The following is a 120,157-nucleotide window of genomic DNA, read 5'->3' on the forward strand; positions in this document are numbered from 1 at the left end:
TCAAATAGGTCTTAGCAAAAAAGATTCATTTATGTGAGGCCCACTAGAGGACCTAGAGGGCCACATGTGGTCTCAAGGCCGCAGGTTCCCCACCCCTGGACTGGATGGTTTCTGGAGGCCCTTTCAGCTCAAAAACTGGTCCTATGATCCAATGGTTAAAATGAATATGGTCCTTTTCCTCTTCCTCATTTTCAGCCACAATTTTGGATAGTAGGAGAGACCCAGAAAGTTCAAGTGCCTTAAAGAAAATTAGGGTATGAAAATGGAGGATTGGTCTAATGAAGAGGCAGAGCAGAGAAAGATTGCTTCACTAGAAGGTAGATACAGCACTCCCTCTAGGACTCCTTCCCCAACTTGGACTCATAGTTTGAGTCTCACAGGGTGTGGCTAGCCCAAGTTCAAGATATCATGGGGATCCACATTCCCAAAACTATAGCTTATCTTAGTTTACCTTTAATTGTTAGCCGGCAGAAACAATTCATTCAAAGCCAAAGCATTTATAGAAATAAGACAGCATGAATAATAGCAACAAAACTTTCCCATAAACAGGCATAACCTTAGAGGAAAGAGTAGGCACGCATATAGAATGCACTAATAAAAGGGACAAGTAAAATATATGTTGCCATGGCAATCCCTGCACCCGTGGTACCAGATTGCAATGTCAAATCTTTTTTTCATAGTGTTCTCCAGCTGTTCCCTTTGGGCCTACCTTGGCCATGTAGCTCAGCTGGACCCACTGGGCCTGCTCCTATTTGTAGCTCAGCTTCAGACTACAAGGAAGAACGTCTCTAGATTCTACAGCTCTGCACACTGGGCAAGACATCTTCTACTGAATGAACTGTCCCACTGCAATGAGCATGGCCAATGGTGGCTGTTGTTGTTGTTTGTCCTTCATTCTGGAAGAGGACCATGACATCAGGGAGGGGATGCCATGACATGCAAATGAGTTGGATTTAAGTGAGGGAGGGCTGTGCAAAGTCACCAGCCTCACTTTCTCCTCCAGAGCTACCTGTGTCCAGTGGCCAGATGTGGATCAGGATGATTAGAGATGGCCCAGGATGCAGTGAGGGACCTTGGCGTTTCCAAGCAAAGGTCTTTCCCAGGTCTCAGTTTGACTGAGGCAATGCCCGTTCAGTGATTAAAGCTAGGTAAGAAACAAGGCAGAGAATGGCTTCTTTTACTTGGTCAAAAAAAATATCAATCTGGGTGGGGAAGACCCTCAAGGTTTTTTGCCAAAACAGAAATAATTGCTATTTACATTCACTCTAAGCCAATCAGGGCCCAAAGGATAACCAAGTGGGGCTTGGCCAGAGACCTACTGTGGCAGAAGAAGGAAGAAGGAAGATGTTCTCTGTCCCCAACAGGCAAAGAACAATTCCTTTTTAAGAGCTAGGCTCTTTCTCCATAGTTCCTCTCAACTGCTAGAGATTACACCACTCAGACTTTTCTCAGACTTACTCTTTAGAGAGTGTTGTCTTGCTCTTTAAAAGCCACTATCCTTTACTTTACTAGCTAAATAGCTAGTGCCCACCAAATTTATGAAGAGCTTTTTCATATCTCTTAAAGGGGTTGCAAAGTGTCAATACTTTTTATACTAAGACCTTAATACTTATCTGTATTATCTGATCTTTATATTTTGTAATTTTATCTGATAGACTAGGGGGAATCAATTGATCAGGGGTCTCCTAATTAATCATCTTATTACACATTCTTTTAACTCAGCATCTCCAGGGAAACTGGGAAGCACAGAATTTACCATGATATGATTTGACTTTATTGGAAAGGTTAACCTTGGTAAGAAGGAGGCCTTCCTTTAAGACTATGTGAATGTTTGTAAGTCACAGTAAAGCTGAGAGTAGACAGGTCTGAATTGCATTAATGGGCTCTAATAGGTACATGTTTCAAGCAGCACATGCATATTGGATATACCTTTTGTGGGTAAATGATCACACAGAAGCTTCCTTTTATGCAGAGGTTTAATTGAGATGAAGACTGCCATTTTGTTTTTCCCATGCATTGTAATAATTTATGACTTTAAGTCACTCTATTTGGGACCTGCTTTCTCTGACTTTTCTGTATGTTCTTTCAAATACCCATCTGTTACTAAGAAGGCCATTGTTTATAATCTGTAATTCAGGTACATTACAACATTCATCAGCTGTATGTAACAATAGGCCTGTGATCTTATCCATTATTCTTCTTTATTGTCAGACAAATGCTGCTAGAAGACGTGAATAATTTTGTAGAAGAGACTACTTTCAAGGACGTTTATATCCAGGAATCTTTTGATCTCCTTTGGCACTTCCTTTTGCCTATTATCAGGTGGTTCAAGGCCTTTCATTTCATAACTTTTCTGGTCTTTCTAGAAGACTTGGTTTTGCTAATGTATTTTGATATTTCCTTTTTTAAAAAAATGAGAACTGTCCTTTTGGATTTTATCTTTTAAAACATCCTTCCTACTCTAGAAGAGCAAGTTGTCATTTCCCTTCCCTTCCTACTTATTTGTCTGCTTACTTCTGAGCAATCCAAAATACCACTCTCTTCTTGAACCCTTTATGATAGAGGGCGAAAACAGTGAAGCCTATCAGAATCTTCCCCATATACCAGTAGATCAAGTAACACCAGTAGTTTCTATTTTCAAGGAGTTGAGCATGAAGGCCTTTAAATAATACCACTTGGGCAAGAAAGCAAAGAACTTATCTGAAATTTGAATTTGCCATCCTTTGCCTAGAAGTAAAGGTCAGTATTAAGCTGGAATGCTTTTATTGTCTTCATAAGTTGGCCCCATGCCCCTCACTCTTTCTTATGAATCTTTTGCACTACTTCTCCTGCATTACACGTGAGATAAAGTACCTTCTCCATTGGCCAATGTCTTTGGCTAGAGCAGGGGGAAAGGGTTTATTATGCAAACATAATAAACATAATAAGCAAGTGTTTATTATGCAAACAGCAACTGAGTTATGTGTCCTTTAAGACTACTAAATAGTTTTTAATTACTGCTATATCAGTAAATCCCATAAATATGCAAATGCAATTAGTTCACAAAATAGGCCTTAAATATCTTCATTCCTTTCCAACAAAGTTCTTTGAAGTTAATCGCTAGCAGTCTTTGTTCCCTCTCCAGCTAAAATTGACAGGAATTATGACAGATGTACAAATTCAGGGGAACCAGATTTTTCCAGCACATCTGGTCAGGCAGTGCAAAATGAAGAGAGAGGAATAAATGGCAACCCCTCCAATGCCAGTCTTTACCTGGACAGTGGGTTCTGAAATGACTTTTCCTCACTGGCACTGGCACTGGCACTGGCTGTCACTTCAATTTCAAAGTCATACTATATTTACTTTTTGGGGGGCTTAAAATCAAATTTTCAAGTATTCTGTGCACGTTCTGCTCCCTATAAAACAGTAGAAATTATAGGATTTTGAACTAGAAAGGGCCTTCAAAATCATCTAATCCAGCCCAAATGAGGCTCAAAAAGGTCGAGTGATTTGTCCAAGGTCACAGAGTTAACTAACTGTGTAGAGTAAGTAAGTATCAGAGTCAGATCTTAAATTTAGGTCCTCGGATTCCAAAGGCATTTCACTAAACCACCCTGTCTCAGCTCTGACCCTTTAATGGTCTATTAGCATGGCTTTCTGTGTCAGCCTCTTCTTTCCATCCATCACCTCCCACCTAATTTTAGAATCAACCAGCATGTGAGTAAAAAACTATTGAGTTAGGGTATTTTAGTAAACTAAATTTATGGTTTCCATGTGGATATTTATGTGTATATATGTCACATATATATGCTATGTAAAATATAGCTTCATCCTCTGGTCTTTATAATCTAAATTTGAAAATATTATCAAAACAAAGGGAAGCACTTCTACCAGTCCAGGAGGTGTAAACCCAGAAACTTTCTATTAACTGTAATTTGGTGCTTCCTTGTTCACAGCTCCATTCAATCTTCTACATCTTTTACAAACCAGGAGAATGAGATGCGGCCCCGCTAGCCTGAGCAAGTATTCCTGATGTCAATTTATCTTTGCTATCAGTTCTCACTATGTCATCTAGGGACAATCCATTGATCTTTTAATGCCTTAGTTTGCTTGACTGAAAATTGGGATACAGTCAAGGGTATGCTGTTAAAGTTTAACAACCAGATTGGGAGGGGGAGGGAGATAAATGACTCACTTTTAAGTTTAATCTACATTATTTACATTTTGTCCTTCACTTTCTTAAATCTAGACAATCAGTAAAACAATAAATCAAGTCCTGATGGTAGTGTTGGCTGATTTCTCAGGGGTAAATGGTCATGATGAAAATTTAACAATTGGTTCTCCTGTGCCAGTTTGAGCTGGCTCCAGTATACCCCTAGTATGGTCAGCACCAACCTCACAGCACTGACAGTGTCCCGAAAGTCTCAGCGTAGTTTTAAGCTTTAATAGAGGAAAACTGTACTGAGCCTTTTGAGAAATCCTGTATTTCCACAAATTAGCGATGTAAAATGTTGAGGGAAAAAGAGTAGAAAGGGGATAAACTAATATAAATGTTGTTATAAAACTCTCTTTGAATGGCCTGAACATTTATTCAGCAACTATGTTGTCCCACTTCTGCCTTCATACTTTCCCCTCCACCTTTACCTCACAGAATCCCTAAATGCCTTCAAAAGGCAGCTCCAGCACCATCTTCTACAGGAAATTTTTCCTGAACCCATCAGCCGCTAGTGCCCTCCCACTACCTTGTATTCAACTACCTTGTATTTGTTCTTCATACATTTATTTGGCACATGTCGTCTCCCTCAATAGACTCTAAGCTCCCTATGAGTAAGATTTACTTTATTGTTGTTTTATATTTGTAACCGAAGGACCTCACATGGTGCCAGCACATAGTAGGAGCTTAATAAGTCCTTGTTGACTGACTAATGAAACGCACACTGTTAGTGCTCAGAGATAAGACTCAGCACAAATAATAGTCTGCTTGAATATAGCGGGAGTGAGGCAAGACCTTCCTCTAAGTCCCTTGAGCCTGAAAGCAAAGAAAAATGAAAATGCAAACCTCAGTGTCAACTGAATTTGTTGCTGATGGTTTTCTAAAACAGTCCACATAGTCAGAGCGCCACCTTGTGGCACTAATGATGTCCTTTGCTTTACAGGTTCTGCTCAACCAGGAAAAAGGCATTTTGTGTTCATTTAATATTGCTTACACAATGTAAACACATACAATATTTTCTTCTTAAAGCTGGCAAAAAAAACCCCAGCAATGAATCACTATACTTAGCACCATACACAAACTTTTTCAAGGAAAGCACTAAGGACTTTAAACAGAGTGGAGATGGCAGGGGTCTGCCAAGACAGAATAAACCAAAACTGGGTTAAACCTGGGCATTCTAAAAGGTGACAAAGTGTCAGTGTAGGGTTTGGTAGGCTCCCTACTAAAGTGTTAAATGATAACTGAGAGGACCTGATAGTTTAGGGTTTGACTCCTTCCGGGGATATCTGTGTCATTTGCATCTTAAACTCTGTGAGAGACTTCCTCACCACTCCCCTCCCCTTCTTTTGACCTCTTGTCCTTCTTCAGCTCAAGGCTCCAGCTTTCTTCTGCCGCCTGGACTGGGCTGGCTAGCTTGTACCTCGGTAGTACAGTAGTTTTGAATTATGTTCCATCTCACTTTTTTCATACAAGTAAGTATACAAGGGCTTGCTAGGTTTTCTGAAAGTTTGCTAATCTTTGCCCTAGACTATACAATAGTGACTAAAGAGTGTTGTTATGGTTCAGTTGTTTCCAACTTTTCGTGACTCCCTTTGGGATTTTCTTGGCAAAGATACTGGACTGGTTTGCCATTTCCTTCTCCAGCTCATTTTACAGGTAAGGAACTGAGGCAAACAGGGTTAAGTGACTTACCCAGGGTCTCACAACTAGTGTCTGAGGCCAGATTTTAACTCAGAAAGATGAGTCTTCCTGATTGCAGACCTGACTCTATCCACTGTGCCACCTAGCTTCCCACAGTTAAAAAGTACTAGCTTTTCAGTGTAGTAAGAAATGCAATATTATAGAGGTCACTTCCAGATAGAGTTGGGATTCTTGGAAATCCCTAAGGATTCTTATCACTCCTAAATACAATTAATTACCAAGATACTTAATGATCAAGTCTCTCAGAGACTAATAATAAATAAGTATAATTAACTTTTTTCATATGGAAGCTTTCCATTAACACATGTGGAAAGATTAGGTTGCCATAAGCCTACACAGACATATAATACTTGATTTGATGGCAATGTTAAACATCCAGCAAATCAAAAAGCCAAGAAAATTGAATTGCATTGATTAAAGCTATACTGATGCCTCAACTAGCATTCTCCTGGGATATGCCATCAGAGCACAAGCTCAGGCAGGGGTCTAACCAGTTGCAAAGGATTCATGTGTGGACTAGTTGATTGATTATATTTCTATTGAGGATAAGCCCAGCTAAGTGAAGAGAGGAGATTTACCAGGCTGGCCATAAGTGATAAATTTTTCAGCCACAGCAACCCTTAAAGACTATCTACAAGATACAGAGCAGTTGCAATCTGTGTTGGTGAATAGAGTACACAAACCAACAAAACGAGACTATTGAAGTATGAGTTATGAACACTGCTGGCTGTTCGAGCTATTTTAAACCTTTCCTTCTACCTTTTACACAATCTTCCCCTACCCCTGACTCCCTCAGCAAAGGATCTTGTCTCCTACTTTACTGAGAAAAGAGAAGCATCCTTCATGAGCTCCTTCTTATCCCCTATTCCACACCTCCAAACCCTTCTAATATCCCCGCTTCCCTCCTCCTTTGTTCTAGTTTTTTATGATGAGGAGGGCCTTCTTCTTGCTAAGGTTAATACCTGTACTTGTGATATTGATTTTATTCCCTTTCTTCTTCTGCAAAACTTTCCCTTTTGACCAATTAATCAAATAGCAAACATTTATCGAGCATTTACTCTATGCAGGCACATAGTAAATGACAGCTAAGTGTTCAGTGGAAACAGCCCTGGGCTTGGAGCCAGGAAGACCTGAGTTCATATTCAGCCTCAGCCACTTACTAGCTATGTGATCCTGAGCAAGTCACTGAAGCTCTGATTGTCTTTTTTTTGGGGGGGGGGGTAAGGCAATTGGGGTTAAGTGACTTGCCCAAGGTCACACAGCTACTACATGTCAAGTGTTTGGTCTGAGGTTGGATTTGAACTCAGTTCCTCCTGACTTCAGGGCTGGTGCTCTATCCACTGCACCACCTAGCTGCCCCTTAAGCTCTGACTGTCTTAATCTATTGAGGAAGGAAACGTCAAACCATTCCAGTATCTTTGCCAAGAAAGCCCTATGTCACGTAGAGTCAGGCATGACTGAACAACAACAACAATGTGCCGAGTGCTTAGGATACAAATACAAAGTATGACCAGGTCCTGTTTCTCTCTCTCTCTCTCTTTCTTTCTTTCTTTTTTTTTTTTGAGGCAATCAGTGTTTAGTGACTTGCCTAGGGTCACATAGCCAGTAAGTATCATGTGCCTGAGGTCACATTTGAACTCAGGTTCTCTTGACTCCAGAGCTGGTGCTCTATCCACTGCGCCGCCTAGCTGCCCAGGCCCCTGTCTTTTATTTCTTCTTATCTACTAGTTCCTTCCCTGCTGCCTCCAAATATGCCCAGATCTCCATTAAAAAAAAATTCTTTATTGACCCTGCCATACTTCCAATCCATTGTCCTATGCAGATCTTTTGCTTATCACAGTGAAACTTTCAGAAGAGGTTGTTTCCTTCATTTCCTCGCTTTCCCTTCACTTCTAAATCCTTTACAATCTGGCTTCTGACCTCAACATTTTACTGAAATTGCTCTCTCCAATATTACCAATGTTCTCACAAATGCTAAATCCAAAGGTCTAGTGCAGAAATTTGTTTTGCTTGACTATATATTTTTATAACAGGGGTTTTGTTTCTTTCTTTCTCAATGGGAAAGAAGGGGAGGTAGGAGAGAGAGGTAAGATTTTTTGTTGTTGAAAAAAAGAATTAAAAAAACTCAAAGTCTTTTCTTAATCTTCATACTTCTTCACCTCTCTGTGCTGTTGGCACTGTCCACCTCCCTCTCCTTTGTGTATTCTCTCACCTTTGGCTTCCATGATACACTGCTCTCTCTTGGTTTCCCTACTGGATTACTTCTCAGTCTCTACCAAATAGTCATGTTCCTAATATAATAAAAATGACAATTCTACCTAAATTAGTTTACTTATTTAGTGTCATACCAAACTACCAAAAATTATTTTATAGAACTAGAAAAAATAATAACAAAATTCATTTGGAAGAACAAAAGGTCCAAAATATCAAGGAAATTAATGGAAAAAAAATGCTAGGGAAGATGGCCTAGCTGTACCAGATCTAAAATTGTATTACAAAGCAGCAATCATCAAAACTACTTGGTACTGGCTAAGAAATAGTGGTAGATCAGTGGAATAGGTTAGTTACACAAGACACAGTAGTCAATGACTATAGTAATCTACTTTTTGATAAATCCAAAGACTCCAACTTTTGGGATAAGAACTTACTATTTGACAAAAACTGCTGGAAAACTGAAAAATAGTATGGCAGAAACTCGGCATAGACCAATATCTTACACTGTGTACCAAGATAAAGTTAAAAGGGGTACATGATTTAGACATAAAGGGTGATACCATAAACAAATTAGGAGAGCAAGGAATAGTTTACCTGTCAGATTTATAGGGAAGGGAAGAATTTATGACCAAACAAAAGATAGAGAACATTATAAAATGCAAAATGGATAATTTTGATTACATTAAATTAAAAAAGGTTTTGCAAAAACAAAGCTAATGCAACCAAGAATAGAAGGGAAGCAGAAAGTTGGGAAACAGTTTTTACAGCCAATGTCTCTGATAAAGGCCTTATCTTCAGAATATATAGAGAACTGAGTCAAATTCATAAGAATACAAGTCATTCCCCAATTGATAAATAGTCAAAGGATATGAACAGGCAGTTTTCAGATGAAGAAATTAAAACTATCTATAGTCATATGAAAAAATGCTCTAAATCACTATTGATTAGAGAAATGCAATTAAAACAACTCTGAGGAGCCACCTCATACCTATCAGATAGGCTAACATGACAAAATAGGAAAATGATAAATGTTGGAAAATTGAAACACTAATAATGCATTGTTAGTGGAGTTGTGAACTGACCCAACCATTCTGGAAAACAATTTGGAACTGTGCCCAAAGGGCTATAAAACTGTGCATAACCTTTTATCTAGCAATACTACTTCTAGGTCTGTATCCCAAAGATTATAAAAATGGGAAAAGGACCCACATGTACAAAAATATTTATAGCAGCTCTTTTTGTGGTGGCCAAGAATTGGAAATTAAGGAGATACCAATCAATTAGAGAATGGCTGAACAAGTTGTGGTATATGAATGTAATGGAATGCTATTGTTCCATAAGAAATAATGAGCAGGTGGACTTCAGAAAAACCTGAAAGACTTGTGTGAACTGATGCTGAGTGAAGAGAGCAGAACCAAGGAAACATTGTACACAGTAACAGCAACATTGTGTGACGACTAACTTAGATAGAAGGATCTAAGACAATTCCAAAAGACTCATGATGAAAAATGCTATCCACGTTCAGAGAAAGAACTATGGAATTTGAATGTAGATCAAGATATGCTTTTTTTCCTTTTTTTTGGCTTCTTCTTTCTCGTGTTTTTTTTTCTTTGGTTCTAATTTTTCTTTACAACATGACTAATGTGGAAATATGTTTAATATAATTGTACATGTATGGCCTATATCAGATTGCACACTCTCTTGAGGAGGGTGAGGGGAAGGAGGAGAAAGTTAAAACTCAAAATCTTATAAAAGTGAATGTTGAAAACTAATAAATAAATATTTAAAAAACAAAACAAAAAATAATCATATTCCTTCTACTCACTAAATGTAGACCTTTCCCAAGGCTCTAACCTGGGCCCTCCTCCTCTTCTTCTTCTTATATACTTTTAATGATTTCATCTCAGTATTCAATTATGATATCTATGCAGATGACTCATAAATCTACATATTCAACCCTAATCTCTCTCCTGAACCCAGTCCTATTGCTACTACCAACTTCCTGTTGGACATTTCCATGTGGAAATCCCATAGACATCTCAAACTCAACCTGAGAAAATAAGAACTAATTCTACTTCCCCTAAAGCATTCTGTCCTCTACATTTCCTCATTTATGTTGATGATACTATAAAACTGAGAATACTATCCTTTCAGTCACATAAGCTCACAATCTTGGACTCATCTTCAACTCTTCTCTCTCCCTCAATCACCATATCCAATCAGTTGCCGAGTCTTCTCTATCCTACTTGCATAATATCTCTGGCATCTACCTCCTCTCTCCTCACACAGAAGAGAATTCAGAACCTCATCACAAGTTCATTTTAATCTGGCTGTCCCTCCCATAGGCATCTAAAACTTAACATATCCAAAAGAGAACCCATTATCTTTTCCCTCCCCCAAAAAAATCTTTTGCTTTTCCTAACTTTCCTATCTCTGTCAAGGGCACCACCACCTTTCCAGAAATCAGGTTCTCAACCGAGGGATCATCCTTTACTCTTTACTCTCCTTCATTCTTCACATCCAATCAATTGCCAAATTCTATCGATTTATCTCCACCTCTCTCCTATCTGTCTCTTCTCCATTCACATAGCCACTACTTTACCCTCTCTCCTGAATTTACATCAGCTACCTCGTTAGTCTCCCTGAATCCAGTCTTTCCCTCTAAACCCATTCTCTACTTAGATGCCAAGTTCATATTCCTGAAATGCAGGTCTGACCACATTAATCCCTTTCTCAAAAAGCTTCCGTGGCTCCCTATTGCCTGTAGGATAAAATGGAAATGAAAATTATAGCTATAGAATATATGCTCTGTCTAACATTTAAGCTTTTCACATTCTGGCTCCAACCAATCTTTCCCAACTGATTGCACATTATTCTACCTCACATATTATGTTCCAGCCAAACTAGCTGACTTATTATTTCTTGTATATGACATTTAATCTCCTGCTTCTGTATCTTTGCATAGGCTATCTCACATTCTTGCATTGCTCTCCCTCCTCATCTCCATTAGGGAGAATCTCTACCAGTCATTTTAATTATTTTATTTTTCATTTAACAAGCATTTATTTTGTCTCCCCTCTTACCCTAAGCCCTTATGGTTTAAATGAAAAAGGAAAGAAAAGGAAAACCTTTGTAGTACATATACATAATTGAGCAAAACATTCCCACATTATCCATGTCTAGAAAAGTATGTCTCAGTCTGTATCTTGAATTGATAGATTCAAGAGAAGTGATCACCACTCTGTCAAGAGGTGGGCAGCAGACTTCATCATCAGTTCTCTGGAATCATTATTGGCCATTGAATTGACTAGAGTCCTTAAATCTTTCAAAGGTGTTTGTCTTTATACTGAAGCTGCTATTTTATAAGTTGCTCACTTTGCTTTGCCTCAGTCATGGTTTCCTTCAAAGTACATTTCGGGTGCTGCTTTCCACAGAGTATCTCTTTCCTATTGCTTCCAGTTGCTAGTACTCCCCTCTGCCCCCCCCCCAAAAATGATTCTGTATTTCCCCGTCTATATATATGTTGTTTCTATGTAGTAAAATATAAACTCTCTGAGGGCAGGGACTATTTTGTTTTTGTCTTAGTGGATCTAGCACTTATCACAGCTCTTGGCATATTATAGACATTTAATAAATATTTGTTGAGTGACACACCAGTAAGGTTTCAATAACTGCTTGTTAAATTAAATTCAATCACTTTTTGCTCTGATTCTCAAACTTTTTGGTCTCAGGATCTCTTCACACCCTTAAAAATTATTGAGGATTCTCCTCCCAAGAGTTTTTATATGGGTTTTATCTCTTGATATTTATTGTAGTAGCAATTAAAATGTCTTATGACCTCTGAAAGGATCTTGGGGATCCCCAGGGTCCTCAGAACGCACTTTGAGGACTGCTGGCTTAAATTACTGCAATAATCTCTCGATTTGGCTTCAGTCTCTTCCCTTTCCAATCTTCTGCACAGCTGTCAAATTTAAATTCCTAAAACACAGAGCTAATCATATCATCTCTCTATTCAAAAATCTCTCCTGATTCACTCTGGCTTGTAAGATAAAATCCCAGCCTGTCATTTAAAGCCATACACAATCTGGCCCCCATCTATCTTTCCAGGCTTATTTTATTTTTCTCCTTTTCACCATCTCCATTCCAATCAAACCAGTTGGCTACCTGTTCATGAGATAGGACATTTTATCTCCTTCCTTTCTGCCTTTGTGCAAGTGGTCCTCTCAACACTCACATATACTTTTTCCTCAATTTGACCTCATAGAATATCTATTTTCCTCAAAGTACAACTGACATGACACCTCCTACATGGCCAATTCTAAGTGCCAGCAGATTATAGTGAGCTTAACTTCAATAAAACAATGTGACTTCTTGAAAGACAGAGGTGTGGAAGAATGCCAGATTTGGAGTGAGAGGACCTGGGTGTATGTATGGACTTCCCCACTTGTCACTCGTGACTATTTTCTTTATCTATAAAAAGACAGGGTTCAGTGAAATGACCTCTAATATCCCTTTTAGCTCTAAATCTATGATCCTAATGGTCAGAAGAACTATGAAACACAAGACTTTCTAGGAATTTTCTAACTTAAAATACTCCCATACAATTTTATAGAAAATAACTTCTATGTATTATAAGTTAAATTTTCAATAGTAATCCTTGAAATACAGATATAAATTAATGCTGCTCATTACAGAAATTGGAACATGAATCCAAGGAGTTTTAAAATGAAGAGACTTACACAGTTTCTTGTACCCATTTCTTGTACTCATTCCTTTATATAGCTAATCCAATATTTGAACTAGAGAGAGGAAAAGGAGAAAGATTTACATGCGTCAAAGACATTTATTAGAAGATATACAGCTAGATGGTGTAGTGGATAGAGCACCAAGTCTGGAGTCAGGAAGACCTGAGTTACAATCCAGCCTCAGATACTTACTAGCTATGTGACCCTGGACATGTCACTCAACCTGTTTGCCTCAATTTCTTCATCTATAAAATGAGGTGGAGAAGGAAATGGAAAACCACTATAGTGTCTTTGCTATGAAAACCCCAAATGGGGTCATGAAGAGTTGGACATGACTGAACAACAACAATTCTTTATAGCAGGCTATAAAGAGCTGTGATCTTCTAGATAGGAATGCAGATTGGGATGGTGGTATGCCAGTTCACTCAGCACAGTTTCCCAGCTTTCCCTTTTTATAGAAAAAAATTTCATCTGTGATACGTATTAAAGATAGTTCTCCCTTTGGGGAGTTCCAGATCATAATTGCTGGAGATCAAGGTTTTATCTATGATCTCTTCTTCCAGATCTATATTTTGAGACCTTTGAATGAAGTAGTAGGTTTAAAGCAGCATGATATATGGGATTGGAATGTTTCTTTCATTTACTCCAGTTCAAGGGAACATTAACAGTAACAAGGGAAATGGTGAGGAGAGATCAAATGTGCCATGATTCATTTGGATCCGGAAGTACTTTTCTATGAAGTTATAATTAGGAAAATGGGGGAGACCTTGGCTGCTTTCAGGAATGAAAACAAAAAGAAATTAAACTACATAGGTACACAAAGATAATATTGTTCAGTCATTCAATTATGCCCAACTCTTTATGACCTCATGGATCATATCACACCAGTACTGTCAATGAGGTTTTCTTTGTAAAGATGCTGAAGTGGTTTGCCATTTCCTTCTCCAGTGGATTGAGGCAAACAGATGTTAAGTGACTTGTCCAGGGTCACACAGCTATAAGTATCTGAGGTCAGATTTAAATTCAAGTCTTCCTGACTCCAGGCCCAGTGCTCTAACCACTGGGCCACATTTCTGCCTATACAGGATAATAGCCAATGAATATTAGCATGGGTCTTCTCAGAGAGTTTTAGCTCTGAAGTATATGGCCAATACTAGGAGGATAGTGTTGGAATTGTCCTCTGAGAGTGAGGATGAAAGTCTTTAAGGAAATGAGTATGACTTTTTCTTCAGGATTCTACAAATAAAAGCTAACAGATTCTTTAGGAGAGGAGGAAAAAACTTCCAATAAACAAGTATTCTAACAAGGGGAGAAAGGTCTTAATTATTAATATTGATATGTAATATAGCATATGAATATTCCATATATTCCATAGCAAGCAATATTAATTTGTTAACTTTCTCCAGAGGAAAGTATTTACAAAATTCTAAGAAGCAAACTTATACATATATATGTATATGGAAGAGTCATAGAAATGAAAGCCCAGACACTATGAAATGAATCACAGCTGTCATAGTTTAACGGTGCCTTTGACATACACATACATTCTTGTAAAGAAGATGGAATTAGAATACAATCAAGTACCTATCCTAGGCACCTGTCAAACTTATTTGATGTAAGATCTTCCAACCTAACAACTTCAAACCTCAACCGTTATCAATTCAAGTAAATCCACAGTTCAAAACGTATTTATTAACCTCTACTATATACAGAGATTTGTGTGTGGTTAGGTATTAGAAGAGATACAAAATCTTTCACTTGGGTTTATTTGAGATTTGTTAGAACTAGTGTTTTTTGTGACAAGCTGCATCTTGCTCTAGACACCCCCTTCCTTCCTCTTGGCCTCCCTGCCTTTTTCTGGAATCTTCAATATCTGGCAACCTCACCTTTCATGTTATATTTAACTGGGCCTCACTAACTATCTCAGGCATTTCCCAGTCTGTGACATCAGGGATAGGAAACCACTTAGACATACCTGAGTAGAACCACACCCTTCTCTATAAAATCTATGGTCCTTTTCTACATTATTGATCTGCCGCAGGGTGAAAAACAAAGAGTTCAGGTGTCCTACTGATATAAAACTAGGAATGAGGAAAGCTTGGTATAACCTGGATGTACCAAGTCCAGAGGGCAACCTCTTCCCAGGGCCTTCATTGACCTTCTTCTTCTTCTTACTTCTCATACCTACAGCACAACATTAACTGTTTGTATTTTTGATTGCCCTTTCCCCAGACCCTAAGTATCTCAGGTTAGGCCTGATGCTTCCTTAGTGTGAGTTAAAATATGCCTATAGCAAAGGCCTACTACTTTCATTATCACTAACAGGTCTGGTTCTTTTGAGAAAGTCTCTAAATCCCAAAATAGGTCCCTCTGGGACATAACCTAAAGTTAAGATTTCAGAAGGGAAAAAAGATTAAGTATTCAACAATTATTCACTTTGTCCTAAGAACCACTCATCAGTGAATACACATATCATATAAATCAAGATGTTAACTATTTTTAAGCTACCATCTGCACACTGGCAGCAAGATTGTACAGTTTAGAATTAGTTCCTGGAAAACAATGTTATAAAAATTATCTGACGGTCTTAGTGGACTGCAAACTCAGCAATACTCAATAATCTGACATGGAAACCAAAAAATGTAATGTAGTCTTAGGCTCTAATGTAGGAAAAATGTCCAGAATAAGAGGATGATAGTCCTGTTGCATTATGTCTTGGTCAGACCACCTTTGAAGTATTTATTTTGATTCTGAGAACCAGATTTTAAGAATTATAATGACAAATTTTAGGGAAGGAGTTGCTATCGGGAAGTATGGCAACTTCCTCAAGATGATGAGATTGGAAACCGCACCAGAAGGGGATCAGTTAAAGAAAATTGGAATGTGTAGCCTGAAGGAGAGAATGTTGAACTGGATAACTTGATAACTGTCTTCAAGTATCTGAAAGACCAACATGAGGAAAAGGAATTCCAATTGTTTTCCTTGGACTCAGAGGACAGAGCTAGAAGCAAAGGGGAGAAGCTGCAGAGGGACAGATTTCAGTTTGATGTAAAGAAAAAATTAGCAATTTGAGTTGACCAAAAGTGAAATGCCACAAGAGGTTTTGAGTTCCCTCTCACTAGAGGTTCCTAGAGCCTGGTTGATCATTTTTTCAGGAATCTTGTGGAGGGAGCTCCCATTTGAGAATAGGATGGACTACAGACCCTCTGTCCCTTTGGATTTTGACACTCAGGACAATAATCAGGGAGTTGGCCTGGAAGATCTCTAATGTCCCTTACACTCAGCTCTTTCATTTATTTGTCTATCATATCTACTTGTGTACATGTGATATCCTTCCTTATAAGAAAAAAAATCTTGTCTCCCTACCACCTAGGACAATGCTTTGCACATACAAAGTGGGCACTTCATCTGTAAAATGAGACTTGTAATACTGTCTACTACTTACCTCGTAAGGGTGTGACACACAGATGAAATAATGCATGTAAAGTACTACATAAACCTTAAAGTTAATATCAGATATCATTATGAATAGTATTCAGTTGAATTGTTATACTCTATGGTTTTAGTTAACATACTCCTTTAAAATTATCCTATATAACCTTTATCAAGTCATAATGCTGTCTCTTCTCTTGTTTCTCACGCTTTCTCAACCTTAGTATTACTTACATTTCTGCTTCAATGAAGTTTTGTTTATCTAAAAACTTCTATATTTCCTTTCACTAATTCCCTCCCCTCAGAGTCAGATATATCCTGCCTCCTTGTCCATACATACAAAGTTTACATTCATTCCATTGGCACAGTGTCTGGAACATAGTAGATGCTTAATAAATGCTTAGTGATTGATTGACTATCATAGGAACTTCAGGAGTGGGGTGGGATACACAAGTTTAGTACAAAATTTCATCTTACTAGATTGAAACATAATTCTAAATAATCTTAAATTATTTAAACAATTAAAATAATTTATTTTAAATAATTTTAAATAATTTGAAATTTTATATTTTAAATATAAATATGATTACATCATCCCCACTCTACTTAAAGTAAATTATAAGATGCCCTAAAGCTTAAACAAGGTGAGAACAAGACTCAATCAATCAATCTCAATTATGGGCTTTAAACTAAGTGTAAAAAATTATTGGAATTTGATGTTGCAAAGAAATAGTGTTCTGATTGGCTGAAGAAACTTATTCATGCCCTAGTAGTGGTATATAAAATAATAAGGTAGTTTAGAACTAGGATTATTAGATATATTGGAGTGAAAGTGTGGCATTACAGTGCTTCAGGAAGAACCACTTTGGAGAGGCTTCTACTTTAGCCTTAGTCTAGGATTCTTTGTCTTCCTCTCCTTCCTCCCTTTTGGCTGGAAAAAGAATGAGTTTCAGAGTTGTGAATTTCAAAGAATCCATGGAATTTTGTCTATTTCATTCATCCTAGCAGTGTCCCCAGATTAGTTGATGGCAGTGGCCACATTGGGAACCAAAGATAGACCGGCCCCATAAGGAGCCCAGAAAAGAAGCTATACTAAAAGAAACTTCCTGAGTATCCCATGAAAGGGAGAAAAGGACTAGGAGAAACTAGGAGATTTTTCCATATGTGTTCTCTAAATTTAAGCTCATTTCCACCTGACCTCTGTATGTAATGATGGGACAATGTTTAACAGATTTTGGGGGGTTATTTTTATCAACTGTTGCTGTGTTCTGTCCTTTTCAGTCATGCCTGACACTTCATGACCCCATTTGGAGTTTTCTTGGCAAAAAAAAAAAAAAAACAATACTGGAGTGGTTTGCCATTTCTTTCTCCAGCTCATTTTACGGACGAGGAAAGTGAGGCAGGAAGATGAGTCTTCCTGACTGAATTCAGGCGTGGCACTCTAACCACTGTACCACCTAGCTGTTTTTAGTGTACCACTTTAGGAAATACCCCTTTCTAAAAGTGTATAGATTGTTGGGCCTGGAGTCAGGAAGACCTGAGTTCAAATCTAGCCTCAGACATTTATTATCTTTGTGACCCTGGACAAGTCACTTAACCCTGTTGGGCTCAATTTCCTCACCTGAAAATGAGCTGGAGAAGGAAATAGCAAACTACTACAATATCTTTGCAAGAAAACCCCACAATGACGTCAGGAAGAGTCAGGACTGAAATGACTGAACAACACCAAGAAGTTAATTAAGACTCTCTGACTAAATTGATTCTCAACAAATGATCTTGGGGGGAAGCATACCAGTAGAGGTTCGTGAGTTACAGTCAAGTCCACAACAATAATTGACTTGAAAGATAACCCTTCATCCCCTCAGAGTACCCAAAAGGCCCTGAGGGGTGTAAAAGCCAAGCTCTGGGAACCTGATTATCAGTGTGAGAGGGAGTTAGGATAAGTACCTCAGAACATTGCTAGATACATTTATAGTTACTCAGGCTTCAGGGTTATTCTCAAGTACAAATATTTTGTGGGAAGATATTTTCTCACAAGGTACTCTTAATAGTATGACCAAATTAGTTAGATCCAAAGTATTATGCCAGCTTTCACTTGAAAATTATAAATTTGCAAAGATGCAAATTTATCTTTATACCGGAAAAAAATTTCCTAACTATCAGTTTACTACAATTGGCATGGACTGCATCAAGAGTTAACAGATTTCCTCACTGGAGGTCTTCAGAGGCGGGATAATCTCTTTTCAGATATAGTGGCATGGAGATTCCTTCCCAAGTATGAGCTGGACTGAATGGATGCTAAAATCCCTTCCAACTATAAAATTCTGATTCTGTAACCTTATGGTCATACTTGACTTTTCCTTTGGCTGTAGCTTCAAATATCTGATCAATTGCAGTATGGCATAGTAGATAGAGTGATGGACTTGAGGTCAGGAAGAAAAACCTAGGTTCAGATTTTGTTTCTAACATTTGTTATGTCACCACTTAATGGCTCTGAGCCTCAGTTTCCTCATTTTTGGTACTAAATTTATGATTTTATGATGTACTTCTGCAATATCTCTAGTATCTATCCCCTCTTTTCCACTCTTATTGCTACCACCTTAGTTCAGGTAATTGTTATCCCACCCAGCCTACTGTAACAGTCTCCAAACTGTTTTTGCTATCCCCAGTCTTCACATTATTGACAAAGTACTCTTCCAGATATATAGGTCTTGTGATATTACCCCTCATTGCCTACCAAGTGAAATTCAAACTCCTTTGCCCAGCACTCAAGGCCCTCCACATCCTAACCATTCAATCTTATTTCATACTATTCTTTTTCTCCACATCATTAGATTCTGGCCAAAATGGACTATTATCCATTTCCTGATCTTGTCCTGACCTCTCCTGCCTGTATAAGTTTGTCATGTTATTGTCTATGCCACTCCTCACATTTCTGTTTTCTTCAATCCTCTTCCTTAAATACCTTAACAAGAGTTACCTCCTTCATGAAGCCTTCTCTTATGTCTTCAGATTCAAATGATCCTTCTCACCTTTGATCTCAAGCCACTCAGACTTCTAAGTACTTAATCACTTAAATACCTGCGTTACTATTTGTGTACATGCCAGTTAGGTGGATAACCTGGAGTCTGGAAGACCTGAGTTCAAATCCAGATTCAGACACTTATTAGCTGTGTGCTTGGGCAAGTCACTTAACTTCTGCCTCAGTTTCCTCAACTGTACAATGGAAATAATAACAGCACCTAGCACCTAGAGTTGTTGAGGATCAAATAATATAACATTTGTAAGAACTTCATCACAGTGCCTGGCAAATAACAGGCACTTAACACAAGTTTCTTTCCTTCCTTCCCCCTTCTTTCTTTCCTCCTTCCTTTCTTCCTTCTTTCCCTCCTTCCTTTCTTTTCCCTTTCTTCCCCTTCTTTCCTTTCTTCCTTCCTACCATCCTTTCCTCTCTCCCTTTTTCTTCCCTCCCTCCTTCCTTCTTTCTTTTCTTCCTTCTTTCCTTCCTACATGTCTTATCTACTCTATTATATTAAAAACCCCTTGAGAACAGGAGTCATTTTTTTCATCTTTGTGTCCCCCAACACCTATCATAATGCCTTACAAATAGTAGATGCTTGATAAAATTTTGTCTGTTTAATTTTAGAGCGATTATGTTTTCTGTCCCAGATCAGGTCCTCTGGGTCTTTGCTAACGTCCATGGATATCACTCCTTTGTAGTTTCTCTAAACTTTTAAAGGAAGTGGCTTCATCATCAGTTATAAGATGAGTAAGGAGTTGGGGAAGGTGAACCCATGAGTGGGCCAATATAAGCTTTGTAAACACTGAATAGATTTGTATTTGCTAGGACTTCCCTTTCTTCTCCTAAATAACTTATGGTACATAGTTGAAGCTGGGCCTATGGCTTGTGGGTGAAGCAACTCACCCAAATGGATAAGTATGATTGGTTGAATGTCTAGGCTAAATTTTTCCTAACTTTAAAAGCAGAAATCTTAAAGTATAAAATGTATTTTTTACATTTATAAAACCCTCACTTATTGAAAAGATGATAAGTGGTGTGATGTAGAGGAAAGACTACAAGTTTGTTAAAGGATTCAAAATCCTTGAATCAAATTCTGACTGATACTTTCTACCTTGTTATTGTTGTTCAATCATATCTGACTCATCATGACCCTGTGGACCATAGTACACCAATACTGTCCATGGGATTTTCTTGGCAAAGATATTGGCATGGTTTACCATTTCCTTCTCTAGTGAATTACAGAGATTAAGTGACTTGCCCAGCATCATATAGCTGTTAAGTGTCTGAGGCCAGATTTAAACTCAGGTTTTCCTGACTCCAGGCCCACCTAGCTGCCTCCACTTTCTACCTAGAGAAGTCATTTAACCTTTTCTGGGCTTTAGTTTCCTCATATGTAAATGGAAGAGGTTGAACTAGGTAACTAGGTAACTTCCAAAGTCCCCTCTAACTTTAAATCTATGAACCATGTTGAACAAAATTTAAAGAGATATAACCACCTAGATATAGTTAGATACATAACCAATTTTTTTTTTGGAGTTAAAAGTAACCTTAGGAGATTCTGACTTAGTTCAACTACTCTGCTGGACAACTTAATACCCTAGAGTCTAGAGAGAGATGAAATGAGTTGCTTAAGGTTATACATCTCATATCAATACAGGATACCATGGAGATAATTGGCAGCTTCATTCATGATACCTAGAAAGAAGAGATTTTATCTCTGAAATATTCAGAATTTCCAGTTTTCAACTAATATTCTGGGTTTTTATGATCCAGAATGAGTCTAGCCATCTGTCTGATTCCTGAGGCCTCACCAAGCTCTTTTTAGTTTCTGTCCTTGCCTAACTGATAGTATTCCAAGAAATCTATTTCTTTCTTTCTTTTTTTTTTTTTGGCTAGGCTATGGGGTTAAGTAACTTGCCCAGGGTCACACAACTACTAATTGTCAACTGTTTGAGGCCAGATTTGAACTCAAGTCCTCTTGACCCCAGGGCTGGTGCTCTATCCACTGTACCACCTAGCTGCTCCAAGATATCTATTTCTAATAATCATTCCTGGAAATGACAGAAAAGCTCTCCAGCAGGAAGGGCATGGAAACCATGATTAACACTGCTTTAAAACACAGTCCAGTAGATAGAGCCTTAGACCTATAGTCAGGAAAACCTGGATTCAAATCCCATATCAAATGCTTGCTAGCTATGGAATTCTTGGTGAGTAGACTAACTTCATAAACATGGGCTATTATTACAATAGGGAAGTTATAAATATCATTTTCACTGATGTTTGCAAAGTGTTTTAATATTATCCCATATGTCCTTCAGAACAACATTGTTAGATAGATACTTTAAGTATGATCACTATTTTATGCAATAGACAACTGAGATTAAGAGGTTAAATGACTTACTTATGGGTGCACTTAGTAAATTGGAGTCTACCTTTAAACTCAGGTTGGCTGACTCCAGCTTGTCTTGAAGTATTTATTTGTTAGAACCTAGGCTTACTGTTCTTTTATCTATGTTTCTAGATGTACAGGTTGAGGCCAATGTGAGTGTGGTGAGGAAGAAAATTTTGATGAAAAGTATTTCATTTTTACTTTTTCATTTATATATTTTCATGTTTTTGAAAATTATTTATTATAATTACATTATTTCAATTTCAACACAAAAATTATTCATAACTGGTGAGAAATTAATTGTAGGTAGGCTTGTTAATATTAAAAAGCAAACAATGAAACAAGAATGAGCAAATGTCCTGATTTTCAAAAAAAGAAAGTAGATGGAGTCCTAAAGCTATAGACTATTGAAGCTGACCTAGATTTCTGGCAAAATTATAGAACCTGTTATTAAAGAAATGCTTTGTGAAAATTTAGAAAGGGAATCCATTACCATCTGAGAGGTAATCATGAATAGGTCATGCCAGACTAACCTTATTGCCTTTTTTGAATAGGTTACTAAACTGATGCATGAGAGGAATGCTTTAGACCTATGTAATGGGAATTGGCTTAGCTCAGTCCTTACAAACTCATCATTGGCAGGTACAATCCTCCTGTGGACTTCAGAGCATAAACAGTTGTGATTATTTTTCAGTCTGCTAAACAAATGGTAAAGACATGGAATTTTAATTGGCTGCTGAGCTGGATTTTTGTGTGCATTTCAAAAAGCATTTTTTACATTTTTTCCTTTTTCTCTATGAGGGAAGATATACTGTGAGGCTCTAAGTGAAGAGAGTGGTCTCAAACGTTAATCTCCCTACCTGGGCACACATGTTACCATGAATACGAACTTCTTTTCTTTCTCTCTTTAAATCTGTTCATTCTGGATCTTAGGTGAAGGAGTACTGGACTAGGCTGTAACTATGAGAACTTTAAAAAGTCAGGAAAGTGAGCTGCTAGAGGTCTGAGAGCTAGAGTCCATGTGCTCACAGTCAACCCTGGTGAGGAGTGAAGACCTGAGGGATCTACTTGACCCAGTATAGCAGTGGATTTAAGACAGCCAGGAGGTAGTAACAAGTGACTCTTCTATCAGTTATAATGCATTTGGAAATGAACTTAATTTTAAAAAAATGGCTACTAGCAACTGCTTTAAGGTTGACCACACTCTCCCCAGGAACTGAGATTGTTGAAGGAAGAATGTGCCCTTAGATCTCAGGAAAAATGGTTTGTACTTTTGTTCTTGCTGTATCTTCTCAGCAAACATCCCTTTGTAAAAGCTAATACATGTGAATTGGTTAAATCATAGAGGCAGTAATAGACAATAATTAACATTGGGAAGAACACACTGGAACATGGGCTTAAACCAATGGATTAGAGAAAGAAACCCTTCAACTCCTCAGGGGTACTCCTAGAACCTTGAAGGGGAGATGAACTTATCTGTGTAAATGAGAATTGGGATAAAATCCTATAAAGCTTATACCAGTGAGGCTCAACAAGTCACTTGGCAATATCTCTCAATCTTTGTAGATGATATAGATAGATGTGGGCTTGATTAGATAATACAGTTAGGTGAATTTACAACTGGTTAAATGGCTGAACCCAAAGAGTACTGAAAAATATCTGGAGGCTTTAGTGGATTACATGCCTAATATGAGTAAACAGGGTCATATGTGGCATATTCTTCAAGGTGATGAAGGAACAAGGAATTTTTTTTTTTACAAAAGACATTTTATACTAGACCATTTCTTTATTATCATCATGTAATTGACTGAAAAATGTAGATGATACCAAGATCTGAATGTGCTTATTATTTATTGACACTGAAAAAGAATTTGATTTGTTAGAATAAAATGTCACCTTGACATTTTAAAATGTCATCTCTCTTCCAATAAGGTATTTCTCATTCATCCATTAAATTCATGTCAAGATTCCTTTTTTTAAAAATTAATTAATTTATTTTTCATTTTCAGCATTTACTTCCACAAGATTTTGAGTTCCAAATCATCTCATCCCTCCCCCCACCCCAAGATAGCATGCATTCTGAATACCCCTTCCCCTAATCTGTCCTCCCTTCTATCTCCCCCCCCCCCACCCGTCTCTTATCCTTTTCTCCTTCAGTTTTCGTATAGGGCAGGATAGATTTCTATACCCCATTGCCTGCATATCTTATTTCCCAGTTGCATGTTAAAACAATTTTTTTTAACATTTGTTTTTAAAACTTTGTTACAAATTTTCTCCCTTCCTATCTCCCCACCCACCCTCATTGAGAAGGCGAGCAACTCAATACAAGATATACATGTGTAGTCATGCAAAACACTTCCATAATAGTCATGTTGTGAAAAGCTAAGTATATTTCTCTTAATCCTATCTTGCCCTCCATTTATTCTATTCTCTCTTTCGACCTTGTCCCTCCTTAGAAACGTTTGCTTCTGATTACCCCCTCCCTCAATCCGCCCTTCCCTCTATTATCTTCCTGCTCTCTTGTCACCTTCCCCTTCTATTTTCCTGTAGGGTAAGATAGATTTCCATTCTCAGATGTATATGTTATTCTCTCCTTAAGCCAAATCCTATGAGAATAAGATTCACTCATTTCCTCTCACCTTCTCCCATTCCCCCTCCACTGTAAAAGCCTTTTCTTGTCTGTTTTTTGTAAGATAATTTACCCTATTCTACCTCTTCCTTTATCCTTCTCCCAGTATAATCCTTTCTCACCCCTTAATTTTATTCTCCAGATATCACTCCTTCATCTTCAACTCACCCTGTGCCCTCTATTTATCTATCTACATATATATATAATTTTTTCCCTCCAACTACCTTAATACTGACAAGGGTCTCATGAGTTACAAATATCATTTTTCCATGCAGGAATATAAACAGTTCAGCCTTAATAAGTCTCTTATGATTTCTCTTTCCTGTTTACCTCTTCATGTTTCACTTGAGTCTTGTATTTGAAAGTCAAATTTTCTATTCAGCTCTGGTCTTTTCATCAAGAATGCTTGAGGGGCAGCCAGGTGGCACAGTGGATAGAGCACCGGCCCTGAAGTCAGGAGGACCTGAGTTCAAATCAGACCAAACACTTGACACTTACTAGCTGTGCGACCCTGGGCAAGTCACTTAACCCAAGTTGCCTAAAACAAAAACAAAACAAACAAACAAAAAAAAAGAATGCTTGAAAGTCCCCTATTTCACTGCTAATCCATTTTTCCTCCTGAAGGATTAAACTCAGTTTTGCTGGGTAGGTAATTCTTGGTTGTAATCCTATCTCCTTTGCCCTCTGGAATATTATATTCCAAGCCCTCCAGTCCCTTAATGTAGAAGCTGCTAAATCTTGTGTTATCCTGATTGTGTTTCCACAATACTTGAATTGTTTCTTTCTGGCTGCTTGCAATATTTTCTCCTTGACCTAGGAACTCTGGAATTTGGCTACAATATTCCTAGGAGTTTTCCTTTGGGGATGTCTTTCAGGAGGTAATTGGTAGATTCTTTCAATTTCTATTTTGCCCTCTGGTTCTGAAATATCAGGGCAGTTTTCCTTGATAATTTCTTGAAAGATAATGTCTAGGCTCTTTTTTTGATCATAGCTTTCAGATACCAATAATTTTTAAATTATCTTTCCTGGATCTATTTTCCAGGTCGTTTTTCCAATGAGATATTTCACATTGTCTTCTATTTTTTCATTCTTTTGGATTTGTTTTACAGTGCCTTGATTTCTCATAAAGTCACTAGCTTCCAATTGCTCCATTCTTATTTTTAAGGTAGTATTTTCTTCAGTAAGCTTTTGGACTTCCTTTTCCATTTGGCCAATTTTACTTTTTAAGGCATTCTTCTCCTCATTGGCTTTTTGGACTTCTTTTGCAATTTGGGTTAGGCTATTGTTTAAGGTATTATTTTCTTCAGTATTTTTTTGGGGGGGGGCCTCCTTTAGCAAACTGTTGACTTGTTTTTCATGATTTTCTCGCATTACTCTCATTTCTCTTCCCAGTTTTTCCTCTACCTCTCTTACTTGCTTCTCAAAATCCTTTTTGAGCTCTTCCATGGCCTGGGACAGATTCACATTTTTCTTGGAGGCTTTGGATGTAGGAACTTTGACTTTGTTGTCTTCTTCTAGTTGTATGTTTTGATCTTCTTTGTTACCAAAGTCCTCTTTGGGAAGGTAGGGGTCTGCTTCCAGTGTGGAAAATGTACTGTCCCAAGCTTCAGGGGTTTTATCCAGCTGTTTTCAGAGATACTGCTGGGGACCTGTAAATTTTCAGTTCTTCCAAGGTGGTATGATAAGGAGGGAAGTGTTTACTCCCTTCCTGGCCTGTGCTCTAGTCTATGAGTGACCACAAGCACGCTTCTGCCTTGGAACTGTGGGGAGGGTTTCCTCTCCACCACCACTACAAGCTCCACCACACCAACACTCTTCCTTGCCCCAGGACCACCTCCCAGAACTGTGACCCATATCCAAGCATGAGCAAAGCAAGAAAATGCTGCCTCAGCACCAGCAAAGAGATCCCTGCAATCCCCCTCTGATCAGCCACTTGATTCCCCCTCAGTCTGTGGGCAGGAAACTTCGGAAGCAGCTGCCACCCAGGGACCATGCTCAGGGACTAGGGGCTGCGACCAAGCTTTTCTCTCATTGCAGTCACAAACTTTTCCTCCTCACCTTCTAAGTTGTCTTTGGCGTTCATGGGTTGAGAAGTCTGGAAACTGCCACAGCTGCCCATGATTCAGTTCTCTGAGGCCTGTTCCAGGTTCACTGAGGCCTGTTTTGCCTGTGCGCCCATGCTGAACTGCGTTCCTCTCCCCACCTGGCATGATATACCTTTCTGATCAACCATCCAGGTTGTCTTGGGCTGGTAATTTGTTTCACTCTGTCTTTTTGTGGGTTCTGCTGCTTTAGAATTTGTTTAGAGTCATTTTTACAGGTATTTGGAGGGGTTTGGGGGAGAGCTCAAGCAAGTCACTGTTTTTACTCCGCCATCTTGGCTCCTCCCCATTCGCGTCAAGATTCCTTAAAAGATTTAACAGTAATGATAACTTTGTTCAATAATCCATGGGTCATATACATCAAACAAGCCATAAAACAGGTATATGCAGCATGCCAAAGTCATTTTCCACTATGAGGGAGAAGATCCAGCATGGTCTCTAACTTGGACAGAGATATCCTGGGTTATCAGGTTCAGTAGATGGTCTTATTTATGGGAAACACTGAATGACCTCCTGAAAGAGCTTAGTAACTACTCAAAAGAATTTGGCCCAACCATCCACAGAGTAAAGATCAAGTGGATAAAAAATCACCACTGCTCAGATTATTACATGTACTTGGATGGACAGCATGTAGAGCACATCCATTAATATCCATTAGTATTCAAATGGACAGTGAGTTGGTTCCAGATTGCATAGGATGGGGAAAGTGAACAGAATTAACTTAAGGAAATTGCAAAATTCCTTCTACTAGAAATAAAGGTCTATCTTATTTTTTTAAATAACAATATGCTATTGATGTTGCCATATAGTTATGAGATGTGGATCACAACAGTATCTGAAAAATTGAAAATGAAGATCAGAGAGGGCAATGGAGAAGGGTATGGTGAGTTCAAGCAAGCTGAAACGCATACCCAGTAAGAAACCCTGAAGAACAGCAGTAAAAGATATAATGACGGAAATTTATGATAGAAAAAGAAGATAGCCTGGTCACACAAGGGAAGGTTAAGGGACGACAGGTAAACAACCAGAATGCTCCACTGGTGTCCCTACAATGAACTGGAAAGAGAAAAGAAAGCAATGAAAATCTCCAATACCTTAGGTGCATATCCTATGGCAAACTTATAAAGGACAAGGATAAAAGTTGCACAGAATGGAATGACATGGATGAGTTGTGATATACATTACTGGAAGGAACATTTAAAATGATGAGGGCACAGATCTATTTGAACATTTAGTTTAAGGATGGAAATTAGATTACAGAATTCTATAACTTAAGATTTTCATAAATCCATATATAAATAATGGCAGTAATGATTTGAAGTGCTTATCTATGGTTATTGTTATTGTGGCTTTTTTTTTTTAACATCAAAGAGAGGTTAGGAAAGGAAGGCTAAGGGGTATGCAAGGGATTGTTACTTAGTACCAAGTTGAAGTATTCCTAAAATAAACACATTAGCTCACTGAAAGTTATCTCAGACCTCTATAAACACTGCACTTAACAAGATCCACATCGGGGAAACATGACAGAAATAATAGAAGTTATAAATCCTTCAACTAGCAAAGGGAGACTTTTTTGAAACTTTTCTTGAAGTATCAAAATTTAACCTTATATCATTGGACTACCATTTTACTTTTTGAGTAATTTAAGCTAAGTATAATCAACAACATTCTCTTTAACCCTTTTCCTTCAGAACAATGTTTAATGAGATCTCAGTTTTTAGGCTCCAGGTAGCTTGGGAAGCAGCTATTGTGTGGCTAGGTTTCTTAGCCTAGGGTCTCTGAAATTATTTTTTAAAAATAATTTTTGATAAGTATACTTCAACATACTGTAATTGGTTTCCTTTGTAATCCTATTTATTTTATTTTATACATTTGAAAATTCAATTCTGAGAAGAGGTCCTTAAACTTAACCAGACTGCCAAGTGGTCCATGAAACAAAAAAGGTTGAGAACTCCTGGGATCACTCTGAAAAAAATATTTCTTCATTGCAGAATCCAACAAGACACGCCCTCATCAGGAAATATCAATTTGCTTTGGTCTTGAACTATCAAATCCAGGTGGGCAGAAGTCAGTAATAATAATGATGAAGATAATAGCTAGCATTAATATAGAACTTTAAGGTTTATAAAGTGATTTACAAGTATTATCTCATTTGATCCTCACTACAACTCTGGGAAGTGTTATTATCTCCATTTTACAGATAAGGAAATGGAGGGTAAGAAAAATTAAGTGACTTGCCCATGGCCCAGAGGTAGGAAGCATCTGAGGCAGAATTTGAACTTAGGTCTTCCTGACTCCAAGTCCAGCGCTCTATCTATTTTACCACCTATTATTTACAAAGCAAATTGAATAAGCTCAACCATACTTTTCTCTCTCTACTTCTTTTATCCTTCCTTTTATATCAATTTCACTTTTCTCTCACTTTTCACCCTTCTCTCTCCTCTTTTGCCCTATTACATTTACCTTCTCTGTTTTCTCATATTCCTCTTCTTTCTCCTATTTTTTCCCCTTTTATCCTCTCTTCCAACAAATCTAAGATGGTCACTATAATGTAATCCCAAGGATATTCTGAGTTTGATTCAGACCACAAGAAATCAAACAAATTCACCAACCTATAAAATAGAATCTTGCTATTATAACAAGTTAGCTAAGAAAGGAAAAGCAAAATATCCTTATTCTTCCTCTGAGTGTTCCGGAACCCTTATTATGCCTCTAACTTGTTGCCTCATTGTGGGTTTTGTTTACTGCTCATCATTCACAATACTTTTCCCTCTAAATTATCTTGCAATGATTAAAATCCAATAATGTAATCATTCTGTTGCCATCATGTCTGGGCTTTTAAACAGAAGAACAAGACAATGATTCCCTTTGGCGACAGCAAAACATCCCACGACATCTACCCTTGATATTTGATCACTGTGAGGACTGCCAACTAATGGCCAAGATTTGATGTGGTCTTGCTCATTAAGATCAGTGTTGGGCATTGTGTCTCTTGCAGACTACCACAGTCAAGATTTGTAATCTCCAGAAGGAAGTTTTACCCAGGGGGAGCAAGAGGAGCTTCCAATAATTTACTAGATTTAGAGCCACAGCAAGTTCAACATAAGTGAAGGAGGCTTAATCATAACTTGCGTCCATTATTTTCTATTGAGCTACAATTCTTTTTTTTTTTTAAAGGTGTGGGTATAGGATAATGTGGAAAATCTTCCCAAGGCAAGAAATTTCATGACTAAGGAAAATACAGACAGTGATACAACCTAGCATAAGTGAATTTTGGTGGATCCGTGATTTAGTCGGTTCTAAGTGTTCCATCCACCAATGTAGATTGTGACCCTTCCAGGACTTTTTATCCTGTGAAATTTTCGTACATTTCTTTCCACCATAGAAAAACCAACCAATAAACCAGTCAAACAAAGAAGGGGTAGAAGAAATACCATAAAGATACATAGCTTCAGGCAATGGAATATAGGTGTGGACTGCTAGCAAATATATGTCAATTTGGTGGACTGAAATGAGAAAAAGATCAACGTTTTTTGAGCAAGGACTTTATGTGTAGCTCAAACGGCAAAGAAGCAAACCCACAAATATCAGCACCTCCATAAACCTAAATTGTAGGCACCAATAGAATAAGCCTAGTAAACCCAACACACCATTGATAAATGTTACTGCTATCACACTAGTGTCCATTATGCCCTCCAGCATAAAGGTTCCCCCCCTACCATTTAGTGAATCAGTAGCCATTCCTTCTCTCCCTGTCCCCTCTTCCCCCCCACCCCACCCCCAGCCAAGGGGAACTTAGAAGCGGTTAGAATCTATTCCATACCCCAGTACAGCAATATTAATCAGCACTAATTTGCACCTTGTTAGCACAAAACAAAGGAAAATGTTCATTTGTATAAGGAAAATGTTCGTTTGTATATGCATATGGAAAGAAGTCTTATATTGATATTTATTAAATTCACACAGAGAAATAAATGACAGAAACAAGTTAAGACATATGAATGTAATGGAATAGTATTATGGATCTTCAAGAACACAATGAAGGGCAGCTAGGTGGCACAGTGGATAGAATGCTGGGGCTGAAGTCAGAAAGACTCATCTTCCTGAATTCAAATCCAACCTCAGACACTAGTTGGGTGACCCTGGGCAAGTCACTTAACTCTGTTTGCCTAACTTTCCTCATCTGTAAAATAAGCTGGAGAAGGAAATGGCAAACCACTCCAGTATTTTTGCCAAGAAAACCCCAAATGTGGTAACAAAGAGTGAGACAAGACTGAAATGATTGAATGAGAAGAAAACAAAGAATGTGATGACTACACATGGGAATGTGTATAAGAAATGGGAAAACCTGAACTGATACAAAATGAACAAAGAACCAGGAGAACAAGAGACACAATGACTACAACAATGTAAAGAACAAAAACAAAAAAAAACCCAACCCTATTAAAAACTGAATATTGTAAAATTATAATGACCAAACTTGACCCCAGAGATGAGAAATGAGATTGTACCTCCCTCCTTTCTTTCCAGGAATAGTGACTATAGGTGTGGAACACTGCATAATATGTAAGATGAGGTCTATGCATCGGTTAGTTTTGCAAATTGCTTTTGTCCTGCTCTTCTTGATTTCTTTGTTAGGAGAGATGGCTCTATGGGAGGAAATGGGGGGCAGGATACATTGGAAAAAAAAGGTACTACAGAAACAAAAGATCAATTTTGCAAAAGGAGTTGTGCCAAAATCTACATATGTGCATACGAATAGTGACCATATGGATTAGCAAAATGTGACACCAAAGCTGTGGCTGATAGGCCAGATCAGAGAGGCTGAGGTATTACAGCTGCAGTGGTGTGCAGGCCTGGATGAGGAATTAGGGAATCATAGGTTCTAGCAGTTGTGATTACTAGGCAAGTAACAATTGTTTTCTCCTAAAGTGGAATGAGGTTAGAGTAGGAACCCTAAGGCTCCTGGCAGTGTGGTACTTCGGAAGGAGCCGTGCATTTGGAATCCAAGGGATCTGAGTTCAATCCTGTTTTGCCATCTGTGTAACCCTGAGCAAGTCATTTGACTTCAACTCAGTTTCCTCTTCTGTAAAATGAGAGGGTTGGATTACGTGACCTCTAAGCCCTCTTCCAGCTCGAGACCCACGTTCCCCTTCTAGTCTATGATTCTATCACCTTTTAAAGAAGCACAGCTACCCATTGTCCTAACCCAATCCCTCAAACACCAAAGTAGTTATCATTATACTTGTGGAACTTGTGCCAAAATTGGAGGCTTTGCTGCTGTTTCGTAATTCCCATCGTCTGTTTCACATCGCATTTAGCCCACCTGTCGTTTTAAAGTACTAGAATTTTTATTCGACTTTCCTAAAGTTCGAAATTAAATGAAACCCTCCCAACATACGCTGGGTTATCCAAGAAGCAGCGTTTGGGGCAGCGGCCTGGGAGTCCGCAAGTCACTCTCGGAGCATGACTCGCCGCTGAACTTTTGCCCTAGCCTAGCCCGGTATGCCTCAGTTTTCCCTTTTAGACTGGAGGGCATCTATGGGGTTATATGAAGCAGCAGGTCCTTTAAGCGCCTTCTTCAAAGGATCGGTACTCGTGTTTCAACACTAACGAGGGGAAAGATTAGGTTTCGGGTTAGTGTGGGGAAGTAGGGGGGCCGACGGGGGCGAGATTTGGAGGGCCAAGCCGGCAATGCTTCCAAAAACTCCTTCCCTGGCAGACAACGGACCCCGAACCCCAACCGCCGCGGCAGAAGCGGAGGAGAAGGCGACCGTTATGAACCCGAAGCGAAGTCACGTGAAGGGGCGTGAGGAATTGCTAGGTGGGAAGGTGAGAAGAGCGGGAAGCGCCTCTCTCTGGGCCGCGCGCGCTCCCGCTCGCCTCGGCGACCCCGAGCGGGCGTGCACGCGGAGAGGCCCTCGTTCCCCACCTCTCCTCCTCATGCGCACGCGCGCACGGCCCCGGTGTTGGCGACGGGGTGGGCCCGCCCGGGGCGCGCGCGCGCCCAGGTTAGGGGAGGGCGAGCGAAGGGGGCGGGGCTGGAACGGAACCCAGGAGGAGGGGGTTTGTGAGGCGGAGGCGGAGGCAGAAGCAGGGGGCGGTGGTTGAGGGGGGAGGGTCTCCTCCTCGGGGCTGAGTCCGGTGGCGGCGGTGGCGTTGGCGGCAGCGGTGGGGCGCCTGCGGACCCCGCGGAGGGGGAGAGAGAACTAGCGAGCGAGCGAGCTAGAGGGCGGGGGGAAGGGGAGGGTGGTCCCGGCCATGACGGCGGAGCTGCAGCAGGAGGACGCGGCGAGCGCGGCGGAGAGCCACGGCTCGGTGAGCCCGCCGGGGCCGGGGCGGGCGGGCGGCGGAGCCGGGAGGGCGGGGCGGGGCCGGGCTGGCGCGCGTCGGGCCCCCCAAGCGGTGTCAGGCGGGAGGGAGAGGAAGAGGACGAGGAGGAGGGCCCGCCGGATGGAGGCCGGGCCGGCGGCCAGGCGTTTGTGCCGCAGCCGGCGCCGGGCGAGCGGGCGAAGCTGCCGGCAGTGGAGGCCGAGCGGAGCCCGCGGCCGAAGGAAGGGGCTGCTGGGGAGCCCGGGGCTGGGGGGCTGGCGGCAGCCGGTGCGGTCGATCGGCGAGCCGGGGGTGTTGGGGAGGCTCGGGGCCTGGGAGCACCTCCAGCGATGGCTCCGTTCGTGCAGCGAGGATGCTCCGGGCTCCGAAAAGTTTGGGGAGGAAGGACCTGTTCCACTGAAGTGACTTGAATGCTCGAGCCCGGGATCCTACACCCCCCGGCTGATAACTCTTCTCCAGGAGAAGCTGGCTTCCAAACTAGCATTCCTCACCCTCACTCACGGGGGCTTGTGGGGGTGGGGAGAGGAGAGCTCTATTCGATTCCAAACGCTTTGATTAAGAGCCTGCTACTATATGCGAGGCACCACACTGGCTATACAAAGACTTGACACAGACCCAGCATTCTAGTGTTTAATGTCTAATGGTGGGATTGGGGGTGGGGGGAGGAGGACACGGACAGAAATAGCTTCCCAAAGAGAGAGACTGTGATAAGTGCAAAAGCATGCAGGGAGATATTTAAAAGGGTAGCTGGTCTTGTTGGTAACAGTTTCCAATAAAAGAATAAGGAAGATAGGAGACAGCGTGGTTATCCAAGGAATCTGGTGTAGATTAGAACTGGTACCTAAGGTTTGGGAGAGAGTAAGAATGTGATGAAAACAGTTAGGAAGTAGGATGCTCAAAAATTTCCAAGAGGAAACTCATGCTTGGCATCAGGTGCCATCATTCTAGAAAGCCAGAAATTGCTTTTAACTTTTTTTTTAATCGCTGATACAAAAGTACATTATACCCAATTACTGTACTTTTTTTTTTTCCAGGATAGTAAACATGAGGAGACACCGCTAAGTGGTTTCTGGAAATATTGAAAGTTTACTAGGTGTCAGAAGTCATATTTTGGAATTGGAAGACCTTGCTTGACAAACTGAACCACAAAACCATCTAACTAACCATATATGCACACACACATTAAAAAAAACTTTTTGCCTTTTATTTCTTATATTTTGCTCATAGCTAATAAGAAGTTGCATTGGATTTCTTTGAAGCCTCTTTATTTAGAATTTCTTTTAAAAGAAAGAAAGAAAACTTCCCAGACTTTTATCTAGTTCTTGTTCATGTTGTTTGCAAATGATTACTGGAAGTTGAGCCAAAATTGTCCCTTTTGATTTAGAAATTAGTTGTTTGTTTTGAGAGCAATGTCTTAAACAGAGAAGAAAGCGTTTTAGTTTTAAGACACTGTCCATGATCAAGAGAAGTGAAACATTTAAAAGACAGTGAACCCTTTTTAGGTCAGTTATATCTTTGCTAGTTAATGAGACCATGTACTTATTAATGGAAATTTCATTTAGATTAACTTGGTTTTCACCCAGTCATTGCTCTCAACTTGTGTGCCCTGATCTGTTTTAGGGTATAACTAATATTTAGGTCTTTAGCAAATAGGATTGGTTAGGTCAAAACTATTTTTGGAGGGCTTGGAATCACATTGACAGATGAGTAGTTTGATCCCTGGTATCTTGTAGAGTGATGACATTTGCTATATTGTACTGATGATTTGCTGTGTTCAGACAAATGATGAAGAGTGAAATGCTAGTTCATATTTGGATTACTTCATGTTCTTGCTAGTTTGAAGTGTCTCAAGTTAGCCAGTCAGTTTGAATGAATCTGATGTGAAAAAAAGTGTTTTTCCAATATGATAGATGTGTCAGTAGTAACTGTTATAATGGACTTATACATCCATAGAAGTTTAGAGCAGACTCATCTTCATGAGTTCGGATCCAGACTCAAGACACTTACTAGCTGTGTAACCCTGGCCAAGTCACTTAAATCTCTTTGCCTCAGTTGCTTCACCTGTAAATGAGTTGGAGAAGAAAATTGCAAACCACTCCAGTATTTTTGCAAGAAACCCCAAATAGGGGTTTCGGACACAACTGAGCAACATTTACATAGAACTGGGATCTCTTCACTGTTGGAATCTCCTCCAGCCTTGTAAATTGAAATCCTTCCAAGCTTCTTCTATTAGACCCTTGTCCACATTCTTCTACAAGTCCTCTACAAGTGGCACACTTTCCTCTAGATTTCATGACATTTTGCTATACCAGTGAATAGTCTACACCTCAACTTGTCTTCCTTTTCTGATCACACATTTTTCTGATAAGATCATTCATGTACCTTTCTCTCATTGGTAAGGTACTTCATCCTTTTTTTTTTTTTTTACTTCTTCTTTACATTTATCTATCCGCTGCCTTTTGGGTGGCCTACAGCTTTAATTCTTTGAAGACCTTGGATGGTTTTTCTGGGACTTATGCCTCTAACCTTTAAAGATGCTGCTAATTTAAAAGTGCTATACCATTTCCTTTACCTTCAAGAACTATTAAAATTTTAAAAGTTGGTCGCAGGATCCTTACATAACCATTCATTATTTTGATCAGAAAAGAATGTAGTAGTCCCAGAACAAATTGCCAAAATGACAAACTTAGGGGGGGACTTGATCATTCTTTTATCAAATTTTCCTTTGTTTTATGTACCAGCCTTTATAATTTCATTAAACTTCAATTCGCAAAATGAGAAAGGATTATGCAGAGGTTCCCAAACTTATTTAGCCTACTACCTCCTTAAAAAAAATTACTTAGTGTCCTCTGGAAATCTTTCTTTAACCCTTTAATTTTTTGTTTTGTTTTGTTTTGGAAATTTGCGTGATTTCCAAAAAATACTGCCCCCCTGAATCGTTCCAGGACCCTAGAGGGGCGGTATCACCCACTTTTCGAACCTATGCATTATAGCAATATTCACATGAAGACAGTTTGGAAATCTCATGAAACCTGTCACCTGTTCAGGGGATATTAACCTTGTTCTTGTGTAATAACAGCCTAATAATTTCTCTAGTTTCAAAAAAGCTTACTAATTTTTCTGCAATTCTAAAAATTGGATTTCATAGCTGTTTGTTTTCTCTTGTTTTACTGAATTCTTTTTGCCCAGAATTTGTTGATCATTTGTATTTTTTGGTACACTAATGAGCCAATTCTTGGTTTGCTTCTGCAACTCTAATGTTGCTTCATCGACTGCAAAGGGTGTTAGGCTAAACAATGAGTATTTATAAAACAAACTGACAAATGGCATCTTACCAGAAGAGAGCTCACCATGTGTTCTGTTTACTTATAAAGATTTTTTTTTATCAAAGAAAAGCAAGTGTCAGATTATAGCAAGTATGTTTTTATCAGTACTGTCTCAAGTGATATAGTAAGAAGGGCAATAGCCTTTAATTTGGTCAGTTACTTCTCTTTTACTGACTCCCTAGTGAACTCCTCACCTGTTCTAAACTTCTACTTTTGTCAGACTCCTACTCCTTCCCTGTCCACATCTAAGCAGATGACTTCTTTCCTCTTATTCATTAATAATTTGAAGCTCTGCAGCAGGGACTGACTCCTCTGTCTTAGCTCCACTTGAGTATTTTTATACATACTGTCTCATTCTTCCTTTCAGTATCAAAGAAGGAAAGGCCCTTTAAATTTAAAAAAAAAAATACTGATATTTTGTTTGGACACAGCAGTGTCTTATAACCACAAGCCCTTTCTCCCACACTTAATGTATATTCCCTTAAAAACCAGTTTATTGATTAATGGAAAGGAGGGATATGTCCATTAACTTGGATTATATGGTACTAACTTTAACTACTGTATTTGACCAAAGTTTTGTTGCCTCTTACTCATCTTTCCAAAAGGAATCTCTCCACTTTTACTATATTGATCCCTTCCCCTTTTCTCCTCCTAAGGGACCTATTTCTACAAATCCATGTCAACTCCAGAATTTTCAGTCTCTTCATCTTCCCTTCAAATACACAGGTATCCCCTACTTTAAAGCTATAACAAAGACCTTTCCATGTCTGCTGCCCTTTTCCATTTATATTACTTCCTCATTCCTCCACTGTCTGGCATCTCTGCCCATCTCTTTACTTAGGTAGCAAGGTCCTTAAGGATGCGGACTGAATTAATGTGACTCTGTCTCTTGCAGCACATAGCAGATTGTCTTGCACATGATACGTTCTTAATACACGTTTGTTAAATGAATTAAATTCTTTTTTCAAAGCCAGTCACTTCAATATGAGTCAACTGTGTGACCTAGCAACTAAAAAAAAGCTGGTTTGATCTTCTTCTACATTAAAATAGGCCTAGTGACCAAGCTCAGGGACCACATTTTGTGGTGTTGCATTCAGATTGGGTCGCCATGTTTTAGGTGATGATGAGGGGCAACAGTGCTTTTCAGGAGAGACTGGTGTTGGGACTGGAAGGCCTGGTTCTGGCTCTTACTTTTACCATCTCTCTGTGTGGTCCTCCGCAGGTCAGTTAATCTCTCTCCACCCACTTATCTGTACGATAAAGAAGTTGGACTAATGTGATTTCCAGCTCTCAGACTATAACCTCATAAGCAGTAAAGCATGGGAGTTCGGCGAAGAGCCACAAAATCCCATCCTAAATGAAGACTGAAAGCAGTGGGGTAGTTGAACCTAGAAAAGAAAAGGTGTGTATGGAAGGAAGGGAGAAGACATGACAGGGTTCCTCAGATCTTTGAAGAGCTGTCATGTGGATGAGACATTAGAGGTGTGATAAGTACCAGTTGTGTAACACTTTAAGATTTTCGAGGCAGGCACTTTATATTCTCTCATTTGATTTCACAACAACTATGAGAAGGAGATATTGTTGTTCTTATCCCCATTGTGTAGATGAGGAAGCTGAGGGAGTATGTAGGGTGTATAAAGGTATGTTTTCAGTTTATTAATACAAGATAATTTAAGGAGAAAGAGCATTGGCAAATAGGGCATCAGATCACAGCTCTGTCCATTACTGGGCGATCCTGGCCAAGTTCCTTTGAACCTTGCTTCTATTACCTATAAAATGATGAATTTGGTGGAATGGGCCTTTCCAGCTTTAAAATTCTTTGATCTTGTAATCTCTACCTTGATGTCCAAATAGCATTTCAAACTGAACAAAAAAATAAAATTTACCTTTTTTTTTCTCTTTTCCCATGTGAAATTGGATGGGAAACAGTTGATTGAAAAGATTTTGTGATCGAGTTTCTCTGATAGAAGTCTCATATCCAAGATATGTAAGGAACTGATTAAAACTTATAAAAAGAAGAGCTATTCCCCAATAGATAAATTTCTGTCAGGAAGCAAATAAATAAAGAGGTGATGGACTCAAGGTCCAGAATGAGAAATGTATTTAAAACAGAGTCACTGTAGGAATCTATTTTGCTTGACTATAACTCTGCATTTTTGTTTAAAGGGTTTTTTGTTGTTGTTGTTGTTGTTGTTTTTCCCAACGGGAATGAAGAGGGAGATGATGAAAAGAAGGTCATGGAAGAATTTTTTTAAAGCATAGAAGAGAGCAGAAGAAATTATAGACAAGTAGGGCAGCTTTGAAAATTATGTGTTGAATTTATATATACGAAAAAGGAAAAGCAAGGCATAGTACAGTTTCATGTACAATTCTTTTTCTGTTCTCTTGAATATAAAAAATATTAATTTTGATTGAAATTGGTTAAGTTCAATATTTTAAAATTCTCAGTTCAAAAAATAATTGCTATATTCAGTTGTGTTAGGTGCTGAAGATGTATAATGTGTGTGTGAAAGAGACAAATTCCCTTTCTTGTAGTCTACTTTATGCTTGGATTACTATTCTCTCTCCCTCCTCAAAATACCTTTCTGCATTTATCTGTATGCATGTTGTATCTTCTCCACCCCCACCCCACAGTAGCATATAAACTCAAGTCAGAGTATTTCATTTGTGTCCTTGTATCCCTGACCCCTACCACAGTGCCTTGTACTTAGTAGGTACTCAGTAAATGTTGACTTGAATTACTGCATAGCTCATAGCTAAATTCATTTCTTTATCCACTTGCCAGATTAATGTGTTTTCCTTGGGCCCTAATAGCATTATTACTTTCTTTGGTCACTGTTATTTTTAAAACTAGAAATATGCAGCAGTAATTTTTCAGGTCAGTTTAAAAGACATCTTTTAGATGTTGGGATATAGTGAAAGAATAGGCTTTTACATCAATTATTTATTAATTTAAAATTGAGAAGCATATTATAGGAGCATAAGCAAATGATGTCAGTAAGGATGTGCTTCAGACTGGTGAGAAGAACATCTCTACATTGAAGTATTTGAATAGAACTTAAAAGTCTCATCTTGTACAGGAAAATCTACTTTCCTTACAGGAGAAAGGGTTTAGGTGATAGTTTTTTAAGGTCATGACTCTTCCCCAGCTGTTTAACTGATTCTATTTTCCTAATCCATTGTAAATTAAATACTATGAGTCTGAGCCAATTTGTGTTTTCATATATTCTGTATACCAAAGTTGATTCTTGACTAGTTATGGTTCCTTGCAAAGTGACAGTTACTCTTCTCTTTACCTGGGAAAACTTGGACCCGTAAAGCTGAAGGAGCTTGCATAAAACCACCAAACTTTATGGAAGTCAAAAAGCCTGAGTTTCTTCTCTGCTGGTTTGTGTTTAAGTGTCTATTCTCTGCCTCTAGGGCTAGAAAAGAAGAGTTCTTTGTTTTGAAAACTATATACTTGGCAAAAGGAAATACAAACCATTTGGCTCTCAACCTTCACTGTAATTAAGATTTATTCTGTTCAGCTGCATTGATGTGATAGGGTTGTACATAGGTTGTAACTAGTGTTACATCCTAACAGGTCTTAGCCTGCCCATATGCAGTAGTAGGGTTTAGTCTCAAGTGAAGTATGTAAGTTTCCACTGAGAAAACAAGCCCAGAGGTTCTGAAAAGTTGGAATGTGAGTCCCAGCAGGCCTGATAGCTTTGTTATATTTTATAGGATATCAGAACTGAAAGGGACATTAGAGGTCAATTAATCCAACTTTCTCATTTTGTAGGTGGAGAAACTGATTCTCAGAGAGGTTAAAGTCGCTTGGCTAGTCAGTGATTGAAGCTGAACATGAAGACCCCCACTCAGTTCAGGGGCCTTTCCATTGCTTTACACTCATCTATCTATAATTGTTATAATTTTGGGGGTATTTGACTTGGCTTCTGGTATAATTAAATGGGAAGAATCATAAACCATGTTATTATAGGGATTAAGGAGTGTATATATTAGTATAGTTAGAAATCAATGAAATTAACTTTTCAAATGGCCATTGTCATTTTATTCAGTTTAGCAAGTATTGAACAGCTATTAGTATACAGTGAAGTTGTAACCTAAGCCTGTGATTTGGATTCTTGTCACAGTTTCATAGGTTTAGAACTAGAAGGGATCCTTGGAGATTATCAGTGCCAATCCCCTCATTTTAAAGGTGAGGAAACTGAAAACCACAAAGTTAGCATGGTCCAGGAGAAAGAGCACATAGAATATGTAGTTGGATAACATGGGTTCAAATCCTGCCTCTGCCACTGACTCTGACTTTCAACAAGTCATTCAGAGTTTCAACTTCTTCATCAGTCAGACAACAGGGGTGGAACTAGTTAATTTCTTAGTTCCTTTTGAATTCCAAATCCCTTTCCACTACTCCAGGCCAGTCAGGAAGTTTACAGTATAGTCAGAGACAAAATTCACATCTCTTAAACTAGATGTGATTTATTACTTCTCCCTACCTTTTATATATCTTTAAGTGAACTTTTAGTGTTTTTAAACCTCCCACCTCCCCTAGTTTGCAGCTAGTCATCTCTCAAATGAACTTTATTAATAGCATTTATATAGGGCTTTAAATGATTGAAAAGTGCTTTTACAAAAATTATCTGACTTTATCCTCACAACAACCCTAGGAGATAGGTACATTTAACAGATGGAAAAAAAAAAAAGAGGCAGAAGTTAAGTGACTTGCCCAAAGTCATACATCTAGTAAATGTCTGAGGCCAGACTTGAATTGAAGTCTTTCTTGACTTCAGGCATAGTGCTCAATCCATCAATCACCTAACTACTATGGCAGCTTATTGACCTAAAAGTGGAAGATGTCAAATTAGGTGAGGCGAGAGAATAGTGAGCAAAAGTACCAAGGTGGGTGAGAATGGACATGTAGGAAAAGAGGACACTGGGAAAACTAGATAAATGACAACAGTTAAGACAGATAAGGTGGAGCTAGACTTGTATCACATACTGCCCTCTAAGGATTAGATTGAAATTAACTAGTTATGAGTGTTATTTCTCACATATTCTTGGAGAGTCATTGTAATGTGGTTTAAATAGCATGGGTACCAAACTCAGCCTTGAGGCCAGGTCGCAGACCCTGCTTCACAGATACTCGTTTGTGTGGCCCTCAAGAAGATGACGGAAATTTCCTGGAATCAGGAAGAGCTGAGTTCAAATTCAGCCTCAGACACTAGTTGGGTGACTTTCGGCAAGTCACTTAACCCTGTTTGCCTAAGTTTCCTCATCTGTAAAACAAGGTGGAGAAGGAAATGGCAAACCACTCCAGTATCTTTGCCAAGAAAACTCCAAAGGGGTCACGAAGTGTCAGACACGATTGAAAAAGCTGAACAACAATTGTATTATTCAACATGTGCTTAGCACATAATAGGTATTTAATAAATGCCTGCTTGATTTATAAGACCTGCCTCTGAAGCTAGGTGATCTTGGTTAATCCTATGTATTTGGCAACTTTTTAAAGATTTTTAAGTTTTTAAAATAAGTTTTATTGATGTCTTTTTTTTTTCACATGACCAAATTTTTTTTCAGTTTCCCTTTTCCCTCTACCATCCAGAGAGCTGTCTCATATAACAATAATTTTTAAAGACAAAAAAAGAGAAAAAAATCAAAATTGATAAAAACATGAAAAAAGTAAAAAATAAGTGCAATGTACCATATTCCTGGACTACTTCTGCATAGTGGTAGATTTGGGGGTGTCTTCTCATATATATATTTTTTTGGAGCCATGCTTGTTCTTTGTAATTTTGCAAGTTCACTTTTGATTTTTTTGGTGATGATTTTTATATACGTTGTTGTAGTTATGTGTGTGAATGTATATATATATACACATACACACACATTGTTTTCTTGACTCTGCTTTCTTCACTCTATTATCAGTTTATGTAGATCTTTCCAAACTTTTCTGTATTCATCATTCCTCCCATTACATTCATGCACCACAATTTGCTTAGCCATACTGCAATCACTGGGCATCTGCTTTGTTTCCAGTTTTTTGTTTTGTTTTGCAGTTTTGAAAAAGAGCTGCTATAAAATTTTGGTGTATGTGAGGACTTTTTTTTCTTATGAATGAACTCCTTTTGATATAATCCTAGTTGTGAAATCTTTTTGAACAAGGGTATAGACTTTATTTGGGTACATATTTTTAGTCTCTTTATTTGTGTAATTTCAAATTGCTTTCCAAAATGGTTGTACTGATTCACAGCTATACCAGCAGTACACACTAGTGTGCCCACTATCTTGTCACAGCATTGACTATTCCAGTCTTTTGTTATCTTTGCTAATTTGCCTGGTGTAAGGTAAAACCTCAGGGTTGTTTTGATTTACATTTCTTTTATCATTAATATTTTGGAGTATTTCATAGTTATTAATAGCTTGAAATTCTTCTCTTGAGAACTGGCTGAAAGAGGCAAAGTCCAGCAGCGGTCTTCTGTAGCTCAGACCCAAACTCAGATCAGGGACTTTCAGAGCTCAGACCAAGGGGGCAGCAATCAGACTTTGCCCTGGATCAGACCACTTTGGAGCACTGAAAGCCTGAAGGCCCCTAGCCTGAGCTGATCCCTGAGAGCCTGGAATAACAAACCTCAACAAAGCAGCAACAAGACCAGCTCATGCCTTTCCTCCAGAAATTCACAGAGCCTGGACCTAACAAAGTCCAAATTTAGGAAAGAGACTGGAAGAATGAGCAAAATATTATTAATAATAATAATACCATGATAAAGAATTATTATGACGACAGGGTTCTCAAGACACAGACCAAGAAGAAGAGAATGACTCCAAAACGTCTAAAAGCAGAACCTCAAAGAAAAGTGAAGCTTAAGTACATGTCCAATTAGAATTCCTAAAAGAAATGGAGGAAGAGTTAAAAATAAAGAGCTAAAATGATTTTAAAGACCAGTTGAGTGTACTAAAAAAAAATTGGAAAAGAAAGAACTATGGAAGAAAGAATCTGAAAGAGAATTTACAGCTTGGCACAAGAGGTATAAAACCTTGGCCAAGCAACAAACTCCCTGAAAATCAGAATGGGCAAAATAAAAGCCAGTGACTATGAGAAAACAAACAAACCAAAAAAATGAAGCAAAATCAAAAGATTAAAAAGGAAAAAAAGAAAAGGTGTTCCCTAAGAAAAACTAGTGACCTGAAAGTTAAGGATCTTTGGACTACCTGAAAGCCATGACCAAAAAAGGGTCCAGATACCATATTTCTAGAAATCATCAAAGAAAAATGCTCAGATATCTTATAATAAGACTGAAATCTGTCTGTACAAATGTCAGTAAATACAAACTAACTGAGAAATTAGTCTTACTAAAACTTTTATTCTGTAGATTTGATAAAACTTGTCTCATCTACTGGACTCCTTGTTTTAGGGTAAGCAGTACAATCCCTTGACAGTTATCATAAAGATCCTTGTTCCCTAAGTCAAGCTGGCAAATTGAACCTTGTTAAGAGGTATTTTGTGATTTCTCTTTCTGCAAAAAACCTAGTTCTCATGGCTCTCCTTCCCTCTACCCTCTAACCTGAGTAACCTGAGACCTTAACTCATTCACTGAAAAATTGGGGTCATTCATGAAGAGGTCCCTCTTCTCTTCTCTTCATCTCACATCAATCAGGTACTTTCTGTCACTATCTCCTCGTTCACCTCTTGTATTCTCCTTGCTAAGACAAACCCCTCTGCAGGCACAAGTGATCCTTTTTCATCCTGTGTTCTCTTAGCATATTGCCACTTCTGTTACCATAACTTATTAATCTTCAGCCTCTCCCTAGCATTTGCTATTGAGCTTCCTAAAAAACAGGTTTGACCATGTCATACTCCTATTCAGTAAACTACAAGGGCCCTCTATTAACTCCAAGATCAAGTATAAAATTTTCTGGTTGGCTTTTAAAGTTCTTCATAACCTGGCCCCTTTCTACCATTCCAGTCTTCTTATATTTTGCCCTGTTTCTTGAGATTTGTTGATACTGGCCTCATTGCTGTTCCTCACCCAGGATGCTTCATCTCCCTACTCTTTACTTTTTCACTGAATGTTCCCCTTGCCTAGAATGCTCTCCCTCCCCTAGAATCTCCAACTCCTGCCATCCTTGGCTTCCTTCAAGTCTCTGCTAAAATCCCACTTTCTGAAAAAAGCCTTTTCGTGTGCCTAATTCTAGTTCCTTCCTTCTGAGATTACCTACAGTTTACCCTGTATATAGTTGTTTGCATGTGGTCTCTCCTATGAGAATGCACATTTCTTAACAGTGGGTACTGGTTTTTCTTTGTATCTCCAGCACTTAACATAGTGTCTGGCACATAGTAGGCCCTTAATAAATCCTTATTTACTGAATGACTGCACAGGATTCTAAATAGATCTTGTTATTTAGGAATTATTAAATTGTTTGCTGACTGGCAGTTTGCTGATAAGACAGAGGGAATCCCTTAGTTTTTTTATTGGGTTATTTTGGAATTCAAAAATAGTTTTACCTTTATTTTTATTTTCTTACTCCTAAGCAGCTAGTGTTCCAGTTTTAAGCAGTTACTGGTTGTATCAGTAACTGACAGCATATTTGGAAGCTTACAAATGAAAAATGACACACAACCAAATGGTATGCTTAGCCAAGTTTAAAATAGCCCATCCTCATACCCATGCACATTCCTTGGACTTCTTATATGTCTTCATGTTGGTGCTTATTGGATCAAGAAGTACCTGGGCACTTTAAGCTTCGTTAGGGCTAGGGTTCTTCTGTCTCTTAATAGCTCTCTGACCTTTGCAAGTCACTTTACCTCTGTGGGCCTCAGTTTCCTCACCTCTAAACTGGAGCTGAACTAGTTGATTTTTACATTCCCTTCCCACTCTAATACTTTTGTGACTTTGAATATGACTCTTAAATGTATTTTCAATTGTATTGTTTGTATGTATTTCTTATCAGTTAGTGCCCAAAATCTTGACTCATGAGTAAACTGTTATATACTCTGGGTTTCTGTAGTAGGTCTGGTTGGGATAGTAAGTATGTGCTGCTTCTATCTCTTAGGAAAAGTGAGTTTACAAGTTGGTTCCTCAAATTATATTATTGCAGTCCTTGAAGTTTTTGCAGGTTTGCCCCTATTCTGATATTGCTCTTTTTTTTTCCCCTCCAAATGTAGAGCTGCCAAATGCTATTAAATCAACTGAGGGAAATCACTGGAATCCAGGACCCCTCCTTTCTTCATGAAGCTTTGAAGGTTAGTTTGAAGAGTCTTTTTAGCAAAGACATTTAGAGAAGTTATTGTCTATATTTTAATTTTATCAGCAGAGCTATGTAGAAATTAAACCTTGGCAACAGTCTGTTAAGGGAGGAAGGGTGGTAATCTGTCTGCTGAGCAGCACTTCCATGCAGTATATCTGGAAAAGATTCTGTGTCAGGGAATCACTGAAGACACTACTGCCACCCAACTTTGGGCAACCAATATGTGGCTGTTCAACCTATGCTGCCATCTCCAAAGCAACTATCACTTGCCCAACATCATTCCTCTCATATCTCTGTCCTTCCACTTCCTGCCCCATTACAAAAAGTTTCCAACTACTCCTGTAGGTATTCTATATTGGAATTAGAGCACTGGATAATTTAGCTGGCTATTTAGTCTGTTATAAGCAACTAGATTCTTTGGCTTGCCTTTTTCCCTTTTGTTGAACCTAAGGAAAATAATTGACCTAGAATAATAAGAACTTGCTAACCAGACAGTTCTTTGAGCAGTCTGTCCTTGACTCTGATGCTTTACTACAGATATTTCCATTTCTTTTCTAGGCTAGTAATGGTGATATAACCCAAGCAGTAAGCCTTCTCACTGAGGAAAGGGTTAAAGAACCAAGCCAAGACACCATTGCTGCAGAGCCATCAGAAGGAGAAGGGAGTGCTGCCAACAACGTAGTACCAACAAGTAGGTAGATCTAGTTGTGTTCTTGTCTGTACTAGCAGAAATTAAGAGATGTTGTGGGCTGAGTCCTTTGTGAAGTATGATTGTTCTAAAAGAGCTGAGCAGGATGGTCAATAATACTTGGTAAAAGTTAACTTATTTTGAAGGTCTTCTCTAATACCAGCTAAAGTTGGTTTTAGCTGTTATTTAATCATCAGTATTTCTGTTAAGCCAATGTAAGTTTTAGTGTTATGCTCGTCTCCTAAGGGAACAAAGTACTGTTGTCTAATTGTTGAAAGGCTAATTGAACTGCTGAGGAACCTTTTATAGATGGCAAGTATTATTCACATAGAGGCATAATCTTTATAAAGCCCAAACAATTCTAAATAGGAGTTTAATTGAAAAGTAGTTCAGATATTATACACATTTTGAACTTGACTATATGTTAAATAATTGAAATGAGTGAATTACCATTTTATTTCCATCAAGTACCATCAGATATTAGATAACCTGGCATTCTAGGCCCTCTGCTATCTGGCTGCATCATGTCTTTAACAAATGCTTTATAATTCATTCATTCTGCTTTTTCCCTTCATGAAAGTTTTATTCTAGCCAGAGTGAGCTCCAACTATGCCAGGATTATTTCTTCCTCTGTATTTTGCTTATGCTGTTCACCCCTGCCTGGAGTGTCCCATCACCTAATTCTTACTCATTTAATTAATTTATTCATTCACCAGACATTTACGTGCAAATCACTGCTAGATTTTGAGAAAGAGATACAAAGGTAGCTGAGACATAGTTCTGCTTAAAGCAGTAACCAGGTCTTATAAAGTCTACCTAGGGGTGATACATTAAATATACACTATGCAATACTATATAATAATAGCAGAAGAGAATATAATAAGAGCATATGACAGGTACAGAGTGCTCTGTAAGGTCAAAGGAAGGAAAAGTCATTTCTAGCTGGAGGGTTTAGGGAAGGCTTCCTAGAAAAAATAACATTGGGGTTGGATATTAAAAGATGGGTGGGAATTAAAAACGTGGAAGTAATAAAGAAAACATGAAAGGCATAGGGATCATCTTGAGTAATAGCATAGAAACTGAAAGACGGTGTGATTAGGATCATAGATCTAAAGCTGGAAGAGACCTTAGAAGCCATCTAATCCATCTCCTTCATTTTACAAATGAGGAAACTGAGGCTTAGCTAGGCTAAGTGATTTGCCCATCATCATGCAGTTAGTAAGTGACAAAGCTGGGATTTGAACTCAGGTCTTCTGACTCCAAATCCAGCATTATTTTCATTGCACCAGGGACAGTGAATAGGCTTGTTTGGCTCAAGTGTGGCTCATGGAAAAGAGTAATATGAGGTAAAATTAGAAATATAGTGGGGTGCCAGGTTGTAGAGAGCCATGAAGTCAAGATGAAGACACAAGATCAGGAGGACTTTGCTTGGTAGGCAGTAAGGAACCAATGAAAGATTTTGAGCAGAGGAAAACATGTTCTAGTTCTTGGTAAGGAAAATTGATCTGGCTTTGGTATAAAGGGTGAATTCTGGAGAAGGTGGTGGAGTTGAGAGGCTAGAGGAAAGGATATCATTCAGGCTGTTGTAATCTAGGTGGGTGCTGAGGTTTTAGCACTGGGAATAGAACGGCACAGATCCAAGATATCAGCGGTAGAATTGGCAAGATCTAGTAAGTGAATAGATACGGGAGGGATAAGGAAAAGTTGAAGGTGAGGTTTGCAGTATGGGTGTCTGGGTAAATTGTGGTTTTATTGTCAGATAGGAAGAACTCTTGAGAAGTAAGCAGCCTGGCCACTGCTGCTGGCACTGCAGCCATGCCATTGCCACCCAGAAAAGAAAGGTCTTGTCATCAGAATCCAGGCTTGGTTCTATCGAATCATTCAACATGAGAAACTGATAGAGTTTGATCAGTGGAAATGACATTGAAGAAAAAGGCATTACTGTCTGATTGGCTGCTACCCCCTGAAGATCATGGGACCTTCCATGTGATGAGCAACTGAAATCTTCTGTGTGTGGTGCATCTCCTCCAGTAGAACAGGAGCTCCTGCAGAGCAGGGGCCGTCTGACTTTTCTTTTTATATCCTTAGCACTTAGTGCTTAGTAAATACTTAAGAAATGCTTCATTCAAAACAGCGAATTTGTTTTGTAGGAGAGGTGAATTGTGCTTTGTACAAACTTATCTTGAGGTGCCATAATAGACATATCTAGATTGAGGTATCCAGTAGTCAGTTTGAAAGTTGGATCCTGTACTTGAAAGAGAATTTGAATCTATAGTTTTGGTCTTTGTAACCCTAATGCCAATTTAATGAAGCAAATGACCATCTAGTGTTTGCCATCAGCAGGATTCTTGGTATGCAGATAAAAGAAAGATAAATAGCGCCTGATCCCTGCTCAAAAGAAGCCTACAGTTTTGTAGGGAAAGAAGACTTTCTCAGATGTCATGCAGAGATAGACAAGGCTATTGGGTGGGAGCTGATGTTGCCCTAGCATTCTTTTCCAGTATAGGAAGTTTCTAATTTATTATGAGAATTTTTTTTTGTGGTTAGTTCATGTTTGTAGCAGTTGTTTTTATTCAGCAAAATGAAAGTGGTGATAGCTGTCCTGGAGAAGATTAGGGGAGACAGGGCCCCCTGACTTTAGGACAGCTCTTTTCAAGAATTAGAAGGGTTGTCATGAAACAGGAATTTTATTTATTTATTTTTATTGCTTGAATCTAGAGGGCAGAACAAGGAGCAGTAGGTAGATGTTTCAGGGAGTCAAATTTAGGCTTGATTTAAAGGAAAACATGCTGACAAATCATTACCCCAAAGCAAAGCAGAATGGACTGTTTTGGGAGGTAGTGGTTTCCCTCTTATTGCGAGTCTTCAGGCAGAGCCTGAATAGCTGCTTGTTGGGGATTTTGTAGAAGAGACTTAATGTGTGTTAGTCAGGATGATCTCTGAGGTTCCTTCTAATTCTGACATTCTGTGAAAATGTTGAGTATTAGGCAAAAGGAGAAGTTAATTCAAGCTGTAGAGAAGGTAGCATTTAAGTCTGGGCCATTAAGTACCAGTAAGATCTGGTACTGTTGTCTTGTATTGTCTTTTTGCTGTGTGTGGCTTTTTTTCCCAAACCAGGTTGATAACTTTGAGAAGTAGTCTGTTATACTGCTTTGTATCTCTTCCCCTTCACCACTCTCTGCTCCCTTTCCCCTGCTGTCCTGCCCCAGATCTGTTAGTAGAGCTGTAGACTTAATACATAACTTAAATATTTGTTGAATGAATGAATGATATCCTGGGAAGCACAGTTCTGATTATCTGATCTAGGTCAGAGTTTCAGATGATGACTTCACTTGCCTTCTAGTAAATAGCTTAAGTTTTCTGTACTCTACTTCAGCTAAGGTCAGTCAAAATTTTCGTTTATGAACAAAACCTTCTAGGCTAGACCTATTGCATTAGTAATGATTTTTCATAATCATAAACACACATTGACTGCTTGCTAACTGTAGGACGCTGTTGTGTGCTAGGTATAGAAGATATAGACTAATGACCCTATATGAGTGGTATAGTTAGTGTTTTAAGAGTGTAGAAGAGGAGTGATTGTTTTCTGGAGGAAATTGGACTTGAGCTGAACCTTGAATAAAAGATAGACTTTAGAGAAGTAGGGCTGGGCTAGAGCAAAGTTTTCCAAACTATTAGATTTGTAAGACTTAAAGGGAGGTGGTAGTAGAAGATGTGAAGCAATGGTCAGAATTATTGTATTTTTTCAAGTAAAGCTCCCTTGTAATTACTTAACCTTTTTTCAATGAAAGCAAAGCTCCTATCAACAAAAGCAAGACTAGGACAGCAAATTTCAAATTTGCTCCAACTGGGAGGAGGTGGTGGAACGGGAGTATATCTTCACCAGGACCCTATTGGAAGACAGGCCCAGAACTTTCCTCTGGGGAGATTGGATGAACTCTTATGGACCTTGGTCAGGTCCTGAGTCTTATATCTCCCTTCTGAAAAAGCAAGTTAGCCACTGAGTTTAGGCCTTACTGGAGCTTCAACATATCTGAGTGCAGAGGCTTAACTTTGGGGTGGGGGTGGGGGGGCTACCTACCTCCATCGTGTTTTTTCTTTGCCTTTGGGATGCAATATAATTCAGTGGAAAGTGTTGGATTTAGAGTCAGAGAACTTGGATTCAAAGCCTAGCTCATCTACATACTACCCTGCCCCACTTCTCTGGGCAAGTCACTTACCTTTCTGGGTCTCACTTTTTAAACTGTAAAATGAAGGGGTTGGGCTAGATAATCTAGGGTCCTTTCCATCTCTTAAGTCTGTGATTCAATGACAAAATGGTATGGTGGTTATTTTATACATTATTTGTTGTTATAGGTACTGCAATAAATTCTTGATTTTATTTGAATAAAATATGAGCCAAGAAGGTTATTTGTGTAGATTACTTCTGAAAGGGTAAAAGTTTTGGAAACCACTGGGCAAAAGTGAAGAAAGTTGCAAATGGTAAGTCAGGGTTGGGGAACCTGCAGCCTCCAGGCCACATGTGGCCTTCTAGGTCCTCAAGTGCAACCCTTGATTCATGGAGGAGTAATGATAGTTGACATTTATGTAACGCTTCATAAAATACTTCACACATATATGCATATGTGGGCTGGTAGGTGGTGCAGTGGATTGAGTGCTGGGGCCACAGTCAGGAGGACCTGAATTCAAATTCGGTCTCAGACATTTACTAGCTTTGTGACTCTGGCAAGTCACTTAACCCTGTTTGCCTCAGTTTCTTCATATGTAAAATGAGCTGGAGAAGGAAATGGCAAACCACTCCAGCATCTTTGCCAAGAAAACCCTAAATTGGGTCATAGAGAGTCAGACATGACTGAAACAACTGAACAACAACGTGTGTGTGTGTGTGTGTGTGTGTGTGTATAATAATATACATATATACTCGTTCATTTCAGTGACCCTCTGAAGTACGGGTAGTATAGCTATTATTAACTCCATTTTGCAGATGAGAAAACCAAAACATACAGAGATTGTGAGGTGGTGTAATGGTAAGTCCTCTTAAATTTGGAGTCAGTGTTTTGAACTCTAAAATGAAAGAGTCGAACTAGATTAGTTGTTCTAGCCTTTAAGCATAAAAGCTGCTAGTTCACTCTTCCCTCTCCCCAGATTTGGGAACTGTTACCCTCCTCCCCACCACATACACATGATGATAATTATAGTTTTAGTATTCATTGATTGAGAAAATAAAGACAAAAAGCTACTGTGGATTTTTCAATGCTTTTAAGTGAATTTGTAGTTTATGAAATAAAGTAATATTTCCATTTGAATAATTAATACATGTATATGCAAAAGTGTATTAAGTCTACTAAGTGTATGTTAGCTAAATGATTAAAAACAATGGTATTTTTGGCCCAGGGAACAAGTAAGAGGGTAGCCAAATTGGAGGAGTGTGGCACAAAAAGGGTGTACTAAAACTGTATCTGAAGTTTTACAAAGTATTTGTGGCTTTAAAAAAATTAATTTTGAATTAATTTTCTTGTTACTTTTTCAGTTCTGAATTGTCTCCCTCCCTCTCCACCTGCACTAGAGAAGGCAGTCATTTCTCACTCTCTCTCTCTCTCTCTCTCTCTCTCTCACACACACGCACGCACGCACGCATGCACATGCAAAACCATACTATGCATACTTCTGTTGATTGGTTCTTTCTCTGAAGGTAGACAGCATCTTCCTTCATAGGTCCTTGTTGATTTGAGTACAATACTCAGAATAACTTAGTCATTCACAGTTTTTCTTTGAACAATATTGCTGTTACTATATACAATGTTCTCTTGGTTCTGCTCATTTCATGCAAGTCTTACCATGTTTTTCTAAAATCAACCTGTTCATTGTATTCCATCACAATCATGTACCACAACTTGTTTAGCCATTCTCCAATTGATGGGTATCCCATCAATTTCCAGTTCTTTGCCACCACAAAGAGAAGTACTATAAATATTTTAGAACATGTAGGTTCTTTTCTTTTTTCCCTAATTACCTTGGGAAACAGACCTAGTAGTGGTATTGCTAGGTCAAAGGGTATGTATAGTTTTATAACTCTTATGGGCGTAATTCCAGATTGCTCTCCAAAGTGATTGTATCCATTCACACACAGTTCCACTCACAATGTTATTAGTGTCCCAATTTTTCCACATCCCTTTAAACATTTGTCATTTTCCCCTTCTGTCATTTTAACCAATCTGATACATATACGATGATATCTCAAAGTTGTTTTAATTTATATTTCTCTAATCAATAATGATTTAGAGCATTTTTTTCATATGATTATATGACTGTTCTTCATTGAAAAGCTGCTTCTTCATATCCTTTGACTATTTCTCACTTAGGGAATGACTCATGTTCTTATAAATTTGACATGGTTCTCTATATTTCTCTATATATCTTTTTTCTGAGAAGCTATAAAAATTTTCCCCCAATTTTCTGCTTCCCTTCTAATCTTGGCTACATTGGTTTGTTTGTACAAAACCTTTTTAATTTAATGTAATCAAAATTATCCATTTTATATCTCACAATTCACTCTCTTGTTTATTAATAAATTCTTATCCTATCCATAAATCTGATAGGTATTAGATTCTGTGTTCTTCTAATTTAGTTCTATTTCCCTTTAGATATAGGTCATGTATGCATTTTGACCTTATCTTGGTAAATGGTGTAAGATATTGTTCTATACCCAATTACCAACAATTTTTACCCAACACTGAATTCTTATCCCAAAAGCTTAAATCTTTACATTTGTCAAACACAAGGTTACTATAACCATTTACTCTTGTGTATTGTATGTCTGTTCTGTTCCACTGATCTAGCTTTCTATTTCTTAGCCAGTTACAGATAGTTTTGATAATTACTGCCTTATAATATATTTTAACATCTGATATTACTAAACCTCTTCTTTTTGCATTTTTCATTAAATTCTTTGCTATTCTTGACCTTTTGTTCTTCCACATGAATTTTATTATTTTTTTTCTAGCTCAGTAAAATAACTTTTGGCCCATTTAATTGGGATTGCATTGAATAAGTAGATTAGTTTAAGTAGAATTGTCATTTTTATTATATTGGTTCTGCCTACTCATGAATAACTAATATTTCTCCAGTTATTTAAATCTGACTTTATTTGTATAAAATGTGTTTTATAATTGTGTTCATGTAGTTCCTGTGTTTGTGTTGGCAGGTATGTTCCCAGGTATTTTCTACTGTCTATGATTATTTTAAATGGGTTATCTCTTCCTGTCTCTTGCAAGGTTTTGTTGGTGATATATTGAAATGATGATGATGCATGTGAGTTTATTTTATTACCTGCTACTTTGCCAAAATTATTGTTCAGCTAGCTTTTTAGTTGAATCTCTAGGATTTTCCAAGTTTATCATCATATTTTCTGCAAAAATAGATAGTTTTATTACCTCATTTCCCATTCTGATTCCTTCAATTTGTTTTTCTCCTTTTTGTTATTGCTAGCATTTCTAATACAATATTGAATGGTATTAGTGATAATTGGCATCTTTGTTTCACTTGTGATCTTATTGGGAAGGCTTCTAGCTTATTCCCATTATAAATAGTGCTTACTGATGGTTTTAGGTAGATATTTCCTATCGTTTTAAGGAAAAATCCATTTATCCTATGCTTTCAAGTGTTTTTAATAGGAGTGAGTATTGTATTTTGTCACAAGGTTTTTCTGCATCTATTGATATAATCATATGACTTTTGTTACTCTTTTATTGATATAATCAATTTATATTAATAGTTTTCCTTATGTTAAACCATCCCTGTATTCTTGATCTAAATCCCAGATGGTCATAATATATAATGTATATGTTATTGTAGTCTCATTTATTTTTAATAGCATTTTTTTCCTAATTACATGTCAGGACAATTTTTAGCATTCATTTTTACAAGATTTTGAATTCCAATTTTTTTTCCCTCCCTCCCCTCCCCCTTCCAAAAATGGTGGACCATCTGATATTGATTATACATGAACTATCATGTAAAAAACGTATTTGCGTATTAGTCAAAGTTGTGAAAGAAAAAACAGATCAAAAGAAAAAAAACCCACGGAAATGAATTAAGTAAGTGAAAAAAATATACTTTGATCTGCATTCAGAGTCCATCAGTTCTTTATCTGGATGTGGATAGCATTTTCCTTCTTGAGTCCTTTGTACTTCTTTTAGATCATTGTGTGGCTGAGAAGAGCAGAGTCATTCATAGTTGATCATCAGTCAATGTTGCTGATACTGTAATGTTTTCCTGGTTCTACTCATTTCACTTTGCGTCAGTTTGTACAAGTCTTTCCAGGTTTTTCTGAAATCTGTTTGTTCATCATTTCTTATTGCTCAATAGTATTGCATTATATTCATATACTGCAACTTGTTCATCCACTCCCCAGTTGGTGGGCATTCCCTCAATTTTCAATATTTTGCCACTGTGAAAAGGGCTGTTATAAATATTTTTGCACATGTGGGTCCTTTCCCCTTATTTATGATCTCTTTGGGATACAGACCTAGAAGTGGAATTGCTGGGTCAAAGGATATGTATGCACAGTTTTATAGCCTTGGGCATAGTTCCAAATTGCTCTCCAGAATGGTTGGATTAATTCACAGCTCCACCTACAGTGCATTAGTGTCCCAGTTTTCCCACATCCTCTCCAACATTTATTATTTTCACCAATATGATGATAGGTATGAGGTGGTACCTGAGAGTTATTTTAATTTGCATTTCTCTAATCAAAAGTGATTTAGAGCACTTCTTCATATGCCTATAGATAGCTTTGATTTCTTCATCTGAAAACTGCTTGTTCATATCCTTTTTATCAATTTTTCTATTTATCTCTTGGGGAATCTATTTATCAATTGGGGAATGACTTGTATTCTTATAAATTTGACTCAGTTCTCTATATATTTGAGAAATGAAGCCTTTATCAGAGACACTTGCCGTAAAGATTGTTTCCCAGCTTTCTGCTTTCCTTCTAATCTTGGTTGGATTGGTTTTGTTTGTACAAAAGCTTTTTAATTTAATATAATCAAAATTATTTTGTGTTTTGTAATGCTCTCTGTCTCGTTTGTTCATGAATTCCCCATAGATCTGACAGGTAGACTGTTCCTTGCTCTTCTAATTTGCTTATGTTGTCACCCTTTATGTCTAAATTACACACCTATTTTGAAATTATCTTAATATACTGTGTGAGATGTTGGTCTATACCTAGTTTGTATCCTCTTGTTTTCTAGTTTTCTTGGCAGTTTTTATCAGATAGTGAGTTCTTATTCCAAAAGCTGGGGCCTTTGGGTTTATCCAACACTAGGTTACTATGGTCATTGACTACTGTGTATTGTGTACCTATTCTATTCCACTCATCCACTACTCTGTTTCTTGGCCAGTGCCATATAGTTTTGATGATTACTACTTGATAATGTAGTTTGAGATCTGGTATTGCTAGACTACCATCCTTTGTATTTTTTTTCATTAGTTCTCTTGATATTCTGGACCTTTTGTTCTTCTAGGTGGATTTTGTTGTTATTTTTCTCTAGCTCTACCAAATAATCTTTTGTAGTTTGATTGGTATGTCACTGAATAAGTAAATTAGTTTAGTCGAATTGTAGGCAGAATTGTCATTTTTCTTATATTGGCTCAGTCTATCCATGAGCAGTTGATATTTTTCCAATTGTTTAGATCTGACTTAATTTGTGTGAAAAGTGTTTTGTAATTGTATTCCTATAGTTTCTGGGTTTGTCTTGGCAGGTAGACTCCCAAATATTTTATATTGTTTACAGTTATTTTAAATAGAATTTCTCTTTCTATCTCTCGATCCTGGGCTGTGTTGGTCATGTAAAGAAATGTTGATGATTTTTGTGAGTTTATCTTACATCCTGCAACTTTGCTAAAGTTGTTAATTATTTCAAGTTTTTTTTTAGTTGATTCTCTAGGATTCTCTAAGTATACCATCATATCATCTGCAAAGGGTAATAATTTTGTTTCCCCATTGCCTATTCTAATTCCTTCGATTTCTTTTTCTTCTCTTATTGCTATAGCTAACATTTCTAGTACTATATTGAATAATAGTGGTGATAATGGGCATCCTTGCTTCACCCCTGATCTTATTGGAAAGGTTTCTAGCTTATCCCTATTACAGATAATGCTTTCTGATGGTTTTAGATAGATACTGCTTATCATTTTAAGGGATACTCCCTTTGCTCTCTAGTGTTTTTTGTTTGTTTGGTTTTTAGTGAGGCAATTGGGGTCAGAGTCACACAACTAGTAAGTATTGTGTGTCTGAGGCTGGATTTGAACTGGGGTCCTCCTGACTTCAGGGTTGGTGCTCTATCCACTGTGCCACCTAGCTGTCCCCTCTAGTGTTTTTAATAGGAATGAGTGCTGTATTTTGTCAAAAGCTTTTTTAGCATCTATTGAGATAATCATATAATTTCTGTTGGTTTTGTTTTTAATATGGTCAATTATGTTGATAGATTTCCTAATATTGAACCAACCCTATATTCCTGGTAAATCTCACCTGGTCATATTGTATAAACATTTTGTTCAAACTTTTTACATCAATATTCATTTGGGATATTGGTCTATAATTTTCTTTCTCTGTTTTAGTTCTACCTGATTGAGTTATCAGCATTCTATTTGTGTCATAAAAGGAGTTTGGTAGGACTCTTTCTTTGTCTATTTTTCCAAATAGTTTATATAGTATTAGAGTTAATGGTTCTTTAAATGTTCGGCAGATTTCACTCATTTAGTCTCCTCTTTAGAAAGTAGTTGACATTTCATTTGTTCTGCTCATTCCTCCTCTCTTCAGTTGTCTCTAATATTCTGGCTTCAGTAAACTGTTCAGTTAGCATTTAAACAGACATCAGCAAAGAGATCCTCAACCTATGCTGTTTGTTTTTCAAGCTATTGGTGTGTAGAGAGTAGGGGAAGGAGGCAAGAAGAAAGGCAAGTTTTGGATTATTTTTCTAATGTTGGGCTATAGGAAAAAATTGCCCATATCCTAGCTGTTAATAAACCCTTACAAGTAATATTAACTATTTTGTACTTTTTTGCCATAAACACTAAAGTATTATTGGCATAAAGTTTAATGTTAAAAAAGAGCTTGTAAACTGCTCCTTGTTAGTTAAGAACAAGATGGAATGTACTAAAATTAAAATGAGGCAGTGCTTTTTCAGTTTTAGGAACTAAGGTTTTTGGGTTTTCTGAGGCCTGTAAGTAAAAAAGTAGCTATTGATGTAGAAAATAGGATTGATGTGTTGAGTGTTTATGGACTATGAAACTCCTTTTTATGATTTGATAGTCTTTGGATCCTAGAATCCACCTGCATACTGTCTACTAGTTAAAAGATCAGTAAGAGCTAAGAATACATGTGGGTGTATGTGTTATCTATACTCTAGGTTTATTTTATTTTATGTTATTTATTAAAGATAAGTATTTACACAGAGCTAGCTTAATGGGTTTATTAGCCTAATTCCAGGGATGGGAGTAATGGAAAAAAACTCAGTTTCCTCATCTGTAAAATAAATAGATTGCACTAGAAGTCTTCTGGTCCTTTCCAAGTCTGGGTCTGTGATCCTCTGAACTCAGGCTAATTTTCATGTGGCTAACCTTTTTAATTGAAGGCTTTTTTTCTTAAAGTATTATTGATTTATCCCTAAAAATCGTTTAAGTATAATTTAAAAATTAAATTTGTGTTTTAAATGTCCCAGTTACTATATCAGTGACTTTATTACTCCTTAATTTATCCATTTTTTTTTTTTAAAAAGGATGGTCATGTATATACATATCAATTCAGTGAACATTTCTTAAGTGCCTCTTATTTGCCAGGCACTGTGTTAAGCACTGGGGATATATAAATAAGAAAAAGGAAAATATGTCCATTGTTAAATAAACAGAACCAAAAGGACTTTCATATAACTGCTTTGGTGGACTTTCTGACCTGTTTCTCTGGACTGCATATACTTTAGATGTTTTCCCATTAGGCTTTCTATCTTCATAAAATAGTACTGTTATCTTAAACTTGGATAGCCCAGCAAAAGCTCTTCAGAAAATTACTTGGAAGTGATACAAAGACTGGTTTCCTTAAATTACCGAAAGTTATCATCGACTTCTTTATGTGGAATATCTACTTTAATGAAATTTTCTGACTTGAGGAAGGTGAGAGAAGTGAGTAACCAGGTTGTTGAAAATAAGAAGAAATTCTGCGCTTCTGGACTCAAAGTGTTGGAGCAAACCAGGAGCCGTGGAAGGGCTTTGAGATCTCCAGAGGAGGGAGCCACTGCTTGAGGAGGGTCCTTGGCTCTAAGTCAGGGGGCTGTAGGCTGAAGAAAACCCTCAAGAAAAGGAACATGTATGCTATTATGCTGATCCAAGTCTCCAGCAGGAGACCATCTGCAGCATTTGTCTGACATTCTTCTCAAAGTCTGTCACCCTCAACTATGGGCGCAACTTTTGCCAGTTTTGTCTGACCATGAGCAAGGAAGCTGGGGCCACACATTTCTCTTATTGTGAATGTGGAAAAGTCAGTGTGCTCCTGTCAATGCTGACTACCATCGGCAAGAATCTCAACCCCTAGAATTTGCAGAACCTTGTGGGAAAAGCCATTGTCAGAAGCACCAGCAAGTTTTCAAGCTCTTAAAGATCAGACCTCCCTCTGTATAGCCTGTATTAAAGCTGAGGAATATGTACCCTTTCCTCCAAAGAAGAGGCTGCAGAGAACTGCAGGGAGAAATTCTAGGACACTGCCTCATTTGAGAAAGATCAAGGAACTGAAGGAACTTAATGCTTCAAAGAAGGATAGATGAGTTAAGTGGGAAAAGCTGATTAGAGAATATGCGAGAATGCACTGATTCCTATATGAAGAAGAGTGCAGATGCCTAGATATGGTGTTATATGATGAATCAGTGACTTTCTAGCTAATGGACAATTACTATAGTAGAATGTATGAGCGTTTTAAAAACATGGGAGATACTACTCAAGACATGGATGGAACAAGAGTCAGACCTGATTTGGAGCTCCTTCAGGAAGGCAAAGAGCTGTTGCAAATGAGTGATCCACTGCTTTCTGAAACGTCAAAGTCTGAGGCCTGAGAGATAATATGCTTGATTGCAGAAACTGGACAGAATCAATTGTAAATAAGATCAATTTTTAAAAGATATAGAATCAATCTGATCATTCCACTTCCACCTTTGATCAATGTCTTTCATGGGTCACTTATTTATAGGTTAATTTTATAAGTTTTTTTGGAATTACATGTCACTAAGAAAACTCAGCAAACAAATACTGTGAAACAAAAAGCCAACGTAGTACAATAATGATCATCAATATGAACTAACATCGAGTTTCCTTGTAGCTTGGTGGTGATCCGCTTCCAGTGTCCATTAATGTCTGGTCTTTGGAAACATCTTCGCTTGGACATTCTAGAATAGGTCTTGTTCTCAAGGTAGCTCTGAATGGGGCTGTTCCTCAGGAGATTTGCTTCTTTGGTTCCATATCATTTGTAGAGAATCTTAGATGTTTCTGCTAAAATCTTTTGCATTTTACTTTTAAATTTTACTTCTCTACTAACTAGTTCTTGTGAAAACCAGCTCAACATGTGTGGCTCTGATCTTATTAAGAACAGAGCTTTAAAAGGACATCAAATTAGGAACACATAGTTCACTTAAAACTTCAGAAAATTTCAGTTCTAAATACCCCATACTAGTTCTATTTTTATCTAAATTCTATACCTGACATAGACACTGCCAACAAAAGACTGAAGAATCTTTAAAAAAAAAATCTATGAGGATCTGACCTGTAAAATGAGCCCTTCTGGTTAATGATTTAAGATTTACCAAATTAGACCTATAAGTTAGGGTTAAAAGTACTTTTCTAGATTAGCATTGACTACATTATCATTTAACTTCTTGTGATATAAGTTAGCAAATTATGGTGATATATTTTAAAAATTCATGTAACTGAGAAATCAAAAACGAAATATCTTAAAGTACCACGGAAGTCAGAACTCCAAAAACCTTTTATAATTACATATGTAATTGTCTGATCTTGTTGCTTTCTTAAATTTTTCCACTCCAGTTAATTTTCCACTTTAATTATTTAGAGCTCCAATTAATTCCAGTTCTCCCTTTAGCAGATTTAATCCTTACAGGAACACATAGGTAACAACACTCTTTGTAAGTAGATGACCTCTATTACACAAATGAATTCACTTAAAAGATAGGATGTGTAAATATTCTAATTGATTCCAAATTGTATACAAAGAACAGTGTATATCTCAAATGAGCAGTCTATATGTAAATTGCTTGCATTTCAGGACATGCTCTACACATAGGTGTTAATCGCCAGTTAAATAATAAACCTAAGTAAAAATAGATTCTTCTTGGAGGTAACACAAAATAGTCTATAAGTTATTCTCCTCCAAGATAACTGATTGTACTGAAAAGCTTTTCCTTAAAACAAATCAGAAGATGTTTCTGATTTTATTCTTACTAATTAATAGATTTATATCTTGGTCCCACCAAACTTCTGTTTCATTAATTATTCCTATAACATTCTGAGATATTTCAGGAACTCTATCTTATATATGAATATATAACTGTTAACAGGTGACAAGGCCAAGTGCTTATCTACTTAATTGTTTAGAATATGGAAATGACTATAATTTTATATTGAAGATGTTAAGATTTTACATACATCCTATAGCATTACAGAAGTGCTGAAGTATTGCAACACGAAGATTCATTATATTAAGAAAAAAATTACACCTTTACCTGTCATGCTTAGAGAGATTTGCTATGAAAGGAAGGTGCATGGACATGATTATAACAGCATCAACACTGGTCCTCTAGGCCTTCTCCTGCTTGGAGCCTGGGAATTTCAAGTTGCAATTTTTATTACTGTAGTTCCATAACATAAACAATAATGTTTCTCATATCCTTCTTATTTCAGTGAAACCAAAAACCTCCTTCAAACCTTTCTTTCCAATATGTTTAGACTTCCTATATTTCTCTGTATATTCCTCCAGTGGTCTTGAAAACCACACCTTTTTATTCATATTCTTCTCTTAAACTTTCTTTTACTTGCTCAGTTCCTAAATTCTTTATATTTCAGTAATATCCCAGACTATCTATAGAATCTTCACTCCACCGAATTTCTCCTTTGTAATTTTAGCTCACAAAATTAAACAAAACCAGTGACTTACTAAAAACTTTTACTCCTAAAGTTGCATAGTTTATTTCAACTCAGGTAACTTTGCCATTAATTTACCTATAATAATTAAACCTTTGAATTATTGCTAATTAGCTATGATTCTGTTATTCCGTAAGAGATGAAAACACCTCATCTTTTTCTTACTGTCCCAGAAGTGGAGAGTGGTTTATAATGCACAATACTAGTCTTAATCCTGGCTGCAAATTATCAATAATCCATTAAGATGTTTTTAGGAATTATAAAAAACAGCTCATAAAAGCCTAATCTATTCAAATAATAATCAAATTGTTATATTATTCACAGAAGTAATACAAAATATTTTTCCAAATTAAATTTCACTCATATCCAAATTACTCCCTTAAATACGCTTTTTTTTTAAATTTGTGGGCAAGAAGCAAGACAGTTCTTAAAAAATTCAAATTGTAAATTTGCTTTAAAAGTTAGTCCAAAGTGACTTCCCTTTCTTTTTTCTTTCTCTTGCATACATCTATAGTGATGTTCTTAAGTTCATTTTTACATTACTCATGCCACTTAGCACAAAAAACATAGATATACCACTCAATTCCTGACAGGCAGTGATTAGCAAAAGCAGCACTGATGATTTCTGCATTGCATAGTTTCAATGTGTCTAAGCCCAAATCCATGTAATACTTCTCCATAATCTGTTATAAAAATGGGTCGGAGTATCATTTTCTTCATGACAAATTGTCCAAAATCTATTCCAATTAATATCCATTCTCGGATTGAGGAGTCCAATATAATTTAGAGCAAAATTTCTAAGTTACTTAACTTTAATTGGTAAAACTCCCAGATTAAAGTTTCTCATTTCAAAACACACCAATTAAAAAAAAAGAAATCCTTTTTAAATTGATTTGTACTTAACTTTAATTTGCAAAACTTCCCAAGTGTCTAATTAGATATTCCAATAAAACTTACTTTTTTTTTTTTGGATGTTTCCCGATTTACATAAACTTTTCTCTTTTTTGTGAACCAGAAAAGAGTTAATAATAGGTAGTTCCTAAATGCCACATTTATTTAACATGTAAGCTGCAACCTAATTTTTCCTTGACTTTGAAACTTCATTGATACCAGCTTTCAAACCAGCTTCTTTCTAATCATCAAAATGACCTTCTTTCTTAACTATAAAACAATAAATTTATTACTTGACAGGCAAAGAATGATAAGAGACCTAAGTATTATTTTCCCTTTAACTTTCACAATTATGTTCTTAATTTCCTTAAAACAAATTCTGAAGAATGTTAACCCAAAACTCACTAGAGTATTTCACCATTTATTAAAAAAAAACAAAAACAAAAACAAAAAAACCATTTAAACCACAATTTGGAAATTGACAGTAGAGAACTTACATTTTAGTCTCTGGCTAGTTTTATGGTGCCAAAAATCCTGCAAAGTGGGGAAAAGATCTCGCCCCTCTTACCTGTGTACCCTGTTTCCTTACTAATGTGGCATAGATAATACATATATGGACACAATTGTAAACCCCACAGGCACAGAGAAACAAACACAGAAAAACCAACATACAACTGTGAGATAGTGGCTACAATGTTTCCTTACTGTATCAGTGTGAGACTTCAGTAGCAGCCTTCCAAATTTTACTTGTCCTTTGTTAAGTTCTTCCTCTGCTTAAATCTTTTTATTGGTTCAATTTAACTAAATGTCACTGACAGATAGCCCTTGTATCTAAAAAGAAGCAAAAACACAGGTGTGTTGTTCTCAGTTTGGCCACGAGATGTCTCCAGAGATCCGCTGTCTCACACTCCCTAGGCTGATCTGACCACGGGGAGAAAAATACACTAAGAAATCAATTTGCTCTATATTTTAGATATTCCCCTAGGATCCTGGCTAGGACAGTCAGTAGTAATATTTCACTAGGTCTTCTCAATTCTACCAAACAAGAAAAACTCAATACCAGTCACGCTATGACTCCCTGGCTAGAAATATTGATTTCTCAATTCCCCCAAAATTTTGAAGAACACCACTGGAAGTAATTTGTGTCTACTTTTGCTGTAGAAATGTAGGACTTTCCCAGTTTTTCCAAGGTTGGGGAATATCAATATGGTGCACCCTTCTGATTGCCCCACCCCCCTCCAACTTTAGGAGGTCTTCCTTGAAGGCAAAGACTTCCTTCAAGGGGTTCTCTTAATCCTCTTTGGAACCCTTCTTTGAGGGATCAGTTCCCTTCAAAGAATTCTAATGATCCAGGGAATACTCCCAGGTTATTTGCCAGTTATTTCCAAATCTATAAGTTGTAACTTTTAACACAAAATGACACACAAAACAAATTCCAGCAGGGTACTTATCTTCTTGTCCAAAGAAGATCTGTTGTGAGTGTTCAGGGTAAGAGTAAATTCATAGCCACAGATTCCTTAACAGAAAACTCTCCCTTTGTGGAAAGTTTTACCAGGGCCCTAAAGTAGGTAGATAGAGGTCCTGGTAAGGGGCCTGGGGGAAGCTCTTTCTGCCTGATCCCATTGTCTTGAGTGAAATTCAACAAAGATAGACTGAGGCACATCTTCTTAGAGCAAGATAACAGTTTATTAGCACGGTGTGAACCTGGTAATAAAGCAGGTCTAATGACAGCCTCAGGTAAGATCCCGAGACCAAGATGCAGCTCTTTTTTTATAAGCATAAAACAAAGCACAGAAAAGGGTAGGTGAGGAATTAATACAGTTGGTTGTAAGGTTGGCAGCAGCATAGGGGTGAGGACAACATGTTTGGTTATAGAGCTGAGGCATGGGAAACAATATGATTGATTGGAAATTGGGAATGAAGGATTAGCAACAACTTTCTCCTTCCCTCTAGTAACTAATAGAAAAATTCATTGTTTGAGTTCACCTGCAAGGTTAGAGATAGTGGACCCCAGACTTCTTTTGATAACAAACCAGATATCCTTGAACAAAGATACCTTGAAGGTATCAAGATACTAGTTACTAGATGAGACTCCCTGGTGTCCACCCAAGGATAGGAGATTTCCATGAGGCAGGAATAGGATAGTGATTAGCAGGAGTACTGGATTTCTAAACTTAACTCATTACAGACTAGCTGAATTTCTGAACCAAGTTCAGAGACAAAGAACCATGACTTAGGCAGAAACTGGACAAAACCAATTGTGAATAGTATCCATTTTAAAAAGACATAGAATCAATCTTAACATTTTACTATGTTATAATTGAGTGGTTGAATGAGACAAGGTCCTTTCAGAATGATATGAGTGAAGTAGAAAGAGTTTACTTGTTTTTGGGGGAATCAGAGAAGAGGTGGCACTGGAGATGGGCCTTGATAAGAGGGAGAGACTTTCAAAAGGCAGCAATATTATTGAGACCTTTCTAGGATGATGGAAATAACCAAAGGCATAAAGATAGGAAAAGGTAGGATGAGAACTGGAGTACTTTATTTTGGGTAGAGTATGGAGTGAATGGAGGGGGATAATGTAAGAAGTTTAAAAGTTGTTTTGGATCTGGATTGTGGAGATCCTTAAATGCCAGGCTAAGGAGTTTGGATTTAATTCAGTAAGCATTAAATCCTTGAAGGTTTTGAATTATATAATCAGATGTACATTAGGAAGGTTATTTAGTCATCTGTGAATGATTAGAGGTAGGCACAAAAGACTGGAAAAGAAGGGAGACCAATTGAGATCATTGTAACAGTTTAGTTGACAAGTAACGGGGACCTGAAGTAGAATAGTGGTAGTGGCATGTTAAGGGAAAAAAGAGAATAGATGTGAGAAGTTATAAAGGTAAAAACAGTAAGATTTAATAACTAACTGGAAATGGGGAATGTTGGGGAGGGAATAGTCAAGGATAATTCATATTGCAACCCTGGACAATTAGAAGAATTGTAGTGCTATCGACACAAATAGAACTCTGAAGAGGAGCAGGTTTCATAGGTTGGGAGAGATGAGGTCCTTTTTGGACATGTTGAATTCGAGATACTGATGGGACATCCAGCAATTGACCATGTGGGAGTGAGTTCAGGAGAGAGATTGACAAAATAAATGACACATAAAAGTTCCTTCTCTCAAGTAGTTTATATTCTGCTTGGGGATAAGGTATGGTTGGTTGGTTGGTTGTTGTTGTCCTTTGTTCTCGAAGGTCCTCTTCAAAATGACATCACTGTTAGAGTCAGGTTACAGTGTGTCTAACTGACTAATTAGACCAACAGGAGCTGGGAATGCTCTACCATAGGTCAGGCACAAATAGTCCACGTGAACATTTGGGGTGGGTTCTCTAAATCTTTGCATCTCGCATTTCTTTTGAGTTACTTCAATTCTGCTTTGCTCATAGAGCACAGCACCTTCTTTGATGAGGCCACACTATGCTGGGCAGTCCTGTGCCAGTGTTTCCCAGGTCACACAATCAATTCCAAAGATCTTAAGAGAGCCCTTGAGAGTGTCCTTGTATGGCTTTTTTTCTAACCACCCTGTGAGTGCTTGCCCTGTGTGAGTTCTCCATAAAATAGTCTTTTTGGCAAGTGTATGTTTGGCATTTGAAGAACATGGCCAGCACATTGGAGTTGCACTCTCTGTAGTAGAGTTTGAATGCTTGGCAGTTTAGTTCAAGAAAGGACCTCAGTGTCTGGCATATTATCCTGCCTTGTGATCTTCAGAATCTTCCAATCTTCAAATGGAAGTGGTTCAGTTTCCTGGCATAGTGCTGATGTACTGAACAGGTTTCACAGGCATACAACAGTGAGGTCAACACAACGACTCTATAAACCACCAGTTTGGTAGTAGTCTATAATGACAGAGGTTTTAAATTTGAATGATCAGCATAAAGGGGGAAGTTAAGAGGAGGGGCAGCTCTTGTAGGAGAAGCTGCTGAGTTCAGTTTTGGTCATAGCACCATAGGCTCCTTAGTCTGACATTTAAGAACCTTCACAGTCTGGCTCCAAAGCAGCTTTCTAGACTTCTTACATATTTAGAGCTGGAAGGGACCTTAGAGGCCACTGAGGGCCATAGCTCCTTCATTTTACAGATGAGGAAACAGATATAAAAGTTGTGACTTGCCTAAGCAGCTAGTTTAGTGTTGAGGCCCAGGTCTTCCTGATTCCCAAGTTTAGTGCTCTATCCACTATACCATGTTTGAACTGTAAAGATGTCCAATGTGCTATTGGAAATGTGACACTATGGCTCAGGGAAGATAGCAATTTGGGAGGGAATCACTTATAGAGTGATAATTAAAACCATGGGAGTGAATCAGATCTTCAAGGAAGAGAGAAAAGAAAAAGCTCTTCAGGGGCAGAGCCTTGCTTGAAACAGTCATATTTAACTGGTGGGTTAAAAAAAAAAAATGAGCTGTTTAAAGATGCTGAAGAAGCTCTCATATAGGAAAGGAAAGAATAAGAAGATTATTACAAAATATAAAGGATGAGAGATTTTAAAGAAGGAAGAGGTAGTTAACAGTGTCTCATGCTGTAGGCATGTGAAGGATATAGATGAAAAAAAATTTAAATTCTTTGAAAAAGTAGATCCTTAGTGACTTTGGAGAGATCAGTTTCATTAAAGTAGTGAAGATGGAAATCTTATCACAAAGGGTTGAAAAGTGAGTGAGTGGTGTGAGATAGTGACTAATAGCATGAGAGGGAGTAGTAGAGTCAGAGGAAGATTTGTTTTTAGAATAGAGGAGATCTTGATCATGGTTATAAGTAGAGATTAAGGAACTCAGTGAGGCAGATATCCTAAGAAAATTGTGAAGTAAGAGGCTGTCTAGGGCAGGTTCAGCTCTTCATCTCCTTTCTTACACCCCATACCAATAAGAAAGCACCTAACAATGAAAAATCAAAAACTAGTAAGGAGAAGAAAAGAAAGAAAGTTAGTTACCCCCAATTAATTCTTATAGAGAAACAAAATAAGAAGACTATCTCACAGGCCACAGTTGTGGAGTCCAGGTAGAAAAAAGGCCTAGCTTGAATAGCCTCTGAGTCTCTTCCTTTCCAGTGTCCTGACTATACTACCTCTATACCCTGTGTACCTTACTTAACCCCTTCATGGGTTTGGGGTAGTTGAATCTATTAGCTCAGTGGGCAGAGTAGGGATGGGAAAGACAGTTGTTGACCATGGAAGAAGGAGGGCATTTCAGGTGGTGCTAGAACTTTCTGAAAGGTACAGGAAGAAAAGGAATGGGACAGAAGAATTAAAAGAAAGGTAGAAAAGGGGGCCAAGGTGTTGACCAATGAATTCCATCAGCCTAAGGGTAGTTACAAGAAAGTTGGTTGCTGAGAGTAGGACAGAGCCCAAATGATTGAGGCTGGCAAAAGTAGTGGATAAGCCCAGACATAGTTGCTTTTCAGAGTCTTCCTACAGCAATGACCCAACTAATCATCTAGTCCATGAGGGTTACAGATCTTACCCAACCTTAGTAGGTCATGAGGTAGATCACTGGGAGAGAACAGAGAATGGGCAGCAGGGGTTGGAGGTGTAGCACATCATCACTGGGCCTGTCATTTCCCACTTTCTCTAAGGTAAATGAAAGAGATTGATAGAAGCCCAAATAGGTAAAGGACACCCTGGAAAAACCATGAGAAAGGCCTATAAAAGCTGACAGAGGAAGAGAAATTAGTATATAGTCTAGAGCCAGTACATTAAACAGGTACTTCACAGTGAAGGAAAATGAGTCAAAAATCTCTGAAGCTGAACAGTACTATACGTCCTATAAGATCCCAAGAAATCACCATGGGAAACTTCCTGCCAAGATGGCTGCCTGACTAGAGGTAAACTGCTCAGCTCCCACGTGACTACGCTAGCAAAACACTTGAATTCTATACCAGACCAAAAACTGATTAAGAAATTCAGTGAGAAACATGGAGATGAAAGTGCCAGAACTGCCAAGAGGTCAGCCAGAAGCCTCCAGTCCCCGCTCCTAACTCTGCAGACTTTTACCGTGCCACACTGAAAGGACTCTCTGCCCCTGGGGTCCCTTCTTCTGATCAGCTGGTACCTGTCAGAACTTCCATTTTAGGGGAAATGCCCAGGTCAGCCATGTCTTCATCCTCTCCAAGTTCCTCCTGTCTCTCTAGACTTTCCTCACTGTGTTCTCTTTTCTCCTTTCTAGCTCCTTTTTATGTACTGTCTTCACCCTTTTTAAAGCTCCCTTTTATGTGTAGTCTTCCCTCATTAGAATATAAGCTCCTTGAGGGCGGGGACTTTCTGTTTGCATTTGTATTCCTAGTGCTTAGCACATAGTAATCACTTTATAAATTCTTCTTGACTTGATTTGACCTTTATTCTGTAGGAAAAGGTGGCCCTTCTAGCAACTCAAATGTCTTGTGTCCTGAGACTAGAAGAGTGGAAGGCTCACTTGAGAAAGTCACAAGGTGGAGACCTTGGAAGTGCCTAGTGTGATCCTAACTGTAGTTCCTAGGTATTTTTACAGTTATCCCTTCCACATCTTGACTTTTCCCATTGCAGTTTCAATACGTTGCGGGTCAGCATAAGAAATTAAATGGGAATTTTTGGAGAGTTTTATGGAAGCCATAGATGACATAGAAAAAGTTTAGAAACTCAGAAATGCATAAGCTACATGTATAGTATTGTATAATACCAACATGTTTTATCTTTTAATACTATAAACATCCCATAAAACAAAAAGAAAAAATTCAGAGCTTTTCGCTGGTACAAAAGGAGGGCCAAAAAATTTTACGCTGATTTTCCCGATCGTGGGGGTGCTGTACCCCTAACCCCCACAATATGGAAGGGATAACTGTACTTGCAGTATTTATTTAATTTACTTGATGTTAGAACTCTGGATTTTGGCTATGATGTCCCTGGGACTCTTTCTTTTGGGGTTTCACTCAAGAGGTGATTGTTGAATTCTGTCTATCCTTATTTTGACCTCTGGTTAATAGATATGGACAGTTTTCATTTATGATTTCTTAAAACATGATTCATGATTTCTTGAAATATATGTCCAGACCTTTTTATTTTTAATCATACTCTTCAGAAGGTCCTTAAATTACTACTTCTTGTTCTTTTTTCCAAATTAGTGTGTGTGTGTGCACACGTGCGCACACACACACACACACATAAAGCATCTTAAATTTCCTTTAAAATTTTAAAAAATTGTGTTATAATTTTTTTTTGCTGTCTCATGGAGTGACTGACTTTTTTTTTTAATCTGTTCTCATTTTTAGGGAGTTTATTTCTTGGGTAAGATTTACCATTTTCTCTTCTACATTACTTACTCTCCTTCCAGTTCTTTCTTCCAGAGCTTTTTACATTTCTTCTAAGGTATTCTGTGCTTGTGGAAAATCTACTTTTTCCTCTGAGTCACTTCTTGTAGTTGTTACAGACTTTTTCTTCACTTTTGGGAGATCTCTGTATTTGCAGTAATTTTTGTTACCCTCCAGTGTCTCCAACTTTAGTTCTTTGTGCCAGACCCTGTCTCATGTTGTGCTTTTGGGGAGGGGTGGTTGAGCTGTTTGGTCTTGCTGTGGGTCATCTGGGTTGCTGTGCTGACGTCAGCTTGCAGGGCTTAATCAAACTCTCCCAGGATCTTCGGAGCATCAGAGTACTGGATATTCAGGATCCTTTTTTCTTATGTTGTTATCAGTACACATTTTTTGTTAATGTGAACATTTATCCCCAGCCTCAGTTCATTCTGAGCTTTAGCACTCCTGACAATGTTCCTACAAGACTATGCCACACTTTTGTAGAAGTCAAAACCTGTCTTTGATTTTTGTCTTCTCTGCATGTCTTTTATAAATTGAAGTTGATTGGTCAATTTTGTATGTATCCATGTCAATTCCTTTAGAAAACTTTAGAAAACTCAGAATCATTACTGGGCTTGTCCAACTCTTTTCATTTTATAGATGAGAAAAGCAAGGTCCAGAATTGTTCAAGCCTATATATGTAGTAAGTATCAGAAGTGAGATTTGAACATAAGTTCTCTTACTCTGGAGTCAGTGATATTTCCTCTCCACATCATGTTTCCTTACCATTTCATTTTTGTCTTAGTATCTGTCACTTCATAATTGTTCTAGCCAAGTGGTTCTTAAACTTTTTGGTCTCAGGACCCATTTATACTCTTAAAAAATTTTTGTATCTGTCAATATTTGCTGTATTAGAGATGAAAACATTTTGGAATTATTGTGAAAATAGTTTTGACCTCATAGACTCTCTAAAAGGGTCCTGGGCCCCCCATGAGTCCCTGGACCACATTTGAGAACAGCTTTATGGCTATTCTCTATAGGACTTAATGGGAAAGTTGTTAGTAAGAGTTCTCAAATGGAAATCACTTAGTCTGGTGATTGAACCTTTTCGATTAACCATTTATTTGCCTGATACTTCTTTTAGGGTGGGGGGAGGGCAGAGAGAAATATTGTTTTTGTGGATTGAACTTCTAGGTAGTTTTATTTGTTTGTTTGTTTGTTTTTTAAGCAGCCAGAAATGGTTAGTGTTCAAAAGGAGGTTGGGAAACTTGGAACATTATACCCTTGATGTACCCATAAATCCACAGAGCTTTTAGGTGATGTTCAAATTAAGCCAGACAGAGGAAATTTAACTTACAGATATGAGGAAAAATTTTGACTTTTTGGAAAGATAATATGAAGGAGGAGGTTCATTCATCTACAGTCCCACAGCTTGCTGGTTCTGGGAATGGTTGGAGGCTACATCTCCCCTGTAAATTATTTATTTGCAGTTCTGGTCTACCTGGTGTGATAATAACTCAGTGTAGCCTATCTACTGTGTAACCGGGATTCTATATTTGGAATGTGTGAATGTCTTTAATTTTTCTTTTTCTAGTTCAAATTTTATGCAAATATATACAGAAACAAAGATTCATTTTTGTTTGTTTTACAGAAGTAGTTGATCCAATACATGATAATAAAGATGATCTTCAGGCAGCCATTGCTTTGAGTCTACTAGAGTCACCAAAAATTCAAGCTGATGGAAGGGATCACAACAGGTTATTGAGTTAATTTACATTTTAAAATTCCCAGTTAGTATGAATTATCAAAAGGAAAAATGAGACAATGTATTTAAAGCCCATTGTAAACCTCAAAATGTTATGTAAATATCATGTATTTCCAGAAAGTGTAAGAACAGTTTGAGTTTCACCCAGGAATACAGTCTGAAGAACCTCTTATGATAACCTCAAATTCTTTCATCTAATAATCATCAAATCATCCTGTGTTTAAGGTCAAGACTGTGATGCACTATGTTAGAATCAGTGTTCTCAATTCCATGAGTCAGTGAATCCTTTGATTTTTATTTTAACCAAGAATATGTGTGTATAGTAAAACCTATTCCTTGGATTTTTTTTTTTTACCAAGAGTATGAATCCATTTCATATATAACCAGTGATTGTATAGTTCTTTTAAACTTAGATCTTTTTACAAAAGGTCACTGAAATTTACCACATGGTTTACAAATGAAATAAGATAGATAAAGCAGTTTATAAACTATAAAACACTATATAAATGTCAACTACTGTTTTGCCAAGTTCAGCTCTTGATTTTGCGTGTATATATATATTGGGACAGGACTCATGAAGCAACTACTATTGAAAATAAACGTTCAAAGAGGAAGCGCTGTGAAGTCTGGGGAGAAAATCCCAACCCCAATGACTGGAGGAGAGTGGATGGTTGGCCAGTTGGACTTAAAAATGTTGGCAATACCTGTTGGTTTAGTGCTGTTATACAGGTAGAGTACTCTCCAGTTTATTAGAAAATCTAGTGCACATAATCTATATCACCAAATTTAAATGTGAAGAATATATGTTTTAAATTAGAATGATGATCTAAAATGATTAGAAGTCTTTTTCATGTGTTACTGGATTTTGTTGAAATTGGTTTCTTTTGGGAGTTTTGGAGCTAGATATGCTAGGGACTAAATCAGATGAAGATAAAAATCTCTAAGAAGATAATATGAGTTCTCTTTGTTTGTGGGCATTTTGTAATTATAGCTCCAGGATTGGAAATAATGACAGAATTCTTTCTTAATTTCTTAAATTGGATTTAGAAAGTGATTCAACTAAATTTTTTTGGTATAACTTTTGACACTACCTGTGTGACCTTGGGCAAATGACTTAACTTCCCTGGTCCTCAGTTGTCTCTCTTTAAAATGAGGATAGACTAGATGGCCTTAGAAGCTTCCTTTCCAGCTCTAAATATTCACTTTCAGCATAGCACTTTGTAGATCAGATTACAGTTGGTAAGTTGTTATCAGTTTGAAATTTTAACAGATCAACTTAATGACTGATGATTTATTTACTGCGTGAGATCTTAGTTTCATTTTGGATCTGTTTTCTGTAGTGTCACTTGAGATGGGCCCATTCAGGATGAACTTAAGTTCTCTGAAGTGAAAGTTAGGATTGATAACATTCTATTATACTGAATATATCTGTAGAGATAAAGATGTTCCACTTATTTCAGATTTAGAATCTGTTTCTGCCTGCCTTCTTCAGGTTGCTAGCAGTCTTGGGGAAGAATGAACCATTTGAGTGCCTGGTGCTCTCCCCTTCCCCCAACTACTATATAAGCTGCTTAAGGGCAAGGAGTTTGGTTCTGTATCCTCAGAGCCCAGCACAGTAGAATTCACAGGGAAGAATTCAAAGGAGAGACCTTTAAGAGATCCAGCACCCTGATCTTTTAAAGGGTCATTCTGATCAGTTAATGAACAGAAGGTACAGAATTCTTAATAAATATTATTGAATTGAATAGATTAACAGGATACTCATTTATATATAATGTGTTCTTATTTAAATGATGATGAACAGAATGCTTCTCTTTTAAAGTATATGTGGAATGTAAATACATAAATATGTGAGGGATTTTTTTTTATATATATTTTGAGGTGAAAGTTATAAGCTATGTCCTTTTTTTCCCTAGTCTCTCTTTCAACTATCTGAATTTCGAAGGCTTGTTCTTGGCTATAGTCTTCCACAAAATATACTTGAAAATTGCCGAAGCCACACAGTAAGTTGGTACTGAACGATTTCCATAATTAATGACTGAGTTCCTTTCAGCTTAGAGGGTTTTAAGCTTTTGGCTTCTTTCAGTGTTCTGTCTCTGATCCTCTTTGATTTGTCCGAGCAATTGCTTTCTCTTCTGAGTGGCAAGTTTTCTTCTCTTGTGACATAAAACAGATTTTTTAAAATTACATAGGATTTTAAATTTATGTGAAGAATTATGAGAAGAATTCAAAGAATGCTAGTTGTGACAGTCACCTTGTCACCACTAGCTTCAATGTCTGTTTGCCTTTGGGGCTCAGTGAATAGAAGATTTAGAAACATTTGTTCTATTTTGGGACATCCCTCAGTGAGACTTCAGTAGCTGTTCAACCCAAATTCTCCAGAGGCCTGGACATTCTCGAAATAGAGAGAGTAATCTATTCTTATCAGAGGTCTGAGCCTTCAGCCAGGGATCTAATGCCTCTCTAGATTTCTCCTGGTTATGTATTTCCCTGACAGCAGGAGGGATGGCAGCTGCAGAGAATGATCATGTGGTTGGTTCTCAGCCATTGTCACTCCCACTTAGACTTCACTAAGTTTAGCAGTAATCACACAGGCCTTAATAGTTTCTGTTCTATAGTTCAGGGCCTGGCTCTTTCCTAAATTGGATTGAATATAGTTTTGGGAGTGGTCACTGACACTTTTTCTTTTGAAATACTGAATTCCCTACATCAAATGATAACTATCTTATATGTTGTGTTTCCCATAGGAAAAAAGAAATATTGTGTTTATGCAGGAACTTCAGTATCTGTTTGCTTTAATGATGGGATCAAATCGTAAATTTGTAGACCCTTCAGCAGCCCTGGATCTCTTAAAGGGAGCATTCCGATCAGCTGATGAACAGCAGGTACAAAAGAAATAATTTTTTTGCCCCAAAACATCCTGAAAAAAAGTTCTTTCAGTTATTCTTTGTTGGTGCTTCACTGTCTTTGCTTGATTCCAAAGATCAACATCTGCTTTAGCTTCAAAAAATGGATGTCTGATATAGGTGCTTATGTAGGTTATGAACAACTTTAAAGCATAGGCAATCAAGGAGGAAGAAGAAAAAAGGTTCAGAGAGTAGGAGAGGAGGAAGGGTGATAAAAATAGGCAGGGAAAAAATGCAAGTACCATAGTCAATCAGTCAACAAGTATTTATTATGTGCTCCACACTGTGCTAAGCATTGGGTATACAAGACAAAGAATAAAACGCTTCCTACTCCTAGTGAGCTTACATTCCAAGTAAATATGGTTAATATATGCATATGCAGATATTTATGTATTTACACACAACACACTAAGTAGTTAAATCCACAGTACTATGGTAAGGAGGGCGCTAGCATTTGGAGGGGCATCAGGAAAGGTTTTGTGCAAAAAAAGATTTTCCTGAGCTTCATCTTAAAAGAAGAAAGGGATTCAGGGAGGCAGAAGTGAAAGAGGGAACATATTTTATGCATGGGAGTCAGCCTGTGCAAAAGCAGGAGATGAGAGATTGAGTGCTGTGAATGAAGGACAGAGAGAAGACCAGTTGGGCTAGATTGCAGTGTCCAGGGTAAACCCCATAGACCAGCTCAGGGTAGTCTCTAACTATGAGGCTGTCCAGAAGATTTTGTTGCTACCACCTCTTACGAAGGGAAACAAGAATTTTCCCCTGGATCTGTGGGCCTTTTACTTAATTTCAGCTCAACATTTGTTAGGTGCTTGTTATGTGCCAAGCACTGTTATCTCCCCTGCATCATCCACTTTATCTGACCCTCACCTATTTAAATAACCCAGCTGGGTGTGTTATCCAGTGTGAGGGAATTTGAGGGTAGATTATAGGTACACAGATAGTAGAGGCGTTTATGCTCATTTATGCACCCTTTATTCTAGCATTCTTGTCTAAGGCCCAGAGTGGCTTCATTTCTCTTGTTCACTGTGAAAATTAATTCCTTTCTCTTTAGGCCTCAAAGCTCTTTTAGTCCCAGTCCAAGACTGCTTTGTGAAGTCAGTGCAGCTTACAGCATAGCCCCTGATTCCCAGTTCATCAGCTTTTCTGGCTTTTCTTTAAAAGGATCATGTTATCTGTGTGCCGTGTCATTCCTGTTCAGGAATCTTCAGTGGTTCCTTGTGGCCTCCAAGAGAGACTTCCAGCTCTTCTGCTTTTCACAGTTTGGCCTTGCTGAAATATCTGCTCCTAGACCTGCAGCTGGAAAAGACACCAGAGGCCATCTAGCCCAACCTCCTCATTATACAGAGGAGGAAACTGAGGCCCAGAGAGTGAACTGGGTCACCAGGAGGATACAGGCACTAAGGATAAGAAGCAGGAGTTGAGTCCCAGGTCTTTTGTGAGCCACTAGTCTTTCCACTGTACCAGGCTCTCTCCTCAGTTTGCTCTTTCCTGAACTCAGCATTTCCTCCTTCACCTCTGCCTTTGCGCAGGCTGTGCCCTCAGACTTGGGTTACTCTCCCTCTTCACCTCCACCTCTTAGAATCTTTAACTTCTTTCAAGACTCAGTTTAGGTGCTGCCTTCTAGGAGAAGCTTTTCTTGAAGACCCAATTTGGGCTCTTTATTTCTCAAATAATCTTATATTTACTTATCTGTATACATGATGAATCCACCCTCCCCAAATAGAATATAAACTCCTTGAGGATAAGGAATGCTTTCTTTTTTGTCTTCATATCCTCAGCACCTAGCATAGTGCTTTGTACAAAATAGGTGCTTGACTGATTTGCTAAATCAGTCCTCCCCTCTGCTATTCCACTCTGATTGTGCTTTCAAAGCCACTCCTTCCTTTCTGCCCCGCCTGTTTCTTTAAAAGCCCCAAGACTCGTTCTAACTTTGCTTCCATGGCCTAACCACAGAGAGTTCTATTTTCTCATCCCGTGACTTCAGTACTAATAGAAAGTTAGCATTTTCAGACACATGCGTCCTGACCCTTATTAGCTTTCCTCAGAGATAACCTTTAGCATCTGTATAACTAAAATAAGTTTTGAGTTTGTTGGTCTTTGTTACTCTCAGATACCCCTCCTTTTTTTTTTGAGGGGTACAGCTCCTTTGGCTACAGTTGCATCTGGCAAGGAGGGGTGAGTTTCACCCATAAGGGCTGCTGAGTTTACTTTCTGTCATCAGTGTCTTAGGTTGCCCTGCCCTTCCTCTACTCTTTCCTTACTGAGTCCAGTGTCCTGTCTCTCACCCCCCACACCCCTTGCTTTAATGTCTTTGCCTTTCTTTGTATCCCCAGAACTTTGCAGAGTGCTTAGCTCTTGGTGAGTATTTAATAAGTATTTGATCAGTGAAATTGATCCCATTTATAATTAATTTTTCTTAAGAAGCATTCATGTTCTGGTGTGCTTAGTAAGAGTTTTCTTACTACTTGGTGGGTAAAAGGAAAAATCTTATTCCTCTTGAACATAGTAATGTATCTAATATCCATGACATTCTTGCCTCTTCTAGCAAGATGTGAGTGAATTCACCCACAAGCTCCTAGATTGGCTGGAGGATGCATTCCAGCTTGCTGTTAATGTCAAGTGAGTATTAAGAATTTGATTTTGGGGCAGTTAGGTGGTGAAATGAATAGAGCACTGGCCCTGGAGTCAGGAGGACCTGAGTTCAAATTCGGCCTCAGACACTTGATACTTACTAGCTGTGTGACTCTGGGCAAGTCACTTAACCCCAGTTGCCTAGTCAAAAAAACAAACAAAAAAAAAAGAATTTTATTTTCCCATCCTTTTCTTTCACCCACCCCTAGTTTCTCCCTAGAGAATTTCAAAATTTTATTTACTAGGATATCTTAAAAACTTATCCTGACTGCTTTCTTGGAGAAATAAATAATTTTCACTAAATCTTGTAGACTTTACTACCCACAGATTTATTGAGAGTCACAATTAGACTTTTGGCTTTCTTCTTCTCTCAGAGATGATAGCTCTATTCTAGTCTGTAATTCTTTAACTTGATGGTCCCTGGCTACTACTTTAAAACAGCTACCACCCGTGTTGCACAGTTTAACCTATGGTGTGAACATGGTAGCATTAACTGTAGTTGAAGACATTAATTTAGACATTTTTAATATGTGACTATTTTGAAGTTACTCCTGTTGGATGGGGATGGGTGAGAGCAGTGACAACATTAGCCATTTCAGTTTTGACAGAAATGAAATTCCTGACAAGTAACAGATGTCCTTGACTTTCTTATCCAGGTACTAGGAATTTGATCCCTAAAATGCTTTGACTCCCTACATGAAAATATCTGTGTATTATAAAAGCAGTCTTATAGATAGCCACTTACTTGCCAGTAACAGTTTAAGTGAGGCAAATAGGAAGGAGGCTGGTTTTCATTTTGTGTCCTGTGTGCCATTGGGGGAGAAGGCACTTGGGAAAAAAGATATGTTTGTTTGCAAGGCTTCACAACAGTGATGTGTTATTTGTTTTAGAACATATGTTGCTCTTTGGGAGTTGGTAGAAATTAAGTAACTTTCACCTTTAAATAATGAGCAGGCTTAATGTTATGAACCGTATGATGTAGAATTCTCTACCTTTTTGAAAGCAGCAGTCCCAGGAACAAATCCGAAAATCCAATGGTGCAGCTTTTCTATGGCACTTTCCTGACTGAAGGGGTTCATGAAGGTAAATTCTGTGTTCTGATTGGTTGTCACTTCTGGATCTCTGATTTGTGTTCTGGAATATATTATTGCAGGTTCTAGATGGAATTATTTCGTTAAGGACATCTTTCCTTTTACTATAGTTTTTGCTCTTTTTATTTCTTTAATATCAGATTCTCAATCTAAGACATCGCCAAATGTCTCATGATGGAGAATGCTATTCATATCCCAAGAAAGAACTATGGAATTTGAATGCAAATCGAAGCATGCTATTTGCTGTTTTTTTTTGTCTGTTTTGTTTTGTTTCCTCTTCCTAGTGGTTCCTCCTATTGGTTCTAATTCTCTTTACAACATCACTGATGTGAAAATATGTTTAATAAGAATGTATATGTATAGCCTATATCAGATTACTTGCTGTCTTGGGGAGGGAGGGAGAGAAAAATTTAAAACTCAGAAGCTTATGGAAGTGATCGTTGATAAATCAAAATAAATTAATAAAAAAATTTTTTAAAATATCAGATCCTCAGAAGTTTTAGTCCTATACAAAGCCATACTGTCCTGGGAAGGACAGATTTATAAGGAGCTTCTGCTTTAGGAAAATTGTTAATATCCTCCACTGGCAGGCTTATTTAAGCTGCATGTTTGCTACAAAATATTAAGTGATTTCTACTTTCTGATTCACTAGAAATTGTTCTAATTTTAGGAAGATACTGTAAAATAGTGTTTTGGGGACCAGAAAGCAGATGGTGGAGGCAGGGTGGTTTGTTTTGTTTTGTTTTTTCATGCCAAATTTTCTTCTAGGTAAGACCTTTTGCAACAATGAAACTTTTGGCCAGTATCCCCTTCAGGTAAATGGTTATCGGAACTTGGACGAATGTTTGGAAGGAGCCATGGTAGAGGGGGAGATCGAGATGCTTCCTCCTGATCATTCAGTGAAGTATGGACAAGAGGTTAGTTTGACGTATTTATTTGCTCTGCAAAGGACAAAGTGCCAGTTAAATAAGACTGAGGTCTTTGACAGGGGACTCTTTCCTTAATAAACTTAATAAGACTTAATAAAACCTATCGTTTTGTTTGACACTTAACAGAGTTTGAGCAAAAGTCATACATTTGAGCCAGTGAGCCTGAATATTTTTGGCAGAGAAATTGCTTACTATAATTGAAAAGTTCTTTAGCCGTTTAAAAAGTCATAAATACTACATCTCATGTTTTCAATGTGATTCAGTTTTTCTTTTAAAGCCAATCTATACCTAAATAGGGGGAACCTCTTGCTTCCATATTTTTGGAGGGTAAAAAAGTACAATGCTTAACTCTTTAATATGCCATTTAAAATATTTTTCCTATCACATTTTTAATATTAAATTCTCTTGCCTGTATTTTTATCATTATTGTTTTTAGGTGATTGGTAATGAAAGAGAGGTGGAGGGGGGTTGGTGAGAAGCATGTGGTAAATTCAAGACCTCCAATCAAGCTTCCAGTGCCAGCACTGAATGGCACTTTTCATTTATTTAGCCACAGTATTGAAGAGTCCAACTCAGTTACTGTAGGAATGAAAAGGACGTTTTCTTGACATAATACAGGGAAACCCACAGCAAAGGCTTAAGGAAGCATTTGTAGAACAAGATTAGAAATAGAATGTCAGTCCCAGGACACTTGGAGCTTATACCTCCCTAGATTTTCAGAAAAATGTCTTAATTCATGATGAATTATATCATTATATCATTATAAAATGCTTTATGGCATATACCATCTGTGCAATTTTTATGACCTTGGAATCAATTGAAAACAATGTTCTTAAGATAGCTAGCTATCTGGAGACCTTTCATTCAAAGATGTACATGTCCTTAAATGACTGGAAGAATTAATCCTGTATGCTTAAATTTAGTCCTTTGGTGATTATAGAATTCTTATATTGCCTAGATTTAATGTTTTGTTTAAGGACAAGGTATCTGAACTGAAAATAGTAACTTCTTGTTCAGTTATTAATATCTTTATCCAAATGCAACTGTGACTTGTTACATAGTTCATTAAATAGAACATACTCTTTTGTAATAGTCAGTCCTGTCCTATGAACACAGGGCATTCACCAAATGTTTTTTAATAATTTAGATAAATTATTTCCCACCACCACCATCAGATAGCATTATAGGAATTTAAAGAATGCTAGAAACTTGAACAGTGAGAAATAATAATTAAATTATGCCTGTTTTCACATTGTATTCCCAATATTTCCCTCTTTATCCTATTGAGAGACAATGACTTCCATTTATATCAGTGTCTGATACCTCTTGAATGCCTGCTGCTTTACAAACTAGCCTTAGCTACTTTGTATACGTCCATTATCTTGGCACAAATCCATGCCAGTTCATCCATCCCCTAGTTATATTAGAGCAAAGGATAACCTGCGTAAAATGGAACTTACAGTAAATTCTTTCTTTTGTGAAATATTTAACTAACTTCTTCATTGAGTGAGCTCCATTATAAGAGACCATTTCCTTGGATATTTAAGGAAGAGGAGGAAGCGCCTTTTCATATGTCTGTTTAGCAGGAGTTATTTAGCTTTAAAGAAGAAAATTTTGAGAGGTATATAAATGTTGATGTTAAATATGAGCATTGCTCTTTTCTGAAATTGATTTTTCTTTTCCTTTTAATTTCTGTTTCTGACAGCGATGGTTTACAAAGCTACCTCCAGTACTGACCTTTGAACTCTCCAGATTTGAGTTCAATCAATCCCTAGGTCAACCAGAGAAAATTCACAATAAGTTGGAGTTTCCTCAGATTATATATATGGATAGGTGAGGCTCTCCATTCATTTGTCATTTACTGTGTTGCAGATTGCCTTTGTGTTGAATTCCAGCTATAGGAATGAATATACTTTAAGTGAAGGGTTCTTAATACATTTGGGTGGGAAAAAAGAAGCAGGTAAATGTGGAAGCCAAGATAGCATGTGTATGTTCTCAAAATACTGCTTTTGTTCTTTTTATTTGCTAAAAAGAATTACTACTTAGAGGAATTTTAAAATATTGATATGAAACATATTTGTGGGATTATTATTTTCTTAAGTTATACATTATAATTTCGATAGGTATATGTATAGCAGTAAAGAGCTTATTCGAACTAAGAGAGAACACATTCGGAAGCTGAAAGAGGAAGTTAAGTTTCTGCAGCAAAAGTTGGAAAGGTAAGTCATCTGCAGCATAAAATTTGGGAATGTTAACACTCTAAATGACAAAAAGTAGAGCAAATAAATTTTCATAAACTGTTATGTTATGGTTACATTACCAGGCTTAGTTTAGACATATTTTTTGTATTGCTCCATAGCATCAGAAATAGCTCCTGGCTGTGTTGGATGTTTTTCTCCCTGATTAGTAAGCTTAAGAATTTAAAAGTGTGGTTTAAAATTTCACCAAGGAAAAAAAAAATTAATGCAGAGTTGTATGTCTTAATTCTGTTGTTTTTACCAAATGGTCAAGAAAAGAAATTATAAATAAACATAATATTTCGGAGCTAGAAGACATCTTAGAGAGACTCTAAGGCCTATCCCTTTCACTGTACAGGTGAGGAAAATGAGTCTCAGAGAGGTTAAGTGATTGTCCTAAAGTCACACAAAAAGTTAGTGGCAGAGCTGGAACTAGAACCCAGGTCTCCTAGTTTCTTTACTTCTTCTTTACAAGCAAGGCAAAAGATCAAGACAGCTAGATCACCCCATACCATATCCATCCATAACTGTTAAAACCCTGAGATTTGCTGACTGAATAACAATCAGGATTTGCTATTGGGATGAAAACAGGTATAAATATTAGAAAGAGTAGATAAGACTGAAAACTATGCTTCTAATTAAGACACAATCTTAACTCTTTTGCATGGGATTCAATTATCATTGGCACTGCCAGATCATTGCATTGTTTCTCCTGGCCAGCTTCATTGTTTTACCTTTTCTAGCAACTCTAATGAAGTATTTATTTCCCTTTGAGATATTTAGCTCCCTCCCATCAGCCTAGAACCACACTGTGATGTACTGGCAACATGGGACAGCTGATGTAGTTACTTAGAGAATAGGAGCCCACTTAAAGTACTTTGAATTTCTGAACTCATCTATGAGGTATATAAAAAATTATGTTGGTCATCATGATCTTGTCCTTCAGAATAGCTTTCCATCTGGATGCTGCAGAATTTTTCCCAGACTTCTGTCTCTGTCCTCCAGATATTCGTTCTGCTTTGGTGTTAGCCTTTCTATTGGGTCTGTACAGCAAATGATCTTGGATTTGTCTCAGAAAACATAGCAGCAACTTTGGCTCTCAGAGTGTGTGTTTGTGTTGTTTCCTAGGTATGTGAAGTATGGCTCTGGCCCGGCTCGATTCCCACTCCCTGACATGTTGCAGTATGTCCTTGAGTTTGCTAGCACCAAGCCTGCTGAGGAAGTGCCTCCCTCGGGCCGTGCCTCATCTCTCCACTGCCCAATTTCTGACCTGACAGCCAAGAAGAGGTGATTGAGCTTCTTGTGGTAGGGTGGGGTATTATGCTATTGAGTAATTCAGAAGCTGAATCATGGGTGACTGACCAGAGCTCTGGGCTTGAGGTTCCAAAGCTGCCACATGTTCTTAGTTCTGGTCCTCCTATAGTCTAGTCATGTGGCCTTGACCCTGAACCATGTGCCGCCTCCTGGCATCCACCTATGTGGGGTGAGGGTCAAATGAGATGATGCCTGTGAGTGCCATATGAATGTCTTGAAAAGATGAAGGGAGGCGGTGCTCCCATGGAGTGGCTGACTGACCTTGTGCAACTTGTATTATCTGAGGCAGATAGAGATTGAGTGACTGACCCTGGGCCACACAGCAAGTAAATGTTGGAGGCTAGATTTGAACTTAGGACTTCTTGACTCCACACGCACTCTGCTACCTAGCTGCTTCTTTAGTACATATATATATATATATACACACATATAGTATGGGGGTTGGCAAACTTTTTTCTGAAAGGGCCAGGTAGAAATGTTTTAGGCTTTGCAGGCCAATAGGCAAAATCAAGATTATTATGTAGGTACAAGAGAGAAAACAAATTTCCACAAAATTTTTATTGATGAAATTCAAAATATAATAATAATAATTGAGTATGATTTTTAAAAAACATAGATCTACTGATGAAGAGAATGGAATATGATGGGGTGGTAGAATAACATTTAAATTGGGGTTCAACATTAGTATTCCTGAGCATCAAAATCATTTACAAATGTTTATCTGTTGATGCTGATCTGTAATGAAATATTAGCTTATTTCATCTTTAAAAATGTCTTCACCCAGATAGGTACTACCATATACTGATACCAATCCATGAGTATATAATTTTAATTGAATCTTAGAAGGCATTTTTAGAATTCTATTAGGTTTTTCTCTTGGTGCTTGGCTTTTAATGTGTAATTACATTGCAGATTAATTCCCATTGAAGATTAGGTAGAAATTCCTCAATTGCACAGTTCAGTGGGTGCCCAAATGTAGAAATTTCTTTTGCACTTACATCAAGGTCTGAAAAACACTGCTGGAACTGTAGATCAAGCTTGGAAAAATCTCCTGCAAATTTGTGTGGAAATAGAGGTGTTGCTTCTTATTTTAACTTTTGTCAGGATGGGAAATATCAAGCAGCTTGACATTACTTGTGTTTCAGACAATATTAGTTGTTGCTGCCAAATTGATTTTACTTTGGTACAGATTTCACATATAATCACTGTTTTGCCTTATAATTTGGGGTTGAATTTGTTAAGAAACATTATCAGGATCTACAGCAAAAGCTAATTTCCAAAGCCATTCAGTGTTCTAATAATAGTGTTTAAGGCAGTTCTTCTGCCCTGAGTTCAAACAATTGTAATCTTTTTTTTCTTCTTTTTCTTGTTTTGATATAATGGGTACACACTGATAAAATATATATATGTACACACACACACATAACATTACAGTAGGTGTGGCATTCAGTACTGTGGAGTTATAACTGTCATTGCTGTTTGCACTATGCCCAGCAGTGGTGTGAAGGAATGAGAGCACCCAGTGCAGTCTATGTCGTAACTATTCAGCGCTACCATTGTAGTGCAAAAGCAGCCATAGACAATACATAGAAAAATGAACATGACTGTGTTTCAATAAAACTATATTTATGGAGCCTGAAATTTGAATGTAATATAATTTTTACATGCTATGTAATATTATTTTTCTTTTGGTTTTTTTTTCAACCATTCAAAAATATAATGACCATTCTAAGCTTGTGGGCTGTACAAAAACAGGTGTCAGGCTGGAGTTCACTGATGCCTGATTTAGGATTTTAGTATCTTTAGTATATTCTCCTGGGGGAAAGAAGGCTGAAAAGTTTTTTCCCTCGTTTTTGATGGTATTTTTTTACCCAGTTTTTTTTTAACAATATTTTATTTTTTCCCCAATTACATGTAAAAACAATTTTTAACATTCATTATTTTTTTCTTTAAGTTTTGAGTTCCAAATTCTGTCCCTCTTTTCCTCCTCCCCCCTCTAATTGAGAAGGCAAACAATCTGATGTAGGTTATACATGTGCAAACATGTAAAATATTTCCATATTAGTCATTTTATGGAGGAAAACTCAAACTAAAAAAAAGAAGGAAAAAAAGGAAGTGAAAAAACAGTATGCTTTGGTCTGTATTCGGATGCCATCAGTTCTTTCCCAAAGGCAGATAGCATTTTTTATCATGAGTCCTTTAGGATTGTCTTGGATCTTTATATTACTGAGAATAGCTAAGTCATTCAGGGGTGATCATTGTATAGTGATACGGCTGTTACTGTGTACAATATTTTCTTGGTTCTACCCACTTCACTTTGCATCAGTACATCTAAGTCTTTCCAGGTTTTCTGAAAGCATCCTGCTCATCATTTCTCATAGCCCAGTAATATTCCACTACAATCATATGTCACAACCTGTTCAGCCATTCCCCAATTGATTAGCTTTCCCTCCATTTCCAATTCTTAGCCTTTGGTAGTTTTTCTTAATGCTGAAGCATAAGGAAATTATATTCTCTAGCTCGATTTTGATGGCAATCACCAGCAATAATGAGAAACTTTTTGTTATTGTTGTTAGTATCTGTAAATTTGTATTGGTTTTGGACAGCAGTGAATAACCACCAAACTGTTAAGGGAAATTTGATTTCAGTTTCTGATCCTGTGTTGGGCAACTACTTCAGTTTTCAAGCCTTTATCTAATTTGGTCTGAAAGAAGAGGCTACTTTTGGGAACTGGACCTTAGAAGCTTTCCAGTTCTCTGAATATTCCATGAAGTAGTCTTGGCAGAGAAAGAAAGCTACAATCTTGCTTCTGAATAACTTATTCTAGTTCAAAACTATTCCTTGAAAAGAAGTATTGGTAGTGTGATCTTTTTTTTTTTTCCCTTTAGTATTAGAGCAGATGAATATTCTGGCAAAGCTGAAGTTCCTCTGCCCTCTTTGGAAAAAGATAATTTACTACAAACTGATCTGATAAATAAGCCATTTACATCGTCCCGACCTTCAGTGAAAATGCCTGAGCACCCAGCTCCACGAACAATCACTGAGGAGGAAATGAACTTTGTTAAGACCTGTCTTCAGAGGTGGAGGAGTGAGATTGAACAAGATATACAAGGTTGGCTGTTTTGCAACTTGTTAAGCAGTTACTTTTTATTGGTTTAAAAATTTTTTTTAAGTTAAAAGGAAGAAGATAATTTGGGATCATGTATTAAGATATACTTCCTGTCTATGCCATTGTCTTTACTGCATAATTTTTGTTGTCCTGACTTCCTTACCCTTCTTATTCTTTGATTTCTGTCTAGATGTAGTATATTTTAAATAAGAATTTTTAAATTTTACTAACTTACATTAGTGAAAGATGTTCTCTGTAGTACCTTTGTATTTGAGGTTCTTTCTGCAGTTTAAGTTGAGCTGGTTTTTATTTTGTCCTTCCCTTGTGAAATTTCTCAAATTGTAAAAAAAAGAAAGAAAGAAAAAAAGGTCTCTCTGTCTCAAATGGCTCCCAGATTAGTAATGATACTCTTATCACATCAAAGTTCCCGGAGATTACCAGTCAGTGGAACTAATATAGGCAGAACCTTATTGGACAACAAGTATTTACTAAGTTCCTACTATGTGCCAGGCATTGTGCTAAACAATGGGGATAGAAAAAAGAGTAAAAGACAAGACAGTTCCTGATCTCAAGGAGCTTACAATCTAATGGGGGAGATAACTTGCGAACAGCTATGGACAAACAAGAGATGTACAGGATAAATTGGAGATAATCAGCAGAGGCAAGGCACTAACATGAAGGGGATTTGGAAAGGCTTCTCACAGAAGGTAAATTTTAACTAAGACTTGAAGGAAGCCAGGAAAATCAGAAGATACAAGTCAGAAAATTCCAGGTATGCAGAATAGCCAGTGAAAACACACAGAATCTGGGGAGGGAGTGTCTAATATGAGTATTAGCAAGAGGGCTACTGTCACTGGATCTCAGATTATGTAAATGGGAGTAAGGAATAAGAAGACTGGAAAAGGTAGGACGGGGTCAGGTTTTAAAGGGCTTTAAAAGCCAAATAGAGAATTTTATATTTGATCCTGGAAGTAAAAAGGAATCACTGAAGTTTATTGAATAGGAAGGGTAACATGGTCAGACTTTCAGAAGTCTTGGAAGAATATGAGGGAAAAGAGGATGATAAACAGCATTAAAGTCTGCAGAGAGGTCAAGAAAGATGAGGATTGAGAAAAGTCCATTGGATTTGTCCATTAAGACATCATTGGTAACTTTGGAGAGAGTAGTTTGGGTTGAAAGAACCCAGATTATAGATAACTAACCACTGTCTTCATAGAAAAAAAAATGAGGCAGCTGATATGAGATGGAATGAGTTATGTTTAACTTTGAGCATTGAATTATGTCTTTTTTTCAACAGACCTGAAGAACTGTATTGCAAATACTACCCAAACCATTGAGCAAATGTACTCTGATCCCCTTCTTCACCAGGTAGGATAAGGCTAAATAGAAAAATAAGACTATGTAAAAACTTGGTACATTTGGCAGCTGCAAAAAAAGATTTATGAATGTGTTTTTTAATTTGAAATTGCATGTTTCAAAACTGATACATCAGTTCAGTCATATGGTGTTATCTTAAAACATATAAAGGATTGCTGGCAGGTATTATATATTTTGACTTCTCTCACTAAATGATACCTCAAATAAAATTAATTTTAAAAGACTCGAAGAAAGACAGAGACTGTCATAACTACATTTTGTTCTCACCTCCTTATTCACTACTATTAAGGTATCAGTTTACTCTCTGGAAATGAAAGGGAAAAAACCTCCCTTTTTCCCACTCCTCTATTTACTCCTGTCAGAGGAGTAATTCTTCTACCAAGGAACTTAGTAGTGTTTGCAGAGCTTGTGTGGCTTTAGAAGTGAGTACCATGCAGGGAAATCCATTTTCACTATTCCCACTGATTGTTCTTCATACTATGTTGATGACTCCATAAATATTTGGCAATTCATTGAATCACTAGAATGAAACTTAATTTGGTTCTCTGTTAATCTCTTTAAACGTTTGACCTTAGCATGATTGTACTTAACTAAATACATGAAAAGATGAGTAATTTTACTAGTGTGTATATACTCCCTCCACTGACTTGATCTTAATGAATAGTTTAATGAATTGGTGTGCCCAAAAATATTCATTACTTGATAGCTAGCCCTTTGTGCCTTTCTAAACCTAATTATACTAATCTTCAAACAAAAGACCTAATGAGTCTTCACTTAAACTCTTGGTAGGACCTTGAGAGCTCATACTACCCTGACATAATCTTCCAGTAATTCCAGGTCATTCCCATAACAGGATTAGTGGAGGGCTTCAGTGAAGGAGCATTACTATAGTTCCACAAATTGTGAGGATTCTGTACTGTTCACATGTGAGAGTTTTCCATAGCTGGTTCAGAATGAAATCTGGGTAACCTGAAAAAGAGGGACAGGATCAAGACAACAGCTAAATTTGCTACATGTGTCTTCTCTCTTAAAGAGTTTTCCCAGAATGAGCAAATAGGTGTCACCCTATGTTCTGAGGATGAAGGCCAAAGCTCACAGTAATTGACAGCAGTAGACATATCTAGGTTAGCTTTCAATTTTGGATATTCCATGAGATGTAGACTTTTTTTTTTTTTGGTCTATTTTTAGCCAAGAAGATAGGTAAATGTGGCTTTTATACTGAAAGATTAAGGAACGTGTCTAGCAACTAGAAATGTCCCTTTGGATTTTAATAACCCTATTAGAAGATTGGAAAGTCTGTGCTTAAAATTACCCAAGAGTCTGGCTTTTGCTTTTCAGGTGCCTTATCGCTTACATGCAGTTCTGGTTCATGAAGGACAGGCAAATGCTGGACATTACTGGGCCTACATTTATAATAGACCCCGAAATATTTGGCTCAAGTACAATGACATCTCTGTGACTGAATCTTCCTGGGAAGAACTTGAGAGGGACTCCTATGGAGGCCTGAGAAATGTTAGTGCTTACTGCCTGATGTACATTAATGACAAGCTGCCCCACTTCACTGCAGGTAACACCAGTCAGCAAAGTGCAGTCAGCTGTGCTGCCTAGGGGAGGGGAACAGGTTTGGTCTGTGGTCTTCTTTACCTTTTTATTTGACAGAGTCTTATTGTGGTGAACATTTCACTTTTGAGATCACAAGAGACAGTTCCACAACATATTTGAGTTTTATTTTCCTGCATGTGCTGGAAACCTATCGTATACTGTACCTATGTGGGAAACATTTTGCTTAAGCATCATATTGGCCTCATTGAGTTACCTGTGTAAAAAGGATAAGAAAAGTGGAGAGGATGGATGCTGACAAATCAACAGATCTTTGTAATCACAGTTACAGTATGAAGGCAAAAATAGCTGCTGGTAAGAATTATTGTATAAATGACTCCTCATAGCTCTTAGTATATTAAGTGAAGTCAACAGGCCTCTATTGAATGCCTACTATGTGCTAAACACTTGAAAAGTGAAAAGGAATTGCTGCTCTCAAGGAGCTCAATCTAATGGGGATAACAGCATGCAAACAGCTATGTACCAACAAGTTCTCTACAAGATGAACTGGAGATCATAAACAGAGGGAAAGCACTAGAGGACTGGGAAAGACTTCTTGTAGAAAATGGGAATTTTGCTGAGCATTAAAGGAAGCCATGCAAAGGGAAGAGAGTTCCAGGTATAGAAGTCAGCCTCTTAGAGTGTGAGATAGAGTGTCTTGTGATAGGTGATAGGAACAGCAAGGAGGCTAGTGTCATCGGATTGAGGGGTATAAGGAGTAAGAAGACTAGAAAGGTAGGAAGGCCAGATTTTGAAGGTCTTTAAAAGCCAAATAGGGAATTTTATGTTTGATCCTGGAGGTAAAAAAAGATCACTGGAGTTTATTGAATAGGGAGGTAACATGATCAAACTTTCGCTTTAGGAAGATCATTTTGAGTGGAGGATGGGGGTTTTGAAAGAGAGTGAGGAATGAAGGATGACATCTAGGTTATGAACCTAGGTGACAGGGAGGATTGTGGTACCTTCAGCAGTAATAGGGAAGTGAGGAAGAAGAGAAAATTTGGGGGTAAAGGATGATGAGTTCAATTTTGGACATGTTGAGTGTAAGATATCTTATAGGCAGTGGGAAATAATAGACATGATATTTGAAACCATGGGAGCTGATAAGATCACCAAGTGAAATAGTATACAGGGGGAAGAGAAGATGTTTTAGCACAACCATCCATGGTTGACAAATGTGACCTGGATGAAGATCCAGCAAAGGAAACTGATATTTATAATTGCATGCATGATTTATTTTGATGTTATGGAAGCAAACAAAACAAAAACTCTTTTTGCTAGACTAGTCAGCTGCTAGAGGGAGTTGTTTTCATGTGGGCTTTTTTCGCATTACACATAGCAATGGTATGAAAAGAGCATGTCTAGAATTAGGACCTTAGTTTGAATCCTACTTATGATGTTTGCTTCCTGAGTGACCTCGGATAAGTTATTTAGTTTCTATAGGCTTCATTTTCTTCATCTCACAACTAGGTGGCTTCTGAAGCCCCTTCCAGCTTCAGACGTGTGATCCTGTGGGGCCTTGGTGTCACCATTTATCATGTTTGGGTTTTGTTGAGTTTGTAGTTGTTTAGTCTCTAGCCGTTGTATTTACTTTCTGGTAGCACTTGTCTCAGATTGAAAGCAACGTAAATAATTTATCAAGTATGAATTTTTAAGTATGAATAGTCATTCCATAATTTTTGATTATTGCAGTATACATATTTTGACCTGTGGTAAGCACTGGTTAAATTAGTGAAACCTTTCAGCACGGAATCTTTGGTCAGACACTATAGGATGGCTTAATAGTTTCTTGATTTCTCGTGTTTATAACATTCTCACTGCCTTGCCAGCCTAGGGTATCTATTCCAAGCCCTTTCTCTACCATCATTTTTGCTTGGTGGTATTAGTGGCAAATGGAGTAAATTCTGAAAACTGACACTATGTGATTGATGCAGTTTCTGTTTTAAATTTTGTACTTAAAAGGGAAAAAACAGTTTCTTTTTTTTTCTGGTCCTCTTAACAATTTGCTGTATCCTGCAATTAAGACTTCGTGTGTTTTCTTGATGACCTCTTGTTTTGTTGGTAAGCTGTCTTACACTGACTTCATTTTGGTCTCCCTCAGAAGCGGCAGCAACTGAGCCAGACCAGATGTTGAAAGAGGTGGAAGCCTTGTCTGTGGAACTTAAGCATTATATCCAAGAAGATAACTGGAGATTTGAGCAGGAAGTTGAGGAATGGGAGGAGCAACAGTCTTGCAAGATCCCTCAGATCGAATCCTCTGCCACCTCTGAGTCACAGGATTTCTCAGACACTTCACAAGGTGCCTAAGAAAATTGTTCATACCAGTCATGTTGTCACACGTGATAGTCTACTGCATTAAGCTGGACCTCTGACCGTCAGTAAGCTGAGGCATTCTGATGCCATTTTGCATTTTGTTGCTCATTTCACAATATGATAGTTCAGAAATGATGAAGCTCATATGGCATAAGTGCTACAGAAAGATAACTTTTCCTTCTTGAACATTAACTTCATTAAGTATAAATTCCCAGTATCAGAGAATAGTCTCTGAAAGAGAAATGGTAGCGAAAGACTAACTACTAACTACTACAGGTCTTCTATGGTTATACTTCTCTGTTAACTCAAACTGAGTAAAAACTAATTAGATTTAATAGTGGTGGATTAAGAATGTTATTTTCAAAAGGTGATCTCTGCCTGGTGATGCCTGTAGGAAGACATTGTGATTTCTTGAGAAGTATAACTCTGCAATGTTGAGTACCTTTTAAAAATCTGCCCATGGGGACTCTGAAGTAAATAGTTTCCTCATTACTAGTTCCCAGGGGCACATCTGTTTAGATGTAGGAAAGTTTAGGAAGTGGATTGTTTAACTAGGTTCTGGTCCTACTTGGTTTTATCGAAAGGCTTCTTGACTTCATTTGTTAATTAGTGCTTATACCTTTTTACAAATTTCTTATCAGAGCCATCCCTGACTGCTTCTCATGGTGTTCGGTGTTTGTCATCTGAGCATGCTGTGATTGCAAAGGACCAGACAGCCCAGGCTATTGCCAACACAGCATATGCATATGAGAAAAGTGGTGTGGAAGCAGCTCTGTCAGAGGTAAATGTGTATCAGAAATGCATCCCTGCTGCACTCCTTAGTGTTGTCCAGAACATTTCTGCTTTTTATAAGTTAAGACCTTTGTTTTCTCATATATCTGTAAATCCATCTCTTTGCCATCTTTAACCACTCCTCCCTTCCCCCATCTGTCCTCCTGTTTTTTCTCATTCTTTTTCTCCCTTTTCTGCTGTCACAGCTTAAGGAAGCTGAGCCCAAGAAGGCCAATCCCCAGGAAACAAACCCTGCAGATCAGTCAGAGCAGCTCCAAGAAGCTAATGGGACTGAGTCTGCTGGCCAGCCTAATTCTCAGGTCTCTGAAGTCGAGATTCCCAGTGTGGGAAAGATTCTGGTTAGATCTGATGCAGATGGATATGATGAGGAGGTACACAAGATGAGTGCAGGACTTAGCTGTTGTCTCTCCTTAGTCTTACTACATTTCTGTTCTTGTGTGGCTGAGTGTGGTTTTTTTTTTTTAAGGATTTTAGAATGTAATTTACCTTTCCTCAGGGTAGCAAGTGCAGATAAAGGACTAACCTGGTTTTGCCTTTGTAATAATAATAGTAATCACAAATTATAACATGCAGTTATAACTAAAATAGCTGATGACCAGCTTCCTTCTTTACTTACATGTCTTCTTATACATATCAGACCATGTATGGGTACATGCAAGTCCCCTGCATAATCTCGATAGCTTATAGAGAGAAAATTTGATCACATTGTCTTGGACAGAATGGATCAAAATCCCCTTGAGTGAAGGATCTTTGTTCTTGGTGATGGTGTTATTCCACTACTATTATTCCTCCAGAGTCAAAGCTTGATTTTTTTTCCCCCAGATGCCATGTATGCAAAACAAAAGGAGATATGTATGTAAATTGTAGGTGTTTTCTGAAGTCAGAGGAAGGACAAAGAATCCCATGATATTCATCTTTCATCTCCTTTTTGATCAAAATGGCACTCAGATACACAATTCTAGCCCTCAGATTTCCATTATCTTGTGAAGGGAGGTTTTTGTGTTGTGTTTTTTTCCTAATCTTTGCAAGACTTTGGTTTTATTTTACCAGGACATCTTTTGTGTGGCCTCCCATTAGTCTCCAGGTTGTTGTAAATGATTTGTTTATTTTATTGGACTTTGTAAACTTGGAGTATTCACGATGCATATCCAGACTTACAGTACCAGATTGGAATGGTTGCCTCAGATACTTCCCCTTTGTGAAGCTATAATTTTGTCTGATTCTCTGACAATGCTGTATTGGGGGTTTTTTTAGTATTGTACATCTTCACTTGTCCTTCTAAATTAGACGGAGTATAGGAGTAGCTAGTGTGACTTTGGCAAAGGCTTGGTATGATGTAAAGGGATGGGGGCAGTGCATGACAGGGATGTATATGCATATGGCAATTGTGTGTGAAACTTGTAGTGGATTTCAGTTAAACTGCTCTACTTCGATTCAGGTCTCTGTTCAGCTTTCTTTTACGAGCATTCTTTTGAACTTTCTTCTGCCCTCTTTCTTTCTTTGTTTTGTGCCTTCTTGTGCCAGGTGATGCTGAGCCCCGCCATGCAGGGGGTCATCCTGGCCATAGCTAAAGCCCGTCAGGCCTTTGATCGAGATGGGTCTGAAGCAGGGCTTATTAAGGTATCTCTGCTTTTTAATTCTAATCTTTTAACGTTCAACTGGTATAGTGTTTATACAGCAGTAGAAAGCAAGAAAAAGTTCTCATTACAAATGTCTTTCTACCTTCTCTGTCCAACTAATGATTAGGCTGACAGATGATAATGATCTTTCCTTTACTTGAATTAATGTAGATTCATTAAAGCTACTGATTGAACAGTGCCACACTATGTTAAACCTAAGGGAAATCTATTTGTTTGATCTATGAAATAGATTTTTTTTCCCACATCTTAACATTTCTAAATAATTCGAGGGATGAAGAGTAGATGAGAGTGAGTGGCACAGTGGATAGAAGTGCTGGACTTGGAGTCAAGAGGATCTGGGTTCAAATGTGATGCTGACACGTAGGTAGCTCTGGGAAAGTCCCAAGTGACTCAACATCTTTGTGCCTCAGGCAGCCCTCTAAGACAAGTTACAGTTGGGTTATGGCACATTCCAACACAGATGAACTCAAAAGGCCTCCCACATTAACGCACATTCCAGGTCTTTGGTATATTGGTGCTTAGGTGGGTAATGGGCATAGTTTCTTAAAGCATTTGGGTAAAATTGAAGCATAAACAATCACGTTTTAAAAATATCTGAGGAAGCTTGGTGCCTGCCCCAAAGCGTTGTAAACCATACACTTGCAGTTCAGAGGACTTTGTGAAAAAGATGAGTTTCCTAGAATACTTTTTGATACTACTTGAGAAGTACACTTACTTTTCTTTATTATGCTCTACCAAAACCAAATAGCTTACACATTTCATACTGAACATCGTCACATTTGTGATCATTCATGGTTAATCTGTTCTTTACTCATAAGAAACTCTGGCCCATTTGGATTCACATTTCTGTGCTCAGATCTGTGGTGGACATTCCACTCAAAGCCTATCCTATTTTGGCAGGCATTCCATGAAGAGTACTCCAGGTTGTATCAGCTGGCCAAAGAGACCCCTACTCCTCACAGTGACCCTCGGCTCCAACATGTCCTGGTATACTTTTTTCAAAATGAGGCTCCCAAACGAGTGGTGGAGCGGACTCTTCTGGAACAGTTTGCGGATAAAAACCTCAGCTATGATGAAAGGTGAGAGGGTGCGCAGGAGAAACACCACCTGCCCTTGAGTGACCTGCAGCTTTTGGGGGTGACTAGCCAGTTTGCACTTTACTTTCTCATTTCTCCGTGTTCTCTATCAAAACAGATCAATTAGTATCATGAAGGTGGCTCAAGCTAAACTAAAGGAGATTGGCCCAGATGACATGAATATGGAAGAATACAAGGTAAAGTCGTCTTCCCAGGGTATCTATAAACCAGAATATTAAATCTGCTTAGTGGTAACTGAGGCAGACCTGATCTGAACTCAGAAAGGGCTCCATGTTCCCTTTAAGTGATGTGGTTTTTTTCTCCATATGTTTTTCCCAGATGAAATCTTAAGTTTTCACTGAAGGGTAGGAAATAGCAGCTCTGGTCCCATCTCTACCACTTACTGTTGTGTGCCCTTGGACAAAGTCATTTTACTTTTCTGAGTCTTCATTTCCTCATTCATAAAGTTAGTTGGTTAGACTAGATTTCTAAGGTTTTATAGTTTTGGGTGATCTCTCCTAACAGAATAACACTTCTGTTACCTATACCTTCTATGAATCTGAGCTCAGTTTTATGGTCTAGATTTCTAACAAGGGCCTTCTGATGATCTGTACAATGTTAAGCATTAATAAATAAAACATACTGTGATTTAAAATGATTTTTTGGTAATGAGGTTTTTAGTCCATTTACTTTTTAGATGGTGACCCACAGAGAAATCTTATTTTACCATAGCTCTCAATTCTGTACTCTGGAGGTAATTCCATCCAACTAAAGAATAAACTTTGTGCCCTGGAGTCAGCAGGACCTGAGTTCAAATCCAGTCTCAGACACATGACACTTACTAGCTGTGTCACCCTGGGCAAGTCACTTAACCTGATTGCCTCACCAAAAAAAAAGCGGGAAAAAAAAAAGAATAAACTTTGCCTGAAATTTGCTTGGTTTGGCCACTGCATCGAACCATCCAGTCACACATTAGTTTCTTTCTTTGATTAGCTAAAGCTGAATGAGTATTTTATGAATGACTAGGAGTTGTCACATCCTGACGTCTTCCCTACAGCCGAATGGGTCTCTGCCAAAATTTAAAAATCCACTCCTGAATCCAAGGCTGGATGTGCTTGTCTCAGTTATTGGAAGTTAAGGAAATAAAATCTGAAGCTCTAGGGTCAGCTAGGTGGCACAGTGGATAGAGTTTCAGCCTTAGAGTCAGGAGGACTTGAGTTTAAATCCGACCTCAGACACTTGACATTTACTAGCTGTGTGACCCTGGGCAAGTGACTTAACCCTGAATGCCTCACCAAAAAGCAAAAAAACAAAAAAATAGTAATAATAATCTGAAGCTCTGCTGCAAATTAGCTATATAACATTAGACAAGTCACTTAATCTTATTAGGCCTCATTTTATTTATCAAATTGAGGAGCTGTAGGAGCTGGACTAGATGATCTCTAGGGCTATTTTCATTGCTAAAATTCACATTGCTAAGGTGAATTCAAGTTGTTGAGAGGCTTTGTACTACCTGATGTTCCTTGTGACCTGTACAGTGGGTCATCAACAGAAAATTTGAATAAAAATGCTAAAACTAAACTTTCTTCTGAATCTTATGATTTTTGCCTGAAGGATGTTTTGGTTTGTTTTTCGTTTTTTGCTGTTACCACACTGGAAATTACGGAAATGCTCTCCTGGTAATTTAAAATGTTACTGATATTTATTTCCTTTACAGAAATGGCATGAAGATTACAGTTTGTTTCGCAAAGTATCTGTGTATCTTTTGACAGGCTTGGAACTCTATCAGAATGGAAAGTATGTTTGCTTTTTGTTTAGCATTCTTTGTACTTGTACCCCTAGCACCTAGCACAATGCCTCGCATGAAGTAGGCAGTTAATAAATACTTGCTGATTGATTGATGATAGTGATACTTTGAATCTTCACCCATGAATGTCCTACATAGCAGCTCTGCATCTCTTCCCCATTCCAGGTGACACTGGCACCTTTGGTCTCTTAATTCTGGATGTCAGTAGTAACTCAACATGTCACATATGTTCTCTCTTCTCACTCCTCACCTGTTAGCAGATAAGGCTGGGCAGACTTTGCCTTCACTAACTTATCCAACTGGCTGTGATACATCCCAGGCTTTCTTTATAATAACTGAGAGTAAACTTAGAGACTAAATCATAAAATGCTATATCTGGATAAGACCTTAGAAATCACCAAGTCAAAGTCCTTCGTTGTACAGAAGAAGAAACTGAAGTGTAGTAATTTTCTTAAGGTTTTAACTACTTCGTGGCAGAGCCAGGACTAGGAACCAGGTCTCTTGACTCCTAGTCCAATGTTATTTCCTTTGACTCTGTGTTGCTTCCCTTTCTGCTACTCTCCTTCTCTCCCCCTCCCTCCTCAAAGAAACAAACAAACCAAAAACTGGTCATTTATCTGAGTTTTTGTAAAGTTTAAGTTTTAGATAAGGAGACATTGAACATTTCAGTCATTAGTTCTCCATCGTCTTCTAGGTGCCATGAAGCTCTTTCCTACTTGGTGTATGCATACCAGAGTAACGCAGCCCTGCTAATGAAGGGGCCTAGCAGAGGAGTGGAGGAATCAGTGATCGCTTTGTATCGAAGAAAATGCCTTCTGGTTTGTATTGTTTTTGGCTGTGAGGCCTGAGATTATTTTTTTTTAAACTTTCTACATTTTTGTTCCCTGCAGCAAAAAAAAAAAAATGGTAGTATAAAATAACAACCGTCTTCCTAATAGATTTTAGACTTTTCTCAAGGGAGTCTCTCTACAGAAGAAACAATTTATTTTTATGTGTTCAGACTTGCTTTTCCATCTCCCTTCTGTACCTGAGACAAGATGAGAGCACATTCATACCTATTAATTTAATGGCCTTTTCTCAATCCCCATTTTTCTTGACCTTTCTGCAACCTTTGACACTATTCTTCATCCTCTTCTCCTTCATTCTCTTCTCTCTAGGGTTTCATGACAATGCTTTCTCCTGATTCTTCCACCTATCCCGCTGCTCCTTTTCTAATCTCCTTAGATGATCCCTCAGAGTGCACTCTTCTCACTCTATTCTATTTCACTTGTTGATTTCATCAGCTCTCATGGTTTCCATTATCTTTATGTAGATGACTCTTAGGCCTACTCATCCAGCCCTAACTTCTCTCCTAATCTCCTCACAACTCCCTATTGGATATCTCCAACTAGATGTCTTTTAGACATCTTAAATTCAACATTTCCAAAACTGAACTCATTATTTTTCCTCCAGAACCCTCCCCTCTTCCTGTCAAAGGTACCACCATCTTCCCAGTCACCCAGGCTCACAATCTAGGTGTCATCCTCAGCTCCTCATTCTTACCTCCCTGTATCCAATCATTTGTCAAGTCCAATAGTTTATACTTTCATAACATCTCTGGAGTAGGCTCCCTTTTTTCCTCTTATACTACCATCACTCTGGTGCAGGCCCTCATCACCTCATGCCTGGACTATTGCAGTGGCCTGCCGGTGGGTCTTCCCAGCCTCAAGTCTCTCCCCACTAATCCATTTTCCATTCAGGTGTCATATTGATCTTCTTGAAGTGTAAGCTTGACCATGTTGCCTTCTGTATTCAGCCAACGCCAGGAATTCCTTTTTACCTCCAAGATCAAATATAAAATTCTGTATTTGTTTTTAAAAGCCCTTCATAACCTAGCTCCTTTCTACCTTTCTAGTCTTCTTACACATTCCTTTCTTTTATATTCTCTGTGATCCAGTGTCACTGGCCCTCTTGCTGTTCCTCTCACAAGATACTCCCGACACTGAGAGTTTTTACTTCCTGCCCCCATGCCTGTAACTCATCTCTGCCTCCTGGCTTTCCTGGACTCTTTCAAGTCTCCACTAAAATCTCACCTTGTCTAAGAAGCCTTTCCTGATCCCTTTTAATCTTAGGCCTTTCCTCTGAGATGATCTCTAATTTATCCTTTCTATATCTTGTGTGTTCATAGTTGTCTGCATGTTGTTTCCCCCATTAGATTGTGAGCTCCTTGTGAGCAGAGACTGTTTTTTTCCCTTTCTTTGTATCCCCAGTACTTGGCACAATGCTTGGCACAGAAGTGATTAGTAAATGCTTGTTGACATGTTGACAATTTATTGAAATGATCAAAAGGATTGCTCCTGGGCTACTTCCCCGTTTTTTAGATGTGTACCTTAACAGCCTGGTCAAGATAGTCAACATTAGACTAGAGCAAGAGTTCTTATAGTGTGACCTTGAGAGACCTAGGGGTTCCCAAGACTCTATTAGGGGTCCTGAAAGTCAAAACTGTTTTTATAATAATAATAATACTACTAAGGTGTTTTATTTCTGATATGGTAAATATAGATAGATATAACCTATTTAACAAAAGTTCTTTGAGATGCCCTCAGTAATTTTTAAGAAGGTAATGGGGTCTCCTTTGCAGAGCTAGGAGATCTACAAGAGTTGCACATCATACATACATTTAGACTTTTTGATCTATAGAGCAGTTATGCTGATCCTTTCCTTTCCCTTTTTCTTACTTTAAAAAATACTATTATGTGAGATGGCTTTTTTGGAAGGGGGAAAGATTGGGGCAATATATAGTGATATAAAAAACAAAACGTGTTAGTAAAAGTTAAGAAAAAGAAAAAAAAATGTAAAGGGATCCTGAGACCAAAAAACTTGAGAATCATGGCACTAGAGTGAGTTGCAGTGACTTGTTGGAAGCATTAAACTCTAAATTAGTCCTGCTTCTCTGCCTATGTCATGTGTCATAAAAGATCCATCTCCAATCCAGGCTTCTTTTGAATTCAGCAGCTATAAAAAAAATTTCCCCTTTCCCCAAAAGGTGCTTTTCATTAAGAGAAATCTAAAAATGCTTGTTAATTGCTTGCTCTTAAGTCAGTTGCATTTTCTAGTACCTTGACAGATTTTTCCTTAACATGAAGGAGTTCAGTCTTTCTTCTACTGATGCCTTGTTAATAAATTAAATAAAAGAGGGTATTAAGTGGTGAGATCTGTCCATCCATTGAGGTTTCTGGTTTTACTTGAACTTTTGAATCCAGTGTAGCTATTATTTGAACACTTGGAGTTGAGATACAGGTCTTTATTGAACTGGTAGATCTGAATTTTTAAAGAGGCACAGTCATTTTTCTCAAGCATGGAATGTAAATGTTTGCCTGAGCCCTTCAGACTGAGAAGGTACCTTTTCTCTATATGCAGTACATTTGGTGATCTGAGGCCTTGAAGAGGCAGTGTAGACTTTTCTTCATTGATGTTTAACTTCTTCCTGTCTTGTCTTTTAACTGTAGAAACTGAACAGTATGGCAGCTTCTCTGTTTGAAACCAATGAGGAGCTCAATGTGACTGAAGGCATCAATGTCATGAATGAGTTGATCATTCCCTGCATTCATCTCATCATAAATAATGACATCTCGAAGGATGACTTGGCTGCTATTGAGATCATGAGGAACCACTGGTGCTCTTACCTTGGGCAGGATATTGCTGGTAGGTTGTTTTTTAGCTCTTCATCTGATTTCTAGAAGCAGTTAAGGCTTCCAAAGGTCAGTGAGATGACCTTCATTTACCCTTGGCGAGAATACCAGGTTTGTTTTCAAGTACCTAATTGCCAGGGTCTGGACTCCCCTGAGATTGAACAGTTCTGTGAATTAAATGCTCTATATTATCAACTATAAAGGATACTAAAATATAATACACAAGCTTGATCCCTGAGTTTACAGGTGCCTGTGTCCAGAAACATAATCTGGAAGTTAAAAACGGAAATCAGTTCCTACTGTGATGAGTTCAAGAAGAATAAATTAGTAAAGGGACTCTCCTCTTCCCCTAATTCTATCTTGGAGTTTTAGAGGGAGGGCAGAAATCTTGTCATCTTTAGCAGAGCTAAGGAAAGACTGGTGTATGGGGGAAAGGCTCACTCAGTTTGATGCTGTTTTGTAAATGTAAAAGGCATTGAATTGACCTTATCAATTATATGGAAGTATCTTATTGTGAATTATAATGATTAGAAACTATTTTTCCCATGCCTTCAGATGTCATTCAAATCATATATGATTTAGCTTTACTTAGATTCCTCTGTGGGAATGAATACACAATGATCTATTTTAATCATTTGAAAGAAGACAGTATGAAGTATGAAATTATGGTGTAGAATATGAGATCCATTGAATTGTAAAATGAAGAATGAGGGATCTGGTCTATACGACAGGTTGTAAAATAGGCGTCTTTTTTCTGGGGGATGGAGGAGGGGGAAGCAAGGGGTTAGGGTTCTTTTGTGGTTGGAAAACAAGTTTTTGCTCTGAGGTTAGCCCAAGGTCGTTGTTATTTAATTTCAGAGAGCCAGCTGCTCCCTTCCAAAAAGCAAAAAGCACTTGGAGCTTTGACTCTACGCTTGTGTTGTTAGGTACCTCACTGGCTCCTTGGAGATCTCATAGTAGAGTCACTACTGCAGGGGTGGGAATCCTTGAGTCCACACGTGGCCCTCTGAGTCCTCCAATGCAGCCCTTTGACTGAGTCCAAACTTCAGAGGACAAATTGTTTTAATAAAAGGATTTGTTCTGTAAGACTTGGATTCAGTGAAAGGCTGCACCCAAGGACCTAAAGGGCTGCATGTGGTTTGGAGGCCGCTGGTCCCCCATCCCTGCACTAGTCTGTTGTCTGTCCGCCAGAGTTACTCTTTTTTGGCTATTGATTTAACCACTAACTCTTCCCTCCACAGAAAACCTCCAGCTGAGACTTGGGGAGTTTCTCCCCAGGCTTTTAGATCCCTCTGCGGAAATCATCGTCTTGAAAGAGCCTCCAACCATCCGCCCCAACTCCCCCTATGACCTCTGCAGCAGGTTTGCTGCAGTCATGGAGTCCATCCAGAGGGCTTCAGCTGTGACGGTGAAGTAAGCCTCTTTCTGCTCATGGCCCAACATGGTCTCTGGTCACCCAACTGCTGCACAGAATCATCTTGTCACAGTTTTCACCTCAGGGAGGGAAATAGTTGGACAAGTGAGATTTGGATCCAACCCCAACTGTACTGTGTGTGTAGAGGATTAAAAGCAATATTGCACTTTTAGGTACACAGTTTTAAGAGCTATTTTACAGCAAGGGGCAGGAACCACTACTAAGGTCACAGCTTCTTACAGGGGACATCATGTGCCCTTTGTACGTACAAAAATGCTTGGGCTTGTCTAAGCCACTTGCCACTTTTTTTTAATGTCCTCCAGGCATAAATGTTTTTGACAGCAAAGTAGAAGAGTGATTCAGAGCCTAACTCAGATGAGCAGCTACCAGTTATTTTATCAAATACGCACAGTAGACACCTTTAAAATTCTTAATTGCAAGAGACAGGAAAAAAAAACACCTGCCAATGTTCTGTCAGGAGGTGTCAGAGTTGGGTTGCTGAAGAGCCATTGGCCTCTAGGTGTAGGATAGCACATGGAGCTACTGTGCGTGTCACTGAGATCACTGGAAAATCATAAAGGGAGGGTGCCTCCTTATTTTTTCCCCCTTTTTTTATTTTGTGAAATAAATCAGAAAACCTCATACTTGGCTCTGATTGAGTGAAAGAGACTATGTGGAACAGCATTTAAAGCTTGACTACCCACAATAGTATTTTGATGATAGTTTACCATTTAGAGATTTTCTAGCATCTGGAAATATTTTACTGATATCAATAGTAGGTGTCCAGAGTGGATGAAAGCACAAATGAACATTTTTATCTTTTTTTTTTTTCTAAAGGATGGGTATTGTGGAAGAAAAAATTCCTAGTTCACCATTTTTTCAAATCCCCTGTTTGGGTATTGTGTTTTAACCAAATTGTAAGGATAAATGGCTAAGAGATGGGAGGGAAGAACACTTGATACAACTATGCAGATTTTATAAATGTGCAATAAAAGCATTTGTTTTACTTCTAGTGTGTAATGTTTCCTTTGCTTTTTTGAATCTAGAGTTTATCAGTTCTCCAGCTTTTGGGTCTCAAAATCCCTTTACACTCTTAAAAATTATTGAGGATTCCTACCCCCCGTCCCCCATCCTCCCAAATGTTTTTTAACTAGCCATATAGTTTATTAAAAGTAACCATTAATACAAACAAAAATATACTATTTCAACAATGTATTGACAGTGAGAAAGGTCATAGCCAACATCACTTCACACCAACAGCTGTAACTTCTGACTCCTCCAACACTCAAGATTGAGTTCTTTCAGGATGGAAGTTAAAATTAATAAGGAATTCTCCACAGAATAAAATAAAAAATCTCTTCTCTCAAAATGTATCTTTAGATTCTCTTAAAGATTACAGTTACCTCTTGAAGTCCCTCACAGTCTTTTTCCTGAATATTAGTCCACAATAGTATATTTTTAAAAATATTTTCTTTGTTTTCTTTTTTTATTTTCTTTTTTAGATAGTATTATATTATTTCCAATTACATGTAAAGAAAGTTTTCAATATTCACTTTCATAAGATTTTGAGTTCCAAACTTTTTTCTCCCCCCTCCTTCACTCCCCCTTTCCCAAGATGGCAAGTAGTCTGATGTAGGTTTTCATGTACAATCATATTAAACATATTTTCACATTAGTGATGTTGTGAAAAAAGAATCAAAACAAAAGGAAAAACCAAGAGAAAGAAAAAAAAAAACAAAAAATGGTGAAAATAGCATGCTTTGATCTGCGTTGACTCCATAGTTCTTTCTCTGGATATGGATAGTAGTTTCCATCATGAGTCTTTTAGAATTGTCTTAGATGACAAAAAATGTTTTTGTTTATATGGGTTATATCTACTAATATTTACTGTACTAGAAATTAAAATACCTTAGTATTATTATGAAAATAATTTTGACCTTGAGAACCTCCTGAAAAGGTCTCAGGGACCCCAGAGATCCCTAGACCATACTTTGAGAACCTCTACCATAGATGTGGTCTGAGTTACCATGTTCTAAAGAATCAGTAAATATTTATACTTAGTATATTTCAGTTAGCTTTCTTGCCTTTTAAAGCATTAAGCAAATTAAGAGGATAAAGAGGGCATACAGGAGACACAAGGGAAAACCAGTTCCTCTGAAGAAAAAACACCTAGCACCCTGAATCTCCTCAACTTTATTCACTTGTCTATTTTTCTTTAATGACAGCTGTCAAAGCTGAGTTTTCTAGCGTGCTTTCCAACTGGTCACCAAAGTAATTGTAAGCCATTCCCTATATAGACAGGACATGGTGGTGTTTTAAAGCTCATTATCAAGAAGATTTTTCATAGCAATTGATCGATTTTCTTATCTCACTTTACCTTTCTCTTTGAACCATTTTTTATATTGAACCCACTATGCCACCATTTGTTTTCAACTTAGAAAAGAACAAGAAATTCTATAATGGATCTGTCCCATAAAACAGTGATTTCTTGACCCTACTGTTGGAAGAAGCTGGAGATGGTCACCTGTTTCAACATTCTTGGTGCATCCATAGTGAACATGGAATTTAGGCATTCTCTTTGTATCATATATATATATATATACACATATATATACATATATATGTATATATATATACACACATATATATATGTGTATATATATATATGGGAGGTTCTTTTTTTTTTTTACTTAATAGTATTTTTTTCTAATTACATGTAAAAGATAGTTTTCAACATTCATTTTTGTAAGATTTTGAGTTCCAAATTTTTCTTTCTTTCTTCCCTTCCCCCTCCCCAAGACAGCAAGCAATCTGATGTAGGTTATACATATACAATCACATTAAACATATTTCCATATTAGCCATGTTGTGAAAGAAGAATCAGAATAAAAGGAAAAAACCACCAGAAAGAAAAAACAAAAAAAGGTGAAAATAGTATGCTTCAATCTGCTTTCAGGATCCATAGTTCTTTTTCTGGATGTGGATAGCATTTTCCATCATGAGTCTTTTGGAATTGTCTTGGATCATTGTATTGCTGAGAAGAGCTAAGTCTATCGAAGTTGGTCATTGCACATTGTTGCTGTTACTGTGTACAAGGTTCTCCTGGTTCTGCTCACTTCACTCAGCATCAGTCCATCCACGTCCTTCCAGGTTTTTCTGAAGTCTGCCTGCTCATCATCTCTTATAGCACAATAGTATTCCATTACACTCATATACCACAACTTGTTTAGCCATTCCCCAGTTGATGGACGTCCCCTCAATTTCCAATTCTTTGCCACCACAGAAAGAGCTGCTATAAATATTTTTGTACATGTGAGTCCTTTTCCCATTTGTATGATACAAACCTGGTAGTGGTATTGCTGGATTTTCAAAGGGTATGCAGTTTTATAGCCCTTTGGGCATTGTTCCAAATTGCTTAGAGATTCTAAGACTGAACTGAAATATTTCTTTCAGCTCTTTCCTTCTCTGAAAAGTTACCTTTAAACCCAGGGATGGGGAAATTGAGTGACAGGCTTCCTTGTGTCACAGATGTCATGAGTTGTACTGTCATTACCTGGCCTGATCCTTTTGCCATCCTTTCCCCTACTTAAAGAGACTGTGGAATTTTTTTTAAGGGAAGACAAAAAAGCATCCCCACATCCCCCAAAAATAGATTGATAGGTTGTAGTTTTTTATTCTCTTGACTCAACATGGTTCTTTCTTTAATCTTTTGACCCTTCTCACCCTTCCTGACTTAAAAAAAAAAGTATTCAAACCATTTAGGAAATTAGCCAGAGATACCTTGGTTACCATGTCTGGTTTCTAAAGTACTTTCCAACTGTAGGTGGCAGAATAATCCCTGAAAGAAAACAAAAAAACAAAAAAAAACAACAAACATTTGAGAGCTCAAATCTCTCCTTCTACTTTGATAGGTGACCTTGTTTATATTCCATTCATACAAGGACCCTGCTTTTGTAGGGTCCTTGTATAAATCCAACAAGTCTGCTCTTGTGTGTCCTTGTATAAACCTAGTAAGTCTTGGTAAAGCAAGATTAAGCTCTCCCTCTACTTCTTCTTTTGGTAAGACTGACTCTGAACTATATTTAATAAGGTTGGTATATTCTGATGGTTTGGGAAGTGCAGAGGAAGATGACATAGATGATATTCCCATGTTAATTTTGCAATGGTCTCTTGCCATGTGTGCCCAGAACAAGTTAGAATCTCTCTGAGCCTACCTACCACATAGGGTTCCTGTAAGGTCAGCAATTTGTAAACTTTAAACCTGCTATATGAATTGGTATAAACATGTCCTATTGAGAATTGGATCAAATGCCCATGGATAGTCTCTCCAGTGTTGAACCTTTTGAGTTCTCAGTGTGGTACAGTAGAAAAAGCATTGGATTTGGAGTCAGAAGACCTGGGTTCAAATCCCAGTTGTGCTATTTAATACCTGTGCAACTTCAGACCCATTTCTTCATGTTTCTGGACCTCAGTTTCCTCATCTGCAAATTGAGGTGATTGGACTAGTTCTCTAAAGGCTCTAAATTCTTTGGTTTCATGATTCTAGCACATTCACCAATATGTATCTGGGTGAGAATGGAAGGGTCATTAGCATGACAGGTGAGAATTTTGTTTGTTTATGGATTATAGTAAATTATCCTTGATTTTTCAAAAACTAGATGAGACGTGATGGGTAGAGATAGAAAGGGGAATCAGTTACCCAGTGAGTATTCACTAAGCTCCTACCATGTCAGGCACTAGGGATACAAGTACAAATAATTAAGCTCCCTAATTGCAAGTGGCTTATGTTCTAATGGTAGAACAAGTGCATATAAAAATATTCACAAGTATAAAGTTAAATACAAATGTGTACAAAGTAATTGAATGGAAGGTATGGAAAGGTGAGCAGTGTTGTGTGGATCAGGAAAGGCTTCATGCAGAAGATGGTATTTGAGCTGCATTTTAAAGGAAGAGGGAAACTTATGAGGTAGAAGTAATGAGGGAGTAAATTCCAGGCATATGGAGCCAGCCGGTGCAGAAGTGTAGAGATGGGAGATGGGGTGCTGTACGTGAGGAGCAGCAGCCTAGTTTAACTGGATTACAGTGTGCAAGAGGAAGAGTGGTGTCCAATAAAGCTTGGAAAAATAGGTTGTAGCTGTACTGTGTAGAGCTTTAAAAGCTCAGCAGGAGTTTCTATTTTATCTTAAGAAGCAATGGGAAGTCACCAGAATTTATTGAATACAGGGCAGTCACGTAGTTAGATTTGTGTTTAAGGAGAATTATTTGGCAGCAGAGTGTAGGGATGGACTGGCAAGAGAAAAGACAAGTCAGGGACACCATTTAGGAAGCAAGATGTGATGAGGGCCTTAACTAAGCTCAAAACTGCAGGACTGGAGAGAAGGGCTTGGCTGCAAGAGATGTTGTAGTGATAGAAATGACAAGATTTGGCTACCAATTGGATATGTGGGGTAAAAGGAGAATGAGGAGTGGAGGATAATGCTGAGGTTAAGAGACTGGAGGGATGGCAGTGCGTTAAGTAGAAATAATAGAAATTCAGAAGAGGAGAGGTTTTAGGGAGGAAAGATAGTGCTCTCCTGAGATTCTCCCGGATCTATTCTACCTGCTATTCATGCTGCCTTGACAGGATATGGGGAGAATGTTTTCATCTTCAGTTATTATTTGAGTATCCAGGGTATAGAGTTCTTTGTGAGGTGCTTTAGAATTTATCTTTTCATACCTTTTTTCATCAAACATCTATTAAATACTCAATGACTACTCTAATTTGGACAGACTTTTAGGAGAGAGAATCCCATAAATACTTTACCTCATCCTAAACTCCTTGAGTGACAGCCTGACCTTTTCCAGCAATAAACTGGAGCTGTAACACATATTTCTGCTTAATTATGTGATGTCCTTTTTTAAAGTGATAGATGACATATCAAAATTAGTTGTGAAACTTCTGTGACATATCTTCAGATAAAATCCATTGGACTGTGAGCTCCTTGAGGGCAAGGACTGTCTTCTGCCTCTTTGTAAACCCAGTGCTTAGCCCATTGCCTGGCTTGTAATAGGCACTTAAATGCTTATTGACTGACTGACTAAAATTTAGACAGTCTATGCCTTCGAGGGGCTCAGAATCAAAAGTAGTTCAGTGAGGATAGCAATTACATTAATACAGACAATATTGCAAGGTGAAGACTCTGTAAACAGGAAGGCTAGTTCTATCAGGAAATTGAGGCACATCTAATTTGCCTATACAGAATAGTACAGTGTTTGATTTATAGTTCCAGAGTACCCTGGGGCTGGTGAGGTCATCTGTCCTCTCTTTAGGTAGGACTGCCTCTAAGCCTGTCCAAATAGAGAAAAGAAGTTTTAATTTTTGTTTTAGATATTTGAAATATGAACATTTTTTAAAGAACAAACTTTCCAGATAATAAGCATTTATTAAGCACTTGCTATGTACCAGTCATTGTACTAGGCACTGGAATACAGGTAACAATGAATTAAAACAATCCACACTCTCAACTAGTTTGGATGTTGCACACTGTCAGGATGTCTTACTTTTTAGATTACAGATTAAACCCATGACATCAGTGGAGATAAATAGTAAGCCGTGATGTTGAGAAAATATTGAATTGGGAGTCAAGATACTGAAGTTCTAGTCACAGATCTACACCTAACTTTGTGATCTGAAACAACTCCCTCCAAATCTCTGAAGCCTCATTTGTTGATCTATAAAATTTGGGGTGATGGGGTTGGACTAGATTGCCTCTAAGGTCCCTTCCATCCCTAATATTCTATGACCTTTCCTCATTTATTCTCTTGCGTTTTTGACATGTGCTGGTACTTAGCCATTCACGTTCCGTTGATGGCACCCATTACAACCCTGGGTGAATTACAATCTGTTCAGGGTGAAGTCTACAGTCATGGAACATGGTGCTCTTCCTTTAAATGAGATAAGTATGAATTGTTTCTGCTGCCTCCGCCATAATGTCAGAAATAGCCCTCTGTGGTAGAGCTCTACCTGGCCAACACCCTATGCACCAGACTTTTCTGACCCTCTCTTCAGCATTTGAATGTTTCTATCCTATGTCCTATTTTCAGGAAGTCCTATCCGTGGTTATTTAGAGGTAATCTTATAAATAAGCTACGCCATTGGGATATTGTGAGTTGTGAATTTTGATAGGGGCTTTATGGATATGATGCCTTTAACACAAAGAAGTCACTTTAACTGCGGGAGTTTCAAACATCCAAGAAGGTCTTTTGCCCCTCAAATTCTAGAGTGTAGTTGTCTCCTGTCCCATAGGACTAGCCCTATATACATAATTAAAACATTCTGTCAAAGAGGCAGCTAAATTATGCATTAGGTAGAGTGCTGGGCCTAGAGTCAGGAAAACCTGGGTCCAAATCTGACCTCAGACACTTAATAGCTTTGTGACCATGGACATGTCACTTAACCTTTGCCTGCTTCAGTTTCCTCAACTGTAAAATGGAGATAGTAATAGCACCTGCCTCCTAGGGTTATTGTGAGGATCAAATAAGATAATGTATTCAAAGTGTTTAGCGCAGTATCTGGCACATCGTAGGCACTTTATAAATGTTTATCGTCTTCCTTGTTCCCTTCCTTCCTTCCTTCCTTCCTTCCTTCCTGTTAATCAGAAGATAATTTCCAAGTTCCCATCTGATTTAGGATAATGTATATACTTGGAAGGGATCTTAGCAGTCACAGGATCATAGCATTTGAGCTGAAAAAATCATCTAGTCTAACTCCCTCATTTTACAGTTAAGGAAAACTCAGGACATAGAGAGATTAAGTGACTTGTCCAAATTCACATAGGTAATTCATGCCTGAGCAGGGATATGAACCCAGGATCCAGGGCAGGCACTCTTTTCACTGTACTACTTTGAGTCTGTGTTTCTACGATGCAATCCCTCAGTCCATATGGTTAATATCACCTTCTTACAGCACCTAGCATGGCATCTGACACATAGTAGTTATTAAAAAAAATTCATTGAGTTGAAATGCATGTTGTTTGTTCCCCTTTCCCTTCATGATATTACTACAGACCTATTCCCCCAATGTTCACACATACAAAAAGACAGTAGCCTCTTCACAAAAAAGAAACTTTAATCACAAAGTATTTTGCTCCAAATCCACAAAAGCAAAACAGAGTTGATTTTAAAGGCCCAAGGACCCACTCCCTTGTCATTTCTCTACGTCTTTTCAGTTGCAGGTGGGTTAGAAACAGCATCAATTGCATCTGAACTCCTAAATCTCTTTGCTCTGAAGTTATGCATCACCCTACAGTAGAAGAGCTCATCCTTTTTTGGGAAGGGATGCAATTTTGGAAATGTTGGCTCTGTTTTCTCTCCCTTGTGTTTCCTGTGATGCGTAACATAAGGAAAACAGAATGTTTGCTTAACAAGTCTTTGGTATTCACTTCTCTTCACTGAGATTAAACTGTGATCTCATGTTTGTGATAGAACAAATCTCAGCTGCTGGGAGTGGGGGTGATGATGCTGCAAACATAAGATTAGGATGAGGACTGAAAGGCCCACAGCAGGAACAGGTGAACTACTGGGCAACAAAGACCCTGTTTAGGACCCAACACTAATCACCAGGTTTTTCCAAAGGTCATTTTTTGCTGCTGCTTCTAAGTGCTTAGTTTGTGGCTGTATGTAATCCATCCTGCTGTATTTCTCTAATCCCAGAAATCTGTGTAGGGTGGTTGCCGGGTAGAGGTTGATTTCAGACCCTGAGAGCTTAGATTTCATCTGCTTCCTAGAGTTCCCAGTGGGGCTGGATGCAGCTGTCTTTGCTGACCCCATTGAGGATGTCGAGAAGTTAGTGTCCTGCCACAGCCAAGAAGATAGGATGCTGGAATTCCCCACCCCTTGTAGAGAGGATTGTCTTTCCTTTAGGAGGAAGAGTCTCATTGCAGATGTAGGCGATTGTTTATTCAGTGAAAGACATATTCTATAGTAGGATGCTATAGCCCACAGGTTTAGAGATGATCACCAAAACAAGTTATGTTTCTGAGGAGCAGATGGTCCCTTCATGAGACGTCTCTCCTATGTCCACATTGCTGCTGCCTGCTTACAACAGGCCTCATTGGGAAAGCACCCACATCATTTATGAGTTCCCCAGGTCCCCTTACTGGCAAGGTTGGACACAGTTCTATAGAAGACAGTCTCGGCTGATTTAGTAGGACCAGCTGTAGCATCAGAATGTAACAGACACATAAGATTTTTTTTTTCTTAAATGTTGAAGCAGCAAAGTCATGCTTCATTTACCTCTTAAAATTGTACATGTTTCAGGTCAAGAGAAAAGAATCACAGATTTAAAGCTAGAAAGGACCTTAAAATTCTTCCAGGCCAACATCTTCATTTTACAAGAGAGAAAGCTAAGGCCCAGACAAACTGAATGACTTACCCGAAGTCCCATGGGTAATAAAAAAGGGCAGAACTGGGATCTGACTGCAAACCCAGAATTCTTCCCCCTGTACCATGCTGCCTCATTTCCAACTTTCGGGAGAAGGGGGAGTTTTTCATTGGGGCAACATGTCATTTCCAGATATCTGAAGTGTCTGCTTTAGTTTTACTTTCTACAGAACCCAAAAGAGTTAATCCTTAGTAAAGGAGTGAAGCACATGAACACCACCACCACCACCAGAAGCAAGGTTAAACCAATCAGGATTAATGGAGAGGCAGGGATAAGAAAGCATTTTAATTCTCCTTGCATTCTTTATGCTAGCAGTTTCGCCCTAATTAAGATCCAGCCCTAGATTACCAGGTCTCTGTGTCTTGGAGGGGGGTGGAAGAACCTATCCGGCATCTCAGCTGGACCCCCTGTTGGGAGGGCTAGTGGACAGGCATTAGGAGGTGAAGGTGGTTCATCCTTTGCCAGCCAGGCCGAGCAGATCAAGAGCAGTCCACTAACTGCTAGAAAAACTCCTGCAACCCAGCCCAGGAAGAGGGCTTCTCCAAACTCCCACCGAGGCACAACGTCAGGGATGTGTTCATCCCAGAAATCCTGGACGGTGCTATAGGCCACCCAAGAAACAGGGAAAAGAGTCGAAGCTGCAGCTACCTCCACCAGCACCCCTGCAAGGAATCGTAGCCCCTTCTTTAGTCCCCAGCTGACCCCCTGTACCTGGAAGCAATCCGAACCAAGGCTGGAGAGGAGAAGCCCCAGGAAGCCGAGTCCGTCGGAGGCCAACATGAGGATCCTGGATGCTCGGAACTCCTGGGGCAGAGCCAAGAAGGATTCAAAAGTCTTGCATACTATGGCCCCTTCCTCCTGGATCACACAGACCTCCCAGAGCCCCATGCTCCAGTTCTCCATTTCATTCAGCTCCAAGTTGAGGTTCTTCCACAGAGGAACAGCTGTGGTGACACAAGAGCAGATCCATCCAAGGAGAGAGAGAAGCAGTGCCCCCAGCTGTATTTTTCCATTAAAATTCCAGGCCATGGTCCCTCACCCCAGGGAGGGAGGGAGGGAAGGAGGGAGGACAGGGTACTGGTCTTTGGGATTTCACTGTGGCTGGCCAGCAGGGCAGGGCTCCCCAGGGGCCAGAGCAGAGCAGAAAGCTGTTGCTCATTAACACTTGGTGAGCCGCCTGGTCTCAGTCTTCCAGGAAGCAGCAGAGGCAGGTGGCATAAACCTGGCAGCTTTGGGACTAATAGGAGTGCCCAAGGTTATGGGAACAGGGTAGGGGGGCGGGAAGGAGGGAATCCCATGAAACGGAAAGAAGCCAAATAGCAAGGGGTAGATGGCACTTCATGTGCTTTAAACTTTTAAGGGTTAAAATCTCCCTCCTCCCAACACAAATTATTAATATACCAGCAGCTAAGTTCTCCCCACCTAAACTCTCCTCAGTTGCTGGGGCAGCATCTACTCGTGGGTGGTGAAGGACTCACCCTCTCCTGCCCCATTCTATCACCCCCCCATTTTTATCACTGTTTGCTGTGGCTACTTGGGCAGAGAAGTAATCACCAAGGCAGGACAAATTCCTCTGGTCCCTTCACCTTCCCATCAGTGACCCAGCAAAAGGATCCTCCATCTTTGAGGCAAATGTAGATAAAAACCTGGAATTTTATGCTGGAAAAAAAAAAAAAAAGTTAGTTTGACCTGGTCGATTTTATTGATACTTGAAAAAAATATCACTATCATTTTCCAATGCCTCTTCCACTCCACCCCCAAAGAGAATCTTCCCTTGTATCAAAGTACAGTCAAGTAAAATAAATCAATACATTGGCTATTTAAAATAAATACCTCATTCTGAACCTATAATCCACCACCTTTATGCTGAGAGGGGACACAAACTTCACCATCTGTCCTCTGAAGTCACAGAAGTAATTAGTGTTTTAAAGTCTTTCACTGTTTTCCTGTGAGCTCTATGAGAGGAAGAACTGTTTTTCTTTTCTTTTCTTTGCCTTTCTTTGTATCCCCAAAACTTAGAACAGTCCCTGGTACATAGTAGGTGTTTAATAAATGCTAGTAGACTGTCTGACATGATTGTAAACAGCATGTAAGGTGTTCTCCTTATACACTGATCTATATTCAGATTTTCCCCCTATAAACTCTGTGATGTACTTGAAGGTAAAAGCAAATGTATTGTCTTCAGAAGGGAAAAGGAAGAATCAAAGAGAAAACAGAATCCATTTAATTGAGTCATGTGAATAGTGCTAATGTCATGAGGATGTAGATTTAGGATGGACTTGAAAGGTTCTCTGGTCACTCAATCAGTAAGCATTTGTTAAGCATCTACCATGTGCCAGACACTGTGCTAAGTGATGGGGACACAAAGAAACTCAAAGGACAGTCTGACCCCTTTATTTACAGATGAGAAAACTAAGACACAGGTCATATGATGTCCCCAAGATCACACCGATAGTAAGTAGCAGTCAGGATTAAAAAAAAATCAGGTTATCTGATTCCAAATCTTGTGCTTTATGTGATATAGGATAGCATGATATAGTGGGAAGAATCTTGGGATAGGAGTTAGGAGACTAGGGTTCTAGTCTAAGCTCTAGTACTAAGTAGATCTGTCCCTAAGGTCTCTTCTACCTCCAGGAGTCTACGAAAATCTTCCATTTTCAAAGCACCTTAGAACCCTGAAGAGTTATAGAAAGAATGCTGAAAGATTTTTTTTAACTGAAAGTAACAATTGTTTTCATAAAATCCTGGAAGAGAAGATGTAGAAACTAATGTGGACAGGTAGTATAGAGTTTTATGTTAGAACTCTGAAGAATTGTGAATGGAGGTTACTCAAATCAATTCAACAAATATTTTTATTAAGCATCAATGATTTGCAAGGTCACTGTGCTAGGCATTGGACATACAAAGACAAAAATGAAATAGTCCATGGCTTCAATAAACTAACATTTGATATATCTGGTAGCCTAGTGGATAAAATACTGGATGTGGAGTCAGGTGGTGGTGGTGGTGGTGGTAGTAGTAGTAGTAGTAGTGGTAGTATTCTGGGGGTATTCAACATATACAGAAGTAAGTATATACAAAATAATTTCAAGAGAGAGACAGAACTAAAAAAAAACCTAGGAAGATCAGGAAAGGACCCAGTGTAAGAGCTGGCACATGAGTAGTGTTTCAAAGGAAACTAGGGATTCTGTGAAGTGGAAATGAGGAAATGTATTGAAGACATAGGGAATGAACCACTTGTCACTTAGCACAGAGGTGGAAGATGTAATGCTGTATGTGGGAAACAGCTAGCAGACTGGTTTGACTGCAGTGGAGAGGGCAAGAATGGAAGTAATGATACTGCCATTGGGAAGAATGTGAATATTCTGCAACGTATCATATGGGAAATACAAAATAAGGCTCGAGAGGTACATGAGAGCCAGATTGTGGAGGGCTTTACATGCTAGGCTGAAGAGCTTGCATTCTAGACCAACAGCTCTTGTGTGAGGGTTGCTGAGGGGTGAGGGAGAGGCGGAAAGCCAATATATTAAGGAGATTTCAGAATTCTTGAACACGGAAGTGCATTAGTAGGTGTTAGCAAGATCAAGGGTATAATCATCTTTGTGTGTGACTGAGATGGGGTAGAGGGGTAGGTTAAGAAGCTTAGTGGTTAGGGTGTTTGTGGGAGAGTCGTTGAATACTGAATGCCCCTATCATGAGGTCAGGAGTTGGGGAGGAGAGAAAAATTGTGAGCCATGTACTGAAGTCATTGAGGAAGGAAGGTCTGTAGACAACAGCCACCATGATTTTAATAGGAATTGCATGAACCTCAAAGGAGGAGTGGTCACTGACTGATGGAGACAGAAGGAGAACATGGAAGTGGCAATAAGTAGCAGAGTTTTTCTAACTCCCCCACCTTTACCAATGAGCCAAGGGGAATGGGTGAAGGTTTAGCCAGTACTGGAAAGGATGGGGAAGACAAAGAGGCTGTGTCATTAGTGGGGATCCAAGTTTGATGATTGCTAGAAGATGAAAGGAGTGGTAGAGGAAAAAATGTAGGAGGAAGGGAAGTTTACTGCCTATGAAACAGGTATTACAGAGGGCACAGAGGAAGAGGAGGGTGGCTATTTCATTTTGTTGTAATTTTGGAATGAGAGGGTTGAGGGGAATGAGAATAATGAATTGAGTGCTAAGAGATAAAAAGTGGGGTTTAGATGATGACCCACAAAGCATCAGAATTACTGGAATGTGTAGGGTATGACCAGGTCTGAGAATGTTCATCATTGAGTGGTGGAAAGTACTACTCCTCTTTCCTTTACAGGCTGGCAGGAGATGAAGGATGAACCTGTACCTCAGGAGAAAGAAGTCTTTCCTCTTCTTCTTCCCTCAAGATTTAAGTGCAGCAGGAGATGGAAGGCCTGAGGTCAAAGAGAGGGTTGCTCCTCTTAGACCTGGAGGCTCTCCAAAATGCCTGCCAGAGATGAGGCTATCATCTGGAAGCAGAAGTTGTCTTGCATTGCTGCAGATCTCTGAGCATCCTTCCCTCAGGGAACACACACAGCAGGAGGCGGAAAGGATGAGGTTGAAGGCAGAGGACGATCTAGCTCCTCCTCTCACCTACGGCTGGCCATCAAGGTGGGGTTGCTGCAGCAAGGAGAAAGCCGTATTGGGGCTGGAATTCTGCCAGGTCTCTTGTTGCCTCCCCTCGGGGGACTTGCACAGCAGAAGATGAAACGCTGTGGTTGAAGAAGGTCTCACTTTTCTTGTCACCTGAATCTGGAAAAACAAAATATATAAATAAAAATATATTTTAAAAAAAAGAAAAAGAGCAGGAAGGATGAATGTACTACAAGCTCAGTATATCATCAGTGTAACATGACAGCCAAATTCAACCATTCAACTCAGTAAACATTTATTAAGCACTTATTTTGTACAAGGCACTGTGCTAGGTTATGGATATTGGGCTACATTTTAAAAAGACATAATATCCAGGACCAAGGAGCTAATACTCTAATGTGTAAGTTCTGGGTGCCAAATTTTAAGGACTGTGACAAAGTGAAGAGGGTCACGAACAGGGAAATTAGGATAATTAGGGAACTAGGGTCAGCTGGAGGAACTCAGAGTGTTTAGCCTGGAGAAGACAAGGAGAGACCTAATGACTATCTTGAGAATTTGAAGGAATTGTGAGATTCACAAATTTAGAGACATCTCCACTCCAAATGTTCACGTGGACTATTTGTGCCAGACCTGTGGTGAAGCCTTCCGAGCTCCTACTGGTCTGATCAGCCACAGTCAGACACATTGTACTTTGACTCCAACATAGTCATGGGCATCTTGGAGAATGAAGAACAATAAGCAACCGATCATTTGAAGGACTGTTGTAAAAGGGGGACTAGCTTTGTGCTTGAGTGTGTAGGAAAACTGGGAGCGATGAATGGAAGCTGCAGATTTCAGCCTAATATACCAAAAAAACTACTTAACATTTAAAACTACCCACAGAGGGAGTGAGTTGCATCAATAAATAATGGATTTCTTCTCCCTCTGGGTCTTCAAGTGTAGTCTGGAGGACTTACTGCTTGTCTGGAATGACTGAAGAGCTAATTCCTGTTTAGGTGTGGTTTGGGTAAGGTGGCTTCTGAGGCCCTTTCCAGCTTTTAGATTCTGGGCTTTTGTGATGGCAGATTTTAGATAAGTGCGTATTTTAAAGATATTCTGGGGTAGAGTGGTTTGCATTTAAGATGGCCATTCAGGAAAAAGAAAATCCAGTTAGGATCATAGATCTAGAATTCTAATGGACCTCAGATGCCAACTGACTTTCCTTCTAAAAATGAAATTTAATTTTTTTCAATTAGCAAAAAAACTATTTTCTCTCTTATCTCTATCCCCTTCTCCAAGAAAAACAAAACCCTTGTAACAAATATGAATAGTCAAGACAAATTCCCATGAGTCATGTCCTAAAATAGATGTCTCATTCTGCACCCCGAGTCCATCACCTCTCCTCTAGGTGGTGGGCAACATGCTTCATCCCTCTGGGGTCATTGTTGGTCATTGTACTGATCAGTTTTTCAAAGTCATTTGTTGTCATAATATAAATTGTTCTGGCTTTGCTCAGTCCACTCTATATCAGTTTATATAAGTCTTTGCAAGTTTCCCTGAAATTGCTCCTTTTGTTAATACTATTAGTAGTAACAACAACAGCAACTATCATCATCATCATCATCATCATCATCATCGTCATCATCATCATCATTATAGAGACTGGCTCTTCCCCTATCTTGTCTAGGACAGAAGTACAACAGCCACATATAGGTCCAATTCCTTTGTTGATTACCACAAAATCTTTGACATGCTCCATTTTAGACCCGTGCAGATTTGTTTCTTCTTATGCAGCCTGGGATGCTTCCTTCTCTTTCCTGGTGGTTCAACACATATATCAGTTTCAGACTTACTGTGGATACCAGATCAGCTTTCATCCTACTGCAGCTCGAAACTCTGGAGCTCATACAATCTATCAGCTTCAGCCTCCCCGCCAACAAAATTACCGACCTGTCTGTGCCTGTTTTAGAACACTTGGTCCCTTTGTTATTTCTTACAGCACAATAGTATTCTATTACAAAAATAGCATTCCATTTCATTTATATACCATAATTTGTTCAATCATTCTCTATTTCATAGGTACTCCCTTAGTTTTCAGTTCTTTGCCACTACAAAAAAGAGCTACTATAAATATTTTTCACATATAGGTCTTCTCTTCCCTCATTCTTTGCTCTCTTTGCGGTAAAGGCCTAATAATGGTATTGTTGGGTGAAAAGGTATGGACAGTTTGGTAACTTTTTTGGAAATCCCTGTTTTCTTTGAGTGATCATCAGGTTCTGGAAATTAATCATTTTTCAGGTAGGAGATTCTGGCTCCCTCTCCTGGCCATTCAGAGGTGCTGCGTTATAAGCATCAGAGCCATTTGAATTCATAGCAAATTTAAAAAATTAAATTAGATTTAAAAATTAGATTAAAATATATGCTTATATGACAATAATAATAATAATTTCAGAGCTGGAAATGGTAACCTAGTTCACCTCTTTCATTTTACGGATGACGAAAATGATCCTCAGAGAGATGAAGTGATTTGTTTAAAGTTACATGGGTAGTAAGGGACAGAGTCAATATTCAAATTTAGTCCTTCCATTCCAAGTCCAGCCCTTTTCCCTCTGTGCCATGATTTTGATATGAAGATGTATTCCATGATGGACCAAGTAATGGCAGGGTCAAAGTCAAATTTAGAGGTAGAAAAGAGAGAAAAGTTTCTGGAGCTAGACCTGGCTTTATAAGAACATGCATCCACACACACTATTGTGATTTCTTAAGGAAGCTTAATCAGTTCAGATCAAAAAGTCCATCAGTCCACCACCCATTGCTGAAGAGCAGAATCTCAGAATGGGAAGGGTCTGAGGCTGTATAATCTAAGCCTATACCGGGACAGGAATCTGCTCTATACCATTTTAGTCTTTTTCAGTCATGTCTGACTTTTTGTGATCCAATTTGGGATTTTCTTGGCAAAGATACTGGAGTGGTTTGCCATGTCCTTCAGCCATTTTACAGATGAGGAAACTGAGGCAAATGGGGTTGTGACTTGCCCAGGATCACAATATATGAAGCTGGATTTGAACTCAGGTCTTCTTGACTTCAGACCTGGCACTCTAACCACAGCACCACCTACCTGCCCTCCCCTACACCACACCTAACAAGTGGTCATTCAGCTTTTGCTTAAAGACCTCCAATGAGGGGGAACAAATTATCTCCCAAGGCAGCCTCTTGCACTTTTGGATTGATCTGTTAGAAAGTTTTTCCTTCCTCTAAGACTAAATTTGTCTCTTTACAAATTTTACCTGTTGCTACTATTGCTGACCTCTGGGACCAAACCAAATAAATCTATTCCCTCTTCCATCTGTCCTATTTCTTCTCTCCTCCAGGCTAACGATCCTCATTCCTTTTATCTGATCCTCATTGACATGAACTCAAGGCCTCTTCTAAACAATGTTTCCCGGGGGCAGCTAGGAGGCACAGTGGATTGAGCACCAGCCCTGGAGTGAGGAGGACTTGAGTTCAAATGTGGCCTCAGACATATAGCACTCACTAGTTGTGTGACTCTGGGCAAGTCACTTAGCCCCAAATTGCCTCACAGAAAAACACAAAACAAAAAAAGTTTCCCCGCAGACTACTACAACATTATAGTTATGCATCCACTAAAGAGTATAGAGAATATAATAACCCACATGCTTATTGTTTGTTGACATTTAAAAAATTTTATTTGGTAAAAGCAAAATGCTCTCAAAGGCTCTCTTCCAACAAATGGTCTCCTACACATATGTCAATATCATACAAGATTCTTTGAAAGATGTAGAAACAAAATAACTTCATTTGACAACCCCCTGATTATTAATATCAGGAGAGACATAAAAGGAAGAGATGTATATTCTCCAAACTCGTCTGTAAAAAGAACTGGAGAAGGAAATAGCAAACCACTCCAATACATTTGCCAAGAAAATCGCAAACAGGGGCAGGAAGAGTTGGACAGGACTGAAATGACTGAACAACAACATTCTCTCCAAGTGTTTGCCATGATTATGAGGAGGTATTCTACTTGTGATGATATATGATGGTGAGTCATAAAACACTACAGTCTTTAAAGTTGAAGATAAGCATCATCCAGGGGTTAATGGAGAGGTACACAGAGGATATGAACAGCCTGCAACACATTGCAAAGGAGGTATTCGAAGAGTTGCAGATTTCATCAAAGAAGTGCATGATTAAGAAAGATGGGCTGGATGGTAGATTAGAGTGAAGGATAACCAATGCACTGTCTGCCTGTGTGTTCTATTGGTGTTCTCTCAATGTCAAACTTGAGGAAGGTCTCCAGCATATTGGGCAGACTTCTTACAGTGAATTAATGGTAGGACAGGAATGATAAGAATCATAGAGTTAATAGTAATAGGCTGCTGAGGCAGACACTGCTTTCTGTTATCTACTATGCCCCATTCCCTCACACCCATCCATATCTTCTCTATCCCAGCTGACTCTTCCTCACTTTACTCTTTTATTTCATTGTGCCCATACTCTTTTATTTCATTGTGCCCAAAGGAACCCCATTCTGCAGTTGTTGGTATCATCTTAAAATTGGGCATGGATTCAGCCTTATTTTATCTACTACAGAAAATGGATAAGACACAAGGGACTCAGAGGGATCGATGGGGGCGATAGTGAGCCATAAAGCACTCAGCCGCTCAGACTACCCCCAAAGGTCGGATGTTTTGGAGATTGCTGAATAAATATTCCCCATTCACCTCACATCTGTACACTCTAATCAACTCCTGGCAACAGTAGAGTTGGCAGGGTCTGGACAATCAATATTTGTTTACCATGTGTCTATTACGTGCACTGTGCTAAGTGCTGGGCATGCAACAGCACACAAAGAAAGACAAAAACAATCCCAGCCCTCCAAGACCCCATATGAGGGAGACAACATAGGGAAATACAGGAGAAATAAAGTGAAAATGGGACATAACCCCAGAAGGAAGGCACTGGAGGTGGGAGTGGGGACAGAGAAAGCCCCTTGCAAAAGAATTTTAGCTCAGACTTAAAGGAAGGCAGAAGGTTCCAGCGGAGAGTATTACAGGTACGA

The 120,157-nt window shown here is 38.3% G+C and overlaps 2 protein-coding genes across 7 annotated transcripts; one reads left to right on the forward strand and one right to left on the reverse strand.

Annotated features, from left to right (window-relative positions):
- The first annotated feature begins 32,669 nt into the window (after positions 1 to 32,669).
- USP28 (ubiquitin specific peptidase 28) lies at positions 32,670 to 102,063 on the forward strand. Of its 6 annotated transcripts, none has more exons than XM_027847360.1 (24): positions 32,670 to 32,744; positions 45,249 to 45,326; positions 45,890 to 46,022; positions 71,059 to 71,164; positions 71,742 to 71,901; positions 73,089 to 73,175; positions 73,920 to 74,057; positions 76,627 to 76,700; positions 77,716 to 77,795; positions 78,572 to 78,720; positions 80,438 to 80,565; positions 80,856 to 80,951; positions 82,098 to 82,256; positions 85,172 to 85,395; positions 86,690 to 86,760; positions 88,108 to 88,336; positions 90,470 to 90,667; positions 91,323 to 91,462; positions 94,014 to 94,192; positions 94,308 to 94,386; positions 95,907 to 95,986; positions 96,691 to 96,814; positions 99,485 to 99,680; positions 100,909 to 102,063. In XM_027847360.1, exons 1-24 carry the CDS (start codon positions 32,688 to 32,690, stop codon positions 101,082 to 101,084), a joined length of 3,141 nt encoding a protein of 1,046 aa, XP_027703161.1. In that variant the 5' UTR covers positions 32,670 to 32,687; the 3' UTR covers positions 101,085 to 102,063. The 6 variants fall into 6 exon arrangements, with proteins under 6 accessions (XP_027703161.1, XP_027703163.1, XP_027703164.1 ...); XM_027847362.1 differs by having other exon boundaries at positions 77,719 to 77,795; XM_027847363.1 differs by having other exon boundaries at positions 71,062 to 71,164.
- An 8,726-nt stretch (positions 102,064 to 110,789) lies between these two features.
- On the reverse strand, positions 110,790 to 111,531 carry CLDN25 (claudin 25). Its single transcript, XM_027847305.1, has one exon. It carries the CDS (start codon positions 111,529 to 111,531, stop codon positions 110,842 to 110,844), a length of 690 nt encoding a protein of 229 aa, XP_027703106.1. The 3' UTR covers positions 110,790 to 110,841.
- Positions 111,532 to 120,157: the final 8,626 nt, after the last annotated feature.

The sequence above is a fragment of the Vombatus ursinus genome, unplaced genomic scaffold (genome assembly GCF_900497805.2).
Source record: "Vombatus ursinus unplaced genomic scaffold, bare-nosed wombat genome assembly UNPS02015398.1, whole genome shotgun sequence".
Lineage (NCBI taxonomy): Eukaryota > Metazoa > Chordata > Mammalia > Diprotodontia > Vombatidae > Vombatus > Vombatus ursinus.

Excerpts from the sequence above, each read along its gene's own strand:
- USP28 (XM_027847360.1), top strand. The coding sequence starts at position 32,688 with ATGACGGCGGAGCTGCAGCAGGAGGACGCGGCGAGCGCGGCGGAGAGC. Across the intron at positions 46,023-71,058 it reads CAACAACGTAGTACCAACAA|AAGTAGTTGATCCAATACAT; the intron begins GTAGGTAGATCT and ends TTTGTTTTACAG. Across the intron at positions 86,761-88,107 it reads CTGATCCCCTTCTTCACCAG|GTGCCTTATCGCTTACATGC; the intron begins GTAGGATAAGGC and ends TTTGCTTTTCAG.
- CLDN25 (XM_027847305.1), bottom strand. The coding sequence starts at position 111,531 with ATGGCCTGGAATTTTAATGGAAAAATACAGCTGGGGGCACTGCTTCTC.